The sequence below is a fragment of the Pristiophorus japonicus genome, chromosome 10 (assembly GCF_044704955.1).
Source record: "Pristiophorus japonicus isolate sPriJap1 chromosome 10, sPriJap1.hap1, whole genome shotgun sequence".
NCBI classification, from domain to species: Eukaryota; Metazoa; Chordata; class Chondrichthyes; family Pristiophoridae; genus Pristiophorus; species Pristiophorus japonicus.
This window is the reverse complement of record NC_091986.1, coordinates 89478230-89622408: the sequence shown is the minus strand read 5'-3', so window position 1 is coordinate 89622408 and position 144179 is coordinate 89478230.

The window sequence follows — 144179 nt, the reverse complement described above, 5'->3', positions numbered from 1 at the left end:
ACCTGTCCAAGTCACCCGGGAGCCTCTTAGCATCTACCTCATAGCTTACACTGCCACCCAGCTTAGTGTCATCTGAAAACTTGGAAATATTACATTCAATTCCTTCGTCTAAATCATTAATATATATTGTAAATAGCAGGGGTCCCAGCAGTGAACCTTGCAGTACCCCACTAGCCACTGCCTGCCATTCTGAAAAGGACCCGTTTATTCCCACTCTCGATTGTTCGAGGCTGGAGTAGAATTCCTCTTTGGTGTCATCTATTGTGTCGAGTGTTGGGGCGTACGTGCTGATGACTGTGGCGCACTGGTTCTAGGCTGGGGTGAGACGGAGAGGCATGAGACGTTCGCTTATCCCGCAGGGGAAGTCTCTGAGATGGCCCACCAGCTCATTCTTGATGACGAAGCCAACTCCATGGTTCTTCATCAGGTTTACCATTGCAGAACAAGGTGTAACCTCCAGCTTGTTCTTTGAGCTGGCCTTTCCCTGCCCGCTGGATATCACTTAGGGTGGCAATGTCGACGTCGAAGCGTCTGAGTTCCCAGGCAACGATGGTCATGCGACTTTCTGGTCTGTCGCTGTTGGGGTTTTCAATGAGAGTCCTGACGTTCCAGGTCCTGAACTTTATTTTGAAGGGTAGAAGGTGCCTGTGCATGAATTCTTTTAATGTGGGGTGGCCTTTGCACACCGGATACCACACGGGCTTAGTAGAACAAGGTCTTGGCCCAGTGGCAAGGGGGTCCGAGACGACTGGAGGCCAGGCTCTACTGTAGGGGCCTAGTTGTCTACGGTGAGATTTGAGCCATACGCTCGGCACTGAGCAGCACCTTCAGGAGAGGTGGTGAGAGATCCGAGGTGGGGAGTGTGAGGGTGGGAGCCACTGGGGTCCTGTTGGCTTTTGTTGGTCGCATCCCGCTCCAACTTGCTTCTTGGTGAGCCGCTGGAGAGGATAGAAATGCCGCCACCGTCATTACCCGCGCTCATAAACAGAAATGTGATAATGACCACTTTTTTGTGATGTTGGTTGAGGGATAAGTAATGGTCAGGACAGAGGGGAGAATTTCTCTGCTCTACTTTGAAATAGTGCTGTGGATTTTTTACATCCAATTGAGAGGGCAGATGGGGCATCAGTTTAACATCTCACCAAAAGATAGGGCAGCAACTCCCTCAGCACTACCCCTCCGACAATTCGGCAGTCCCTCACCACTGCCCCTCCAAAAGTGCAGCACTCCCTCAGTATGTCCCCTCCAACAGTGTGGCACTCCCTCAGGATTGCTCTTCCGACAGTGTGGCGCTCCCTCAGCACTGCCTCTCCGAGAGTGCAACACTCCCTCAAGACTGCCCCTCCGACAGTGCAACACTCCCTCAGGATTGCCCCTCCAAAAGTACAGCACTCCCTCAGTATGTCTGCTCGACAGAGCGGCATTCCCTCAGGATTGCCCCCCAACAGTGCGGTGCTCCCTCAGTACTGCCCCTTCGACAGTGCAACACTCCCTCAGGATTGCCCCTCCAAAAGTACAGCACTCCCTCAGTATGTCCCCTCGACAGAGCAGCATTCCCTCAGGACTGCCCCTCCGACAGTGCGGTGCTCCCTCAGTACTGCCCCTCCGACAGTGCAGTACTCCCACAACACTGCCCTCCAACAGTGCAGCACTCACTCAGCACTGCTCCTCCTGACAGTGCAGCACTCTCTCAGTACTGCCTCTCCGACATTACAGCACTCCCTCAGTACTGCTCCTCCGACATTGCAGTACTCCCTCAGCACTGCCCCTCCGACAGTGTGGCCGTCCCTCAGCATTGCCCTTCCGACAGTGCAGTGCTCCCTCAGTACTGCCCCTTTGACACTGCAGTGCTCCCTCACGACCGCCCCTCCAATAGTACAGCACTCCCTCAGCACTGCACCTCCAACAGTGTGGCACTCCCTCAGTTATGGCCCCTCTGACAGTGCGGCAATCCTTCAGAAATACCCCTCCGAAAGTATGAGGCTCCCTCAGAACTGCCCCTCTAACAGGGCAGATTCCCTCCGTACTGCCCCTCCGACTGTGCAGCGCTCCCTTAGTACTGCCCCTCCGACAGTACGGCCGTCCCTCTACACTGCCCTTCCGTCAGTGCAGTGCTCCCTCAGTACTGCCCATCTGACACTGCAGTGTTCCCTCAGCACTGCCCTTCTGACAATGCAGTGCTCCCTCAGTACTACCCCTCAGACAGTGCGGCACTCCCTCAGCACAGCTCCTCAAACAGTGCAACACTCCCTCAGCACTGCTCCTCCGACAGTGCGGCACTCTCTCATGACTGTCCCTCCAATAGTACAGCACTCCCGCAACACTGCACCTCCAACAGTGCAGCACTCCCTCAGTTATGGCCCCTCTGACAGTGCGGCAATCCATCAGAATTGCCCTTCAGAATGTGTGGCGCTCCCTCAGCATTGTCCCTCCAAAAGGGCAGCACTCCAACAGCACTGCCCCTCCAACAGTCCGGCACTCCCTCAGCACTGCACCACTGACAGCACAGACCTATCTCAGTCCTGCCCCTCCGACAGTGCAGCACTTCCTCAGCATTATCCCCATGACAGTGCAGCACTCCCTTAGTACGTCCCCTCTGACAGTGCGGCACTCCCTCAGGATTGTACCTCTGACAGTGCAGCGCTCCCTCAGCACTACCCCACTGACAGTGCAGCAGTCCCATCATACTGCCTCTCCAACAATGCAGCGCTCCCTCAGTTCTGTCCCTCCGACAGTGCAGCGCTCCCTCAGTTCTGCCTCTTCAACAGTGAAACACTCCCTCAGCACTGCCCTTCTGACAGTGCGGCACTCTTTAAGCACTGCCACTCCGAAAATGCGGCACTCCCTCAGTACTACCCCTCTGACAGTTTGGCACTCCCTCAGGATTGATCCTCCATCAGTACGGTACTCCCTCAGCACTGGCGTTCCGACAGTGCAGCACTCCCTCCGTACTGCCCCTCCGACTGTGCAACAATCTATCAGTTCTGCCCCTCTGACAGTGCAGCACTTCCTCAGCAGTGCCTCTGCGACAGTGCGGTACTCCCTCAGCACTGCTCCACCAACAATGCAGCATGCCCTCAGCACCGTCCCTCCGACTGTCTGGTAGTCCTTCAGCACTGCCCATCCGACAGTGCAGCACTCCCTCAGCACTGCCCCTCCGATGGTGCAGCATTCCCTCAGCACTGCCCCTCCGATGGTGCAGCATTCCCTCAGTACTGCCCCTCCGATGGTGCAGCATTCCCTCAGCACTACTCCTCGACAGTGCAGCAGCCCTCAATAGGGCCCCTCCGACAGTGTGGCATTTCCTCAGCATTGCCTCATCGTCAGTGCAGCACTCCATCAGTACTGCCGCTCCAACAGTGCAACATTTACTCAGCACTGCTCCTCGACTGTGCGGCACTCCCTCAGCTCAGCCCTTCCGACAGTGCGGCACTCTTTAAGTACTAACCCTCTGACAGTGCGGCACTCCGAAGGTGTGGCACTCCCTCAGCATGGCCCCAACAACAGTGCAGCACTGCCTCAGCACTGCCCCTCCGACAGTGCAGCACTCACTCAGCATTATCCCCATGACAGTGCAGTGCCCCCTCAGTACTGGCCCTCTGACAGTGCAGCGCTCCATCAGTACTGCCCCTCCGACAGTGCAGCACTCACTCAGCATTATCCCCATGACAGTGCAGTGCCCCCTCAGCACTGGCCCTCTGACAGTGCAGCGCTCCATCAGTACTGCCCCTCCGACAGTGCGGCACTCTCTCAGCACTGCCCCTCTGACAGTGCAGCACTGCCTCAGTACTGCCCCTCCAACAGTGCGGCACTCCCTTGGTACTGCTCCTCCAATATTGCGGAACTCCCTCAGCACTGGCCCTCCGACAGTGCAGCACTCCCTCAGCACTGCCCCTCCGACAATGCAGCACTCGATCAGCACAGCCCTTCCGATAGTACGGCACTCTTTAAGCACTGTCCCATCGCCAGTGCGGTTCTCCCTAAGTGGCCCTCCGACATTGCAACACTTACTCAGCACTGCCCCTCCGACTGTGCGATACTCCGTCAGTACAGCCTCTCTGACAGTGCGGCACTCTATAAGCACTGACCCTCCGACAGTGCGGTACTCCCTCAGCACTGCGCCACCAACAGTGTAGCACTCCCTCAGCACAGCCCCTCCGACAGTATGGCACTCTTTAAGCACTGCCCCTCCGAAAGTGCGGCACTCCCTCACTATTACCCCTCCGACTGTGCAGCACTCCCTCAGCACTGCTCCTCCAACAGTGCGGCACTCCCTCAGTACTGCAGTTCTGACTGTGCGGCACTCTTTAAGCACTGACCCTCCAACAGTGCGGCACTCTCTCAGCGTTGTCCCTCCGACAGTACGGCACTCCCTCAGCACTGCCCCACCAACAGTGCAGCACTCCCTCAGCAATACTCCTCCAACTGTGCAGCATCCCTCAGTACGGCCCCTCCAATAGTGCAGCACTCCCGTAGCACTGCACCTCCAACAGTGCGGCACTCCCTCAGTACTGCCGCTCCGATTATGCGGCATTCTTTAAGCACTGACCCTCCAACAGTGCGGCACTCTCTCAGCATTGCCCCTCCGACAGTAGAACTCTCCCTCAGCAATACTCCTCCAACAGTGCAGCATCCCTCAGTACGGCCCCTCCAATAGTGCAGCACTCCCGTAGCACTGCACCTCCAACAGTGCAGCACCCCCTCAGTTATGGCGCCTCTGACAGTGCGGCAATCCCTCAGAATTGCCCCTCCAAAAGTGTGCCGCTCCCTCAGCACTGTCCCTCCAACAGGGCAGGACACCCTCCCTACTGTGCCTCCAACTGTGCAGCACTGCTTCAGCACCGCCCCCTTCGACAGTGCAGCACTCCCTCAGTACCGCCCCTCCGACAGTGCGGCACTCTAAAAGCACTGCCCCTCCGACTGCGCAGTGCTCCCTTAACATTGCCGCTCTGACAGTCCGGCACTCCCTCAGTACTGCGCCACTGACAGCGTAGATCTACCTCAGCACTGCCGCTCCAACAGTGCAGCACTCCCTTAGTACGGCCCCTCTGACAGTACAGCATTCTCTCAGCACTGTCCCTCCGACTTGGACAGGTTAGGTGAGTGGACAAATGCATGGCAGATGCAGTATAATGTGGTTAAATGTGAGGTTATCCACTTTGGGGGCAAAAACATGAAGGCAGAGTATTATCTGAATGGTGGCAGATTAGGAAAAGGGCATGTGCAACGAGACCTGGGTGTCATGGTTCATCAGTCATTGAAAGTTGGCATGTAGGTACAGCAGGTGGTAAAGAAGGCAAATGGTATGTTGGCCTTCATAGCTAGTGGATTTGAGTATAGGAGCAGGGAGGTCTTACTGCATTTGTACAGGGCCTTGGTGAGGCCTCACCTGAAATATTGTGTTCAGTTTTGGTCTCCTAATCTGAGGAAGGACGTTCTTGCTATTGAGGGAGTGCAGCGAAGGTTCATTAGACTAATTCGCGGGATGGCAGGACTGACATATGAGGAGAGACTGGATCAACTGGGCCTTTATACACTGGAGTTTAGAAGGATGAGAGGGGATCTCATAGAAACATAGAAGATTCTGATGGGACTGGACAAGTTAGATGCAGGAAGAATGTTCCCGATGTTGGGGAAGTCCAGAACCAGGGGACACAGTCTTAGGGTAAGGGGTAGGCCATTTAGGACTGAGATGAGGAGAAACTTCTTCACTCAGAGAGTTGTTAACCTGTGGAATTCACTGCCGCAGAGAGTTGTTGATGCCAGTTCATTGGATATATTCAAGAGGGAGTTAGATTTGGCCTGTACGGCTCGGGAAATCAACGAGTATGGAGAGAAAGCAGGAAAGGGGTACTGAGGGAATGATCAGCCATGATCTTATTGAATGGTTGTGCAAGCTTGAAGGGCCGAATGGCCTACTCCTGCACCAATTTTCTATGTCTATGTTTCTATGTTTCTATGACAGTGCAGTGCTCCCTCAGTATTGGCCCTCCGACAATGCCGCACTCCCTTAGTATTGCCCCTCCGACAGTGGGGCACTCCCTCAACAATGCCCCCGCGACAGTGCGGCACTCTTTAAGCACTGCCCCACCGAAATTGTGGCTCTCCCTCAGTAATGCCCACCGTCCTAGAAGACCACTGTGCAAGGAACGACTTTAGCAGGCTCTCCATGTTCCGCTGGCAGATCGCCGCGGCCGACCGAATCCCGAACAGGCACCGGTTGTAGATAACCAGAACTTTGTGCGTGTTGATGCAGGTGAGGCCTTTCGAAGTCTCCTCCAGCTCCTGCGTCATGTAAGCCGAGGTCAGGTCCAGCTTAGTGAATGTCTTCCCTCCAGCCAGGGTCGCAAATAGGTCGACTGCATTGGGTTGCGAGTACTGGTCCTGCAGCGAAAAACGGTTATTCGTTACTTTATAGTCCCCTCAAATTCTAACCGTACCGTCCTCCTTGAGTACCGGGACAATCGGACTGGCCCAGTCATTGAATTCCACCGGCGCGATGATGCCTTCATGTTGCAGCCTGTCCAGCTCAATTTCCACTTTTTCACGCATCATGTACGGTATCGCCCATGCCTTGTGATGGATGGGTCACATACCGGGAACCAAATGGATCTGCACTTTCGCCCTGAGAAGCTTCCAATGCCTGGCTCAAATAACGATGGGAACTTGCTTAGAACCTGGGTACATGAGGCGGCGTCGACGGACGAAAGCGCTTGGACGTCATCCCATTTCCAGCGGATTTTTCCCAGCCAGCTTCTGCCAAACAACGTGGGGCCATCCCCTAGCACAATCCACAGCGGGAGTTTGTGTACTGCTCCATCATAGGAGACTTCGATTTCTGCACTGCCAATTACACGGATCAGTTCCTTGGTGTAAGTCCTTAGTTTGGTGTGAATGGGGCTGGGCTTGGGCCTGTGTGCCTTTTTTCCCCACAGCCTGTCGAAGGCCTTTTTACTCATTACGGACTGACTTGCCCCAGCTCCATAGATACTGGAATGCTTTTCAGTTCAATTTTCAACATTATTGGTGGACATTTCGTCGTGAACGTGTGTTCCCCGTACACTTTTGCCTCCTCAGTACGAGTTTCCAACTCAGTCTGATCCACTGTGGATCGATCTTCCTCTGCAACGTGGTGGTTTGCAGGATTTGCAGGGTTTGCAGCTCGTCTGCACATTCGCTGGAGGTGTCCCATTGTTCTGCAACCATTGCACGCATAGTGCTTAAAGTGGCTTTGATGGGGCCGATGATCACCTCCACAACGCCAACAAGGTGTTAACTGCCTCGCATTAACAGATGATAGCGGACTCTGGGTCAATTGAAGTCGGGCCACAGCAGCCGGCGTGTACGCTCTGCTATGTACATTTATGTTCAAAACCGACGTTACTTTATGCACAGTACTGGCCAAAACTTCTTTGTTCTGCGAAATCTGTTTGGTGTTGTCGCTGGTGGACATAAATGCCTGGGCTATCATTATGGCTTTACTCAGATTCGGAGTTTCTATAGTCAACAGTTTGCGAAGGATTGTCTCACGTCCAATGCCGAGTGCAAAAATGTCTTTGAGCATTTGTTCTAGGAATCCCTCAAACTCAACTTAGTTTGGTGATGTAGCTCGCCACTCCTGTCCCTTTGATCGTTGACACGTGTAGAACCGATATCTCACCATCACAATGCTTTCCTTAGGATTTAGGTGCTCCCGGACTAGCTTACACAATTCTTCGTAGGATTTCTCTGTTGGTTTTCCTGGGGCCAGGAGATTCTTCATAAAACCATAGGTTGTTGCCCAACAGACAGTTAGGAGGATCGCTCTTCGTTTGGTGGCATTCTCGCCCCCTTCCAGCTCGTTGGCCATGAAGTATTGGTTGAGTCTCTCCACGAAGGCCTCCCAATCGTACCCTTCTGAGAACTTCTCCAGGATGCCAACTGTTCTTTGCATTTTCGTGCGGTTGTTCATTACCTTGTCGCCAATTGTTACACTGACTAGTGAGCAAGTGTGACCTTAGCTCATTTATTAAGGTTCCAGAGTGTAGGTAGCTCGTGGGTGGCCTGCGTATATACTGTGTTCCCAAGGGATGCTGGGATCCCTTGGGACTCCAACAGGTGGGCCCTCTAGTGGTCAGGTGTAATGCAAGTTACGACTGATTAAATAGATAACATCTCTGGCAGTGCGGCACTCCCTCAGCACAGCCCCTTCGACAGTGCGGCACACTTTAAGCACTGACGCTCTGACAGTACGGCACTCCTTCAATATTGCCTCTCCAACAGTGCAGCACTCTCTCAGCACTGGCCCTCCGACAGTGCAATACCCCCTCAGTACTGGCCCTCTAACAGTGCAGCGCACTTCAGAACTGCCCTTCCATCAGTGTAGCACTGCCTCAGTACTGGCCCTCCAACAGTGCGGCACTCCCTTGGTACTGCCTCTCCAATATTGTGGCACTCCCTCAGCACTGTCCCTTTGACAGTGCGGCTCTCCCTAAGTAATGTCGGTCCAACAGTGCAGCGCTCCCTCAGTACTGCCCCTTCAACGGTGTGGCATTATCTCTGTACTGCCGCTCCGATAGTGCGGCATTCCTTCATTACTGTCCCTCCGACAGTGCAACACTTAATCAGCACTGCCCCTCCGACTGTGCGGCACGCCCTCAGCACAGCCCCTCCGAAAGTGCAGCACTCTTTAAGCACTGACCCTCCGACAGTGCGGTACTCCCTCAGCACTGCGCCACCAACAGTGCAGCACTCCCTCAGCACAGCCCCTCCGACAGTGCGGCATTGTTTAAATACTGCCCTCCAAAGTGCGGCTCTCCCTCAGTAAGCCCATCCGACAGTGCGACACTCTCTCAGCACTGTTCCACCAACAGTGCAGCACTCCCTCAGCACTGCCCCTCTGACAGTCTGGTAGTTCATTGGCACTGCCCATCCGACAATGCGGCAGTCCTCAGCACAGCCCTTCAGAGAGTGCGGCACTCTTTAAGCACAGTCCTAACGACAGTTTGGCTCTCCCTCAGTAATGCCCATCTGACAGTGCAGCGCTCCCTCAGTACTGCCCCTCCAATGGTGTGGCACTATCTCAGTACTGCTGCTCCTATAGTGCAGCATTCCCTCAGCACTGCCCCTCCGACAGTGCATCACTCCTTCAGCATTGCTCCTCAAAAGTGCGGCACTCACTGAGCACTAGCCCACCAACAGTCAACTCTCCCTCAGTAATGCCCATTGAACAGTGCAACACTCCCTCAGCACTGCTCCACCAACAGTGCAGCACTCCATCAGCACTGTCCCTCCGACAGTGCAGCCTACCCTCAACACTGCCCCTCTGACATCTTGTAGTCCATCAGCACTGCCCATCCGACAATGCAGCATCCCTCAGCACAGCTCTTCCGACAGTGTGGCACTCTTTAAACCTGGCACACAGAAAGTGCAGCTCTCGCTCAGTAATGCCCATTCAACATTGCAGCGCTCCCTCAATACTGCCCCTCCAACGGTGTGGCACTATCTCAGTACTGCTGCTCTGATAGTGCAGTACTCCCTCAGCACTGCCCCTCCGTCAATGCAGCACTCCCTCAGCACAGCCGTTCCGCCAGTGCGGCACTCTTTAAGCACTGCCCCTCCGAAAGTGCAGCTCTCCCTCATTAATGCCCATCCAACAGTGCAGCACTCCCTCAGCACTGTCCCTCCGATAGTGCAGCCTTCCCTCAGCACTGCCCCTCCCACAGTCTGGTAGTCCATTGGCACTGCCGATCCGACAATGCAGCATCCCTCAGCACAGCCCTTCCGACAGTGCGGCACTTTTTAAGCACTGCACCTCCAACAGTGTGGCACTCCCTCAGCAATAGTCCTCCGACAGTGCCAGCAGTCCCTCAGTACGGCCCCTCCAACATTGCAACACTTTTCAGCACTGCCCCTATGACAGTGCGACATTCCCTCAGCACAGTCTGTCCAACAGTGCCTCAGTCCTTCAGCACTGCTCCTCGACAGTGCGGCACTCATTGAGCACTAGCCCGCCAACAGTTTGGCACTACCTCAGTACTGCTGCTCCGATAGTGCAGTACTCCCTCAGCACTGCCCCTCCATCAATGCAGCTCTCCCTCAGCACAACCCTTCCAACAGTGCGGAACTCTTTAAGCACTGCCCCACCGAAAGTGCGGCTCTCCCTCAGTGATGCCCATCCAACAGTGCGACACTCCCTCAGCACTGCTCCACCAACAGTGCAGCACTCCCTCAGCACTGTCCCTCCGACAGTGCAGCCTACTCTCAGCACTGCCCCTCCAACAGTCTGGTTGTCCATCGGCACTGCCCATCCGACAATGCAGCATCTCTTTAAGCCTGGCCCACTGAAAGTATGGCTCTCGCTCAATAATGCCCATCCGACAGTGCAGCGCTCCCTCAATACTGCCCGTCCAATGGTGTGGCACTATCTCAGTACTGCCGCTCCGATAATGCGGCATTCCCTCAGCACTGCCACTCCGACTGTGCGGCACTCCCTCAGCACAGCCACACCGACAGTTTGGCACTCACTCAGTACCGGCCCTCCGACAGTGCAGTGCTCCCTCAGTGCTGGTCCTCCGACAGTGCATCACTCTCTCAGCACTGCCCCTCAGGCAGTGTAGCACTGCCTCAGTACTGCCCCTCCAACAGTGCGGCACTCCCTTAGTATGGCCCCTCCGACAGTGTAGCACGTCCTTAGTATGGCCCCTCCGACAGTGCAGCACTCCCTTAGTATGGCCCCTCCAACAGTGCAGCACTCCCTTAGTATGGCTCCTCCGACAGTGTAGCACTCCCTTAGTATGGCCCCTCCGACAGTGCAGCACTCCCTTAGTATGGCCCCTCCAACAGTGCAGCACTTCCTTAGTATGGCTCCTCCGACAGTGTAGCACTCCCTTAGTATGGCCCCTCTGACAGTGCAAGACTTACTCAGTACTGCCCCTCCGACTGTGTGGCACTCCCTCAGCACAGCCCCTCCGACAGTACGGCACTCTTTAAGCACTGCTCCTCCGACAGTGCAGTACTCCCTCAGCACTGCGCCACCAACAGTGTAGCACTCCCTCAACACAGCCCCTCCGACAGTGCGGCAATCATTAAGCACTGCCCCTCCGAAAGTGTGGCACTTCCTCATGACTGCCCCTCCGATGGTGCAGCACTCCCTCAACACTGCTCCTCCAACGGTGCAGCCCTCCCCCAGTACTGCCACTCTGACTCTGCGGCACTCTTTAAGCACTGACCCACTGACAGTGCGGCACTCCCTCAGCACTGCCCCTCCGACAGTGCATCACTCCTCAGCACTTCCCCTCCAACAGTCAGGCACTCCCTCAGCACTATCCCTTTGACAGTGCAATGCCCCCTCAGTACTGGCCCTCTGACAGTGCAGCGCTCCCTCAGTACTGCCCCTCCGATAGTGTGTCACTCTCTCAGCACTTCCCCTCCGACAGTGCAGCACTGCCTCAGTACTGCCCCTCCAACAGTGCGGCACTCTTTAAGCACTGCCCCACCGAAAGTACGGCTCTCCCTCAGTGATGCCCATCCAACAGTGCGACACTCCCTCAGCACTTTTCCACTAACAGTGCAGCCTTCCCTCAGCACTGTCCCTCCGAAAGTGCAGCCTTCCCTCAGCACTGCCCCTCCATCAGTCTGGTAGTCCATTGGCACTGCACATCTGACAATGCAGCATCCCTCAGCACAGCCCTTCTGACAGTGCGGCACGCTTTAAGCACTATCCTATTGACAGTTCGGCTCTCCCTCTGTAATGCCCATCCGACTGAGCAGCGCTCCCTCAGTACTGCCCCTCCAACGGTGTGGCACTGTCTCAGTACTGCCGCTCCGATAGTGCGGCATTCCCTCAGCACTGCCCCTCCAACAGTGCATCACTCCTTCAGCTCTGCTCCTCGACAGTGCGGCATTCACTGAACACTACCCCATCACTAGTGTGGCACTACCTCAGTACTGCTGCTCCGATAGTGCAGTACTCCCTCAGCACTGCCCCTCCGTCAATGCAGCACTCCCTCAGCACAGCCCTTCCAACAGTGTGGCACTCTTTAAGCACTGCCCCTCCGAAAGTGTGGCGCTCCCTCAGACCCGCCCATTCAACAGTGCAGCACTTCCTCAGTACTGTTTCTCCAACAGTGCGGCACTCCACAGCACTGCCCCTTCGACTGTGCAGCGCTCCCTCAGCATTGCTGCTCTGACAGTCCGGCATTCCCTCAGCACTTGTCACTGACAGCACGAATCTACCTCAGTACTGCCCCTCTGACAGTGCAGCATTCCCTTAGTATGGCCCCTCTGACAGTGCGGTATTCCCTCAGCACTGTCCCTCCGACAGTGCAGTGCTCCCTCAGTACTGGCCGTCCGACCATGCAGCACTCCCTTAGTATTGCCCCTCCGACAGTGGGGCACTCCCTCAACAATACCCCTGCTACAGTGCACCACTCTTTAAGCACTGTCCCACCGAAATTGTGGCTCTTTCACAGTAATGCCCACCGTCCTGGAAGACCACTGTGCAAGGAACGACTTTAGCAGGCTCTCCATGTTCCGCTGGAAGATCGCCGCGGCCGACCGAATCCCGAACGGGCACCGGTTGTAGATAACCAAACCTTTGTGCGTGTTGATGCAGGTGAGGCCTTTCGAAGTCTCCTCCAGCTCCTGCGTCATGTAAGCCGAGGTCAGGTCCAGCTTGGTGAACGTCTTCCCTCCAGCCAGGGTCGCAAATAGGTCGACTGCATTGGGTAGTGGGCACTGGTCCTGCAGCGAAAAAGGGTTAATCGTTACTTTATAGTTCCCACAAATTCTAACCGTACCATCTTCCTTGAGTACCGGGACAATCAGACTGGCCCAGTCGTTGAATTCCATCAGCGCGAAGTTGCAGCCTGTCCAGCTCAATTTCCACTTCTTCACGCATCATGTACGGTATTGCCCGAGCCTTGTGGTGGATGGGTCACATACCGGGAATCAAATGGATCTGCACTTTCGCCCCCGAGAAGCTTCCAATGCCTGGCTTGAATAACGAGGGGAACTTGCTTAGAACCTGGGCACATGAGGTGTCGTCGACGGACGAAAGCGCTCGGATGTCATCCCAGTTCCAGCGGATTTTCCCCAGCCAACTTCTGCCAAACAACGTGGGGCCATCCCCTGGCACAATCCACAGCGGGAGTTTGTGTACTGCTCCATCACAGGAAACTATGATTTCTACACTGCCAATTACATGGATTAGTGCCTTGGTGTAAGTCCTTCGTTTAGTGTGAATGGGGCTGAGCTTGGGCCTGTGTACCTTCTTTCCCCACAGCCTGTTGAAGGTCTTTTTACTCATTACGGACTGACTTGCCCTCGTGTCCAGCTCCATTGATACTAGAATGCCGTTCAGTTCAACTTTCAACATTATTGGTGCGCATTTCGTCGTGAATGTGTGTACCCCGTACACTTCTGCCTCCTCCATACGAGTTTCCAACTCAGTCTGATCCACTGTGGATCGATCTTCCTCTGCAACGTGGTGGCTTGCAGGGTTTGCCGGATTTGCAGCTCGCCTGCACATTTGTTGGAGTTGTCACATTGTTCTGCAATCATTGCACTGAAGGGTTGCAAAATTCGTGGGAGAATCCCTCCAGTGTTTGGACTCATTGGAAAGGAAATTTAACTTGGAAATATCTACCAGAAAGTGCACATGGAAGAAACTACGAACTTTAATCGAATTTGGGATTTTACAAAGCAGATTGAGTTTGAGTGGGCACGGCTAAGAATTAAAGGAACTATCCTTCAAAGTAGCCAGTTTGAATATTGAAGCTGTTGGGGTATTGAAACTAAAGCAAATTGTCTGGAGAATTGTGGATACTCGAAAACCCTTCTCCCCAGGAGACATTAACAAAGCAACAATTGACCCAGAGATAGCTAACCATCATCCTGATCTGGAAAACCATTCGAGCGCTTACATAATAACAATGGCACATCCAGCCCGCATCAAAAACCCAAGCACAGACAACATTGCAAATACCAAAGCTAATATTCCCATCAGGAAAACAGATTTAAAAGATCGACACATCCGAGACAGGTTAACATTGAATGAGCCCGTCAAAATATGACAAAGAAATATCAAGCCCGCCAAAATTAAACAAAGAACCCGGGCTGATTTGGCGTGAAGATTAGAACAGCTCCAAAGGTATAACTGGGCCCTGTTTTAACAAAGGGTATGCTTTTGCTTCAGAAAACACTGCTAGGGATGCTTAGCAGAAGGTATGCACACAGCAGCATAGCATCATAGAGCATCAAGAAGGGAGAGAGGTCACCGCAGCAGTTTTAGCTAGCTTCTTCAGCCTCAACATCCTGAAATTGAAAAGGAAAGATGAACATCACAATTGTGGCAGCAACCGACCACAGCCAATGTGGTACCACCAAAAGCACCGCGATCGACCAACTTCGAAACAAAACTCCACAAGAAAGAAACCGAAGAATCGAAAGTTTCCACTCTACAACCTAGGCCTGACTACCAACAGGTGAAAACATTATCTAAAGAGACTTTGAAACCTATTTCTAATGAAAGAAAGTAGGTACTTACCCCATAAGTCCAAAACCGGCCCTTCCGCATCAGCGGACACCACCCAACTGAAGATTGCGCAGTAAGAAGTCTTCTACGACGTTCGGGGTACAGCAAGCAGAACCTACAGAATCCAGCGAACCCCGAAATCGCGAACCACCGCCAGCTACCAGAAAGGGATCGGTGAGCATAGTCCCCGTTTGCCCTGGAGTTTAACCTAGTCAGTGTTAGGCATTAGGAGGTGGGAGGTGTATTATTCACTGTAACCCCTTTGAATGTCTGATGTACTGTTCTTGATTTGAGTGATTATAAGTTTGACATTGTATTTTCTTGCCTTTAATAAAATCAAAGTTCTTTTGCATCAAACCAGTTGTCTCTTGCACGTTATCACAATCCCCAAATAAATCCAGAGTCTAGAACCCAGGGAGTGGGAGCGATTCGAACCGCTCAGAAGGTCAGAGGTGAACCTGACCCCATACACCACCCCCTACAGCACGCATAGTGCTTAAAGCGACATTGATGGGGCCAATAATCACCTCCGTAGTGCCAACAGGGTGTTAACTGCCTCGCATTAACAGATGATGGCGGACACTACGTCAATTGAAGTCGGGCCACAGCTGCCAGAGCATACGTTCTGCCCTGTACATTTCTGCTCAAAACCGACGTTACTTTATGCACAGTACTGGCCAAAACTTCTTTGTTCTGTGAAATCTGTTTGGTGTTGTCGCTGGTGGACATAAATGCCTGGGCTATCGTTATGGCTTTACTCAGAGTCGGAGTTTCTATAGTCAACAGTTTGCGAAGGATTGTCTCATGGCCAATGCCCAGTACAAAAAAGTCTCTGAGCATTTGTTCTAGGAATCCCTCAAACTCACAATGTCCTGCGAGGAGCCTTAGTTCGGGATGTAGCTCGCCATTTCCTGGCCCTCCGATTATTGACACGTGTAGAACCGATATCTCGCCATCAAAACGCTTTCCTTAGGATTTAGGTAGTCCCGGACTAGCATACATAATTCTTTGTACGATTTCTCTGTTGGTTTTGCTGGGGCCAGGAGATTCTTCATGAGGCCATAGGTTGTTGTCCCACAGACAGTTAGGAGGATCGCCCTTCGTTTGGTGGCATTCTCATCCCCTTCCAGCTCGTTGGCCACAAAGTATTGGTCGAGTCTCTCCACGAAGGCCTCCCAATCATCCCCGTCTGAGAACTTCTCCAGGATTCCGACTGTTCTTTGCATTTTCGCACGGTTGTTCGTTACCTCGTCGCTAATTGTTACACTCATAATAAATGGTGAGACTGAGTACTGTGTGTAATGAGCAAGTGTGACTTTAGCTCCTTTATTAAGGTTCCAGAGTGCAGGTACCTCATGGGTGGCCTGCTTATATACTGTGCTCCCAAGGGATGCTGGGATCCCTTGGGACTCCAACAGGTGGGCCCTCTGATGGTCAGGTGTAATGCAAGTTACAAAGGATTAAATACATAACATCTCCGACAGTGCAGCGCTCCCTCAGCACTGCCCCTCCGACAGTCAAAGAATCCCTCAACATTGCCCCTCCGACTGTGCGGCACTCCCTCGGCACAACCCCTCAGACAGCGCAGCATTCTTTAAGCACTGACCCTCTGACAGTGTGGCACTCCTTCAACATTGCCCCTCCGACAGTGCAGTGCTCCCTCAGCACTGCCCCTCCGACAGTCCGGCACTCCCTCAGTACTGGCCCTCCAACAGTGCAGTGCCCCCTCAGTACTGGCCCTCCGACAGTGCAGCATGCCTCAGTGCTGCCCCTCTGTCAGTGTAGCACTGCCTCAGTACTACCCCTCCAACAGTACTGCACTCCCTTGGTACTGCTCCTCCGATATTGCGGCACTCCCTCAGTACTGGCCCTCCGACAGTGCAGCACTCCCTTAGTATGGCCCCTCTGACAATGGGGCACTCCCTCAGCAGTGCCCCTGCGACAGTGCAGCACTCCCTCAGCACTGCCCTTCCAACAATGCAGCACTCCATCAGCAAAGCCCTTCTGACAGTGCGGCAATCTTTAAGCACTGCCCCACCGACAGTGCGACTCTCCCTAAGTAATGTCCATTTGACAGTGCAGCGCTCCCTCAATACTGCCCCTCCAACGGTGTGACACTATCTCAGTACTGCCGCTCCGATAGTACGGCATTCCCTCAGCACTGTCCATCTGACAGTGCATCACTCCTTCAGCACTGCTCCTCGACAGTGCGGCACTCACTGAGCACTGCCCGTCTGACAATGCAGCACTCCCTCAGCACAGGCCTTCCGACAGTGCGGCACTCTTTAAGCACTGCCCCACTGAAAGTACGGCTCTCCCTCAGTGATGCCCATCCCTCAGCACTTTCCCTCCAACAATGCAGCCTTCCCTCAGCACTGCCCCTTCGACAGTCTGGTAGTCCACTGGCACTGCCCATCCGCCAATGCAGCATCCCTCAGCACAGCCCTTCCGACTGTGTGGCACTCTTTAATCACTGCCCCACTGACAGTGTGGATCTCCCTCAGAAGTGTCCCTCCAACGGTGTGGCACTATCTCAGTACTGCCGTAGCGATAGTGCGGCATTCCCTCAGCATTGCCCCTCCAACAGTATGGCACTCTTTAAGTACTGATCCTCTGACAGTGCAGGACTCCCTCAGCACTGCGCCACCAAAAGCGCAGCACTCCCTCAGCAAAGCTGCACTCTTTAATCATTGCCCTTCCAAAAGTGCGGCACTTCCTCACTACTGCCCCTCCGACAGTGCGGCTCTCCCTCAGTACGGCCCCACCGACAGTGCAACATTTACACAGCACTGCCCCTCCGACAGTGCAACAGTTACTCAGCACTGCCTCTCCGACAATGTTATAGATGTAAACTTGTATATACCCTGTATAGCCACCAGAGAGCTCATCCCCTGAAGATCCAAGGGATCCCATAATCCCTTGGGAGCACAGGTACTTAAGGAGGCCTCACAGGTTGGAGAGGCAACTGGAGACCTGCAATAAAAGACTAAGGTCCCACTTTACTTTGAGCTCACAGTAGCCATTCAGACTCATTCTTCATACATAACAACTGGCGACGAGATACAGATACTGAACCCAACGATGCAGAGAACAGTGGGCATCCTGGAGAAATTCTCGGAGGGAGATTATTGGGAAACCTTCGTGGAGCGACTCGACCAATACTTTGTGGCCAACGAGCTGGAAGGAGAAGCGAATGCTGCCAAACGAAGGGCGATTCTCCTCACCGTTTGCGGGTCACCAACTTATGGCCTCATGAAAAATCTGCTTGCTCCAGCAAAACCCAGAGAGAGATTGTACAATGATTTGTGCACACTGGTCCGGGAGCAACTGAACCCAAAGGAAAGTGTTCTGATGGCAAGGTGCCAGTTTTACACCTACAAAAGGTCTGAAGGCCAGGAAGTGCTGAGTTATGTCGCCAAGCTAAGACGCTTTACAGAACATTGCAAATTTGAAGGACATTTGGAGAACATGCTCAGAGACTTTTTCGTACTTGGCATTGGCCATGAAACAATACTTCGCACACTTTTGACTGCAGAGACACCAAACTTGAGTAAGGCCATAGCGATAGCCCAGGCGTTCATTGCCACCAGTGACCAAAGTAAGCAAGTCTTTCAGCACATGAGTGCTGCTACTCGTACTGTGAACAAAGTGATGTTGTTTTCAAATCGCAACATACAGGGCAGGTCACACATGCCTGCAGCTGCACATCCGCAGATGTCTCAGAGTCCACCGTCAAGGGTGATGAATGCAAGGCCATTAACACCTTGTTGGTGCTGTGGGGGTGCTCATCATTTCCATTCATGATGCTTCAAAGGGTATGTTTGCAAGGGCTGTGGAACAATGGGACACCTCCAACGTATGTGCAGGCGAGCTGCTAATCCTGTTAATCCTGCAAATCACCATGTTGCAGAGGAGGACAGATCCACAGCTGATCACGAAGAACCAGAGCCTCAGACCGAGGAGGCAGAGGTATATGGGGTGCACACATTTACCACTAAGTGTCCCCCCATAATGCTGAAGGTTGAACTAAATGGACTCCCGATGTCAATGGAGTTGGACACGGGCGCGAGCCAGTCCATTATGAGCAAAAAGACTTTCGAAAAATTGTGGTGCAGCAAGGCCTCAAGGCCAGTCTTGATTCCAATTCGCACAAAACTGAGAACTTACACAAAGGAACTGATTCCTGTAATTGGCAGTGCTATGGTAAAGGTCTCCTACGATGGAGCGGTGCACAAGCTACCACTCTGGGTGGTACCTGGCGAAGGTCCACGCTGATCGGCAGGAGCTGGCTGGGAAAGATACGCTGGAACTGGGACGACGTCCGAACGCTCTCGTCGGCTGATGACACTTTGTGTGCCCAGGTCTTAAACAAGTTCCCTTCACTGTTCGAACCAGGCATCGGGAAGTTCAAAGGAGTAAAAGTGCAAATTCACTTAACTCCGGTGGCACGACCCATTCGTCACAAGGCGAGAGCAACAATGTACATGATGAGAGAAAGGGTAGAGTAAGAGCTAGACCAGCTGCAATGAAAGGGCATCATGTCGCCGATCGAATTCAACGAGTGGGCCAGTCCGATCGTTCCTGTCCTCAAGGGAGATGACACCATCAGAATCTGTGGTGATTCCAAAGTAACTATCAATCGTTTCTCCCTGCAGGACCAATACCCACTACCAAAGGCCGAAGACCTTTTTGCTATGCTGGCGGGAGGACAGATGTTCACGAAGCTGGACTTGATATTGGCCTACATGACGCAGGAGCTGGAGGAATCATCGAAGGCCCTCACCTGCATCAACACGCACAAAGGTCTCTTCATTTATAACAGATGCCCGCTTGGAATTCGATCAGCGGCAGCAATATTCCAGAGAAACATGGAAAGCTTACTGAAGTCAGTCCCACGCACCATGGTCTTCCAGGACAACATCTTGGTTACAGGTCGGGACACAGTCGAGCATCTGCAGAACCTGGAGGGAGATTCTTAGTCGACTCAACCGCATGGGGCTCAGGTTAAAACGCTCGAAGTGTGTTTTCCTGGCGCCTGAAGTGGAGTTCCTGGGGAGAAGAATCGTGGCGAACAGAATCAGGCCCACCGATTCAAAGACGGAGGCAATCGACAATGCACCGAGTCCACAGAACGCGATGGAGCTGCGGTCGTTTCTAGGAGCCCTGAACTATTTTGGTAACTTCTTACCGGGTCTCAGCACACTGTTAGAACCACTGCACGCCTTACTGGTAAAGGAGACAAATGGGTATGGGGCAAAAGCCAAGAAAATGACTTTGTAAAAGCTAGAAAATTGTTATGCTCAAACAAATTGCTCGTGTTGTATGATCCATGTAAGCGTTTGGTACTAGCATGTGATACGTCGTCGTATGGCGTCGGGTGTGTATTGCAACAAGCTAATGATTTTGGGAAACTGCAACTGGTTGCTTATGCATCCATGAGTCTGTCTAAGGCTGAGAGAGCCTACAGCATGATTGAGAAAGAAGTGTGAGCGTGTGTCTATGGGGTAAAGTAAATGCATCAATATCTGTTTGGGCTAAAATTTGAATTGGAAACTGACCATAAGCCACTTATATCCCTATTTTCCGAGAGTAAGGGGATAAATACGAATATATCGGCCAGCATCCAGAGATGGGCGCTCACGTTGTCCGCATACAACTACGCCATCCGCCACAGGCCAGGCACAGAAAACTGTGCCGATGCTCTCAGCAGGCTGCCATTGCCCACCACGGGGGTGGAAATGGCACAGCCCGCAGATTTAGTCATGGTTATGGAAGCATTTAACAGTGAGCAATCACCTGTTACAGTCCGACAGATTAGAACCTGGACGAGCCAGGACCCCTTACTGTCCCTAGTTAAACCTGGGTGCTTCACGGGAGCTGGTCCAGTGTCTCAGTGGAAATGCACAAAGATGAAATGTCTATACAGGCAGACTTTCCCTTCTGTGGGGAAATCGAGTAGTGGTTCCCAAGAAGGGCAGAGACACCTTCATCAGTGACCTCCACAGCACCTACCCAGGCATCGTAATGATGAAAATGATAGCCAGATCCCACGTGTGGTGGCCCGGTATCGATGCGGACTTAGAGTCCTGCGTGCACAGATGTAAAACATGCTCGCAGTTAAGCAATGTACCCAGGGAGGCATGACTAAGCTTATGGTCTTGGCCCTCCAAACCATAGTCTAGCATCCATGTCGATTATGCAGGCCCGTTCTTCGGTAAAATGTTCCTTGTGGTTGTAGATGCATACTCCAAATGGATTGAATGTGAGATAATGTCAGCAAGCACATCCGCTGCCACCAGTGAAAGCCCGTGGACCATGTTTGCCATGCACAGGCTTCCTGATGTCCTGGTGAGCGACAATAGGCCATGCTTTACCAGTGCCGAGTTCAAAGAATTCATGACCCGCAACAGGATCAAACATGTCACATCTGCCCCGTTTAAACCAGCATCCAATGGTCAGGCAGAGAGAGCAGTGCAAACCATCAAGCTGGGCTTGAAGAGAGTAACTGAAGGCTTGCTACAGACTCGCCTATCCTGAGTCCTGCTTAGCTATCGCATGAGACCCCACTCACTCACTGGGATCCTACCGGCTGAACTTCTCATGAAAAGGGCACTTAAGACAAGGCTCTCGTTAGTTCACCCTGATCTATATGAACAGGTAGAGAGCAGGCAGCTTCAACAAAGTACATACCATGATAGCACAAATGTGCCACGCGAGATTGAAAGCAGTGATCCTGTATTTGTATTGAATTATGGACAAGGTTCCAAGTGGCTTTCCGGCACTGTTGTGGCCAAAGAGGGGAGCAGGGTGTTTCGGGTCAAACTTTCAAATGGACTCATTCACTGGAAACACTTAGACCAAATCAAACTCAGATTCACGGACTATCCTGAGCAACCCACTTTGGTCCCTACCTGTTTTGACCCCCCCCCCCCCCCCCAATATACACACCAGTGGCAACCGACACCGCGGTTGGACATGAAGCAGAGCCCATCATCCACAGCAGCCCAGCAGGGCTCACCCACCAGGCAGCCCAGCAAGGCCAGCTGCACAGCAGCCCAGCGAGTGCCAACTGACGATTCACCAGCATCGACATTTGCCCCAAGATGATCAAACAGGGCAAGAACGGCCCCAGAGCGACTCACCTTGTAAATAGTTACACTATTGACTTTGGGGGGATGGGGGGAATGTTGTTTTATATGTAAACTTGTATATACCCCTGTACAGCCACCAGAAGGCTCATCCACTGGAGTTCCAAGGGATCCCATAATCCCTTGGGAGCACAGGTACGTAAGGAGGCTTCACAGGTTGGAGAGGCACTCTTGAGACCTGCAATAAAAGACTAAGGTCACACTTTACTTTGAGCTCACAGTATCCAGTCAGACTCTTTCTTCATACATAACAGACAGTGCAACACTTACTCAGCACTGCCCCTCTGACTGTGCTGCACTCTTTAAGCACAGACTCTCCAAAAGTGCGGCACTCTCTCAGCACTGCCCCTCTGACAGTGCAGCGTTCCCTCAGCACTTCCCCTCTGAAAGTGCGGCGCCCCCTCAGTACTGGCTCTCCGACAGTGCAGTGCTCCCTCAGCACTGCCCCTCCAACAGTGCATCACTCCTTCAGCACTGTTCCTCGACAGTGCGGCACTCACTGAGCACTGCCCTGCCAACAGTGTGGTACTACCTCAGTACTGCTGCTCCGATAGTGCAGAACTCCCTCAGCACTGCCCATCCGACAATGCAGCGCTCCCCCAGCACAGCCCTTGCGACACTCCCTCAGTGCTGCTCCACTAACAGTGCAGCATTCCCTCAGCACTGCCCGTCTGACAGTGCAACACTAACTCAGCATTGCCCCTCCGACTGTGCGGCACTCCCTCAGCACTGGCCCTCCGTCAGTGCAGTGCCCCCTCAGTGCTGGCCCTCCGACAGTACAACACTCTCTCAGCAATACTCCTCCAACAGTGCCAGCAGTCCCTCAGTACTGCCACTCCGACATTGCAGCATCCCTCAGTACAGCCCCACCGACAGTGCAACACTTACTCAGCACTACCCCTCCAACAATACGGCACTCTCTCAGCATTGCCCCTCCGATAGACTCCCAGCTATGGCTCAGATGGTAGCACCTTTGCCTCTGAGCCATGAAGGTTGTGGGTTCAAGTCCCACTCCAGAGACTTGTGCACAGAAATCTAGGCTGACACGCCAGTGCTGCACTATCAAAAATGCTGTCTTTCAAATGAGACGTTAAACTATTTCTTATAAGAACAGGGGAGTTATCCTCGGTGTCCTGGCCAATATTTATCCCTCAATCAACATTACTAAAAAAAAAAGATAATCTGGCAATTACCACATTGCTGTTTGTGGGAGCTTGCTACCACATTTCCTACTTTACAACAGTGACTATTACTAAATTGGTTGTAAAGCGCTTTTAGGGGTACTGAAGTTGAATGTTCAGCCATGAACTCATTGAATGGCGGTGCAGGCTAGAAGGGCTGAATGGCCTACTCCTGCATCTATTTTCTATGTTTCTATGATAGTGCAGTGTTCCCTCAGCACTTCCCTTCCGAAAGTGCAGCGCTGCCTCAGTACTGGCTCTCCGGCAGTGCAGCGATCCCTCAGCACTGCCGCTCCGACAGTGCGGCACTCCCTCAGCACTGCCCCTCCGAAAGTGCAGCACTCCCTCAGCAGTGCCACTGCGACAGTGTAGCACTCACTCAGCACAGTCCCTCCGACAGTGTGGCACTCTTTAAGCACTGACCTTCTGACAGTACGGCACTCCCTCAGCACTGCTCCACCAACAGTGCAGTACTCACTCAGCGTTGTCCTTTCGACAGTGCAGAATTCACTCAGCATTCCCCATCCGACAGTCTGGTCGTCCATTGGCACTGCCCATCCGATGGTGCAGCACTCCCTTAGCACTGCCCCTCCAACACTGCAACACTTACTCAGCACTGCCCCTCCAACTGTGCGGCACTCCCTCAGCACAGCCCCTCCGACAGTACGGCACTCTTTAAGCACTGATCATCCGACAGTGCAGTACTCCCTCAGCACCCGGCCACCAACAGTGCATCACTCCCTCAGCACAGCCCTTCCGACAGTGCGGCACTCTTTAAGCACTGCCCCTCAATAAATGCGGCTCTCCCTCAGTAATGCCCATCTGACAGTGCAACACTCCCTCAGCACTGCTCCACCAACAGTGCAGCACTCCCTCAGCACTGTCCCTCCGACAGTGCAACACTCCCTCAGCACTGCTCCACCAACAGTGCAGCACTCCCTCAGCACTGTCCCTCCGACAGTGCAGCCTACCCTTAGCACTGCTCCACCAATAGTGCAGCACTCCCTCAGCACTGTCCCTCCGACAGTGCAACACTCCCTCAGCACTGCTCCACCAACAGTGCAGCACTCCCTCAGCACTGTCCCTCCGACAGTGCAGTCTACCCTTAGCACTGCCCTTCTGACAGCCTGGTAATCTATCGGCACTGCCCATCTGACAATGCAGCATCCCTCAGCACAGCCCTTCCGACAGTGCAGCACTCTTTAAGCACTGCCCCACTGAAAGTGCGGCACCTCCTCACTACTGCCCCTCCAACGGTGCAGCACTCCCTCAGCACTGCTCCTCCAACAGTGCGGCACTCTGTCAGCATTGCCCCTCCGACAGTGCGGCACTCCCTCAGCACTGCCCACCAACAGTCAACACTCCCTCAGCAATACTCCTCCTATTATGTCTGTAATGTACTTATGAATGACTCCACGAGGCAACGGGTTGTACTCAAACTATAATGACCTTCGTCCTTTATTCATAACTCCTGAGTGAGGCAGCCACAAGGTGGCTCCCCTTTGGTACAGCCCCTGCCACCAGGGCAGGAAACCCAAGTCTCCACCAGTTGCACCCTCTAGTGGTGCCAGCATGTATATACACAGTGCAAACCTTATTGAAAGTACATCAGGTAAACAAGTCTCTATCCCATGCAACCATACAGCAACCACACAGAGAGCACATCTATAGTCTGTATACACAACATCACTCTCCCCCAAGTCCTTTGGACCAATTACCTTTGCAATATGTGCTCTGGCATAGCTCTGCACAGACTTAAGTGCCAATAGCCCTTGGACCTTAGCTTGGTTTGGCTCTCTCCCTGTTAACCCCAAGTCCTTTTGCCATAACATTGGGTAGTGGTTACCAGTTTGGATGGTTCAATGATGCAGTGGAGGTTCCAGTAGGCTCTGGCTACATACATCCATTTCCCGCCCAGACCCCACCCCACCACAGCGAGATCATGCAGCTGGCCCATTACATGAACATACAGGATCAGACACAATGCAAGTAAAAAGAAATTAAGAAAAAAAAAATTTTTTTTACAGTTTATAGCATGACGCCTTGGTTCAGTGACTTACATTCATTACGTTTTATGGTCCTGCACCAGGATTGAGTATTTCTTTTATACATAAGCTGGAGTTGGCCCTTCATGTTACATGCTTTGCATACGTACTCAGCAAACCGACACTGGTGAGCCCTATGGTTTCCTCCGCAACACAAGCATGGTGCTACTCGATTAGCACCCCTCGGCAGACTCTGAGTTCTGGAACTCTGAGGTCTGTGCTCTCTGCCCTGGGCAGAGCCACGTTCTACAGTCTTGCCTGTGAAAGGCACCATTCTGTGTACAGTACTTGCCCGGTTTGAGTCCACAGAATGAATAATTTCCTTGGTGCTGCAGGTCAAGGTCATGAACGCCTGACCAATGCTGATGGTCTTCTGCAGGTTGTCTGTGGTGTCGGCAGATAATAGCTTGTGAAGGAGGCCCTCGTGACCCATTCCGATAACGAAGATGTCTTGCAATGCTTCGTTAAAGTGTGTGCCAAAATCACATGGTGCCACAAGTCTCCTGAGGTCGGCAACATATTTTGCAATCTCCTGGCCCTCAGGTCTGCGGTGAGTGTAGAATCTGTGGCTGGCTGTGAGGATGCTCTCTTTTGGTTTTAGTTGGTTACAAATTAGTTCAGTCAGCTCATCGTATGTCTTATCCTTGGCCTTCGTGGGTGCCAGCAAGTCCCTGACGAGACGGTAGACCTCGGGCCCAGCAGAATAGCCTTGCGCTTCTTCACCAATGTGTCTGCCTCCCCTGCCAGGTTGTTTACCACGAAATATAACTCGAGCCTTTCTGTGAAGGCATCCCAACCATCACCCTCTGTGAACTGTGAAGTCTTTTAGTGTGCCAAAGGTAGCCATAATCGCATGAAAGTCCGTATTCTCGTTGACAGTTATTATATCTGTAATGTACTTATGAATGACTCCACGAGGCAATGTGTAGTACTCAAACTGTAGTGACCTCGGTCCTTTATTCGTAACTCCAGAGTGAGGCAGCCGAATGGTGGCTCTCCTTTTATACAGCCCCTGCCACCAGGGCAGGAAACCCCGGTCTCTACCAGTTGCACCCTCTAGTGGTGCCAGCATGCATATACACAGTGCAAACCTTATTGACAGTACACCAATTAAACAAGTCTCCATCCCATGCAGCAATACAGCGACCACACAGAGAGCACATATATAGTCTGCATACACAACACCTCCGACAGTGCCAGCAGTCCGTCAGTACTGCAACTCCGACAGTGCAGCATCCTTCAGTACGGCCCCTCCGACAGTGCAACACTTACTCAGCACTGCCCCTCCGACTGTGTGGCACTCTCTCAGCATTGTCTCTCCAACAGTGCAGCATTCCCTCAACACTTCCCCTCCGAAAGTGCGGCACTCCCTCAGTACTGGCTCTTCAACAGTGCAGCGCTCCCTCAGCACTGCCCCTCCGACAGTGCAACACTCCTTCAGCACTGCTCCTCGACAGTGCGGCACTCACTGAGCACTGCCCCGCCAACAGTGTGGCACTACCTCAGTGTTGCCACTCTGATAGTGCGGAACTCCCTCAGCACTGCTCCTCCGACAGTGCAGTACTCCCTTAGCAGTACTCCTCTAACAGTGCCAGCAGCCCCTCCGACAGTATGGCATTTCCTCAGAATTGCCCCAGCATCAGTGAGGCAGTTCCTCAGTACTGCTCCTCCGACAGTACAACACTTACTCAGCACTGCCCCTCCGACAGTCTGGCATTCCCTCAGCAAAGTCCACCAACAGTGCTGCACTCTTTCAAAACTGCCCCTCTGACAGTCCGGCACTCCCTCAGCACTATCCCTCCGACAGTGCAGCGCTCCTTCAGTACTGGCCCTCCAACATTGCGGCACTCCCTCAGCACTGCCCATCGAACAGTGCAGCACTCCCTCAGTACTACCCCTCCGACAGTGCAACACTCCCTGAGCACTGCCCCTTCGACAGAGCGTAACTTCCTGAGAACTGCTCCTTTGACAGTAAGGTGCTCCCTTGGCACTGTCCCGCTGACAATGAGTACTCCCTCAGTGCTGCCCCTCCGACAGTGCGGCACTCCCTCAGTACTGCCCATCTGACAGTGCGCACTCCCTCAGGAAATCCCCCTCCGACAGTGCGGCACTCTGTCAGCACTGCACTGAAGTGTCATCTTAGACTATGTACTCAAGTCTCTGGAGTGGGCCGAAGAACCCAAAACGTTCTGGTTCGGAGGTGAGAGTGCTACCACTAAGCTATGGCTGACACAGTTACGGCAGCAGTTTCTAGCCGAAAGTAAAGCATTAGGCAAGGGTCATGGACCTAAAACATTAACTCTGTTTCTCTCTCCACGTATGCTGCGTATTTCCAGCATTTTCTGTTTTTAGATCAGGATTGAAGTTTGACGTCTAAGTGAGAAAAATTGGAAATGCTTTCAATGTTATATCCTCATATTTGTTTTTTTTGCAGTCTATCTAGTACTGAAACAACACCTCAATAGACAAAAGCAAAATACTGTGGATGCTGGAAATCCAAATGAAGCAGTTCTGATAAAAGGTCATCAGCCTTGAAAGATTAATGGTTAGACTTTACACTTTTGTGCTTATCGCCCAAAAATGGGCGTTATTTCCGACGTGGGCAGTAAAAATGGGTTTTCAGATCGCCGACTTCTCGCCCATTCTCAAAGACCCTAGTCTCCATTTTTTAAAATAGGCATTACCGCAAGCGATATGAAATGGGCGGCAGCATTAAATCTCGCTGACCTTCTGCCGTAAAGTGTCGCCATCCTTAGCAACGGCATGGCAACGCTCGCTTCCGTGATTCAGGAGGTCAAGGGTCATCATGACATGCACAGAAGAGGAGACAGAGAGAGAGGGAGCTGAGAGGGACTGAAGGTATGTGTGGGTGTGGTGTGGTGTGGCAGCTTTGGGAGGAAGGAGGGAGACTTTAGAGCTTCACAGCAACTAGGGAAACAAAAATTAGCTGCTACTAGCCACATATTTGCCTGAATTTGGCCTATAATGGAGGGAGAGGAGGAGGCATCACAGCATGCTGTGGAGACTGACGCTGGAGTGAGCAGTGAGGTGGGAGAGGAGCGCATTGCAGGACGCAACAGAGTGAGGAGGTTTTCGGACGAGGCAAATGCCTCCCTTCTACAGGAGGTCGAATTACACTGGGGTGATTTGACACAGCGAGGGCGTGGGAAGCCCACCCCAAAGGCCTACGAGAAAATATGGACCGAGATAGCAGAGGTGGTCTCGTTAGCGACCAACGAGGAGCGTGAGGACAACCAATGCTGCAAATGATGGAACGACCCTGATTTGCATGTACATATCTATTTATATAATTTGATTTGTAACAGTCATGAGTGACTATCAGCAGATGTGAGGTCTTCCACTTTTACCGGGAATGTTTTACTCCAAGCCTGCGGTCAAGCTGCACGACTTTAGGTAAAGAATGATAATTATCATAATAAGCATGATTACATCCGTCGGTTATGTGTTGTATCAGTCTCTGTGACAGTACCTAGCAATGATATCATGCAATGATCTCATGCCATGTCGTCCTTTCATCTTTTACAGAAGAAGCTATCAACGATGAGGTCTGTGCAGAGACTAACGGGTGGGGGGGCCACCAGACCCCAGTGCCATCTCTGGGATGGAGGAGTGGGTGCTCACATTCGTGGAGAAGCACATCCGGACAGCTACAGAAGCACCTGCAGACCCTGAAGTGATGTGATGTGAGTAAAGTTTACACCATTGTGTGATGTAAAGTCAATAGATGCCACACCCACTCATATCTGAACAATCATATATGATAGATGATTTCTAAAATTGTCCTAGAAATAATGCTGGCCTAATGAAAATCAATTCCAATGCACAATATGTTGATGGTCATGAAATGTGATGTCTGTGATGATTTTGATAGCGGTGGTGCTTTTGTCGTGCATATGGTGTGTGTAGCGCTCGACTCACCTTGTGACCCTAGCACCCTCTTCTCCTCTAATAACCTAATTTGTGTTTTGCAGCTCAGCCAGCAGCGCAGCCCCAGGCAAGACCACAGAGGCCAGAAGGTGGGGGAGCGGGGAGCGACTCTCCGGACGATCCTACATCTGGTGCTGAGGAGCTCCGATTCTCACCCATCAAACCACTGGGTCTGTTCTCGACGGATGAGAGCGCGGACTTCGAGGAACCTGCCTCGCTACGCTCCAGAAGTCATTCCACCCCAAGGCCATCTAGTGCTCCTCCGGTCATTCCTGCCTCCATTCTGGAGGTACTGGCCCCAAGCACCTTGCCACAGGGCACCCCATTTGTCCCCAGGATGGCACTGACCCCGCGGAGGCCTCGTGGATGGGGCAGGTCTGTTCCACGAGCGTCACATGAGAGCGGAGAGATGGTACAGTTGTCCAGGAGGACTGTAGATATTAGTGACCAGCTCATCGAAGCATTGGGGGTCATATCCCGACACCTGGCCACCATGACTGAGTACATTCCGCGGATGGCAGAGACCCTGGAGACGATAGCCAGGAACACTGCTGGCACAGGCCTCAAAGTGGTCCCAGAGCGCAGCACTCCTCCCCTAGGTTCCGCACCACAACTACGAACGACAGATGAGAGCAAGCACCAAGATCCTGCTTCTGGATCAGAAAATGCTGCCCTCTTGAAATCCCCCGCTCCCATACCCATGCAACCACCGCCTTTGCTTCATGCCCCCCAATGAGGCACCGCCTGAGGAGCTCCTCGGCCAGGTGCCGTGGAGCGAGGAGGGGAGTGGGTAGAGATGGGGAGAAGAAGGGGAGGGGGGAAGGAAAGTGAGGTGCATGTCCACAGATGATGGCTGTGTTATATCTCCATCTGGGTGTATGCAATGTATGTAATGTATGGGGGGAGGGGACCATGCTCCTGCTTTGCATTTGTATTCTGTGTTGCTGGACATGTTGAACATTTGATTGATGTCAATGTGGAAAAAGTGGGGTGTGACGGGGATTGGGTGTTTCTGCCTGTGATACTTATGATTTCAGACCAATGTTGGTATACATTTTTTTTATTGAACATAACCTTGTTGAGCATTGTTTCAGATAGCTGGACCGTTGCACACTGGTGATTCCTTAACATGAAAGGGTTAAATCAAACTTAACTTCAATCAACGTAAACTTTAACTGGCACCAAGTTGATGGGCACCATTGATGTCTGAGCTGCACACACACAGCAGTATGTCAGTTTTGTCACTCACATCAACGTTCTTTCAGGCAAATCGTTCAGATATCAGCTCTTCACAGCTTGCAGCTATGTAGCCACCACAGGCCCCTTCCTGCGGTCTGGAGGGGGACGTGGGCATGGCTGCATAGCCAGCCTGAATGTCTGGCCCTAGGTCAGCATCCAGGCCCTTGTCATCTTCTTCTTCTCTCTCCTGAGGTGGACCATCAGTCCCTTCTGGCAATTCTTGTCCCCTCCTGGTCGCCAGGTTGTGCTGCATGGAGCACACAACCACGAATTTAGTTACTTGCTCAGGGTTGTATTGTAGCTCCCCTCCTGAGTGGTCCAGACATCTGAAGCACTGCTTAAGCACAGTTATTGTTTTCTGGACCACATTGCGTGTGTCTCTGTGGCTCCAGTTGTATCACTTCTCAGCCTCGGTGTGGGTGTCACGCAAGGGGGTCATCAGCCAGATGGCTTGGCCATATCGGTTATCACCAAGCATCCAGCATTGTCCTTGTGGCTGACTCTTAAAGATGTCAGAGACAGTGCTCTCACGCAGGATGTGAGCCTCATTGAAGGTGCCCGAACATTTGGCATTCACTGCCAGTATGATCTGGTTATGGTTGACAACTAGTTGGACCTTCAGGGAGTGAAATCCTTTTCTGTTACGAAAACGCTCCGGGTCCTGAGAAGGTGGCCACATGGCAATGTGAGTACACTGTATAGCTCCCTACACCCTGGGGAACTTAGCAATGCAGTAGAATGCTCCAGCCCTGTCAGTCTGAGCCTCCATCGTCATGAGGAAGCTGATAAAGTCCATCCTTCTTGTGTACAGGGCCTCTGTGACCTGTCTAATGCAGCAATGGGTTACATGGTGAGACAGAGGGCAAATCTTGACCGCGGAGGCCCGAAAGGAACCGGACGCATAGAAAGACAGTGCCACAGTGACCTTGACCTCAACCGACACTGATGTCCTGATGGAAGGTTGCATATGTGGCCTGATGAACTCACATATTTCATTGATCACCACCTTGTGGAAACGCAGTCTCTGAAGGCAGGTGTGAAACATAGAAACATAGAAACATAGAAAATAGGTGCAGGAGCAGGCCATTCAGCCCTTCTAGCCTGCACCGCCATTCAATGAGTTCATGGCTGAACATGAAACTTCAGTACCCCCTTCCTGCTTTCTCGCCATAACCCTTGATCCCCCGAGTAGTAAGGACTTCATCTAACTCCCTTTTGAATATATTTAGTGAATTGGCCTCAACTACTTTCTGTGGTAGAGAATTCCACAGGTTCACCACTCTCTGGGTGAAGAAGTTTCTCCTCATCTCGGTCCTAAATGGCTTACCCCTTATCCTCAGACTGTGACCCCTGGTTCTGGACTTCCCCAACATTGGGAACATTCTTTCTGCATCTAACCTGTCTAAACCCGTCAGAATTTTAAACGTTTCTATGAGGTCCCCTCTCATTCTTCTGAACTCCAGTGAATACAAGCCCAATTGATCCAATCTTTCTTGATAGGTCAGTCCCGCCATCCCGGGAATCAGTCTGGTGAACCTTCGCTGCACTCCCTCAATAGCAAGAATGTCCTTCCTCAAGTTAGGAGACCAAAACTGTACACAATACTCCAGGTGTGGCCTCACCAAGGCCCTGTACAACTGTAGCAACACCTCCCTGCCCCTGTATTCAAATCCCCTCGCTATGAAGGCCAACATGCCATTTGCTTTCTTAACCGCCTGCTGTACCTGCATGCCAACCTTCAATGACTGATGTACCATGACACCCAGGTCTCGTTGCACCTTCCCTTTTCCTAATCTGTCACCATTCAGATAATAGTCTGTCTCTCTGTTTTTACCACCAAAGTGGATAACCTCACATTTATCCACATTATACTTCATCTGCCATGCATTTGCCCACTCACCTAACCTATCCAAGTCACTCTGCAGCCTAATAGCATCCTCCTCGCAGCTCACACTGCCACCCAACTTAGTATCATCCGCAAATTTGGAGATACTGCATTTAATCCCCTCGTCTAAATCATTAATGTACAATGTAAACAGCTGGGGCCCCAGCACAGAACCTTGCGGCACTCCACTAGTCACTGCCTGCCATTCTGAAAAGTACCCGTTTACTCCTACTCTTTGCTTCCTGTCTGACAACCAGTTCTCAATCCACGTCAGCACACTACCCCCAATCCCATGTGCTTTAACTTTGCACATTAATCTCTTGTGTGGGACCTTGTCGAAAGCCTTCTGAAAGTCCAAATATACCACATCAACTGGTTCTCCTTTGTCCACTTTACTGGAAACATCCTCAAAAAATTCCAGAAGATTTGTCAAGCATGATTTCCCTTTCACAAATCCATGCTGACTTGGACCTATCATGTCACCATTTTCCAGATGCACTGCTATGACATCCTTAATAATTGATTCCATCATTTTACCCACTACTGAGGTCAGGCTGACCGGTCTATAATTCCCTGTTTTCTCTCTCCCTCCTTTTTTAAAAAGTGGGGTTACATTGGCTACCCTCCACTCCATAGGAACTGATCCAGAGTCAATGGAATGTTGGAAAATGACTGTCAATGCATCCGCTATTTCCAAGGCCACCTCCTTAAGTACTCTAGGATGCAGGCCATCAGGCCCTGGGGATTTATCTGCCTTCAATCCCATCAATTTCCCCAACACAATTTCCCGACTAATAAAGATTTCCCTCAGTTCCTCTTCCTTACTAGACCCTCTGACCCCTTTTATATCCGGAAGGTTGTTTGTATCCTCCTTAGTGAATACCGAACCAAAGTACTTGTTCAATTGATCCGCCATTTCTTTGTTCCCCGTTATGACTTCCCCTGATTCTGACTGCAGGGGACCTACGTTTGTCTTCACCAACCTTTTTCTCTTTACATACCTATAGAAACTTTTGCAATCCGCCTTAATGTTCCCTGCAAGCTTCTTCTCGTACTCCATTTTCCCTGTCCTAATCAAACCCTTTGTCCTCCTCTGCTGAGTTCTAAATTTCTCCCAGTCCCCAGGTTCGCTGCTATTTCTGGCCAATTTGTATGCCACTTCCTTGGCTTTAATACTATCCCTGATTTCCCTAGATAGCCACGGTTGAGCCACCTTCCCCTTTTTATTTTTACGCCAGACAGGAATGTACAATTGTTGTACTTCATCCATGCGGTCTCTAAATGTCTGCCATTGCCCATCCACAGTCAACCCCCTAAGTATCATTCGCCAATCTATCCTAGCCAATTCTCGCCTCATACCTTCAAAGTTACCCTTCTTTAAGTTCTGGACCATGGTCTCTGAATTTACTGTTTCATTCTCCATCCTAATGCAGAATTCCACCATATTATGGTCACTCTTCCCCAAGGGGCCTCGCACAATGAGATTGCTAATTAATCCTCTCTCATTACACAACACCCAGTCTAAGATGGCCTCCCCCCTAGTTGGTTCCTCAACATATTGGTCTAGAAAACCATCCCTTATGCACTCCAGGAAATCCTCCTCCACCGTATTGCTTCCAGTTTGGCTAGCCCAATCTATGTGCATATTAAAGTCACCCATTATAACTGCTACACCTTTATTGCATGCACCCCTAATTTCCTGTTTGATGCCCTCCCCAACATCCCTATTACTGTTTGGAGGTCTGTACACAACTCCTACTAACGTTTTTTGCCCTTTGGTGTTCTGCAGCTCTACCCATATAGATTCCACATCATCCAAGCTAATGTCTTTCCTAACTATTGCATTAATCTCCTCTTTAACCAGCAATGCTACCCCACCTCCTTTTCCTTTTATTCTATCCTTCCTGAATGTTGAATACCCCTGAATGTTGAGTTCCCAGCCCTGATCATCCTGGAGCCACGTCTCCGTAATCCCAATCACATCATATTTGTTAACATCTATTTGCACAATTAATTCATCCACCTTATTGCGGATACTCCTTGCATTAAGACACAAAGCCTTCAGGCTTGTTTTATTAACACCCTTTGTCCTTTTAGAATTTTGCTGTACAGTGGCCCTTTTTGTTCTTTGCCTTGGGTTTCTCTGCCCTACACTTTTCCTCCTCTCCTTTCTGTCTTTTGCTTTTGGCTCCTTTTTGTTTCCCTCTGTCTCCCTGCATTGGTTCCCATCCCCCTGCCATATTAGTTTAAATCCTCCCCAACAGCACTAGCAAACACTCCCCCGAGGACATTGGTTCCAGTCCTGCCCAGGTGCAGACCGTCCGGTTTGTACTGGTCCCACCTCCCCCAGAACCGGTCCCAATGCCCCAGGATATGTCGAGGTAAGACCTCTTTTCCCTGTATGTGCAGGGTGTGTATGGTCTGGCCCTTCTCCTCATTCTTGCACATCTTAAATTGGGCACATAATGATGTGCATCACACATTGAGCCATCTGCACTCTGCAGCATCTGCGTATTAATCGATGCAGGCTCAGAAATGGCTGGCCCCATTGCAATGAAAGTACAATAACGATTGATCAGAAGCAATAATTTCCTCACTAAAATACACCTGGAGTAAACCCTCAATAGTCCAGAGTCTGAAAATATGTCTGTTGAGATGGTCACTTCACCTGAGAAGAACTCCAGAGTCAATGCAAACTCCCTCGAAGTTGAAGCAGCCTTTTGAATGAAGCAACCTGCGATTTTAAAAATGGCAGCCACACCGCTAGCTTTAGTTCAGAACAGTTCCACTTTTTCCGAGCGGTGTTTTGGGTGATATGTGCACGAGGTGGTGAAAGTGACGGTGGCCGATCTCCTGGGCGCTAGTTTCGCCAAATGTGCTCTTTGCAACAAATAAAAATGGGCGGGCGGTATTATTGAATCTCGGCGTTAATTTTGTGCGAAAAGTAACGCTAGGCGATATTATGGGCGTTGATTTTGCCCACTCTGATGATTCTGCCCAAAAAAAGTGGGCGGACGGTAATATTTTTTCCCAGCGTTAAGCACATGGGGAAAGTAACGCTCGGCGATAAATTTCCGAAAAATGCCCGTCAGTTTCCATTTTGTGCCAAAGTGGGTGATATATGAGCGTTACACGTCATTTCAGCGTTAAAATGGACGTTAGGTGGGCATTATGCATAGCAAAATAATGGAGGTCCTAGCCCTAACTCTATTTCTCGCTTCACAGGTACTGCCTGACCTACTGAGTATTTACAGCATTTTCTGTTTTTACCTCAATAGACTCATGGGTCAAAATTGGGTTGTGCAGTTTTTCAGGCAGTATCACCGGCTGAGAGGATATTTTAATACCAGGCATTAGGCGCGGGTTCGAAACACGAAATTCAGTTTTGCCGCCTGAAATGTGGATCGTAACGTTAAAACATGGCATTGCAGACTTACCTGGAGGCGTCAACATCCAGGCATTAAGCAGTATTTGGAGCTGCGCCACAGACATAGTGGCAGGAGGGTGCATTCCATTGAGGCATTGTTTGGGTGCCTCAACGTCTCGTCGTTATATTCGCTTCTTACGCACTCACTCAGACAGTGATGTTTGCAGACCTAGCAGCAGCAGCTTATCAGTGTTCCCACAGGTTCTTGGACACTGCCGTGGATGCACTCCTTGATGCTCTGGAGAAGCGGTGGGAGTTGCTCAGGATAGAGGCTGGGAGAAGACTACAACCACAAACTTACAGACAGCGAGAGTCTGCGAGTGACACGGTGGTCAGGACAGCCACTCAATGCAGAAAAATGTGGAACGACATGACACGGCTGGTGAGGGTGAGTATCTTAAATCTTAAATGTCAACATGCTATGCTCTGAGCTCAATGTGCAATCTCTGCTCAATGTAATGTTTTGGAATCCATGCTCTACATGGGTGAAGTAACATGCAAGGTTCTCATTTGAAGCCTCACTGTTAATCTTGCTGCTCGGATCTGCACCCCTCATGTTGTTAACTCCTCAGTCTTCATATGCATGTCGAAGAAGATAGCTCCCCGTTACTGTTAGGTCCTGGCCCCCTAATTCAAGCATTGCCAGAGAAAATCCACGCAGCAAATGGAAGTTACATTAAGCAGTGAAGACTCTCGTACAGTATGTAAGGCAGTTGGGACACATTGATAGAAGGGCTTTAACTCAGACGTTCTCTTTAATGTTATAGGCGAAGCTTGCCCACAGCTGCAGGGAGCAGATGAGGACTGGAGGAGGAGACTCTGAACTCCAGTTTCTGACTCCATTGGAGGAACACGTCTCGGCCCTGATGGGCGTTCAAGTTGGTGCCATGGCAGTGGGTGTGGCCGAACCTCCTTGGGACAGTGACGGTATTGAAGAGATCGCAAAGTCTCTGTTTAAAGAATGGACTCAGTCGAGAATATTTTGTGGACTTTATGTTTTTTTTCTGAGGGTATTTTCCCTGTGATGGGATCACCCTGTGCAGATACGTGAAAAAGCTGGTCCGTTAAAACTCTAGAGACCGCATGGCGGTTGGCTGTGACAAAATCCAGGATGTACAGGTTAGCCCGCCAGTCCTAGCAAAAGGAATGGGCCATTGACAAAGAGGCTCAGGAATCTGAGGCACTTGTTAACTTGAAGCCAATAACCAGATTAGAAAGCCACTCTAATATGCAAAAGCACTTCTCACATCTCAGAAGAGAAGCAGAACAATGAACCCACTAGCCTGGCCAGCCGTAGAGGAGCCAGTTTTTTCCCAACATAAAGACCGAGATATGTCCCAGACTCAGGGCCATTAGTCCAATCACGGAATATGCATGGGTCTGATGATGGCCCATCACTGCCTAAGCACCGGAGTGCTTAGAAACAAAAGGATTTTAAAGATTGGCGGGAAAGGTCGGGATAGCAAGACTGCTATAAAGATAGACTCTTTTCCACCATTCTCGCTCCCTCTCGCTCTCGCTCCACCAAGATCGACGTAACAAGAAGAAGTACCAGAGGAGGAAGCCACAGTTCCACAGAAGAAGCCGCTGAGACTGAGAACCGCAAACCCCTCACAGTCTCCAGGCAGTGACTTCCCACAGTTGAGCTGAGCGATCGGGACCAACTGTGTGTGGTGGTGAGCATGATCACGAGTGTCCCAAGCCGGTAACCAGAGGTGGACTGGCTGAGGTGTAAGGGCTCAGGGTTTTTCTCAGAAGTAAAGCATCTTTGGGGCTATTCTGGGGAGGAAGCTTTGTTTGGTTTAGCCAGACGAAGGGGCTGAGACTGGGTAATTCCTTGGTAGGGGTGGAGTTAGAATCCACCATAGCAACAAGGGAATTACTGCATGTTACCGGTCCTCAGTTCTGTACTGTATGTATGTTGTTTGTAACCTGGATCTTATTTTCCACAGAGACAGTGATTTAATTTAGTAGTGCATGTTTTAGCCAGTGTATGTTTGACCAAATAAATATAAATGCGATTTTTCACCGAAGCATTCCTGTCCGTGACTTATTCCATTTACACTCTGAATAATAATACCCGGGTATAGAATTTTCGTAAGGCGGGGGCGATTCGAACCGTCCGTCTAGCAATTAGGCTTACAGTATGTTGATTTCCTTTGCAGCATCAGCAGGGCATTTTGGCCTGACACCATAATCCTTCAGCTCTTCACTGCTCCTGACCCCCTCCCCTACAGGTGATCATTCTTCTATATCTTTGTGCTTTCAGATGATCAAGCAGATGGACTGGAGCCTTCACATGAGCCTTCCACTGGTGGAGATGCTACCGAGGAAGAGGAGGAGGAGGAGGAGGAGGAGGAGGACACCTCCTTTGATGTAACGCAGGAGCCAGCAACATCTGAGAGCATCTGAGAGCGGGGCCAGCAGCTTTGTTGATGAAGTAGTGGTCGGGGAGGTGGAAGTGAGTGATCCAACTGCCTGCAGCAACACCACAGGGGAGGGGAAGCCCGGGGGCCAGCGCCTCGGAGTGTGAGTGCGCGCCTTAGTGATGATGAGCTGGAACTAGAGGTTGTCACAACACAATCCCTGTAGTTACACAGCGATCTGCTGGGTGCACTAGCAAAGCTGCCAGAGTCTTGATGCACTAGCTGTGAGGATGGATGACTCCACCTCAACTATTGCTCATACCTCTCAGCAGCCCACCGAGCCCATCCTTGGTAGATACCAATGGATGCTGGATGCAAACAGTGACCATGGGTTCACAGACATGGAGGCTCGGGCTATGGCTGATGTTACAGTGTCCATTGAGCACCAGGCCGATGCTGTTGTAGGCCTGCAGACTGTAATGTCATCAGTGCATGGTGGCATCAATCAGCTCTGTACTGTGCTGCAGTTGCAGTCAGTCTTAATGCAGAGGCAACTTGATTTCATGGATGCACAGACCAATGCTATCCTGTCTGGGGCCCCATCAGTTCAAACTTGCTGAACCAGGGCAGCAATCTGTACCCACCCAGATTGCTGCAGATGATGAGGCTCAGACCTGGGGGAGTAGCAGCATGTTGGGCCAGTTGGAAAATGATGTCATCTCTCAGGACCACATCATTCTGCCTTTGCACCTGCTGCTCTCTGTAACCCATCTACAACAGAGTGCTGCCACCCATGCTGAGGTGATGCAGTACACAGCCGGGCCTTCCAGGGCCTGAGCTGGTCGGGGACTTCCTGCTAGGCCATCATGTGTGGCTGCGGCTCCAAGTCAGCAACCAACTACCAGCCTTGCTGCAGGTCCAGAGACCCCATTGAGAAGGAGCAGTAGGCGTGGGAGGGGGGAGAAAGGAAGGGGTGGTGAAGCACTCTACAGGGCCAAAATTAAAGACCTGAGGGAAAGTGGCCACAGATCCTCACCTTGTTAAGATCTGGGGCTAGAGTTTACACTTTCTTTTGCATGCAGAACGCCCACTTAACGTCCATGAGGTATAACGCCCAGATATCGCCCATTTAGCCACTATATGGAAATGGACGCCCATTTTTTGGAGACTTATCGCCGAGCGTTACTTTTCCCATGTATGTAACGCCGGGAAAAAATAATACCGCCCGCCCACTTTTTTGGGGCGGAATCATCAGAATGGGTGAAACCAACGCCCATAATATCGGCGAGTGTTACTTTCCGCATGTAATTAACTGAACGCCCATTTTATTTTGTTGTAAGGATCATATTTGCCAAAACTAACGCCCGGGAGATCGGCCAGCATCGCTTTCACCACCTTGCACACATCTCGCCCACAACATCGCTCGTCCAAAAAACCGCCGGGAAAAAGTGGAACTAACCGGAACTATTCAGTGATATGGACGCCATGTTCTACATCACATGTCGCACCATTTAAAAGGCTGCTCTGCTTCAACCTCGGGGGAGTTCAGATGTACTCTGGAGGTGTTTGGAGGTGATGTGAACATTTGAACAAACATCTTTATCACACTGTGGACGATTGGAATTAATAGGTGTCTTTGTCGGGACATTCATTCTTTGTGATCAATCGGTGGAAAACAAATAGTTATTGGAATGCGGCCTGTCCTTTCTCACTCTCTCTTGATGACCAATTATATGCTGCAGACTCAAGATGGCAGAAGGTATGCTCCACAGCATCATGTGCCCAATGTAAGACGTGCCAGACTGATGAGGAGGACCAGACGTTACTCTCCCCCATAAGTACAGGGAGAAGCAGTTTTACTTCAACTTGCCCAACAACACCTGCCTTCGGAGACTGCGCTTCCACAAAGAGGTTATCAGTGAGGTATGCCAGCTCATAAGGGGAGATCTGCAGCCTGCCAGCACTATCAGGACTGCACTGTCTGTCGAGGTCAAAGTCATTGTGGCACTGTGGTTCTACGCATCGGGTTCTTTTCAGGCCTCAGCTGGTGACATTTACGGTATATCTCAGCATGCCACACATTGCTGCATTCGACAGGTAACTGAAGCCCTGTACGCATGCAGGATGGACTTTATCAGCTTCCCTATGACCAGGGAGGCTCAGACTGAGAGGGCTCTAGGATTTTCCAGAATTGCTAACTTCCCCAAGGTGCAGGGAGCAATAGGCTGTACACATATCGCGATGCGGGCATCTTTTCAGGGTGCAGAGGTTTTCAGGAACCGCAAGGGATTCCACTCCCTGAATGTGCAACTCGTTGTCGACCACCAGAAAATTATACTGGCAGTGAATGACAAATTTCCGGGCAGGATCCATGATGCTCATATCCTTCGTGAGTGCACTGTATCTGACTTGTTTAACAATCAGCCACAAGGTCAATGCTGGATGCTTGGTGACAAAGGATATGGTCTCGCCACCTGGCTGATGATCCCCCTGCGTGACACCCACACTGAAGCCGAGAAGCGATACAATGAGAGTCACAGAACCACTCGCCATATCATGGAGAGAATCATTGGAGTACTTAAGCAGTGCTTTAGATGCCTCGGGGGCGAGCTACATATCACCCTGAGTAGGTAGCTCAATTCGTGGTCGTGTGCTCCATGCTGCAAAACTTGGCCATCAGGAGGGGACAAGAACTGCCTGATGAGTCTGACAGTCCACCTCAGCAGAGAGAGGAAGAGGAGGACGAGAAGATGGACGTTGACCTCAGGCCAGACAATCAGGCTGATGTTGAAGCCATGCCCCCGCCCCGCTGTAGACCACATGAAAGGGCATAGCTGCAAGACTCTTACGTCAAGAGCTCATAAATGATCGCTTTGCCTGAAAGAACGTTGGTGGTATTTATAAGGCTGAAACACTGCTGGGTGTGCAGGTCATACAGCAATGGTGGGCATCACCTAGGTGACAGTTAAAGTTTAAGTTGATTGAAGTTAAGTGTAATTATACCCTTTGATGTTAAGGAATCACCAGTGTGTAACGGTGCAGCTATCTGAGCCAATGCACAACAAGGTTTTGTTAAATAAATAACATTTAAACCGAACATTTGTCTGAAATCGTAAGTATTTGTATAAAACCAACCCTTCCCCCCTCCCTCGCTTCTCCTCCCCATCTCTACCTCTTCCCTTTCCCCTCCTGACTCCAAGCTGCCTGGCCGAGGATTTCCTCAGGCCCTGCTTCATTGCCAGAGGGCAGGGGGATGACGGCCGAACCACTGCTTGGAATGATACGGGAGAGGACAGTCCCAAGATGGGAACGTGCTCCGAGCCAGAAGCAAGATGTTGCTCCTGGCTCTCATGTGCTGTTGGCAATGGGAGTGTGGCACCTTGGGGTGCAGTACCGTGCTCCGGGACCACTGGGAGCCCTCTGCCACCAGTGTTCCTGGCTAACAGCTCCAGGGCCTCCTCCATCCCTTCCATGTTATATGTTATTTGTTGGACAAAAACTCGGTGCCAACTATGTTCTTGGTGCTTAGTAGGCTTTTTGCTGCTGGTGAATCTCCCTCATGCCTCCCACAATAGCCAAACAAGCACACACCACACCCACACATGCTTCAGTCCCTGTCTGCTCCCTCTCTCTCTGTCTCCTCTCCTGAATCGCGGGAAACGAGCATTGCCATGCCGTTACTAAGGATGGCCACACTTTACGACCGAAGGTCAGAGAGAGTTAATGCTAATGCCATTTCAGATCGCTCGTGGTAACGCCCAGTTTCAAAAATGGCGACTATGGGCTTTGAGAATGGGCGACAAGCCGGCGATCTGAAAACCCATTTTTACCGCCCACGCCGGAAATACCGCACAATTTTGGGCAATCTGCACAAAAGTGTAAAATCTAGCCCATGAACTCATATAACTAGTTGGACTTGGATGAATGAAGAAACAATTGTTTGGTACTTGCCAGCGATGGCTTCCTTGTTGGAAAATGAACTGATGTCAATAGTTGCACTTGGATGTCATTGAATATGTTTAAAAACATAAGAACATAAGAACATAAGAAATAGGAACAGGAGTAGACCATACAACCCCTCGATCCTGCTTTGCCATTCAATAAGATCATGGCTGATCTGATCATGGACTCAGCTCCACTTCCCTGTCCATTCCCCATAACCCCTTATCCCCTTTTCGATTAAAAAAACATCTATTTCTGCCTTAAATTTATTCAATGTCCCAGTTTCCACAGCTCTCTGAGGCAGCAAATTCCACAGATTCACAATCTCTGAGAGAAGAAATTTCTCCTCATCTCTGTTTAAAATTTTTGAAGGGATCTTGTGGGTATGATTATTTGTTGGGGATGAAGGTGTTGGCTTGTGCTTGTTTTGATCACACCATGGTTTATGTGTTCAATAAAGTTTTGATTATTCGCATTATTGTGCTGCGATTTATATACACGGAGGGTTGCAGGGTGGGGAGTGATGTGTTTAGTAGGTGCCGTGGTGTACAGGCTGGTAATTCGGCATGTTTTCAGTCATTCTGGAATCGATGCACGATGAGTCTCTGATGAGCAGCCCTTCCAACCGTAGCAGTGTCAGGCTACCTCCTCTTTTGATGAAGCTCCTTGTCTTCCTCCTCATCAGCGTCGTCCTCCTGAGGTGGGTCATCCATCCCTGGTGTAATGGCTGGCCCCTCATAATGGCCAGGTTGTGCAGCATGCAGCACACAATGGTGAACATGGAGACTCTATCAGGTGACTACTGAAATGCCCCTCCAGAGCGGGCATGGCAGCAGAAACCCTGCTTCAGGACCCCGATAGTTTGCTCTATAATGGTCCTGGTTGCGATATGGCTGATGTTATAGCAGTGCTCGGCAGGGGTGGTGGGATTGCGAAGGGGTGTCATCAGCCAGATGGCAACAACATATCCTTGGTCGCCGAGGAGCCAGCCACGGCCTCCATGTGGTGGCTGGAAGAATCATGGCACAGTGCTCTCCTGCTGGATGAAGACATCGTGGCACCTGCCAGGATAGCGGGCATTGACAGCGAGGATCATCTGCCTGTGATCGCAGACCAGCTGATCTTTGAGGGAGCGGTACCTCTTGCGATTCTGAAACAGCTCGCCATCTTGGGGGAGTGCCCTCAATGCCACATGTGTACAATCAATGGCTCCCTGAACCCTGGGAAAGCCTGCTATCCTGGCAATGCCACAGGAGCGCTCATCCTGGTCTTCCCTGGACATGCTAAACTTGATATAGTCCATTTGTTTGCTGTAGAGAGCATCAGTCACCTGGCGAATGCAGCAATGTACTGCAAACTGCGAGATGTTGCATATATCAGCAACAAGAGACTGGAAGGAGCCGGTAGCATAGACGTTGAGGGCAACTGTCACTTTCACTGCCAATGACAACGAGGTCCTGGTGCCGATGTCAGCTGCCAGGTATGTCTGCAGGAGGTGGAAGAGCTCCTTCACCATCTCCTTGCGTAATCTCAGCCTTCTTAGGTACTGCTCCTCGGACATCTCAAGGTACGAATAATGCACATGGTAAACCCTGCGACTGTACAACCTCCTGCCCCACCGTTTTGGCGAGCATCTACATTTGCCATAAGCCGTCTCTGCAGCCGGCGCTTTTGAAGTCTTTACCGCAGGATGATGTGGTGTGCGATCACTGCCCCCATAACTTTGCAGAGGTAACAACGATATGCTAGTTCCAAATGTATCCGAGCTTGAACCCAACAATGTCTCCGAGATGCTAGTACTAAAGCTTAGGAGTCAGTAGCTGAAGGATGCCAGCACCTTCGAACTGTGCGAGCAACCAACACAGCACGGACCGCAAAGTCTCTGAGCCCCGATTGCAACTCCCTTTAAATAACGCCTCAGATTTGTTTCCCCACCTTGTGCATGGCAACATTTTCAGGAGTCATCGCCGCCAGCTGGTAAGTGAGGCGGCAAAATTGAATTTGGCGAGACCGGTGCCAAGGAGGCGTTGTACGCGAGGTGACGTCATGAACTCCATGCGTTAGCCAGTGGGACATTACATTTTAACGCCCTTAAAAAACCACCACCCAATTTCGCGGCAAGCATCAACAGTGCCTAGTGCCAACAACATCCCACTGCTGCCCAGTTGACGCCTAACACCAAAGTTATCAGCTGGCGTTAGCAACCGAATTTCGACCACTCACTGACTCGAATGGAAACTTTCCACAACCTAAAATGTAACAGGCTGAAGCAAAAAAATCTACAATAAGTCGAGGAAGGAGCAGGAAACAATATCCTGATGATATCCTGGACTTCTTGTCACAGGTGGGCGGAGCACCAAAGCAAGTGGCAAACTGCCCTGAACTCGGCAGCATGAGGCCCGGATTATCTTAATTCCCGGAATACCCACTCGCTTGCCTTAGGAAATGGACTACCCAAGGTCTATTTCAAGCGGGAATGCACCTCAACTGCAAAGCTGCCATAGATTTTCAAATGCCTCCCTTCTGCTGAAGTTATGGTGGAAGATTGGGAGAATCTTTCCAGTCCAAGCCACACTAATTACATTCACGTAGTCGTCACTATGTGTAAGAAAGTCGATAGAGAATACTCTAGGGTATAAATTTGTTTCAGGCAGCAGCATAGGAACTTAGGAACAGGAGTAGACCATTCAGCCCCTTGAGCCTGTTGTGCCATTCAATTAGACCATGACAGATCTGTACCTCAACCCCGTTTACTTGCCTTTAATCCTTATCCTTTGATGCTCTTACCTAACACAAACCTCAGTCTTAAGACAGCACCCAGTGCCTTTTGGGGAGAGCGGTCTAGATTTCTATTGCACTTTGTGTGAAAAGTACTTCCTGATTTTGTCCCTGAATGGCCTAACTCTAACTTTAGAGTTCTTAGTCTGGATTCCCCCACCAAAGGAAATAGTTTATTTGGCCGTCAAATTCAGCACCTTAGCGCTGGCAGTTAAGGCCAATTTTGTGAAAAATTTGCAGCTGCCATGCTTCCGCACACTTCCGCGTGGACTGTACTTGTCGCCATCATGGTGAGGGCAATAGCATGGGCGGGCGGGCGAGTGTGTGCAGGCAGTATGCAGAGCAGGCAGATTGTGACATGGGTCTGTGTGTAATGCTGATTTGATGCAGGACCTGCCTTTTTGGACGTCATCGTTCCAAACTACACCCTCTCCTAAATACGCAGAGCTGAACGAGCGTTCAAGTGCATGGGGACCCTCCACCAGCGCTATTTTAAAGAGATACATCCAACTTGCAGGTAAGTTGATTATTGTACTGGTTCTTGCAAAGTTTATGTCAATCATCATCATCATAGGCAGCCCCTCAGAATCGAGGAAGACTTGCTTCCACTCCTTAAGTGAGTTGTTTGGTGGCTGAACAGCCCAATACGAGAGCCACAGACTCTGTCACATGTTAATACTGGCTTGCTGGAAGACATTAATAACATTGTTGAAGTGTGCAGGGAGTACTGCTGAACGTTGTGACGGTGTTGGCTGCAACCAGAAGGCCTCTGACTACACCACTTCCACCAAGTCATGGGGATTCTAGTTGCCATTCCCCGCACTGCAGCACGACAGGGAGATGGAGCAGAAGCAGCAAATAAGACAAACTGTTCGCAGAGGGACGAGGGGGAGGAGGGCTCTGAGGAGGAGGCCTCACCCACCTGGGGTCTTCAGGGAGCACTTCTCTTACCTGGACCTAAGCCAGGAGCAGCGTGCTCGGTGGCTCTGTTTCACCAAGGAGGTGGTAACAGAACTCTGCCACCTATTAGAATCAGACCTGCAATCTTAGAGCAAGGCGACAGAGGCTCTGCCAGGGGCCCTCAAGGTGATCATGGCCCTGAATTTTTCACCAGTGGATCCTTCCAGGCTGTAGCAAGTGTAATAGTAAACATCTCGCAGTTCATCGTCCATCGCTGCTTCTGGGAGGTCTCAAAGGAGAAGGGTCTTCTTTGTCGTCTCTCTAAACAGAGAGAAGCAGGAGGAGCATGTACATGCCTTTGGCAGTATATCGGACTTCCCCATGGTGCAGGGCACCATCGACTACACTCATGTGGCTTTGCGGACGCTGCATATAAATATTGAGATGTACTGTAACCGCAAAGGCTACCACTCACTTAATGTGAAGTCAGTGGACGAAACACCCAGCACATCATGATGGTGAATGCCCGATCTCTTGGCAGCAGTCATGATGCCTTCATCCTCACCAGTCCACAGTGCCAGCAATCGTCCAGCCACCACGTCGAACCTAAGGATGGCTGCTCAGAGTTATGGGGGATCCGCTCCACACCTGGTTAATGACTCCCCTCTGCAAACCCACCACTCATGGTTTGCACTCATATAATGACAGCCATGCTGCCACACGGAACACTGGGGTTCTGCAGCCTTGACCACTTGGGAGGTGCCTTCCAGTACTCACCAAAGTGGATGTCCCAATTAGTGGTGGTCTGCTGCATTCGACATAACTTGGCCATCTTGAAAGTGCAGCCCTTGCCACCACAGGTTCCGCGACCACCTCAGGAAGAGGAAGATGAGGAGGAAGAAGAGGAAAAGGAAGAGGCAGAGGAGGAAGGGAGACGACAGCCTGCTAATCCCCATTCTGGATGGGCTGTCCATGAGTGCAGCATCAGACTCCGGTTCCCTTGAATGAAATTCCCGGTCCTCATTGATCAACACTTCCCCATCTTATCATCCCTCTGTCCCCGAACATCACAATGCTCGTGGGCACAATGCTGAATTGAAAGCCACCAGAAATCAAACATCCCAAACATAATTTATAAATGATTAATTTTGATATTATATATAACAAAGTCAACTAATTGCCCTTGTGCATTCCCTTAGTGCCTGTCTTTTGTGTTCCTTTGTCTATTACGGAGCTCCTATGGAGTGAAAACAAACTGGCTGCAGCATGATGGTTGGAAAGCTGCTGACAATCGGTGGGGGACACAGCAGATGGCCTTAGAGGACCACCTCGAGCAGTTCTGGGCCAAGAATGCACGGCTGTAGACTGCACCACTTTGGCATGGGTGGCAGCAGCCTGTGCCGGCTGGCTGACAGGCAACAGCAAGGGCACTGGTGGAGTGGCAGCGGTGGGAGGATGAATGCTGTTATCCTGAAAGCGGTCAGAAAGTTCCTGCTCCATGGAGTCACTGCCACTCCCCTGGGGCAGCACGTCAGCAATCCAAATAATCTGTTGGAGGACAGATTACTGGACTGTCAGGGACCCTGTAAACCCCTTTCCATCACGTAAACCCAGCCACGATGGCAGCAGTCTGAGCTTGCATGGCAGCAAGCTGAGCCTGCATGAGAGCAGTCTGAGCTTTTACAGCAGTACTCATACGATGGTAGATTCTGCTTGTGCTGCAATGGAAGCTTTGACATCTCTCATCACACCCAGCATCATGGTTGGGTCCACAAGTGCTCTAATGGAGCCTAACATTTCTATCCTGGAAATCATGGGCTCCAAGTTCTGCGCAAAGTCCTGTACAATGTTGGAGTCAGGCTCCTCTATGCTCCTTGGTAGTGACAAGAGGCTCTCTGGCAGGCCTGTCATTGCATCCAGCATTTCTATGTGCATGCCCATCACCCTTCCTCTAAAGGCCACCTCATCGAAGTCCTCATCTGACTCCTCTGTAGCAGAACTCGTGTGCAACCTCGCCCTTCGAGGAGCTGGTACCTCCGCTACCCTTTCCTCCTGGTCTGGCTGCAGCCCACTCGTACCCAGTGACTCACCATATGCAGATCCTTTATCTATAGTATCCTCTAAAGTTCATGCAGTGCGATTTTCTGACCTCTTACCTAGGAATGTCAGATCGAGTGACGGTTTCTCTTCTTCTCCATCACTCTCTTCCTTTAGCTCTTCCTGCACAGGCTGGGCTGGTGGCAGTTCTTGGGTATCTCAAAGGGGAAAGGCACAAGGGTCAGGTTGTGGTGAGTGGAGGGGGAGAAAGCAAGATGTGCATGCTTACATCATCAGCAGCTTGTAAGTGAGAAGAGATTGTGGGATGAGGGGGAAGTGGGATGTGAGAAGAAGGATTAGGTATGAGCACATTGTCATCATCAATGCTTTCAGCTTTGCCAATCACCATGGCCTTAGTGACGGCCCCTTCAATTACCTTCAGAACAGCTCCCTCCAGCTCGGTCAAGTTCAGCAGCAGTGCAATCCCCTTGCCTTTTTTACTCCTGTTTGTGCCGGTTGTGAGTCACCTTGACCTGCAAGAGAAAGGGAAGTGTGTCAGTGAGTGTGGTACAATGTGTCTGGGTGATGTGCCTATTGTGGTTGAATAGCTGACAGTGTGTGCAAGGTGTGAGATGTGGGTGTGAGGCTTGCAGCAATGGTAAGTAGCACCATAGAATCATAGAATGGTTACAGCACAGAAGGAGGCCTTTCGACCTGTCAAACCCGTGCCAGCTCTCTGCAAGAGCACTTCAGCTAGTCCCAGTCCCTGCCATTTCCCTGTAGCCCGGCAATTTTTATTCCTGTCAGGTACTTATCCAAATCCCTTTTGAAAGCCACGGTTGAATCTGCCCCCACCACCCTTTCAGGCAGTGCATTCCAAATCCTAATCATTCGCCGCATAAAACATTTCTCCTCATGTCGCCTTTGGTTCTTCTGCCAATCACCTTAAATCTGTGTCCTCTGGTTCTTGACCCTTCCGCCAATGGGAACAGTTTCTCTCTATTCACCCTGTCTAGACACATCATGATTTTGAACACCTCTATCAAATCTCCTCTTAATCTTCTCTGCTCTAAGGAGAACAATCCCAGCTTTTCCATTCTATCCACGTAACTGAAGTCCCTCATCCCTGGAATCATTCTTGTAAATCTTTTCTGCACCCTCTCTAAGGCCTTCACATCCTTCCTAAAGTGCGGTGCTCAGAATTGGACAAAATACTCCAGTTCAGGTTGGACCAGTGTCTTATAAAGGTTCATTATAACTTCCTTGCTTTTGTACTCTATGGGGGAAAAATTCAGTTGCGAGGTGAGAAGTCTCACCTCTCACACTAAATTGGGGTTACTGCCCTCATAAGGAAGTGGAGCGCAAAACAGTTAGGTTGCTAATGGGGCGGACACATTGGGAGTGAGGTGCAGCGCTATGCACTGGACTGCATAGGAGGAGCTCTTCCCTTAATTAAAGGGAAGGGCCGAAGCTGCAACCTCTGTATTATAAAAATGGGCCTACCAGGACATCGGGGAGCGGGGCTACCATGCCTGGCACTCTGACCAATCGCAGCATGGACACCACGTTCGAAGCACCAACGGGGCGCATCAAAAAATCGTATCTTTTGTTTATTACAAGCACTGCACCTCCTCTTCAACTATTGCCCTGCGAGTGGTCTGCCACCCGGTTCACATCCCCTGAAGCTCTCGCTGTCTTCGCCTGCCACAGATTCAGGGGCAAAAGCCAATTTAGGGTTCGGGGCGTAAAGGGTTCTGTGCACAGTGATGACGATGTCATCCCTGGCGCAGTGGAGCGGGGTGCTACGGATTACCGTCATCGCTAAACTCCAGCCGGCTTTTACGGGAGTCGTTAGCAGCACCTGCCCAGGCAGAAAGTTGTGTGCTAATGGGAGGTGCAAATGACCTGAATTTTTTTAGCCTAGGTATAGGTCTATTTATGAAGCCCAGAATCCCGTTGTGAGGATTGCACACTTTTACAGAAAGCACAGGAAGAGGCCACAAATTAAAAATGATTTAATACAAGCTTTTGGGGATTGACTGGACATAGGAAGTAAAAGGTGCCAGCCTGGGGCAGGTGGTGACTCATCGCCAATCTCTGCGGTCAAGAGTCAGACATGTTTATGCATAGAAACAAAGGGATTGATACAATTCATAAAATCCCACGGAAGAGCCCCTGGATTGATTGGTCAGAGGGGGAAAAACAATTCTCTCTAGTGTCTACAAGTCTGCAAGAAACCAGGACAACAAAAGGACCCCACAAGGTGTACATTTTTGGACAACGGGGTACTTAAGATGAGGAGTTATCTTTTGCCCTGTAGACTCCATGTGCAAATTGGGGACATCCAGGTCCATCATTACAGTCAGTCAAACGGATCACCACAAACAACGTATCGATCCAGACACATTAACAGAAGCCTCAGCTCAGCGGGTGTTTTATTCATAAAATGGATATATACACAAGCAGGAAGCAGCTCAGAGCAAACGAAAAGGAACGGAACTAACACGGAAGAAATGGAAGAGAAGAGAATGACCAGAAGAGGGAACATCGAAGAGGAACAACTGTTCATGGAACCAATGACCATGAACTTACAATCTATGGTTACAGCAACTAACTGGACAGGTGATTGTATGTCTTCAGTCAATTTTTTCAGAAATCCTGTTCTGTAGTTTTTAGTTCGTTTTTGCATAATAAAACTGACAGCTGGGTTAAGCCTAAACTTTGCATCACGTGTAGTCCTTTTCTGTAATTCCCGAGGTCTACGAATCAAGGTAGAGTGTAAAACAAATTCCCTATAGAAAATGGCGACCGCGGCAACACCTTGGCATTTGAAATAGGATCATGGACACAAATCAAGGACAAAAAACCTGAGGGAGGCTTAGTTAAGTCTTAGGTCGGCTAAGGTAGTTGTAGAATGAAAGGAATCTCAAGGGCGGCTAGGGCAACCACAAAAGGAAGGAAACAGTCTTGGGTTGGTTGGAGTAATCCTGGGTTGACTAGGGTAGCCACCGAGAAAATCACAGGTAGTCTGCTAAGGGGTCTCAGGGAGACCAAAGTACTCTCAAGGGTGACTAGGGTAGCCGAAGAGCTCCGGCTGACTAGGGTAGCCACCGGGAGATGTAGTCTCCCGGGTAATCTGCAAAGAGGTCTAAGGAAGGCCGGGGTAATCTCACAGACGGCCAGGGCAGCCAAAGGAGAGAAACAGTCTCGGGCAGGCTGGAGTAATCTCGTTTGACTGGGGTAGTCACAGAGAAAAACCAGAAGTAGTCGCGGGGCGTCTGCGAAGGGGTCTTAGGGAGGCCAGGGTAATCTCAAGGGTGGCTAGGGCAGCCAGGGGAGAGAAACAGTCTCGGACAGCCTGGAGTAATCTCGGGTCAACTAAGGTAGCCACAGAGAAAAGCCTGAGTAACAGTAACCGCAGGTCACTGGGAGGTGGTCTCAGGGAGACCAAGGTAGTCAGGGAAAATTTCTCAGCCAGAGGCACTGGAAATGGACTTACCGCAGCAAAATGCTGTGGAGCCTGCAGCCAAGAGCAATCATAGGAAGTCCATGGGAGCTAAGGTAGCTGCATATAAATGCAACAAACTGGACATTTCAGAGCCATGGGCATGAGAAATGCTACACTCTGGGGCTCCGCAGCAAAAAGCGGCAGAGTGGACAGTCAATAGCAACCACAAAGGGTTAAAAGAGAAGGCGAGTTGGCTCATGTGCCTGCAGAAGCAGACACAACTGTTAAGAGAAAAGGTAGAACAGCTGGAGGAGGAGAATAAGAAATTAAAAGGTGAGATAAGCAGTTTCGAGAAAGAAAGGCTGGACCAAGGTATTAAGAAAGAAATGGCGCGTAATCACCCAGAATATTTGCAGTGCCAGGTGACCGAGTGCAAAAGGCAGCAGCAGACGTACATCGAACAAAGTGAAAGGCACTTAGAGAGAGTCAAAGAGGCAGAAGAACAGCTCAGAAAGATAAAGATAGCATATCAGGTGGCACAGAAACAGGGTTACGAGAGAGCAGATCATGGACCTTGTAAAGAAAACATCCGCCAGAGTTAGACGGGGCCAAAGGGATGATTTGTCGCATGGCACCAGGAGGAGGCGAGGAAGGTTGGGATCCAGAGGGGAAAGAGTCAGACGATGGGCCCGAGTATAGCGAGCATCGGCCGGCTCCCGAGGCACCGGGACCCCCCAAACCGACGTGTCCCTTGAGACAGCAGAAATTCAGCCCACACGGCACCATTACAGAGTGACTATGTGATCCCATACACGTCGCTTCAGCTGCAGGAGATGCTGATGGGTATGGTAACATTAAAGCAAGGAGGGGATGCCTCTGTTCATTTTGCCAATACAGAGCAGATAGGGGGTATCGATAACTGCAGTGAGGAGGAGAAAGTGAAGTTAACACTGCTCTCCCTGGAAGGAAGCTATATCAGAGCTTGTCGACAGCCACCATGTTAGGTGGAGGACCCCTTAAAGGAGGAAATCTTGGCAGTGCGAGGGTACAGCCAAGGTAGTCCACTCTGGCAAGTAGAACAGACCCGATACATTTGCAGACAGACTGTGGCCTATTTATTTAAGGGTCACTGGAGGAAATCTGATACGGGCAGACTTAATAGGAGAACCCAGAAACCATTGGCTGAGAACCATAATGGCTAACAGTTTGCCAGGGCTCAGAACAAAGGTCGAAGCATGGTTTGACCCAGACGATCTCCAAAATACTGAGGCAGGAGTGTTGAGAAGATTAACTCTAGCATTTAAGTCCAGACAAGGGGAGGAGTAGAAACTAAAAGGGAAGGTGCACGAAGTAAAAGGAGAGGTTAGGACAAAGAGAGAATGGAGACAAGAGGGAGGTATTGCGGGTCATAGAAACATAGAAACATAGAAAATAGGTGCAGGAGTAGGCCATTCGGCCCTTCTAGCCTGCACCGCCATTCAATGAGTTCATGGCTGAACATTCAACTTCAGTACCCCATTCCTGCTTTCTCGCCATACCCCTTGATCCCCCTAGCAGTAAGGACCTCATCTAACTCCTTTTTGAATATATTTAGTGAATTGGCCTCAACAACTTTCTGTGGTAGAGAATTCCACAGGTTCACCACTCTCTGGGTGAAGAAGTTCCTCCGCATCTCGGTCCTAAATGGCTTACCCCTTATCCTTAGACTGTGACCCCTGGTTCTGGACTTCCCCAACATTGGGAACATTCTTCCTGCATCTAACCTGTCTAACCCCGTCAGAATTTTATATGTTTCTATGAGGTCCCCTCTCATTCTTCTGAACTCCAGTGAATACAAGCCCAGTTGATCCAGTCTTTCTTGATAGGTCAGTCCCGCCATCCCGGGAATCAGTCTGGTGAACCTTCGCTGCACTCCCTCAATAGCAAGAATGTCCTTCCTCAAGTTAGGAGAACAAAACTGTACACAATACTCCAGGTGTGGCCTCACCAATGCCCTGTACAACTGTAGCAACACCTCCCTGCCCCTGTACTCAAATCCCCTTGCTATGAAGGCCAACATGCCATTTGCTTTCTTAACCGCCTGCTGCACCTGCATGCCAACCTTCAATGACTGATGTACCATGACACCCAGGTCTCTTTGCACCTCCCCTTTTCCTAATCTGTCACCATTCAGATAATAGTCTGTCTCTCTGTTTTTACCACCAAAGTGGATAACCTCACATTTATCCACATTATACTTCATCTGCCATGCATTTGCCCACTCACCTAACCTATCCAAGTCGCTCTGCAGCCTCACAGCATCCTCCTCGCAGTTCACACTGCCACCCAACTTAGTGTCATCCGCAAATTTGGAGATACTACATTTAATCCCCTCATCTAAATCATTAATGTACAGTGTAAACAGCTGGGGCCCCAGCACAGAACCTTGCGGTACCCCACTAGTCACTGCCTGCCATTCTGAAAAGTACCCATTTACTCCTACTCTTTGCTTCCTGTCTGACAACCAGTTCTCAATCCATGTCAGTACACTACCCCCAATCCCATGTGCTCTAACTTTGCACATCAATCTCTTGTGTGGGACCTTGTCGAACGCCTTCTGAAAGTCCAAATATACCACATCAACTGGTTCTCCCTTATCCACTCTACTGGAAACATCCTCAAAAAATTCCAGAAGATTTGTCAAGCATGATTTCCCTTTCACAAATCCATGCTGACTTGGACCTATCATGTCACCTCTTTCCAAATGCACTGCTATGACATCCTTAATAATTGATTCCATCATTTTACCCACTACCGATGTCAGGCTGACCGGTCTATAATTCCCTGTTTTCTCTCTCCCTCCTTTTTTAAAAAGTGGGGTTACATTGGCTACCCTCCACTCCATAGGAACTGATCCAGAGTCAATGGAATGTTGTCGATCCAGAGGGTGTTTTAACTGTGGGAAATTGGGATACTGGAGCAAGGATTGTAGACTCTCGAGATGAGGGAAGCCAGGGTACGAGAGTGTGATACAAATATGTGCGCGGACCACATATCTTCATCACTCTTCCTAGTAACCACTTTACCCAATAATGGTGATGGTTCTTCACTCTCACCTTCTGGTTTAATTTCACACTTCTCTCTTTTACTCTACCTCTATCATGATTCTCTTTCTGTCTTAATTATGTTTCTTCTACGGACTGCGCCAAATTTGGTTTTAACAATGAGAATTTGGTTCATTGCTGTTGAGAAACAACTCTGCTGGGGTTCTACCAGTCGTTGTATGAGGAGTATTACGATACGTAATTAGAAAATTAGACAATTTGTGATCCAATGGCAACTGTTGTTTCTTTGGATTTGGATCTAATATTTGTTTTATGAGGGCACATTTTACAATTTGTACAGTGCGCTCTGCTGCACCATTCGAAGCAGGGTGGTATGGTGGAACCTTGGTATGTTTCACACCATTTTTGCTCATGAACTGTGCAAATTCTTCGGAACAAAATTGTGGTCCATTATCCAAAACAATTTCTTCTGGGAGGCCAAATGAAGAAAATAAACCGCAAAATGGCTAATGTTTTACATGTTGTTATTTTCCACATTGGAAACACCTCAACTCACTTTGAATGGCTATTGAAGGACTATTTGAAGGACAACAATGAACAATTGTTGTCCTTCAAACGCAGCAAAATCAATATGTAGCCTTTGCCACACCCTGGGAGGCCATTTCCATGGCTGTAATGGTAATGGTGGTTGCTTGCTTACCGATTGACATGTCATACACTGACTCATGACTACTCTATATCTTTTTCAAGACCTGGCCACCGTAAATAACTGCGTGCAAAACTCTTGATCAAGCACATCCCCAGGTGCTGGTTATGGAGATCTCCTAATAATTTGGACCTGAAGTTATTTGGGATAACCACTCTTGCACCCCACATTTTACAATTTTTATCGACTGATAATTCATTCCTTCGAATAAAGAATGGATAAATATCTTCGACTGTTACATGGGTTGGCCATCCATTTGCAATATAATCATACACCTTTGACATCACTGGGTCACGTTTGGTTGCTCTACCAATCTCTTCAGCTGTGACTGGCAGTTCATCAATGTTTGAAAAATACAACACTTCTTCCCTATCGGGCGTAACTTGTGATGGGGAAGGCAATCTAGACATTGCATCAGCATTACTGTGATCAGCTGATTGTCTGTATTCAATATCATATGTATATGTGACAAAATCAAAGCCCATCTCTGCATTTGGGCTGCAGCTAATGTTGAAACTGGAGACTTTGGTTGGAGGATTGCTGTTAGGGGCTTATGGTCCGTAACGATGGTAAACTTATGACCATACAAGTATTTGTGAAACTTTTTGACCCCAAAAATTAATGCCAAAACTTTCCTTTCGATTTGCGCATAATTACTCTCACTGGCACTGAGAGTGCGTGAAGCAAAAGCAATTGGTCTCTCCTCCCCACTACGTGATACATGAGAAATCACTGCCCCAACTCCATACAGAGAGGCATCACATGCTAGCTTAATCTCCTTAGATATGTCATAGTGAATAACATGGTGCTCTCTACCAATTTGCTTTTACACTCCTTGAATGCTGTATCGCATTCTTTTGACCACTTCCAATGGACCTGTTTTTTCAATAGTTCATTCAGCCAATACTGTAGCCAAATTTGGTAGGAACTTCCCACAATAGTTCAAAAGACCCAAGAATAAACAATGTTCAATGACATTCCTGGGAGTGAGTACATTTCTGATTGCATCCAGCTTTCCCATGATTGGATGTAACCCATCTTTGTCTACTCTGTACCCTAAGTACTTTACTGAGTTTTGAAATAACTCACACTTACGAGCAGACACTCATACTCTGTGCTTCTCTAGCCGTTTGAGGACTTCATTCAATATGTTATTAGGAATTTGCCTATTTTGTGCTGAAATTAGTATGTCTTCCAAATAACATACTACCCCTTCAATACCTTGCAAAATCTGGTTCATCACCCCTTGGAATATGGCAGGGGCGAAAGACACTCCAAATGGTAGCCTATTAAATTGATACAGGCCTAGATGAGTATTTATAGTCAAACATGACTTGGACTCCTCATCTAGTTCAAGCTGTAAATAGGTATTCGTAAGATCCAATTTTGAAAAGATCTGACCGCCTGTCAGTGTCGTGAACAAATCTTCTATATTCATGGAAACATAAAAACATAGAAAATAGGTGCAGGAGTAGGCCATTCGTCCCTTCGAGCCTGCACCACTATTCAATAAGATCATGGCTGATCATTCACCTCAGTACCCCTTTCCTGTTTTCTCTCCATACCCTCTGATCCCTTTGGCCGTAGGGCCATATCTAGCTCCCTCTTGAACATATCCAACGAACTGGCATCAACAACTCTCTGCGGTAGAGAATTCCACAGGTTAACAACTCTCTGAGTGAAGAAGTTTCTCCTCATCTCAGTCCTAAATGGCCTACCCCTTATCCTTAGACTATGTTCCCTGGTTCAGGACTTCCCCAACATCGGGAACATTCTTCCTGCATCTAACCTGTCCAGTCCCGTCAGAATTTTATATGTTTCTATGAGATCCCCTCTCACCCTTCTAGACTCCAGTGAATAAAGGCCCAGTCAATCCACTCTCTCCTCATATGTCAGTCCTGCCATCCAGGGGATCAGTCTTGTGAACCTTCGCTGCACTCCCTCAATAGCAAGAATGTCCTTCCTCAGATTAGGAGACCAAAACTAAACACAATATTCGGCAATGTATTGGGGACATTACCCTCTAGAACCTGGTTTATGGTTACTTTATAATCACCACACAATCTTACCTTACCATCGGACTTAGGCACAACAACAATGGGTGTAGCCCAATTACATAGATCTATCTTAGAAATAATGTTCTTAGTCTCTAGTCTTTTGAGTTCTCGCTCAACTTTCTCCTTGAGTGCATATGGTATGGAATGTGGCTTGCAGTAAACCGATCTAGCGTCCTTCTGTACCCTGACACTTGCCTTGAAGCCTTGGATCAGACTGCTCGTTTCACAGAACACCTTCGGATTCTGCTTGATAACATCATCCGTTGATGCAAATCTCGCTTCCACATGAAAACTCTCACTCCAATCCAGCTTCAGTGATCTCAACCAATTTCTTCCTAGTAATGCAGGCTTGTCTCATTTCACTACTATTAGAGGCAAATTCTGAAATTGATCCTTGTGTTTCACCGGTAGGGTGATACGACCTACCACAGGAATTTTCTCTCCCGAGTAGCCTCACAGCTCCATCTTGGCTTTCTCCAATGGGAACTCACGCAATTTGTCGAGGTATAGCAACTCCAGTACTATACTCACGGATGCACCCGTGTCGAGTTCCATGGGTATCTTGAATCCCACAACCTCGATGTGGATTTTGATACTTTTCGAATCGCTGTCCATTAACCTCGTGCTCCTGATGACGTGTAACTCTAACATCTCCATGTCCTGTTGTTGTTCTTCCATGCTACGTAGTCTCTGTGGATTTCTACTCATAGCTTTGAACGCTGAACTCATAGCTTTGAAAGCTGATTTACCCTTCAGTCGGCATGCCTTCGCAAGATGCCCAGTCTTTCTGCAGAAGAAACACTCTGCCTTCACATATGGACAACTTTGAGCAATGTTTTGTCCCAGGCACCTATAGCATGACCGTAATTATTATTTAATTCTCGGGAATATTAATCGGCCATGCCCATCGACCTCGCTGTCTGACAAGCAATCTCAAAAGTCAAGTCATCAGTCGTCAATAACTTCCCTCTGATCGCATCATTTTTCACCCCACAAACAAAACGATCCCGTAATGCTCGGTTTTGAAAGTTTCCGAAATTACAGTGAATAGATAGCTTTTTTAATGCTACAATGTAATCACTGATAAATTCATCAGACTTTAGATTCTGTATCCCGAAATGATAGCTTTCAGCAATTTCTAACGGCTTGGGGTTGTAGTGCTGCTCCAGCTTCGTTAAAATCTCTTTAAGCATTGTGTACTTTGGCTCGTCAGGCACAAGCAGGGTTTCATACAATTCAGGTCCAGTTGCAGATAAGAAGGTAGCTCGTTTCCGTTCCAATATCACCTGATTCTGGACTGCATTGTCTGGAACTTCGATTATGTTATTTGCAGTGAAATACATTTCTAGCCGATCCACATATGCTTTAAAAGTTGGACTGGGAGATTGAGCAGCATCAGAGAGGCAAGCGTGGGGAGGCCTATAAAAGGCCCAGCGTCGTTCGGACAGGCAGTGGGAGATCGAGCAGCACTGGAGCGGCGAGCGTGGGGAGGCCTATAAAGGCCCAGCGTCGTTCGGAGAGACAGCGGGAGATCGAGCAGCATCGGAGAGGTGAGCGTGGGGAAGCCTATAAAAGGCCCAGCATCGTTCAGAGAGACCAGCTGGTGCAGCTGCAGCAGGGGCAGAAGGCAAAAAAGAAGTAGAAAGAAATCGAAAGATGACGTCACAGCCAAGGGGTAAGTAATTGGCTGGTGATTGGTAAGTAGTTTTTCTTTTTCTTTTCCTTATTAGTAAGTAACTTTTTAGCATTATTGTTGCCAATTAAATTAATCCAGGGGTTAAGTCATGGCAAGAGAGCTCGGACACATGTTATGCTCCTCCTGTAATATGTGGGAAGTCAGGGACGCTTCCAGTGTCCCTGAGGACTACATATGGGGGAAGTGCATCCGCCTGCAGCACCTGACAGACCGCATTGCAGCACTGGAGCTGCGGGTGGATGTACTCGAGAGCATCCTCGATGCTGAGGATGACGTGAATAGCACGTTTAGCAAATTGGTCTGACCACAGGTTAAAGGTACACAGCCAGATAGGGACTGGGTGTCCAACAGGAAAAGCAGTGCAAGGTTACGCAGGGGTACCTTACAGTCATCCCCCTGCAAAACAGATATACCACTTTGGGTACTGTTGAGGGGGATGACTCATCAGGGAAGAGCAGCAGCAGCCAAGTTCATGGCACCGTGGGTGGCTCTGCTGCACAGGAGGGCAGGAAAAAGAGTGGGAGAGCGATAGTGATAGGAGATTCGATTGTAAGGGCAATAGATAGGCATTTCTGCAGCCGCAACCGAGACTCCAGGATGGTATATTCCCTCTCTGGTGCAAGGGTCAAGGATGTCTCGGAGCGGGTGCAGGACATTCTGAGAAGGGAGGGTGAACAGCCAGTTGTCGTACATATAGGTACCAATGACATAGGTAAAAAAACGGGATGAGGTCCTATGAGACAAATTTAGGGAGCTAGGAGCTAAATTAAAAAGTAGGACCTCAAAAGTAGTAATCTCAGGATTGCTATCAGTGCCACGTGCTAGTCAGAGTAGAAATCACAGGATAGCTCAGATGAATAAGTGGCTTGAGGAGTGGTGCAGAAGGGAGGGATTCAAATTCCTGGGACATTGAAACCGGTTCTGGGGAAGGTGGGACCATTACAAACCGGACGGTCTGCACCTGGGCAGGCCCTTAACCAATGTCCTAGGTGAATTTATAATGGAGAGCAAAGAAATGGCAGACCAATTGAACAAATACATGAAGGAAGACACAAATAACCTTCCAGAGGTACTAGGGGACCGAGGGTCTAGTGAGAAGGAGGAACTGAAGGATATCCTTATTAGGTGGGAAATTGTGTTCAGGAAATTGATGGGATTCAAGGCTGATAACTTCCCGGGACATGATAGTCTGCATCCCAGAGTACTTAAGGAAGTGACCCTAGAAATAGTGGATGCATTAGTGATCATTTTCAAACAGTCTATCGACTCTGGATCAGTTCCTATGGATTGAAGGGCAGCTAATGTGACACCACTTTTTAAAAAAGGAGGGAGAGAAAAAACAGGAATTATAGACCGGTTAGCCTGATATCAGTAGTGGGGAAAATGTTGGAATCAATCATTAAGGATGAAATAGCAACGCATTTGGAAAGCAGTGACAGGATCAGTCCAAGTCAGCATGGATTTGTGAAAAGAAAATCATGCTTGAGAAATCTTCTGGAGTTTTTTGAGGATGTAACTAGTAGAGTGGACAAGGGAGAATCAGTGGATGTGGTGTATTTGGACTTTCAAAAGGTTTTTGACAAGGTCCCACACAAGAGATTGGTGTGCAAAATCAAAGCACATGGTATTGGGAGTAATGTACTGTCGTGGATAGAGAACTGGTTGGCAGATAGGAGGCAGAGAGTCGGGATAAATGGGTCCTTTTCAGAATGGCAGGCAGTGACTAATGGAGTGCCGCAGGGCTCAGTGCTGGGACCCCAGCTCTTTACAATATACATTAATGATTTAGATGAAGGAATTGATTGTAATATCTTCAAGTTTGCAGATGACACTAAACTGGGTGGAGGTGTGAGCTGTGAGGAGGACGCTAAGAGGCTGCAGGGTGACTTGGACAGGTTAGGTGAGTGGGCAAATGCATGACAGATGCTGTATAATGTGGATAAATGTGAGGTTATCCACTTTGAGGGCAAAAACATGAAGGCAGAATATTATCTGAATGATGGCAGATTCGGAAAAGGGAAGGTGCAACGAGACCTGGGTGTCATGGTTCATCAGTCATTGAAGGTTGGCATGCAAATACAGCAGGTGGTTAAGAAGGCAAATGGCATGTTGGCCTTCATAGCTAGGGGATTTGAGTATAGGAGCAGGGAGGTCTTACTGCAGTTGTACAGGGCCTTGGTGAGACCTCACCTGGAATATTGTGTTCAGTTTTGGTCTCCTAATCTGAGGAAGGATGTTCTTGCTTTTGAGGGAGTGCAGCGAAGGTTCACCAGATTGATTCCAGGGATGGCTGGACTGACATATGAGGAGAGACTGGATCAACTGAGCTTTTATACACTGGAGTTTAGAAGGATGAGAGAAGATCTCTTAGAAACATATAAGATTCTGACGGGACTGGACAGGTTAGATGCGGAAAGAATGTTCCCGTGTTGGGGAAGTCCAGAACCAGGGGACACAGTCTTAGGATAAGGGGTAGGCCATTTAGGACTGAGATGAGGAGAAACTTCTTCACTCAGAGAGTTGTTAACCTGTGGAATTCCCTGCCGCAGAGAGTTGTGTTGATGCCAGTTCATTGGATACATTCAAGAGGGAGTTAGACATGGCCCTTACGGCTAAAGGGATCACGGGATATGGAGAGAAAGCGGGAAAGGGGTACTGAGGGAATGATCAGCCATGATCTTATTGAATGGTGGTGCAGGCTCGAAGGGCTGAATGGCCTACTCCTGCACCTATTTTTCTATGTTTCTATGTTTCTAAAATGTTCCTGGTCGTGTCTATGTTCACCTAAATTTCCTATTACACCTGCGGGTGCTGCCAATTTAAACGCTGCAGTATCTAGTGTGCTCGTTTTTTACCTCAGATTTTGTAGCTTTTTCCAAAGATAGAGAAGCTTCCAAAGTCTCTCTGCCGGCTGGCTGAATCCTTCACCAACAAAATTTCAGCTTTAAATCATCCGAAAAATCCCAGCCTCGTCACCAAATGTGATATATTCACAGAGCACAGCACACACAGCTTTCTAACATGGCAGGCAGCTCTCAGAAGTCTCCGGAACCTACTGCTGCTGTTTAATTATTAACTCTGTAGTTGTAGTACACAATATGTCCACATCCACAGTGTCAAGCTACAAACATTACAAGCTTACAGATATTACAGAGGGAGCTGAGGCAAAAAAAGGCCAAAGGAAGGTAGCCGACAACCCAGTACAGGTTTTAATGGCCGCATTACAGCAGTTTATTAGCACGGGTGGAGAAAAGCTAGTCGCTGCAGTGGGAGAAAAGAGACCAATGCGTCGGTGCCCCCACTTTGACGTTGCAACCAGCCAGAGTACCTGTGCAGGCCATGTGTGGATGTAAAGATCGAAGCAGTTAGGGGAAGGTACCTAGTAGATACGGGAGCCTCTAGCATGTTTGTCCACCCATCAATCCGACTACTTCCCCATGGTCGAGCGGAGTCCCATTTACACTGGCAGGGTTTACGTGTAATGTGTAGGCTGGGCAGTGTTGAAATCCTTAACCAGAGAGTTAAGACCTAACGCAACAAAGTGGGAATGTATTTTAATGAAGTGAGAACAGCCCGGTTCAGGAGTTCTCGGGGCTGACTACATGTTAGCACACCACGCCTTAGTGGATATGAAGAACAATTATCTATGGGGAGCAGTTGATGCAGATGCGATGGGTGAGATTGTAGTGATTCCCAGGGACAGTACAGATAAAGGCAGCACCTGCATGATGAAGCCGAAAGGGAGCTATGACTTAGAAAGATTAGTCGATAATGTTCCTGCCAGGTATCAAGAGCATGTATGGGAGAATATAGATGCATTTGCAATGCACAAGCATGATTGCGGGAGAATAACTGGGGTAGAGGTGAAGATAGATGGAGATCTGATGACAAGGCCCCAGAAACAGTATAATTTTCCCTGGGAAGCAGAAAAGGATTGAGAAACTGCTATACATTCCCTGGTGGATCAAGGTGTGTTGAGGACCATAGCCACACACGTAAACTCACCTCTATGGCCAAAGAAGCCCGATAACTCATGGAGGGCCACGGTAGATTACTGAGTCCTGAATAAAAATATTCCAGTCTGTGCATCCACGGTAGCAGTGGTAGCAGACTTGATAGGGAGTATACCTGCGGCCGCAGCAACCTTTACCATGCTGGACATTTCAAACGGGTTTTGGTCCATTCCCCTGAGATGGGAGAACCAGTATAAATTTGCTTTTACCTTTAAGGGTCAGCATTACACGTGGACATGTCTTCCATAAGGGTTTCACAATAGTCCCTCAATCTTTCACCAGAGTATGGCTGAGGCACTAAAAGGTTTTAGTCAGCCAGATCGGTTGATCCAATATGTGCACGACATAAGAACATAAGTGGTACACTCATAATAAAGGATGAAACTAAGTATTGTGTACAATGAGCAAATGTGACCTTAGCTCCTTTAATAAGACTCCAGAGTGCAGGGATCTCGTGGGTGGCCTGCTTATATACAGCTCTCCAAAGGGACGCTGGGATCCCTTGGGACTCCAACAAGTGGGCCCTCTGGTGGTCAGGTATCATGCAGGTTCCAAGGGGTTAAATACATTACATCACTGTCCCGTGAAGTCAACAGTACACTTATTTACAAGGTGAGACGATCTGGAGCTTTACGCTCCCTTGTCGATCGTCTCGGTACAAATGCGGGTATGGGTGGGTTGGTTAGTTCTTCACTGGGCTGTTGGGCAGCCGGCCTTGCCGGGCTGCTGGGGATGGTGAGTTCGGTTTCGTGGTCAACCATGATGTCAGTTGCCACTTGTGTGTGTGTTGGAAAGTCAAAGTTGGTGGTGTCCTCTTCGGGTTGTTCGTAGCTGTTGGTGAACCGCAATTTGATTTGGTTGAAATGTTTTCTGTGCGTTTGTCCATTAGCCAATTTGACCTGAAACACCCTACTCCTCTCTTTGGCTGTGAACGTGCTAGCGAGCCATTTGGGACCATGTCCATAATTGAGCACAAACACGTACTCATTGATCCCAATATCGCGTGACAGATTTGTGTGGTCATGGTACACACTTTGTTGATGCCGCTTGCTCTCCACGTGATCATGCAGATCAGGGTGGACAAGAGAGAGCCTTGTTTTGAGCACCCTTTACATGAACATCTCAGCTGGGGGATCCCCGGTGAGTGAGTGAGGTCTGATGCAGTAGCTGAGCAGCACTGGTGACAGCCGGGTCTGCAGGGAGCCTTCCGACACACGTTTCAAGCTTAGTTGATGGTCTGAACTGCCCGTTCTGCCTGGCCGTTGTATGCGGGCTTGAACGGAGCAGATGTGATGGTTTTGATCCCATTGCAGGTCATGAATTCCTTGAATTCAGCACTGGTGAAGCACGGTCCACTGTCGCTGACTAAGGCATCAGGTAAGCCGTGCGTGGCAAACATGGTTCGTAGGCTTTCAATAGTCGCCGTGGACATGCTTACTGACATTATTATTGCACATTCAATCCATTTTGAGTAAGCATCCACGATAACCAAAAACATTTTGCCGAGAAATGGGCCCGCATAGTCTACGTGGATCCTCGACCACGGTTTGGAGGGCCACGACCACAAACTTAGCGGTGCCTCTCTGGGTGCATTGCTCAGCTGAGAGCAAGTGTTGCACTGGCGCACGCATGACTCTAAACCTGAGTCGATGCCGGGCCACCACACATGGGATCTGGCTATGGCTTTCATCATTACAATGTCTGGGTGGGTGCTGTGCAGTTCACAAATGAACGTATCTCTGCCTTTCTTGTGCAAGATCACGCGATTGTTCCACAAAAGACAGTCCGCCTGCAGGGACAACTCATCATTGTGCCTGTGGAACGGCTTAATCTCTTTAATCTCTTCATGCATCTCCGCTGGGATGCTGGACCAGCTCCCATGGAGGACACAGTTTTTTTACCAGGGACAGTAAAGGATTCTGGTTGGTCCAGGTCCTGATCTGGCAGGCCATAACGGGTGACTTTTCGTTTTCGAATGCATCCATCACCATGAGCAAGTCTGCAGGCTGTGCCATTTCCACCTCAATGGTGGACAATAGTAGCCGACTGAGAGCATTAGCGCAGTTCTCTGTGCCCAGTCTGTGGCAGGTTACAGAGTTGTATGCCGGCAGCGTGAGCGCCCATCTTTGGATGCAGGCAGAGGCATTTTGCTCTCAGAGAACAGCGATATGAGCGGCTTGTGGTCAGTTTCAAGCTCAAACTTGAGGCCAAATAAGTACTGGTGCATTTTTTTCACCCTGTAGATGCACGCCAGAGCCTCTTTCTCAATCGTGCTTTAGGCTCTTTCGGCCTTGGACAAACTTCTGGATGCATAAGCGACCAGTTGCAAAATCCCCGATTCATTAGCCTGTTGTAACATACACCCGACCCGTATGACGTCGCATCGCAAGCTAGCACTAATCGTTTACAAGGGTTATACAGGACAAGCAGTTTATTTGAACACAACAGATTTCTGGCTTTCTTAAAGGCAGCCTTTTGTGAATTCCCCCATACCCAGTCATCTCCCTTGCGCAGTGGCGCATGTAGGAGTTCTAGCAGGGTGATTAACCCAGGTAGGAAATTACGAAATAGTTAAGGAGTCCCAGGAACGACCGCAGCTCCGTCACATTCTGTGGTCGCTGCACGATCTTGATGGCCTCCATCTTGGCATTGGGGGGAATCCGCTGCGATTCTTCTTCCCAAGAACTCGACGTCCTGTGCCAAGAAAACACACTTCGAGTATTTCAAACTGAGTCCCACACAATCCAACCGACTAAGAACCTCGTCCAGATTCTTCAAGTGCTCCATGGTGTCCTGACCTGTAACCAATATATCATCCTGGAAAATCACTGTGCAAGGAACAGACTTTAGCAGGCTCTCCATGTTCCACTGGAAGATTGCTGCGGCCGACCAAATCCCGAACTGGCACCGGTTGTAGAAAAACAGACCTTTGTGCGTGTTGATGCAGGTGAGGTCTTTCGAAGACTCCTCCAGCTCCTGTGTCATGTAGGCCGAGATCAGGTCCAGCTTAGTGAATGTCTTCCCTCCAGCCAGGGTCGCAAATAGGTCATCTGCCTTGGGTAGCAGGTACTAGTCCTGCAGCGAAAAATGGCTAATCGTTACTTTCTCATCCCCGCAAATTCTAACCGTGCCGTCCTCCTTGAGTACCGGGACAATCGGACTGGCCCAGTCGTTGAATTCCACCGGCGCGATGATGCCTTCACATTGCAGCCTGTCCAGCTCAATTTCCACTTTTTCACGCATCATGTACGGTACTGCCCGAGCCTTGTGGTGGATGGGTTGCGTACCGGGAACCAAATGGATCTGCACTTTCGCCCCCTGGAAGCTTCCAATGCCTGGCTCGAATAACGATGGGAACTTGCTCACAACCTGGGCACATGAGGCGGCGTCGATGGACGAAAGCGCTCGGATGTCATCCCAGTTCCAGCGGATTTTTCCCAGCCAGCTTCTGCCAAACAACGTGGGGCCATCCCCTAGCACAATCCACAGCGGGAGTTCGTGTACTGCTCCGTCATAGGAGACTTTGACTTCAGCACTGCTAATTACAGGGATTAGTTCCTTGGCGTAGGTCCTTAGTTTGGTGTGAATGGGCTGAGATTGGGCCTGTGTGCCTTTTTGCCCCACACCCTGTCGAAGGCCTTTTTACTCATTATGGACTGACTTGCCCCCATGTCCAGTTCCATAGATACTGGAATACTATTCAGTTCAACTTTCAACATTATTGGTGGACATTTCGTAGTGAATGTATGTACCCCATACACTTATGCCTCCTCTGTACGAGTCTTCAATTCAGCCAGATCTACAGTGGATCGATCTTCCTCTGCAACGTGGTTGTTTGCAGTGTTTGCAGGGTTTGCAGCTCGCCTGCACATTCGTTGGAGGTGTCCATTGTTCTGCAATCATTGCATGCATAGTGTTTAAAGCGGCATTGATGGGGCTGATGATCACCTCCACAGCGCCAACAAGGTGTTAACTGCCTCACATTAACGATTGATGGCGGACTCTGGATCAATTGAGGTCGGGTCACAGCAACCGGCATGTACGTTCTGCCATGTACGTTTCTGCTCGAGACCGATGTTACTTTAGTACTGGCCGACAGTACTGGCCGAAACTTCTTTACTCTGTGAAATCTGTTGGTGTTGTCACTGGTGGACCTAAATGCCTGTGCTATCGTTGTGGTTTTACTTAGATTCAGAGTTTCTACAGTCAACAATTTGCGAAGGATTGTCTCATGTCCGATGTCCAGTACAAAAAAGTCTCTGAGCATTTGTTCTAGGAATCCCTCAAACTCACAATGTCCTGCGAGGCGTCTTAGTTCGGCGACATAGCTCGCCACTTCCTGGCCCGCCGAGTGTTGACACGTGTAGAACCGATATCTCGCCATCAAAACGCTTTCCTTAGGATTTTGGTGCTCCCGGACCAACGTACACAATTCTTTGTACGATTTCTCTGTCGGTTTTGCTGGGGCCAGGAGATTCTTCATGAGGCCATAGGTTGTTGTCCCACAGACAGTTGGGAGGATCACCCTTCGTTTGGTGGCATTCTCATCCCCTTCCAGCTCGTTGGCCACAAATTATTGGTCGAGTCTCTCCACGAAGGCCTCCCAATCATCCCCTTCTGAGAACTTCTCCAGGATACTGACTGTTTTTTGCATTTTCGCGAGGTTGTTTGTTGTCTCGTTGCCACTCATAATAAAGGATGAAACTGAGTACTGTGTACAATGAGCAAGTGTGACCTTAACTCCTTTAATAAGACTCCAGAGGGAAGGTACCTCATGGGTGACCTGCTTATGTACTGTGCTCCCAAGGGATGATGGGATCCCTTGGGACTCCAACAGATGGGCTCTCTGGTGGTCAGGTGGCATGCAGGTTGCACAGGGTTAAATACATTACAATAAGAACATTAGAAATAGGAGCAGGAGTAGGCCATATGGCCCCTCGAGCCTGCTCCACCATTTAATATGATCATGGCTGATCCGATCATGGACTCAGGTCCACTTCCCTGCCCACTTTCCACAACCCCTTATTCCCTTATCGATTAAGAAACTGTCTATCTTTCTCTGTCTTAAATTTATTCAATGTCCCAGCTTCCACAGCTCTCTTGAGGCAGTGAATTCCACAGATTTACAACCCTCTGAGAGAAGAAATTCCTCCTCATCTCAGTTTTAAATGGGCGGCCCCTTATTCTAAGATTATGCCCCCTAGCTCTAGTCTCCCCCATCAGTGGAAACATCCTCTCTGCATCCACCTTGTCAAGCCCCCTCATAATCTTCTACGTTTCGATAAGTTCACTTCTCAATCTTTTGAATTCCAATGAGTAGAAGCCCAACCTATTCAACCTTTCCTCATAACTCAACCCCTCATCTCCGGAATTAACCTAGTGAACCTTCTCTGAACTGCCTCCAAAGCAAATATGTCCTTTCGTAAATATGAAAACCAAAACTACACGCAGTATTCCAGGTGTTGCCTCACCAATACCCTGTATAACTGTAGCAAGACTTCCCTGCTTTTATACTCCATCCCTTTTGCAATAAAAGCCAAGATTCCATTAACCTTCCTGATCACTTGCTGTACTTGCATACTAACCTTTTGTGTTTCATGCACAAGTACCCCCAGGTCCTGCTGTACTGCAGCACTTTGCAATCTTTCTCCATTTAACTCATAACTTGCTCTTTGATTTTTTCTGCCAAAGAGCATGATCTCACACTTTCCAACATTATACTCCATCTGCCAAATTTTTGCCCACTCACTTAGCCTGTCTATGTCCTTTTGCAGATTTTGTGTGTCCTCCTCACACATTGCTTTTCCTTTCATCTTTGTATCGTCAGAAAACTTGGCTACATTACACTCAGTCCCTTCTTGCAAGTCGTTAATATAGATTATAAATAGTTGGGGTCCCAGCACTGATCCCTGCGGCACCCCACTAGTTTTTGATTGCCAAACTGAGAATGAACCATTTATCCCAACTCTTTGTTGTTATTGTCCGAAAGTGCGGAGGACCACGGGCCATTATTGAGTGAATTACTGCAGTTGTTGAAAGAAGCAGGTTTCAAGGTAAATCCAAAGAAAGCTCAAGTAGGCCAAGAGTTGGTGCAGTTTCTAGGTTTGACCATTAGAGCAGGAGAGAGAGCCATAGATAGAGCTAAGAGAAAGGCAGTCCAGGAGCTACCCGTTCATAAGGACATGTCTGGAGTAAGATCTTTGCTGTGAATAGTGGGTTACTGCAGTGAATTTATTGAAGGATATTGAGCCATGGCAGCTCCTTTGTTCAGGCTTCTTAGGAAAGGACTAGAGTGGGAATGGAGTGAGAGTTGTCAGGAAACTTTCATCCGGTTAAGAGAGATATTACAGACAGCACCAGTGTTGGGAGCAGTAAATGGGGACCAGGACTTTAGTCTGGAGGTAACAGCGACTGGGGACAGTTTGAGTGCAGTGTTATTCCAGGAGCAACACGGCAAGCTGAGACTGGTGGCCTACACCTCCCGGGTTCTCACAGAAGTAGAAAAGAGCTTTTTGAATTGCGAGCGACATCTGTTAGCAACTTTTTGGGCAGTAAAGCATTTTCGGTCGCTCACAGGGTTAGCTACAGTAACTCTATTGACCTGTCACACCCCGACACAAATGTCACTAGACGATGGGATGAAAGACGGGATAGTGAGCAGTAACAGGATTGCCCGCTGGACATTGTTGCTTACTCAGTTAGACCTGAAGGTTGAGAGGTTAGGAGAACCAAAGCTAGCCCCGAACCTCGTTTATCCAGGAGCAGCTCACATGTGTTTAGTGAAAGGAGTGTGGGATGTAGATGTGGGATTCCGAGCAGGGGAACATCCAACAGGCAGGGACATCTATGGTGGTGGGTCTAGTTCAGTGATGAATGGAGAGAGAAAAACAGGCTGTGGGATTTACGATCCTGAGGCAGGGATAGAAAAGTCCATAAAGCTCCCCAACATTTTAAATGCCCAACAGTCCGAACTGGAAGCTGTAGCGTATGTGGTCACACACCCTAATGAATTCCCAACCCGTTATACAATATGTTCAGACTCCATGTTCACGTGCAACTCCTGTACAGAGTATTTAGCAATATGGGCTAGGCGAGGGTTTAAGTCCTCAGACGGAAAGCCGTTGGTAACGGCTCCTTTGTTAAAAGTCATTTTGGACATCACGGGTGGGGACCAGAAGGATTACTACATTCAAAAGGTCAAAGCACACTCTAAGACAGAGCCCAAGTGGGAAGTGAATGAGAAAGCTGACACACTGGCCAAAACAGGGGCAGAAGAAGGGACACCTTGGGACCCATGACACTGTGGACAGATCATTGCTGTAACAGGCAGAGAGGGGCCCAAAGAAGTACCATTGTCGCCTGATTTAAATCAGGCTCATCTACAGGATGCAGATCTTAGAGCAGCAATTAGGGACAAGATAGAGGGGAAGTCTGTAGCGGAACATAGCAGTAAAGCAGGGAATGCTATTTAAAGGAGACAGTTGGATCGTGCCAGGGCAGTGCAGGGAAGAATTCTTGCAGCTAGCTCATGGGGGTCCAGAAGGTGGACATCCAGGGCCAGAAACGACGTGGAATAAAGAAGAAGCCGTGGGATGGTGGCCCTGGCTTAGAAGCGATGTAAGGGATTATTGTCAGAATTGTCTGGTATGTGCCGCAAACAATCCAGACACCTCCATCGGAGAAAGGCTTCGTTAGGACACACGAGGAGGGTAGAGGGATCATAGCAGTCTGTACAGATAGATTCCATTGGGCCACTGCCCACCTCAGGCAGAGGCAATAAATATTGCCTGGTGTTACTAATCTTTTCATGAAATGGGTCGAAGCTTTTCCTTGTAGGGCGGCCACCGCAGTAGTAACAGCAAAGATTCTGGTGTGAGAGGTATTTTCTTGATGGGGATTGCCCCTGATAGTGGAATCAGATCAAGGGGGTCATTTCACTGGAGTGGTAATGCAGGTCACCCTAAAGCTGTTCGGAATACAGGAGAAATGAATGTGGCGTACAACCCCCAATCGTCAGGTCTAGTAGAGAGGACAAACCGGACCTTAAAAGAGAAGCTTGGGAAAGAGATAGGAAATACCCCGAATAAATGGGATGAGATTCTACCCCTAATACTGATGCATCACCGAGCCAGTCTCTCTAAGAGTACAGGACATTCCCCACATGCGCTGAAGACAGAGAGACTTATGAGGACCCCAACCCATATCCTAGCACCAGTCATGACCGAAAAGCAAGTTAAAGAGGTCACACGGGACAGGTTTGTCAGAGATCTGTATGGTACTCTGAAGGGGCTCATTGGGAAGCAGCTAACAATATGGACAGACAGCACCAGCAGAATAAACTGCTGCTGGAACCCCGGGTTACACAGGAATGGAGGGTAAGGGATCAGGTAATGGTCAGGAATTTTGCCAGAATAGGGGCATTTGAACCGATGTACAAAGGACCATATAGCATCATAGGACCAGACGCGATCCAGCTGCCAAAGCTAATAAAATGGTTTCATATAAACTAATGTAAGCTGCACAACCCCGGAGAGAAAAGTAAAAAGCAGGCGAAGGCCCAAGGAACAATAATGAGTTTGATCAATGTAAGCCTTCCACCAATGCTGTGGGATGATGATGATGAAGATGTGAGGGACGGAGCAGTAAGACGGAGTGGTCAGGTGCCGTGACCAAGGGTGCCCTGGACGCCTCCTCTATCTCCACCCCCGGGCCTCCGAAAGCCCAAGCATGGGGTAGGAGGAGAGGGAAACAATGATCTTAAAAAGGGAAAATGTATACATGAGTATAACATAGTAACATAGAAAATAGCTGCAGGAGCAGGCCGTTCTGCTCTTCAAGCCTGCAACACCATTCAATATGATCATGGCTGATCATGCAACTTCAGTACTCCATTCCTGCTTTCTCTCTATAACCCTTGATCCCTTTAGCCATAAGGGCCACATCTAACTCCCTTTTGAATATATCTAACGAACTGGCATCAGCAACTTTCGGTGATAGAGAATTTCACAGGTTCACAATTCTCTGAGTGAAGAAGTTTCTCCTCATCTCGGTCCTAAATGGCTTACCCCTTATCCTTAGACTGTGACCCATGGTTCTGGACTTCCCCAACATCGGGAACATTCTTCCTGCATCTAACCTGTCCAATTCCATCAGAATTTTATATGTTTCTATGAGGTCTCCTCTCATTCTTCTAAATTCCAGTGAATATAAGCTGAGTCGATCCAGTCTTTCCTCATATGTCAGTCCTGCCATCCCGGGAATCAGTCTGGTGAACCTTCGCTGTGCTCCCTCAATAACAAGAATGTCCTTCCTCAGATTAGGAGATCAAAACTGTACACAATATTCAAGGTGTGGCCTCACCAAGGCCCTGTACAACTGCAGTAAGATCTCCCTGCTCCTATACTCAAATCCCCTAGCTATGAATGCCAACATGCCATTTGCCTTCTTCACCGTCTGCTGTACCTGCATGTCAACTTTCAATGACTGACGTACCATGACATCGAGGTCTCGTTGCACCTCCCCTTTTCCTAATCTGTCACCATTCAGATAATATTCTGCTTTCCTGTTTTTGCCATCGAAGTGGATAGCCTCACATTTATCCACATTATACTGTATCTGCCATGCATTTGCCCACTCACCTAACGTGTCCAAGTCACCCTGCAGCCTCTTAGCATTCTCCTCACAGCTCACACTGCCACCCAGCTTAGTGTCATCTGCAAACTTGGAGATATTAGATTCAATTCCTTCGTCCAAATCATTAATGTATATTGTAAATAGCTGGGGTCCCAGCACTGAGCCTTGCAGTACCCCACTAGTCACTGCCTGCCATTCTGAAAAGGATCCATTTATTCCTACTCTTTGTTTCCTGTCTGCCAACCAGTTCTCTATCCACATCAATACATTACCCCCAATACCATGTGCTTTAATTTTGCACACTAATCTCTTGTGTGGGATCTTGTCAAAAGCCTGAAGAAGGACCTGTGAGGGAGAGCCCCCACAGAGCAAAAGTATTTCTTTCATTTTGTCTTTATAGGAGCGAATCGAGCCAGGGATTCGAGATGAGGTGGACATTGTGGATAGGCCTTTGGATGGCCCTGATTATTAAAGTATTGGTAGATTGGGGAAACACTGAGACATATGGGTGTATGGGAGGAACCAGACCCACCGTAACTCAAGGGGGAGCGATACGGAGCAACAAGGGCACAAACATCTATGCACACACTGGGAGTTGGCCAGGATGGCTAGGGTCAAATTCGACCAAGTACTCCAGACAAACCGAGGGTAAACTTGGGGAGGTATCAGTGTCCTGCCCAAGGGTAAACATCACGACCAGAAAGGTACGGGTGAGAGAGGGTAGACGAGTTTGTCTAGAATGTAAAGGGAGGATGGTGGTGGTTACAGAAAACAGACAGGGGAAAAATTAATGCATCTACAGAATGAGAAAAATTGGGTAATAGTTCAAACAGACGGACCACAGAAACAAAAGAAGGGGCAAAATTGTTTTGGGAGAAGTGGTGGAAGGAGAAACAAGGGTTTTATATCTGTGTGGTTGGATCTAGCCACAAGTGCAGGGGAGGTGTGGCGATTGTTTTTAAACAGCAGTAGCAGGATTCCGGGTCGGGTATGAATTGGATGCAGGGTTTTGATTCCTGTGTAACCTTGAACCCTCCAAAAACAGTAAATGCATCGAGCTGATCGCGAGCAGATTAAAACCTCTCCCTAAAATGCTGGAGATTCCAAACCAAGAAATTCCATGTCCAGTCCTAGCACCCGGGGCTAAGAATGGGCTGGCATTAATCCCAACAGGGAAAATGTTGTGTTATACTGTGTATTAGGAAGTAGCGTCAGTTAATCTGAATTTAACAAAGTTACAATTACCCCGGTGGTGCCCGCCAGAAATGGAAACGTTATACGAACGATTGTTAAAAGAAATGTTTAAACAATTCTATCAGAAGAATTATGGGGATGAAAGTCAGGGGGAGGTGTACAAACCGAGACGAAAAAGGGGACTAATGAGTGATGTAGCTACAGTGATTAAAACAGGGACATCACTGATAAATAGTGTAGACAATGCGCAGTTGCAAGTCTAAGTGAATACCTTAAGGGACCAGTTAAAGAAAATATTGGAGGAGGGTAGTGACATAGAGGGTCACCAACTACAGGAGGACTAGGTAATGACAATCCATTTGAAGGAGATGGTAGCTGAGGTGGAGACACACGCTCAGACCATTGAAGGAATGCAAAATTCACAAGAAACCCCCCCTGTGTTTGGGCTCATTCGAAAGGAAATTTAATTTGGGACTATCTACCGAAAAGTTTGGAATTCTAAAGTGCTTATGGAAGAAACTACGAACTTTAATAGAATTTTGGATTTTAAAAGAGAAACTCAAGGCTGTGAGTGGACCTACGGAGCTAGCAAGAGACAGTCTAATTAAGTAAAGCTACCTGGGTGTGAGAACTGAGTTAACCTGTCTGGAAGAATGAGTATTTGAAAATCCTTCTCCACAAGAGACATTAACATCACAAAATCACCCAGAGGTAGCTCCCCATCAACATGGGTCTGGACAACCAGTTCAGCATATACATCACACAGAGGCCCAATCCAGCCTGTATGCGAAAGACTAAGCACAAAATAACATTGCAATTGCCAAACTAATATTTCCATCAGAAAACAGTTTTCAAACATCAACCCACCCAAGATATATCAACTTTTAACGAGCCCGACAAAATATTACAAAGAAGAACCAAGCCCGTCAAAATTATACAAAGGATTTTGAAGAGATTTGGCGCTAAGATTAGAACACTGAAATCGTATAACTGACCACTGTTTTCAACAGAGGTTAGAGAGGTGGTTGCTAGGTAGCTACAAGGCTGCTACTACCTTATCAAGACAAGGAGAGAAGCCAGCCCAACAGTTGTAAACTAACTTCTCCAGCCTCAAAGTCCTGAAGTCCTGAAGGAAGGAAGAACATCACCATTGCAGCGCGACTGACCACAAGGGAAAACACAACCGCGATCTACCATTAACTATGAAAAGGATTGGTAAGCATAAGTCGCTGCCTGCCCTGGTGTCTAACCTAGCTAGAATTAGGTATTGGGAGGTGGGAAATATAATTTTACTGCAACCCCCTTTGAATGTGTAGTGCAGGGTTCTTTATTAGAGTGATTTATGATTTTAAGTTTGACCTTATACCTTTCCTTGTATTGTTCTTTATTAGAGTGATTTTAAGTTTGACCTTGTACCTTTCCTTGTATTGTCTTTATTATAGTGATTGTAAGTTTGGTCTTGTATTTTCTTACTAGAGTAATAAGCCTGTATTACCTTGACTGTAATAAAAACAAAGTTCTTTGCATCAAACCAGTGTCTTCTGCACTTTTGTCGCACCCCCCAAATAAATCCAGAATACAGAACCCAAGGGAGGGGGAGCGATTCGAAACCGCTCAAGTTGATTAGAAGGGAACCTGACCCCCTCATAGAGGCCACAACCTCCCTTACACCATCAATGCTTTAATAAAGGAGGGTAGAAATGCATCAGATCAAGCTGCTCAGAATGACGTGTGTGTCATGTACGGAGCTTAGTTATTAAATGAAGGACACAGTAATTTAGAGGATTTAAAACAAGACCACGTACCATCGTGGGTCAGTAACAAGCACCTAAAAGCCATGATCATATTGAATGGTGGTGCAGGCTCGAAGCGCCGAATGCACTACTCCTGCATCTATTTTCTATGTTTCTATGTGTCTACAACATCCTCCTGAATTCGTGCCAGCTAAGGTCAGCCTCAGAAACATACGCAGTCCCGGTCAACTATGGTCAGAGTAAACAATCTATAATGGGGATAGTGCTTGGAATACCGGCGATGGATCAGTCGCAACGACTCGTACCGGTATACCGGGAAAAACATTGGGGTAATTCGGAACGGGGTACATGTGAAGCATCATAGAACCCCTCAGTATGTGGTGAAATTGGGAGACTCAATAACCAGTGCTAGTCTGGAGGAATGTCAGAGAGGAGGTATACATGTGCTATTGTGTCCCTATCATCTGAATCCTTTTGACCAGCTGCTATGTGGATTCAAGTACGGGGACGGGAAGCCGATAGGCTGTATCATGGAAGTGACGGCTCATGACCATGTCTCGCCCCAGATTGCATACAAGGGAAATGGGACATACTGTGTCACCACCAGCGAAAGTCGGTACAGAGTACACCAGGACACTTGGTGTCCAGTGACAGATTCTACCTTGTGTTTCAAACCCCAGATAAAGACACTAATAGCACAAGAAAGGATAATTCCTATCTCAGACCACAAACACATATCATCATCATGTCAATGGTACTTTACCGAACCTCCAGGAATACATATCGCGTTTTGGATACAATATTCCGCCGTTACCTGAACATTTGACGAAGCTATTAAAGGACATCGAGCTATCCCACAAACATTATTACACATTACACCAAACGAATGAAAAAGTAAGGGAGGAAATCGAGGAAATTATTGCCCCTCCACGATGGGACTTGGGACTCAATATTGAGATCCCCGCTGGGTTCGAATCGTATCACACGCACTAGTAATTGTACAGTTGGTAATAGTGTTGTATCTATTTGTCTTATCCTGTAAGTTAAAACAAAAGACAAAGGAAGGGAATCTTGAAGGGTTATTAAAATGAACCAAGGCCAAAGTGTTTGTAAATATAAAACTGAAGTTAGATGGATCAAGGCCAAATATTGTGTTGTTTTAAAAAGCGTTGGTTTGTCGGGAAAGATACTGTTTTGTTGTAAAATGGGATGTAATCTGGAGTTTTGACTGAAGGCTGCAATACACCTGGATTGATTGGCCGGAGGGGGAAAAACAATTCTCTCTAGAATCTACAAATCTGCAAGAAACCAGGACAACAAAAGGACCCCACAAGGTGTACATTTTTGGACAACGGGGTACTTAAGATGAGGAGTTATCTTTTGTCCTGTAGACTCCGTGTGCAAACAGGGTCCACAGCCAGCTAGGGAATGGAAGACCAGCAGGAAGAGCAGTGCAACGAAGGTAGTGCAGGGGTCCCCTGCGGTCATCCCCCTGCAAACAGATACACCGCTTTGGATACTGTTGAGGAGGATGACTCATCAGGGGAGGGCAGCAGCAGCCAAGTTCATGGCACCATGGCTGGCTCTGCTGCATAGAAGGGTGGGTAAAAGAGTGGGAGAGTTATAGTGATAGGGGACGCTATTGAAAGGGGAATAGATAGGAGTTTCTGCGCCCGCAACCGAGACTCCAGGATGGTATGTTGCCTCCCTGGTGCAAGGGTCAAGGATGTCTCGGAGCGGCTGCAGAGCATTCTGGAGAGGGAGGGTGAACAGCCAATTGTCGTGGTACATGTAGGTACCAACGATATAGGTAAGAAGCGGGAAGAGGTGCTACAAGCTGAATTTAGGGAGCTAGGAGTTAAATTAAAAAGTAGGACCTCAAAGGTAGTAATCTCTGGATTGCTACCAGTGCCACGTGTTAATCAGAGTAGAGGGAGCAGGATAGTTAGAATAAATACGTGGCTTGAGCAGTGGTGCAAGAGGGAGGGATTCAAATTCCTGGGACATTGGAACCAGTTCTGGGGGAAGTGGGACCTGTACAAAAGGTACGGTCTGCACTTGGGCAGGACTGGAACTGATGTCCTCAGGGTAACATTTGCTAATGCAGTTCAGGAGTGTTTAAACTAATATGGCAGGGGGATGGGAACCTATGCAGCGAGATAGGGCAAAGTAATATGGAGTCAGAAACAGATGGTAGAAAGGTAAAAAGCAATAGTGGAAGGCCGAGTAAACAAAGGCAAGAAACAAAAAGGTCCACAAAACATCGTAATTCTAAAAGGACAAAGGGTGTTAAAAAAACAAGCCTGAAGGCTTTGTGTCTTAATGCAAGGAGTATCTGTAATAAGGTGGATGAATTAACCGTGCAAATAGATGTTAACGGATATGATGTGATTGGGATTACGGAGACGTGGCTCCAGGATGATCAGGGCTGGGAACTCAACATCCATGGATATTCAACATTCAGAAAGGATAGAATAAAAGGAAAAGGAGGTAGGGTAGCATTGCTGGTTAAAGAGGAGATTAATGCAATAGTTAGGAAGGACATTAGCTTAGATGATGTGGAATCTATATAGGTAGAGCTGCAGAACACCAAAGGGCAAAAAACGTTAGTGGGAGTAATGTACAGACCTCCAAACAGTAGTAGTGATGTTGGGGAGGGCATCAAACAGGAAATTAGGGGTGCATGCAATAAAGGTGCAGCAGTTATCATGTGTGACTTTAATAGGCATATAGATTGGGCTAACCAAACTGGAAGCAATACGGTGGAGGAGGATTTCCTGGAGTGCAGAAGGGATGGTTTTCTAGACCAATATGTCGAGGAACCAACTAGGGGGGAGGCCATCTTAGACTGGGTGTTGTGTAATGAGAGAGGATTAATTAGCAATCTTGTTGTGCGAGGCTCCTTGGGGAAGAGTAACCATAATATGGTGGAATTCTACATTAGGATGGAGACTGAAATAGTTAATTCAGAGACCATGGTCCAGAACTCAAAGAAAGGTAACTTTGAAGGTATGAGGCGTGAATTGGCTAGGATAGATTGGCAACTGATACGAAAGGGGTTGACTGTGGATGGGCAATGGCAGACATTTAGAGACCACATGGATGAAATACAACAATTGTACATTCCTGTCTGGCGTAAAAATAAAAAAGGGAAGGTGGTTCAACCGTGGCTATCAAGGGAAATCAGGGATAGTATTAAAGCCAAGGAAGTGGCATACAAATTGGCCAGAAATAGCAGCGAACCTGGGGACTGGGAGAAATTTAGAACTCAGCAGAGGAGGACAAAGGGTTTGATTAGGGCAGGGAAAATAGAGTACGAGAGGAATCTTGCAGGAAACATTAAGACGAACTGCAAAAGCTTCTATAAATATGTAAAGAGAAAAAGGTTAGTAAAGACAAATGTAGGTCCCCTGCAGTCAGAATCAGGGGAAGTCATAACGGGGAACAAAGAAATGGCAGACCAATTGAACAAGTACTTTGGTTCGGTATTCACGAAGGAGGACACAAACAACCTTACGGATATAAAAGGGGTCAGAGGGTCGAGTAAGAAGGAGGAACTGAGGGAAATCCTTATTAGTCGGGAAATTGCGTTGGGGAAATTGATGGGATTGAAGGCCGATAAATCCCCAGGGCCTGATGGACTGCATCCCAGAGTACTTCAGGAGGTGGCCTTGGAAATAGCGGATGCATTGACAGTCATTTTCCAACATTCCATAGACTCTGGATCAGTTCCTATCGAGTGGAGGGTAGCCAACGTAAACCACACTTTTTAAAAAAGGAGGGAGAGAGAAAACAGGGAATTATAGACCGGTCAGCCTGACATCAGTAGTGGGTAAAATGGCGGAATCAATTATTAAGGATGTCATAGCAGCGCATTTGGAAAGAGGTGACATGATAGGTCCAAGTCAGCATGGATTTGTGAAAGAGTAATCATGCTTGACAAATCTTCTGGAATTTTTTGAGGATGTTTCCAGTAGAGTGGACAAGGGAGAACCAGTTGATGTGGAATATTTGGACTTTCAGAAGGCTTTCGACAAGGTCCCACACAAAAGATTAATGTGCAAAGTTAAAGCACATGGGATTGGGGGTAGTGTGCTGACATGGATTGAGAACTGGTTGTCAGACAGGATGCAAAGATTAGGAGTAAATGGGTACTTTTCAGAATGGCAGGCAGTGACTAGTGGGGTACCGCAAGATTCTGTGCTGGGGCCCCAGCTGTTTACATTGTACATTAATGATTTGGACGAGGGGATTAAATGTAGTATCTCCAAATTTGTGGATGACACTAAGTTGGGCGGCAGTGTGAGCTGCGAGGAGGACGCTATGAGGCTGCAGAGTGACTTGGAGAGGTTAGGTGAGTGGGCAAATGCATGGCAGATGAAGTATAATGTGGATAAATGTGAGGTTATCCACTTTGGTGGTAAAAACAGAGAGACGGACTATTATCTGAATGGTGACAGATTAGGAAAAGGGGAGGTGCAACGAGACCTGGGTGTCATGGTACATCAGTCATTGAAGGTTGGCATGCAGGTACAGCAGGCGGTTAAGAAAGCAAATGGCATGTTGGCCTTCATAGCGAGGGGATTTGAGTACAGGGGCAGGGAGGTGTTACTACAGTTGTACAGGGCCTTGTGAGGCCACACCTGGAGTATTGTGTACAGTTTTGGTCTCCTAACTTGAGGAAGGACATTCTTGCTATTGAGGGAGTGCAGTGAAGGTTCACCAGATTGATTCCCGGGATGGCGGGACTGACATATCAAGAAAGACTGGATCAACTGGGCTTGTATTCACTGGAGTTCAGAAGAATGAGAGGGGATCTCATAGAAATGTTTAAAATTCTGACGGGTTTAGACAGGTTAGATGCAGGAAGAATGTTCCTAATGTTGGGGAAGTCCAGAACCAGGAGTCACAGTCTCAGGATAAGGGCTAAGCCATTTAGGACCGAGATGAGGAGAAACTTCTTCACCCAGAGAGTGGTGAACCTGTGGAATTCTCTACCACAGAAAGGCCAATTCACTAAATATATTCAAAAAGGAGTTAGATGTAGTCCTTACTACTAGGGGGATCAAGGGGTATGGCGAGAAAGCAGGAATGGGGTACTGAAGTTGCATGTTCAGCCATGAACACATTGAATGGCAGTGCAGGCTCGAAGGGCCGAATGGCCTACTCCTGCACCTATTTTCTATGTTTCTATGTTTCTATCCAGGTCCATTATTACAGTCAGTCAAACGGATCACCACAAACAACGTATCGATCCAGACACATTTACAGAAACCTCAGCTCAGTGGGTGTTTTATTCATAAAATGGATATATATACACGAGCAGGAAGCAGCTCAGAGCAAACAAAAAGAAATGGAACGAACACGGATGAAACGGAAGAGAAGAGAACGACCAGAAGAGGGAACTTGAAAGAGGAACAACTGGTCACGGAACCAACGACCACGAACCTACAATCTACGGTTACAGCAACTAACTCGACGAGTGATTCTATGTCTTAGGTCAATTCTCTCAGGAGTCTTGTTCTGTAGTTTTTAGTTAGTTTTTGCGTAATAAAACTGACAGCTGGGTTAAGCCTAAACTTTGCGTCATGTACAGTCCTTTCCTGTAATCCCCGAGGTCTACGAATCAAGGTAGAGTGTAAAACAAACACCCTACACCATATGCTTTTTTAACCGCTTTCTCAACCTTCAACGACTTGTGCACATATGCCCCAGAACTCTCTGTTCATGCACCCACTTTAAAATTGGACCCTTCAGTTTCTGACCTGCTTAACTGTATCCGTGGTCATCTATGGCCATCTCTTGCTCTTCTACCCCAAATCTACTGTCTTCCACTCCTTATGTTATCCTGCCTCTGATAGTGAAGGCATTTTAGCCCAAACTATAAGTTCAACCTGCTATTTTAAAGCTACAAGCTCCAAGTCCAATGCCTGCAGGGCCCACTGCCCATCCCCCGGCATGACTTTTGTTCTTTGCTTCAGAGCTTGCATCAGCTGAAGAAACTTGATTTCTTTCACTCGTGAACAGGACTTCATTGCTTGACTGACTACACTGTTTGATTCATCTGCTGTGGCTTTGCTCTGCTTCAATCACTTCAAGTCTTCGCTTTGAATTCTTCTGTCAAATTGGTTTCCGATCTCCTGGACTTTGATGGACATCGCTAGACTACGTTTCTGCTTTGAACTACACTGGATTACACCGTTACATTTCTGCTGCTTCTCCATCTCTGCTGCAAAAATGTATTTTTACTTTTACCTGTGGAAGTGTCTCTGCTGAACCAGCTCTACTGGTTTTTCAGCTCTGCTGGCCCCCTGCGAACAGCTGCCAATTCACTCGTTCTACTGGTTTTCAACTTTACTGGTCGCTGGCTGCAGTTTTAACAGCAATCTACCGCGATCCACAAACTCGTGTCTACGTTGCCTTCATCATCTCTCTGCACTGCAACCGATTCTCCTTCCTACAGCACATCCTCAATCTCTCTACACTTCAAATAGCTACTGAACTTCATTCGCCTGCTTCAGACAGCGATTCGTCGATGCTCCGTGCCGTCCCCATCCTGTTTATGTCGACTTTGTCCTTCCATGGACTTTGACCCTGGTCTCCCTACTATTGTATCCCATTAACTACTACATTTAAACACACGTATGTAACCTCAGCTTTTCCCCTGTCCATTCGCGTGTGCACTTTGGCTGTCACTCCATGACCCGAGCCATTCAATATTCTTTCCACTTTTCCCCCTTTGTCCTTTTTCTCTTTATCCCTCCCTGACTGTTCTGCTCCTGTCATCATGCCTCCTTTCAACTCTCCTCTTTCGGATACTCTACCCTCCCAAATCCCTATCCTTCATTACTCTTCAACCTTCCTACTCTCCTGTTGCCGTTCCAGGCCGTTCCACCTAGATAAGCCCACAAGCTTCCCTCTGTGCCTCTCATGGCATCCTACAAGGGGCCCATTGAGGCACTCATCGCTGCCTCCTTACGAGCAGCAACCCCAACTGTCCCATCCTGCTATCTCGCCGACCTACCCGCCCAGCATGCCCACTGGGGGCTAATCTTGCCAACCTCCTCCCCGTCCAACTCACCACCTCCATCGCTGACCTTGCAGATGCAGGCAGTGGGGCAGCCATTACCAACCCACTCTGCATCCTGCTCCAGAACGTATGTTCACTTGTGAACAAGGCCCTTCCCAACCTTGAGCTTATCATGGATTATGACATCGACATCATGGTCCTGACGGAAACCTGGCTGAGGGACGATGACACCTTATCCTTAAATGAAGCCGCCCTGCCTGACTAAACCTTCCACCACTTGCCCTGCTCAGACTGCAGTGGTGGCAGTGCGCCTCCCATCAGCAAATCACACCTTGGTCTGTCCCCTACTCCTCCAGCACTTTCTCCTCCTTTGAGAATCTTACCCTATTCCACCCCTCTCACCACTCATTTAAAATTCTCACTCTCTACCATCCACCCAAGTACCATAAACATTTTATGACCGATATTTCATCACTACTTTCCTCCTTCTACCTCTGCATCAAACAACTTCTCATTCTCACAAAAGCAAAATGCTGCGGATGCTGGAATCTGAAATAAAAACAGAGCATGCTGGAAATCTCAGTGGGTCAGGCAGCATCTGTGGAGAGAAACAGAGTTAACGTTTCAAGTTCCAACGCAAGCTCTAGGAACAGCACCTCATCTTTCGTTTAGGTACTTTACAGCCTTCTGACTCAACATCATCTCTTTCCTCGCTTTCTTTTTTAACAAAAACTCCACCCCCACCCCCCCACCCCTTTCTTTATTTTTATTTTGTCTCTCCCTGTTTTCCATGGCAGCTGGTAATCATTCTGCCATTCACACCCTATTTAGACTCATCTTTTGTTTCCTAACCTGTGCTATTACCATCTCAATTCGGCCCATCATCCCATTTGTCTCTCAAATTTCTTCTGCCTTCCACCCTAACACAGACCTTCCCTTTTATTCTTTCCTCCCCCTGCCACCCTGCCCCCGCCCTCCTCCTTTCAGGGCCACTTGCACTTCCTTAAGAATCTGTTACATTTTGAACTATTGCCAGTTCTGACCTGAAACGTTAACTCTGTTTCTCTCTCCACAGCTGTTGCCTAACCCGTTGAGATTTCCAGCATTTTCTGCTTTTATTTATGATTTCCTATGCTCGCTGACTTCAAACTCCATCTCAATTTATGATGCTCTCGCTCCTCTGAGTTCACGAGTCACCTGTCCTCCCTTAATCTCTCCTTCCATGTGAACTACCCAACCCATATTCACGGTCAGCCCCTTAACTTTGCCATCTCATGTGGCCTCGCTACTCCCATCGTGTCAATCGCAGATAAGGCCATCTCTGACTACTTCCTCGTATCACTCTCCACCCACATCCCCCAACTTCCTTCTGTGTCCACCCCTGGAAAAAATTCTCTCCTGACTCTCTTTCAACTGCACTTATCATCTCCCAACTGTCCAACCTTTGGCCCTCCATTCATATCACCAACGATGTCTCCGCAAGATCCTACAAATCCCCTGGGAGGACAGGCGCACCAACATCAGCGTCCTCGTCTAGGCCAACATCCCCAGCATTGAAGCACTGACCACACTAGATCAGCTCCGCTGGGCAGGCCACATAGTTCACATGCCAGACACGAGACTCCCAAAGCAAGCGCTTTACTCGGAGCTCCTTCACGGCAAACGAGCCAAAGGTGGGCAGCGGAAATGTTACAAGGACACCCTCAAAGCCTCCCTGATAAAGTGCAACATCCTCACTGACACCTGGGGGTCCCTGGCCCAAGACTGCCCTAAGTGGAGGAAGTGCATCCGAGAGGGCGCTGAGCATCTCGAGTCTCAACGCCGAGAGCATGCAGAAATCAAGCGCAGACAGCGGAAAGAGTGTGCGGCAAACCAATCCCACCCACCCCTTCCCTCAATGACTACTGTCCCACCTGTGACAGAGCCTGTGGCTCTCGTATTGGACTGTTCAGCCATCAAAGAACTCACTTCAGCAGTGGAAGCAAGTCTTCCTCGATTCAAGGGACTGCCTATAATGATGATGATGATGATGATTCACCATGACATCTCTGCAGCTATTGATCTGCTCAATTACACCCTCACCACCACATTTGATGCCATAGTATCTGTTATAACAATTACTCTCTCTCACCCTAGCCGTTCCCCCTGGTACAGCCCTGATCTTCGCTCCCTTAAGTCCAAGGGATGTAGACTTGAATGAATATGGCAGACAACTGGTTTAGCCATTCACCGCCAGATCTGGCTGGACCACATAAAGCAGCATCGGTTCTGCTCTCATCTGCCAAAATTGCTTGTTTTTTTCAGAATCATTCTAGAATGTAAAGCTCAACCAAGCTTTTAATCTCCACTGTCACCCATCTTTTTTAACCTCCCTCCCAAAGCTCCAGCCTCACCTCCAACAGTGTGAGGAGCTCATGGACTTATTTGTCTCTAAGATTGAAAACATGCAGTCTGCCTCTTCCTTTCCTTACCCTAATCCACCGGGACAAACTTCCTCTAAGAACATAAGAACATATTAACATAAGAAATAGGAGCAGGAGTAGGCCATTCAGCCCCTCGAGCCTGCTCTGCCATTTAATAAGATGACGACCGATCTGATCTTGGGCTCAGACTCTACTTCTCTGCCCGCTCCCCATAACCTTTCATTCCCTTATCATTTAAAAGCCTGTCTATCTCCACCATAAATATATTCAATGACCCAGCCTCCACAGCTCTCTGGGGCAGAGAACTCCATAGATTTACAACCCTCTGGATGGCCCCTTATTCTGAGACTATGGGGCTAGAACCTCCATTTTCTTTGCATGCTTAATGCCCACTTAACGGCCATTTTACTGCTGAAATGCCGTATACCGCTCAGATATCGCCCATTTAGCCACAAAATGGAAACTGACGGGCATTTCTTGGAAACTTATCACCGAACGTTACTTTCCCCGTGTGCTTAATGCCGGGAAAAAATAATACCGCCCGCCCACTTTTTTGGGGCGGAATCATCAGAATGGGTGATATCAACGCCCATAATATCGCCCAGTGTTAATTTCCACACTGATTTAACGCCAAGATTCAATAATACCGCCCACCCACTTTTTTTTGTCGTAAAGAGCATAATTACCTAAACTAGCGACCATATGATCGCCCAGCGTCACTTTCAACATGTCACAAACATATCGCCCACAATATCGCTCGCCCAAAAAAAACGCACAGAAAAAGGGGAACTAACCGGGACTAATCACAGCGTTATGGACGCCATGTTCTACATCACATATCGCATCCTTTAAAAGGCTGTTGTGCTTCAACCTCGTGGGAGTTCGGATGTACTCTGGAGGTTGTGAATATGTGAATACCTCTTCAAACATCTTGAACATACTGTTAACGATTAGAATTGAAGAGGTGTCTTTGTCGGGACATTCATTGTTTGTGTGCAATCGGTGGAAAACAGAGAGCTACTGCACTGGGGCCTGTCCTTTCTCACTCTCTCTTGGTAACCAATTACATGCAGCAGTCTCGAGATCACCAAAGGTATGCTCCACAGCATTATGTGCCCAATATAAGATGTGCCAGACTGATGAGGAGGACCAGACATTACACCCCCCGCAAGTACAGGGAGAAGCAGTCTTACCTCGACTTGCCCGACACCACCTGCCTTCGGAGACTGCGTTTCCACAAAGAGGTTATCACTGAGGTATGCCAGTTGATAAGGGGAGATCTGCAGCCTGCCAGCACCATCAAAACTGCACTGTCCGTCGAAGTCAAAGTCACCACGGCACTGTCGTTCTACGCCTCGGCTTCTTTTCAGACCACAGTTGGCGACATTTGTGGACTTTCTCAGCACGCCACACATTACTGCATTAGAAAGGTCACTGAAGCTCTGTACGCACACAATAGCGATTGATCAGCTTCCCTATGACCAGGGAGGCACAGAGTGGGAGGGCTCTAGGATTCTCCAGAATTGCTAACTTCCCCAAGTTGTAGGAGCAATGGACTCTACGCACATTGTGATGCAGCCACATTTTCAGGATGCTGAGGTTTTCAGAAACCACAAGGGATTCCACTCCCTGAATGTCCAACTAGTTGTCGACCACCAGCAAATTATACTGGCAGTGAATGTTCAATCTCCGGGCAGCAACCATGATGCTCACATCCTGCGTGAGAGCACTGTATCTGACTTGTTTAACAATCATCCACAAGGTCAATGATGGATGCCTGGTGACAAATAATATGGCCTCGCCACTTGGCTGATGACCCCCCTGCGTGACACCCACACTGAAGCCGAGAGGCGATACAACGAGAGCCACAGAGCAACTCGTAATATCGTGGAGAAAACCATTGGAGTGCTGAAGCAGCGCTTTAGATGCCTGGACTATTCAGGAGGCGAGCTCCAATACCACCCTGAGCAGGTTGGTCAATTCGTGGTGGTGTGCTCCATGCTGCACAACTTGGCTATCAGGAGGGTACAAGAATTGCCTGATAAGTCTGACAGTCCACCTCACCAGAGAGAGGAAAAGGAGGACGACGAGGCAGAGACTGAAATCGGGCCAGACAATCAGGCTGACACTGAAACCATGCCCTCGCCCCGCTGTAGACCACATGAAAGGGCCCATGGTGGCATGATAGCTGCAAGAGCCTTACGTCAGGACCTCATCAAAGATCGCTTTGCGTGAAATAACGTTGGTGCTATTTACAAGGCTGACACACTACTGGGTGTGCAGGTGATACATCAATGGTGGGCATCACCTTGGTGACAGTTAAAGTTTAAATTGATTGAAGTTAAGTGTCATTATACCCTTTGATGTTAAGGAATCACCAGCGTGTAACGGTGCAGCTATCTGAGCCAATGCGCAATAAGGTTTTGTTAAATAAAAAATATTTAAACCGAACATTTGTCTGAAATCATCAGTATTTCTATAAAAATCAACCCTCCCCCTCGCTTCTCCTCCCTACCTCTACGCCTTCCCCTTCCCCTCCTGACTCCAAGCCGCCTGGCCGAGGAGCTCCTCAGGCAATACTTCATTGTGGTTGGGGGTGGGGGGGATGATGGCCAAACCGCTGCTTGGACAGATACGGGAGAGGACAGTCCCGAGGTGGGAACGTGCTCCGAGCCAGAAGCAAGATGTTGCTGATGGTTCTCATGTGTGGTTGGCAATGGGAGTGTGGCTCCTTGGGGTGCAGTGCCGCGCTCTGAGACCACTGGGAGCCGTCTGCCACCAGTGTTCCTGGCTACCAGCTCCAGGGCCTCCACCATCTCTTCCATGTTATATCTTATTTATTGGACAAAAACTCGGTGCCAATTAGGTTCTTGATGCTTAGTAGGCTTTTTGCTGCTGGTGAATCTCCCTTGTGCCTCCCACAACAGCCAAACAAGCACACACCACACCCACACATGCATTCAGTCCCTCTCGGCACCCTCTCTCTCTGTCTCCTCTTCTGTGCATGTCATGATGACCTTTGACATCCTGAATCGTGGGAATCGAGCGTTGCCATGCTGTTGCTAAGTACAGCAACACTTTACGGCAGAAGGTCAGCGAGATTTACCGCCCATTTCCTATCGCTCGCGGTAATGCCCATTTTCAAAAATGGAGAGTATGTGCTTTGAGAATGGGCGAGAAGCCGACGATCTGAAAACCCTTTTTTACTGCCCACGCCGGAAATAACTCCCATTTTTGGGCGCTAAGCACAAAAGTGGAAAATCTAGTCCAATGTCCCCTAGTTTTAGTTTCCTCTATGAGTGGAAATATCCTCTCTGCATCCACCTTGTCTAGCCCCTCATTATCTTATATGTTTCGATAAGATCACCTCTCATTCTTCTGAACTCCAATGAGCATAGGCCCAACCTACTCAATCTTTCTTCATACGTCAGTCTCCTCATTTCCGGAATCAATCAAGTGAACCTTCTCTGAACAGCCTCCAATGCAAGTATATCCTTCCTTAAATACAGAGACCAAAACTGTACGCAGTATTCCAGGTGTGGCCTCACCAATACCCTGTACAGTTGTAGCAGGACTTCTCTGCTTTTATGCTCTATCCCCTTTGCAATAAAGACCGAGATACCATTGGCCTTCCTGCTCACTTGCTGTATCTGCTTACTAACCTTTTGTGTTTCATGCACAAGTACCCCCAGGTCCAGTTGTATTGTGGCACTTTGCAATCTCTCTTCATTTAAATAAGAACTTGCTCTTTGATTTTTTTCTGCCAAAGTGCACGACCTCACATTTTTCAACATTATACACCATCTGCCAAATTTCTGCCCATCCATTTATGGGGAGCTGAGTCCACAATCAGATCAGCCATGATTTTATTAAATGGCGGAGCAGGCTCGAGGGACCATATGGCCTACTCCTCCTCCTATTTCTTATGTTCTTATGTTTAACATTCCATTTGCCTTCCTGATTACTTGCTGTACCTGCATACTTACTTTTTGTCTTTCATGCACAAGGGCTCCAGGCCCCTCTGTGCTGCAGCACTTTGCAATTTTTCTTCAATTAAATTAAAATTTGCATTTCTATTTTTTCTGCCAAAGTGGTTAACCTCGTATTTTCCCACATTATATTCCATCTGCCAAATCTTTGCCCACTCACTTAGCCTGTCTATATCCCTTTGCAGATTTTTTGTGTCCTTCTCACAATTTGCTTTTCCATCCATCTTTGTAACATCAGCAAACTTGGCTACATTACACTCGGTCCCTTCATCCAAGTTATGAATATAAATCGTAAATAGTTGATAATATGTCCTTACTATACAGTATAAATGCACATGAGGCCTATACTTGAGAGAAGATCACTCTGTGACCAGTTACCTTTATGACCAAGACCTCAAGAGACAGACAGTGGCTGGAGCTTCTCCTTTTATACCGGAAAATCCAGGTTAGGAGTGTCTCCCACAAGTTCGCCCCCTGTGGTCAGTGTTCTCACAGTGTACAACTTAGGTCAGCTTATACATGGGTTACAATGACAGTTGAATACATGACATCACCTCCCCCCCAAAGTCTTATTGGGATCACAGGTTAAGTCTCTCTGGTGTTTTACACTCCCTTGTCGAGCGCCTGAGTTGGGGCTCCGGTTGTTGGGCGCTGGCCTGAGTGTCTGCTGTTTGCGGTGCCTCAGACCTGTCCGGACTGCCCACAGTGACTGGGCTCTCCTCCATTTGGTTCCGGTGTTCGGTCACCCGTGGTAGAGTGAACTCTACATCATGTTCTTCCTCTACATCTTCTATGGGGTTGCTGAACCTCCTTTTTGTTTGCTCCACGTGTTTGTGGCAGATTTGTCCATTGGTAAGTTTAACTACCAAAACCCTATTCCCTTCTTTGACAATCACAGTGCTTGCAAGCCATTTAGGCCCTACAGCGTAATTAAGGGCAAAAACAGGATCATTGACATCAATACATCGCGCCCTTGCAGTCCTGTCATGGTAGTCACATTGTGACTGACGCCTGCTCTCAACAATTACTTTCATAGTAGGGTGTATAAGGGATAACCCAGTTTTGAGCGTCCTTTTCATTAGCAGCTCTGCGGGTGAAACCCCTGTGAGCGAGTGTGGTCGGGATCTATTGGCCAACAGGAGACGTGATAAGCGGTTTTGTAGGGAAGCTCCTTGGATTCTGAGCGTCCCCTGTTTGATTATCTGCACTGCTCGTTCCACCTGGCCGTTTGAGGCCGGCTTGAACGGTGGCCATTCTGACATGGTTGATTCCATTGCCTGCCATGAAGTCCTGGAATTCTTGTGAAGCACAGGCCATTGTCGCTGACCAAGACGTCCAGTAGACCATGGGCGCCGAACATTGCCCGAAGACTTTCTACCGTGGCAGAGGATGTGCTTAAATTTAAAATGGCACACTCAATCCATTTGGAGTAGGCGTCTACTACAACCAAAACCATTTTTCCCATGAAAGGATCTGCGTAGTCCACATGGATGTGTGACCATGGCTTGGCAGGCCAGGACCAGGGGCTAGGGGGGGCTTCCCTGGGTGCGTTGCCCAGCTGAGCACATGTCTTGTACCTGCAAACACAAAGTTCCAGGTCTGCATCTATCCCTGGCCACCAAATGTGAGACCTGGCAATTGCCTTCATCATGACAATGCCCGGGTGCTCATTGTGAAGTTCTCTGATAAACACCTCTCTGCCCTTCTGGGGCATGACTACTCGGTTTCCCCACAGTAGGCAATCGGCCTGAATCGAGAGTTCATCCTTGTGCCTATGAAACGGTTTAAACTCCTCAGGGCATGCCCCGTACGTGGCTGCCCAGTCCTCATTCAGGACACATTTCTAAACTAAAGACAGTAGCGGGTCTTTATTTGTCCAGACTTTAATCTGATGGGCTGTCACAGGTGAGCCTTCGCTTTTGAAAGCTTCAACAGCCATGACCATCTCAGCATCATGCTCAGCTGCCCCCTCAGTGGTGGCTAGTGGGAGCCTGCTGAGTGCATCGGCTCAGTTTTCAGTGCCCGCTCTGTGCCGAATTGTGTAGTCATAGGCGGCTAACGTAAGTGCCCACCTCTGTATGCGGGCCGATGCATTCACATTTATGGCCTTGTTGTCAGCCAAAAGGGATGTTAGAGGTTTGTGATCTGTCTCCAGCTCAAATTTCCTGCCAAACAGGTACAGGTGCATTTTTTTTACTGCATATACACATGCTAGCACTTCCTTTTCTACCATCCTGTAGCCCCTTTCTGCCCGGGACAGACTTCTGGAGGCATAAGCTACCGGCTGTAACTGACCATTGGCATTCACATGCTGCAACACACGCCCGACCCCATAGGACAACGCATCACACGTTAAAACAAGTTTCTTACATGGGTCATATAACATTAAAAGTTTGTTAGAGCATAACAAATTGCATGCTCTATCAAAAGCCCTTTCCTGGCTGTCCCCGCAGGCCCAATCGCGACTTTTGCATAGGAGCACATGTAGCGGCTCTAACAGCGTGCTCAAACATAGAAACATAGAAAATAGGTGCAGGAGTAAGCCATCCAGCCCTTCAAGCCTGCACCACCATTCAATAAGATCATGGCTGATCATTCCTTCAGTACCCTGTTTCTGTTTTCTCTCCATACCCATTGGTCCCTTTAGCCGCAAGGGCCATATCTAACTCCCTCTTGAATATATCCAATGAATTGGCATCAACAACTCTCTGCGGCAGCGAATTCCACAGGTTAACAACTCTCTGAGTGAAGACATTCCTCCTCATCTCAGTCCTAAATGGCTTACCCCTTATCCTTTGACTGTGTCCCCTGGTTCTGGACTTCCCCAACATCGGGAACATTCTTCCTGCATCTAACTTGTCCAGTCCCATCAGAATCTTCTATGTTTCGAAGAGATCCCCTCTCATCCCTCTAAACTCCAGTGAATACAGGCCCAGTCGATCCAGTCTCTCCTCATATGACAGTCCTGCCATCCTGGGAATCAGTCTGGTGAACCTTCGCTGCACTCCCTCAATAGCAAGAACATCCTTCCTCAGATTAGGAGACCAAAACTGAACACAATATTCCAGGTAGGGCCTCACCAAGGTCCTGTACAACTGCAGCAAGACTTCCCTGCCCCTATACTCAAATCCCCTTGCTATGAAGGCCAACATACCATTTGCTTTCTTCACCGCCTGCTGTACCTGCATGCCAACCTTCAATGACTGATGTACCATGACACCCAGGTCTCGCTGCACCTCCCCTTTTCCTCATCTGCCGCCGTTCAGATAATATTCTGCCTTCGTGTTTTTGCCACCAAAGTGGATAACCTCACATTTATCCACATTATACTGCATCTGCCATGTATTTGTCCACTTGCCGAAGCTGTCGAAATCACCCTCTCTCTCCCTCCTTTTTTAAAAAGTGGTGTTACATTAGCAACCCTCCAGTCCATAGGAACTGATCCAGAGTCGATAGACTGTTGGAAAATTATCACCAATGCATCCACTATTTCTAGGGCCACTTCCTTAAGTATTCTGGGATGTAGACTATCAGGCCTTCAATCCCGTCAATTTCCCTAACACAATTTCCTGCCTAATATGGATATCCTTCAGTTCCTCCTTCTCACTAGACCTTCGGTCCCCTAATACATCCAGAAAGTTATTTGTGTCTTCCTTTGTGAAGACAGAACCAAAGTACTTGTTCAATTGGTCTGCCATTTCTTTGTTCCCCATTATAAATTCACCCGAATCCGACTGCAAGGGACCTACGTTTGTCTTCACTAATCTTTTTCTCTCCATATATCTAGAGAAGCTTTTGCAGTCATTTTGTATGTCTCCGGCAAGCTTCCTCTCGTATTCTAGTTTGCCCCTCTTGTTTAAACCCTTTGTCCTGCTCTGCTGTATTCTAAATTCTCAATTTGTGAAGAAAGTTGACAAAATAGTTCAGGAGCCCCAGGAACGAACGCAGCTCCATCGTGTTACGGGGTCTGGGTTCTCTCTGGATCGCTTCCGTTTTAGACGCAGTAGGTCTGATCCCGTCTGCTGCTACCATCCTCCCTAGGAATTCTACCTCTGGAGCTCAGAAGACGCACTTCGCCTTTTTCAGTCCAGTCTGCGTAGCACCTCCTCCAGGTGTTCTTCAGTATCGCGACCCGTGATGAGGATGTTGTCTTGAAAAACCATTGTCTTTGGAATCGACTTGAGGAGGCTTTCCATATTTCGCTGAAAGATCGTGGCGGCCAAACGAATCCTGAACGGACATCTGTTATACTCAAACAACCCCTTGTGTGTCGTGATGGTGGTCAGCTTCTTCGATTCACTCGCCAGCTCCTGGGTCATGTAAGCTGAGGTCAGGTCCAATTATGAGAAAAGTTTGCCACCGGGTAGCGTCGCAAAGAGGTCCTCCACTCTCGTTAGCAGGTACTGGTCTTGGAGTGAATCCCGATGGATGGTGGGCTTGTAATCACCACATGTCCTGACCGACCCATCCGCCTTGAGCATCGGTACAATCGGGCTCGCCCAGTCACTGAATTCGACTGGCGAGATGATGCCTTCCCTCAGCAGGCGGTCCAATTCGCATTCTATCTTTTCCCGCATCATGTACGGCACCGCTCTGGCCTTGTGGTGTACTGGCCTGGCATCCGGGTTTATGTGAATTACTATCTTGGCCCCCATGAAAGTGCCGATGCTGGGTTGAAATAACGAGTCAAATTTGTCCAGGATGTGTGAGCATGATACTCGCTCCACAGAAGAAATTGCATTGACATCACCCCATTTCCAGTTCATGACAGCAAGCCAACTCCTCCCCAGTAGTGTGGGACCGTCCCCCGGGACAATCCAGAGTGGCAACCTGTTCGCCGAATCTTTGTGGGTTACGACTACTGTGGCGCTGCCTAGCACCGGAATGATCTCCTTTGTATATGTCCATAGCAGTTCGTCAATCGTCAATAATTTTGGCCTCCTGGCCTTGGACACCCACAACCTTTCAAACTGTTTGATACTCATCAGGGACTGGCTGGTCCCCATGTCCAGCTCCATTAATATTGGGATGCCATTGAGGAGCACTTTCACCATTATCGATGGCGTCCTGGTATATGAACTGTATATGTGCTCCACATGAACTCGCTGAACTTCAGCTTCCAGTAATTTCCCCCAGTATTAATTTGGCCTCGTAAGGCTTACATCGGGCCCGTTCTCCTTGTACATCAACCTGGCTGCTGGCTTCCTGCACATACGCACCAAGTGACCGCTGATGTTGCAGTTTCTGCAGGTATATTGCTGATACCTGCAAGCTCTGGCTGGGTGTTTGCTTCCACACCTCCAGCATGAGCTAGAGGACCCATTGTTGGAAACAAAAGTTCCATTACCAGTCGATCGTCTCTGACTGTCTCTGTAACTGTCCTTAAGCGCACCATTAACAGGCGTTGATGGCCCCATTACTGGCCGCATTGTCCCTTGCAATGGCGTGAATCGCCGTTCAGCTAGCCATTGTCTCTGATGAATTCCCCCTTTGAGTTCGACTGCATGCTGAGACATGTCCGATTGCCCTTGTCTGCCTAGAGAACTGTGTGCCGCGTTAACAATGTTGACTCCCTGGTCGTTTGCCGCATTTGAGCCAAAATTTTTGCCATAAATCATTCTGGTCTCTTTCTCCCCTGAGATAATTGTCTGGGCTATCAGAGCCGCCATTTCCAAGGTCAAGTCTTTGGTCTCAATCAGTTTCCTGAAAACCCCAGTGTGCCCGATGCCCTCAATAAAAAGGTCTCGTAGCATCTCCGCTCTGCATGCATCTGGGAACTTACATAGGCGCGCCAGGCGCCAGAGATCTGCCACGAAGTCTGGAACGCTTTGTCCTTCTCGCCGCCGGTTCGTGTAAAACCGGTGTCTCGCCATGTGCATGCTGCTCGCTGGTTTAAGGTGTTCCCCGATCAACTTACTGAGCTCTTCGAACATCTTGTCTGCCGGCTTCTCTGGTGCTAGAAAGTCCTTTATCAGGGAGTACGTTCTGGATCCACAAACCGTCAGGAGATGAGCCCTGCATTTGTCGGCCGAATCCTGTCCCAACCATTCCTTAGTGACAAAACTTTGCTGTAGTCTCTCAATAAAGTCATCCCAATCATCACCAACACAGTACCTCTCTTCTGTGCTGCTAGTGGCCATGCTCGCGTGATTTAAATCCAAGTTTCTCGTTGCCAATAATATGTCTTTAATATACAGTATAAATGCACACGAGGCCCATACTTGAGAGACGATCACTCTGTGACCAGTAACCTTTATTACAAAGACCTCAAGAGACAGACAGTGGGTGGAGCTTCCCCTTTTGTACCGGAAAGTCCATGTTAGGAGTGTCTCCCACAAGTTCGCCCCCTGTGGTCAGTGTTCTCAAGGTGTACAACTTAGGTCAGCTTATACATGGGTTACAATGAAAGTTGAATACATGACAGTTGAGGTCCCAGCAATGATCCCTGCGGCACCCCACTAGTTACTGTTTGCCAAGCGGAAAATGACCCATTTATCCCCACTCTCTGTTTTCTGTTAATTAGCCAATCCTCTATCCATGCTAATATAATACCCCGAACCCCATTAACTTTTATCTTGTGCAGTAACCTTTTCTGTGGCATCTTATCGAATGCCTTCTGGAAATCCAAATGCACCACATCCACTGGTTCCCCCTTATCCACCCTACTCATTACATCCTCAAAGAACTCCAGCAAATTTGTCAAACATGATTTCCCTTTCATAAAACCATGCTGACTGCTTAATTGAATTATGCTTTTCCAATTGTCCCGCTTCTGCTTCCTTAATAATGGGCTCCAGCATTTTCCCGACAGATGTTAAGCTAACTGGTCTATAGTTTCCTGCTTTCTGTCTGCCTCCTTTTTTAAATAGGGGCATTACATTTGCGGTTTTCCAATCCACTGGGAGCTCTCCAGAATCCAGGGAATTTTGGTAGATCACAATCAATGCATCCACTATCTCCGCAGCCACTTCTTTTAAGATCCTAGGATGCAAGCAATCAGGTCCAGGGAACTTGTCCGCCTTTAGTCCCATTATTTTACTGACTACTACTTTTTTAGTGATAGTGATTGTACAAAGTTCCTCCCTCCCTATAGCCCCTTGATTATCCACTATTGGGATGTTTTTAGTGTCTTCTACCTTGAAGACCAATACAAAATATTAGTTCAACATCTCTGCCATTTCCCTGTTCTCCATTATTAATTCCCCTGTCTCATCCTCCACGGGACCAACATTTACTTTAGCCACTCTTTTCCTTTTTATGTATCTGTAGAAACTCTTACTATCTGTTTTTATATTTCGTGCTAATTTACTTTCATAATCTATCTTCCCTCTCTATCATTTTTTTCGTCGTTCTTTGGTGGCTTTTAAAAGGTTCCTAATCCTCTGGCCTCCCACTGGTCTTGGCCACATTGTATGGCCTTGTTTTCATCCCCTATTTCCTTCGTTAGCCACGGATGGTTAACCCTTCTCTTACAGTCTTTCCTTCTTATTGGGATACATTTTTGTTACGAGTTATGAAATATCTCCTTAAATGTCTGCCACTGCTCATCAACCATCCCATACTTTAATCTATTTTCCCGGTCCACTTTAGCCATCTCTGCCTTCATACCTTTGTAGTCTCCTTTATTTAAGCTTACTGGTTGAAGATCCAACTTTCTCATCCTCCAACTGAATTTGAAATTCAACCATGTTATAGTCACTCATTCCTAGAGGATCCTTTACTACGAGATCATTTATTAATCATGTCTCATTACACAGTACCAGATCTAAGATAGCCTGCTCCCTGTTTGGTTCTGCAATGTACTGTTCAAGGAAACTATCCCGAATACACTCTATGATCTCTTCCTCAAGATTACCCTGGACAATTTATCCAATCAATATGAAGGTTAAAATTGTCCATGATTAATGACGTTCCTTTTTCTTGATTTATACTCCATCCAACAGTGTAGCTACTGTTAGAGGGCCTTTAGACTACACTCACCAGCAACTTTTCTCCCTTATTATTCCTTATCTCCACACAAACTGATTCAACATCTTGATCATTTCTCACTAAAGCACTGATCTCATCCTTTATTAACAGTGCTACCCCTCCCTCTCCTTTTCCTTTCTTTCTGTCCCTCCGAATGATCAAATGCCCCTGAATAATACCCTAGTCCAGGTCACCTTGCAACCACGTCTCTTTAATGGCTATCAGATCATACCCATTTATATCTATTTATGCCGTCAAATCATCTACCCTGTTGAGCCCCCTCAGTAGCTTATATGTTTCAATAAGATCACCTCTCGTTCTTCTAAACTCCAAGGGGTATAGGCCCAACCTGCTCAACCTTTCTTCATAAGTCAACCCTTCATCTCAGGAATCAACCTCGTGAACCTTCTCTGAACTGCCTCCAATGCAAGTATATCCCTCCTTAAATAAGGAGACCAAAACTGTACGCAGTGCCCTCGATGTGGCCTCACCAATACCCTGTACAGTTGTAGCAGGACTTCCCTGCTTTTATACTCCATCCCTCTTGCAATAAAGGCCAACATTCCATTTGCCTTCCTGATTACTTGCTGTACCTGCATACTAACTTTTTGCGTTTCCTGCACAACAATCCCCAGCTCCTTCTGCACTGCAGAATTTTGTAATCTTTCTCCATTTAAATAATAATTTGCTTTTTTATTTTTCCTGCCAATGTGTATAACCTCACACTTTCTCACATTATACTCCACCTGCCAGATTTTGCCCACTCACTTAGCGTGTCTATATCCCTTTGCAGAATTTTTGTGTCCTCCTCACAAGTTACTTTCCCGCCCATCTTTGTATCTTCAGCGAATTTGACTACATTACACTCGGTCCCTTCATCCAAGTCATTAATATAGATTGTAAATAGTTGAGGACCCAACCACGATCCCTGTGGCACCCCACTAGTCACTGTTTGCCAACCAGAAAATGACCCATTTATCCCGACTCTCTGTTTTCTGTTAGTTAGCCAATCCTCTATCCATGCTAATATATTACCCCCAACCCCGTGAGCACTTATCTTGTGCAGTAACCTTTTATGTGGCACTCTATCAAATGCCTTCTGGAAGTCCAAATACACCACGTCCACTGGTTCCCCCTTATCCAACCTGATCATTACATCCTCAAAGAACACCAGCAAATTTGTCAAACATGATTACCCTTTCTTAATACCATGCTGACTCTGTTTGACTACATTATGCTTTTCCAAATGTCCTGCTAGTGCTTACTTAATAATGGACTTCCCGCATTTTCCCAATGACAGATGTTAAGCTAACTGGTCGATAGTTTCCCGCGTTCTTTCTCCCTCCTTTTTTAAATAGGGGCATTACATTTGTGGGTTTCTAATCCGCTGGGACCTCTCCAGAATCCAGGGAATTTTGGTAGATTACAACCAATAAATCCACTATCTCTGCAGTCACTTCTTTTAAGATGCAAGGATGCAGGCCATCAAATCCAGGGGACTTGTCCACCTTTAATCCCCTGCCCTAGCCTTGACCTCACATCTTTCCCCAGTTTCTCTCCGATTTTTCCTCATGACCTTTCCGAGCTCATCCTGTCCATGAAACACACGTCCTGCTCCCTTGACCCTGTTCCCACCAAACTACTCACCACCCAACCTCCTTTTCGGGTTCCCATGTTAGCTGACATTGTTAACGGTTCGTTCTTCTCAGGTACTGTAACCCCTCCTTCAAATCTGCCATTATCACCCCTCTCCTCAAAAAAACCTCTATCCCTCCGTCCTTGTTACCGCCCCATCTTCAGCCTCCCTTTCCTTCCAAAGTCTTTGAACATGTTGTCACCTCCCAAATCTGTGCCCATCTTTCCCGCAATTCCATGTTTGAATCCCTCCAATCCGGTTTCCGCGTTTGCCACAGCTCTCATTAAAGTCATAAATGACATCTTTTGTGACTGTGACAAAGGCAAACTATCCCTCCTTGTCCTTTTTAACTTTTCTGGAGCCTTTGCCACGGTTGACCACTCTATCCTCCTACAGCACCTATCCACCGATGTGCAGCTGGGTGGGTCTGCTTATCTATGGTCTTATTCTTATCTATCTAATTGTAGCCAGAGAATCGCCTGCAACGACTTCTCTTCCCACCATTGCATCATTACCTCTGGTGTGTCCCAAGGATCAATCTTTAGCCCGCTCCTATTTCTCATCTACATGTTGCCCCTTGGCAACATCATCTGGAAATACAGCGTCAGTTTCCACATGTACGCTGATGGAACCCAGCTCTAACTCACTACCACTTCTCTCAACAGTCTCTAAATTGTCAGACTGTTTGTCCGACATCCAGTTCTGATGAGCAGCAACTTTCTCCAATTGAATATTGGGAAGACCGAAGCCATTGTTTTCGGTCCCCACCACCAATTTTGTTTCCTAGCCACTGACTCCATCCCTCTACCCAACTTTTGTCTGAAGCTGAACCAGACTGTTCGCAACCTTGGTGTCATATTTGACCCTGAAATGACCTTTCGAGCACATATCCGCAGCATAACTAAGACCACCTATTTCCACCTCTGTAACATCGCCCATCTCCGCCCTTGCCTCAGCTCATCTGCTGCTGAAGCCCTCATCTATGCCTTTATTACCTCTAGACTTGACTATTCCAACGTGCTTCTGGCTGGCCTCCTGCATTCTACCCTATGTAAACTAGAGGTGATCCAAAATTCGGCTGCCCATATCCTAACTCACACCAAGTTCCACTCACCCATCACCCCTGTGCTCGCTGACCTACATTGGTTTCCGGTTAAGCAATGCCCCAATTTCAAAATTCTCATCCTTATTTTCAAATCCCTCTATGGTCTCACCCCGCCCTATCTTTGTGATCTCCTCCAGCCCCTCAAGCCCCGAGAAATCTGCACTCCTCTAATTCTGCCCTCTTGCGCATCCCTGATTATAATCACTCGAACATTGGTGGCTGTGCCTTCTGTTGCCTAGGTCCTAAACTCTGGAACTCCCTGCCTAAACCTCTCCACCTCTTTACCTCTCTTTCCTCCTTCAAGATGCTCCTTAAAACAAACCTCTTTGATCAAGCTTTTGGTAAAGTGCGCTAATTTCTACTTATGCAGCTCGGTGTCAAATTTTTATCTCATAATACTCCTGTGAAGAGCCTTGGGATGTTTCACTACGTTAAAGGCGCTATATAAATACACATTGTTGTTGTTGTTATATTGCCTCTTCGTTCTTCCTACCAAAATATATCACATTGCACTTTCATCTGCCATGTGTCCGCTCATGCTACTAGCCTGTCTATGTCCTTTTAAGACATTTAAGGAGATATTGCACAACTCTCAGCAAAGATATATTCCAGTGAGAAAGATAGATTCCAAGAGAAGGATGAATCATCCATGGCTAACTCATCATCATCATCATCATAGGCAGTCCCTCGGAATCGAGGAAGACTTGCTTAGGTGGCTGTACAAGTGGTGAGTTCTTAGGTGGCTGAACAGTCCAATAGGAGAACAACAGTCTCGGTCACAGGTGGGACATATATTCGTTGAGGGAAGGGGTCGGTGGGACTGGTTTGCTGCACGCTCTTTCCGCTCCCTGTGCTTGATTTCTGCATGTTCTTGGCAACGAGACTCGATGTGCTCAGCGCTCTCCCGGATGCACTTTCTCCACTTAGGGCAGTCTTTGGCCAGGGACTCGCAGGTGTCAGTGGGGTTGTTGCACTTTATCAGGGTGGCTTTGAGGCTGTCCTTGTAATGCCCATCTTTGGCTCGTTTACCATGAAGGAGTTCCGAGTAGAACTAAGGCAGTTAAGTATGGTATCAATTTGAAAACAAAGGCATACAATGTTGCGAAGATTAGTGGTAGGCCAGAGGATTGGGAAAATTTTAGAAACCAGCAAAGGACGACTAAAAAAATAATAAAGAGAGAGAAGATAGATTATGAGAGAAACTAGCAAGAAATATAAAAACAGACAGTGAGGGCTAGACTTTGCATTAGTGTCCAGATCACTCAAAAGTGGTCGATATTTCCAGCGTTAGCATTTATATTGGTTTTTGTGATCGCCGGAATATCGCCCATTTTCAAACCCGTTAGTTTCCACTTTTTAATTTGGGCGTTAGACGTAGCGATGTGAAATGGGTGTTAGCTTTTTTTTCAGTCGTGCAAGGCCAGTGTCCATAGTAACGGTCTTTTCCCGCGTTTCAGGAGGTTAGGGGTCATCTGCACATGTGCAGAAGAAAGTGAAAGTGAAAGAGGAAAGAGAGAGAGAGAGAAAGTGATAGTGGAGAAAGCTGGTGAGGGATTGTTGTGATGTTGGCTCTGGATTAGCTGGTTATTTGGTTATTTGAGTGTTGTATTGAGATATCTTACATATCTTACACCAATTGGCAACTAATTGTCAACAACTGAATTATTATATCTATCTAATCTAATCAAATCAAATCAAATCAAATCAAATCAAAATATGGATGCAATTGCAATTGAATCTTTCCCTAAAAGAAGGATGAGCGAGGAGGAGGAAGAAGGATTTGCGGAAGGGGTGGAAATGGGAGGACGTAGACATGCAAAGCGTTTTAGCGAGGAGGCCAATGCTGCCTTAGTGGCAGAGGTGGAGAATCGGTGGGCACAATTGACCCGGGGTGGGTGTTGGAAACTCACCCCCCCGGGTCTATCAAAGAATCTGGATGGAAATTGCAGAGGTCATTTCTGCCAAAGCCCATGAGGTGAAGGAGCCCAACCAGTGCCGGAAATGCTGCATTGGTCCTGTCGGGTCAGGCAGAGTATGTATTAAATTTATTTATATTTATTTATATAACTGTAATTGTAATTATAATGATGTAATAATGAATTTAAATGCAGATCTGATATATTGTAGTTAGACCAGTAATCATTTAATCCATATCTCGATCTTAAACAAATTATTCGCAGACAGTAGATATAACCATGCATGCGATATGTATAATGTTTACGGTGGACTAGCATGTGTACTGTGTTGTGCAATAACATGATATCTGTCAGTAATCTGCTAAATGTTTTATCTGTAAAAGTACCTAGCAATGATCTTATGCCATGCCATGTTCTTGTCACCTTTGCAGAAGAAACATTTGAAGAATAGGGCCGAGCAGCGGCGCACGGGTAGTGGCCAAGCGGAGCTTTGTGCCTGGACAGATCTTGAGGAGTGGGCACTGGCACTGGTGGGTGTCCGCAACCGGTCGGCCACGCATGCAGCATCTGAACCCATTCTCATGCCATGTGAGTAAAGTATAAACCATTGGGAGATATAAAGTAAATAATGCCATTCATTTCCGTATAATATATGATTGATGATTGATGATATGATGTATATGATTGATGTAATATTATGTAATGTTATGTAATTAATGATGGGATCATGAAATATCATTTTAATGCAACGCAGATTCTGTACTATCACGATGTTAGTTATAAGTGATATCTGTCAGTACATTTATAGCAGTAGTGTTGCTCTCGTGCATATGCCTGTGTAGCGTTTGCATTCCCATGTGACCCTAGCACCCTCTTCTCCTTTAATTACCTAATTTATATTTTCTAGCTCAGCCGATAGTGCAGGCCTTGCAGGCCTTGCAGGAACCGTAGGCGCCCCAGGATCCTGCAATTATAATTATGTCTGCAGGTGAGGAGGCACGTGTCTCACCCGTCCTGCTGCAGGTCCTCCTCTCCACTGAGGACAGTGAAGAGGTGGAGGAGGAGCCTGTAGCACCATCCACCAGTGTTCCTGCGGCCACGTCCTCTTCGACCGGGGAGGTAACGGGGCCAAGCGCTTTGACGCAAGGCACCCCGAGTGGTTCCATGCCAGCGCCGACCCTGCAGAGATTGGTTCAGCGCAGTCGGACTGCTCCAAGATCTTAGTGTGGACATGGTGAACTTGTCCAGGACGAGCGTCGACATTGGTCAGGAGCTTCTCCAGGCAATAGGCGGATTATCTGGCCAGGTTGCCACTCAATCCGCGATCGTCAATGAAAAGATGACACGGATAGTGGTGGCCCTGGAGAGAATAGCTGGAAACTGACAGCCCTCTGGCATCCAGCGGGCGATCAGTGGTCCCGGAATCTGGCACTGCACCCGAAGGTGCTGCACCCCCATTGCTAGAGACACATATGAGTCAGGAGAAGCTCTTGCTTCTGGCTCGGAGGACATTTCCTTGGAAACGTCCTCTCCATCAACTGCCCAGTCAATGGATCTGCCATCTCGCTGCTGTGCCACCCCACCCCCCACTGAAGCAATGCTCGAGGTGCACTGCTGCAAAGTGACTTGGAGTTTGTTGGGGGAGGGGAAGAGGTGTGGTACAGACCCGGGTGGGGGGTGTGGGGAAGGAAAGGAGGGACATGGCCACAAATAGGGATGGAGGGACGGAGGGAGTGTTATTTTAATTGTTAATTAAAAAAAATATGTTGACTGTTGGGTGGTTTTTGGAATTGTTTACATTGTTTGTTGCTGTTGTTGTTCATTTACCAATACATTTAAAAACATTTCACTGTTGGATTGGGTTGGGGGAGGGGGGGTGCTTGCGTGTTTATTAAAATCGTTGTTGTAGTTGTTGTTGTTTTTGTTTATAAAATTCATTGTTATGTATAAATGTTTCAAATTTGGGGTGGGGGAGGGGGGTACTGTTGTGTTGTGTTTGCTAATAAAAATAATTTCTTTAGTAACATTAACAATTTTTTATTTAGCTTAACATTGTTGTGCATTGTCTTCAGATAGCAGTAACGTTAAGGATATACAAAGACTGGCGAGGCCAGGCCATGAAAGGCAAACATTAAACGTAACGTAAATCAACTGTAACTGTAACTGTCACCAATGTAACACAAACCATTCATTTATGAGCTGTAGACACAACAATCTTGCAGCTTTGTAACCACCACGGGCCTTTTCTTGCGGCCTAGAGGAGGGTGAGGGCAAGGTTTCAACGCCAGTCATCGTCCACCTTCTCTTCTTCCTCTTCCGCCTCCCCTCACTCCTGAGGTGGACCGGCAGTCCCATCTGGTAATTCTTGTCCCCTCCTGATAGCCAAGTTATGCAGCATGCAGCACACCACAATGAATTGAGCGACTAGCTCAGGGTGGTGTTGTAATTCACCTCCTGAGTGGTTCAGGCATCTGAAACGCTGCTTAAGCACTCCAATTGTCTTTTCGACGATATTGTGTGTGGCTATGTGCTTTCATTGTATTGCTTCTTGGCTCTGTCTGGGGCTTATGCAGCGGGATCATCAGCCAGCAGGTAAGGTCATATCCTTTATCACCCAGCATCCAACCGTGACCTTGTGGCTGACTCTTAAACAGGTCAGAGACAGTGCTCTCACACAAGATGTGCGCATCATGGATGCTGCCTGGAAATTTTGCATTTACTGCCATGATTATTTGCTTGTGGTCGACAACGAGTTGCACATTCTGGGAGTGGAATCCCTTTCGGTTCCAAAACACCTCTGCATCCTGTAAAGGTGCTCTCAGGGCAATGTGCATGCAGTCTATTGCTCCCTGCACCTTGGGGAAGTTTGCTATTCTCGAAAAACTCAGAGCCCTCTCAGTCTGTGCCTCCCTGGTCAGAGGGAAGCTTATAAAGTCCATCCTTCGAGCGTAAAGGGCTGCAGTGACCTGTCGAATGCAGCAATGTGTGGCGTGCTGAGAGATAGCACAAATGTCACCAGCTGAGGCCGCAGTGTCGCAGTGAACTTGACCTCAATGGACAATGCGGTCCTGATGGTGCTGTCAGGCTGCAGATCTCCCTTAATGAGCTGACATATCTCACTGATGACCTCCTTTCGGAAGCGCAGTCTCCTAAGGCACGTGTTCTCGGACAAGTTCAGGTATGACCGCTTATCCCTGTAAGTGCGTTGGGTGTACATTCTCCTCCTCCTCACCAGTCTGCCACCTCTTTGATTGGACACATAATGCTCCAATATACCTTCTTCCCTCTCTAGTATGCAGCATGTGAGTCATCATCAATACTGGCTGAGGCCCCATTACAATTACTATTTTATGTATTCTTCAGAAATAATAAATTGTCCTCCTAAAACTCATATAAAAATTCAAATCGATCACAATATGATAAGATGGTTGTTCAGATTTTAAAATCACCTTAAAAGAACTCACAGATTAAATCAAAATTCCCTAGAACTTGAAGCAGCCTTTTATATGAAAAGTCCTCCGATTTACAAAATGGTTTCCATACCGCTGGGTTAAGGTTAGGTGAGTGCAGCTTTTCATCAGTGATTTTTTGGGCAAGTGATCTTTTCGGCATTATATGGGCGAGATGCCGAAAGTAACGCTTGTTGATATTCTGTCTGGTTTCTGGGTGTTAGTTTCCTTTATGGATGGACGGTTTAACTAATTCTTGGTGTTAACTTGATGCCGAAACTAATACTGGCAATAAATGAGCGATAAATGGAAGTTAGTTTCCATTTTTAGGAAAAATGGGCGATGAATGGGCATTATACTTCATCTCAGCGGTCAAATGGGCCGTAAGTGGGCCGTAACGAGGCAAAACTATTGGAAAGTCTAGCCCTAAGAACTTCTACAGTTTTATAAAAAGGAAGAGTAGCTAAAGTAAACGTTGGTCCCTTCGAGCATGAGACTAGGGATTTAATAATGAAAACAGGGAAATGGGAGAGACTTTGAAAAAATATTTTGTATCGGTCTTCACGGTGGAAGAAACTAAAAGCATCCTAATAATAGATAGTCAAGGGACTATAGGGAGGGGGGGGCGGTCTTAAAACAATCACTGTCACTAGCTTAGAAATGTTTACTTTAGCTACTCTCTTCCTTTTTATATACCTGAAATTGGAAAGCAGAAAAGTAGAAAGTAAATTTCAAAGACAGTGGAAACAAGGGCTAGAAAATAGACAACAAGGGAGTTTGGCAGTGCTAAATGGTATATACTTCAATGCAAGAAGTTTAGAGAATAAGGCAGATGAGTTGAGAGCACAGATAGACACTTGGGAGTATGATATTATAGCTATTACAGAGACATGGCTGAAAGAAAGGCAGGTATGGCAGCTCAACATTCCCGGTTACAGGGTTTTCAGACAAGATAGAGAGGGGGGTAAAAAAGGAGTTGGGTGATGGTGGCAGCTGGGGGGAGGGTGGGGTGGGGTTGGTGGTGGTGGTCACAGTATTGATTAAAGAAACAATCACAGCTGTGAGGAGGGATGATATATTGGAAGGATCATCAAATGAGGTCATATGGGTCAAATTGAAAAACAGAAAAGGAGCAATCACACTGCTGTAAGTGTACTATAGCCCCCCAAACAGTCAAAGGGAGATAGAAGAGCAAATATGTAGACAGATTTCTGAGAAGTGCAAAAACTACAGGGCAACAATAGTAGGGGATTTCAACTATCCTCATATAAACTGCGATGAAATGAGTGTGAAAGGTATAGACGTGCAGAATTCCTAAAATGCATACAGAAGAGCTTTTTTAGCCAGTATGTAGCAAGAGCAACAAGGGAGGGGGCGGTTCAGGACTTAGTTTTAGGGAATGAAGTTGGGCAGGTGGAAAGGGTGGTAGTGGGAGAGCATTTTGGTGCTAGTGATCACAATTCAGTTAGATTTCAGTTAGTTATGGAAAACAACAAAGATAAACCAAGAAAAAAACGTCTCAATTGGGGAAAAGCCAATTTTGCTAAGCTGAGAGGTGATTTAGCCATAGTGGACTGGAAATAGCTACTTGATTGTCAGAGCAGTGGGAGGCATTCAAGGAGGAGATATATAAGAACATAAGAACATAAGAAATAGGAGCAGGAGTAGGCCATACGGCCCCTCGAGCCTGCTCCACCATTTAATACGATCATGGCTGATCTGATCATGGACTTAGGTCCACTTCCCTGCCTGCTCCCCATAACCGCTTATCCCCTTATCGTTTAAGAAACTGTCTATTTCTGTCTTAAATTTATTCAATGTCCCGGCTTCCACAGCTCTCTGAGGCAGCGATTTCCACAGATTTACAACCCTCTGAGAGAAGAAATTTCTCCTCATCTCAGTTTTAAATGGGCGGCCCCTTATTCTAAGATTATGCCCTCTCGTTCTAATCTCCCCTATCAGTGGAAACATCCTCTCTGCACCCACCTTGTCAAGCCCCCTCATAATCTTATACATTTCGATAAGATCACCTCTCATTCTTCTGAATTCCAATGAGTAGAGGCCCAACCTAATTAACCTTTCCTCATGTCAATCCCCTCATCTCCAGAATCAACCTGATGAACCTTCTCTGAACTGCCTCCAAAGCAAGTATATCCTTTCATAAATATGGAAACCAAAACTGCACGCAGTATTCCAGGTGTGACCTCACCAATACCCTGTACAGCTGTAGCAAGACTTCCCTGCTTTTATACTCCATCCCCTTTGCAATAAAGGCCAAGATTCCATTGGCCTTCCTGATCACTTGTTGTACCTGCATACTATCCTTTTGTGTTTCATGCACAAGTACCCCCAGGGTATAGAGCAATTATCTTCCCTTAAAGATAAAGGGTGGGCCTAACAAATCCAGAGTCCACTGGATGTCAAGGGACATATAGGGGAGGATAAAGAAAAAAAGGGAGGCTTATGACTGATACCGAAGTCTCAATATGGCAGAAAATCTCGAGGAGTATTGAAAGTTTGGGGGTGCAATTAAAAAGGACTTTAGGAATGCAAAGAGAGAGCATGAAAAAATGTTGGCAAGTAAAATCAAGGAAAACCCAAAGATGTTTTATAAATAACTTAAGAGCAAGATGATAACTAGAGAAAGAGTGGGGCCTATTAGAGACCAAAAAAGTAATCTGTATGTGGTGGCGGAAGATGTGGGTATGGTTCTGAATGAATACTTTGTTTTCACAAAATAAAGGGGCAATGTGGACATTGCAATCAGGGAGGAGGAGTGTGAAATATAAGATGAAATAAACATAGTGAGAGAGGAAATATTACGGAGCTTAGCCGCTTTAAAGTGGATTTTATCCAGGCCCGGATAAAATGTATCCCAGGCTGTTAAGAAAAGGAAAGGAGGAAATAGCAGAGGCTCTGACCATCATTTTCCATTCCTCTCTGGCTACAGGTATGGTGCCAGAGGACTGCTAATGTTGTATCGTTGTTTAAAAAGGGATAGACTGAGTAATTACAGGCCAGTTAGCCTAACCTCGGTGGTGGGAAACGTATTGGAAAAAATTCTGAGGGACAGGATAAACCTTAATTTAGAAAGACAAGGATTAATCAAGGACAGTCAGCATGGATTTGTTAAGGGAAGGTCGTGTCTCACTAACTTGATTGAACTTTTTGAAGAGGTAACATGAAGGTAGTGTTCGATGAGGGTAGTGCATTTCATGTGGTGTATATAGATTTTAGCACGGCTTTAGATAAAGTCCCACATGGCAGATTGGTTACAAAAGTAAAAACCCATTGGATCCAGGGCAAAGCGGCAAGTTGGATCCAAAATTGGCTCAGAGGTAGAAAGCAAAGGATAATGGTTGATGTGTGTTTTGTGACTGGAAGGATGTTTCCAGTGGGTTTCTGCTTTTTGTGGAATATATCAATGATTTGGACTTGAATGTAAGGGGTATGATTAAGAAGTTTTCAGATGATACTAAAATCGGCTATGTGGTTGATAATGAAGAAGAAAGCTGCAGACTGCAGGAGGATATCAATGAACTGGTCAGGTAGGCAGAACCGTGGTAAATGAAATTCAATCCGCAGAAATGTGAGGTAATGCATTTGGGGAGGGCCAACAAGGCAAGGGAATACACATTAAATGGTAGGACACTGAGATGTGTAGAGGAACAAAGGGACCTTGGAGTGCAGGTCCACAGATCCCTGAAGGTAGCAGGCAAGGTAGATAAGGTGGTGACAAAGGCATATGTAATACTTGCCTTTATTAGTTGAGGCACAGAATACAAGAGCAGGAAGGTTATGCTTCAACTCTATAAAACACTAGTAAAGCTACAGCTAGAGTACTGTGTGCAGTTCTGGTCACTGCATTACAGGAAAGATGTGATTGCACTGGAGAGGGTACAGAGGAGATTTACGAGGATGTTGACTGGTCTGGAAAATTTTAGCTATGTGGAAAGATTGAATCGGCTGGGTTTGTTTTCCTTGCAGCAGAGAAGGCTGAGGGGTGACCTTATTGAGATGTATAAAATTATGAAGGGCCTAGATAGAGTGAATAGGAAGCACCTATTTCCCTTGGCAGAGGGATCAACAACCAGGGGACATCAATTTAAAGTAAGAGTTTTGGAGGAGATATAAGGGGAAATTTCTTCACCCAGAGGGTGGTGGGTCTGGAACTCATTGCCTGAAAGGGTGATAGAGGCAGTATCCCTCACCACGTTTAAAGGATGCTTGGATGTGCATTTAAAGTGCTGTAACCTGCACAGTTTCAGATCAAGATCTGGAAAGTGGGGTTCGGCTGGACAGCTATTTGTTGGCTGGCACAGACATGGTGGGCTGAAATGACCTTCTTCCGTGCTGTAAACTTCTATGATTCGATGATTCTACTAGAGAAAAGGTACTAGGCAAACTAATGGTACTAAAGGTGAACAAGTCTCCTGGACCTGATGGCCTGCATCCTAGGGTCTTAAAAGAAGTGGCTACAGAGATAGCGGATGCATTGGTTGTAATCTACCAAAATTCCCTGGATTCTGGAGAGGTCCCAGCGGAATGGAAAACCGCAAATGTAACGCCCCTATTTAAAAAAGGAGGGAGACAGAAAGCAAGAAACTATAGACCAGTAAGCCTAACATCTGTCGTTGGGAAAATGCTGGTGTCCATTATTAAGGAAGCAGTAGCAGGTCATTTGGAAAAGTATAATGTAGTCAAGCAGAGTCAGCATGGTTTTATGAAAAGGAAATCATGTTTGACAAATTTGCTGGAGTTCTTTGAGGATGTAACAAGTAGGGTGGATAAAGGGGAACCAGTAGATATTGTGTACTTGGATTTCCAGAAGACATTCGATACGGTACCATATAAAAGGATACCACACAGCATAAGAGCTCACGGGGTAAGGGGTAATATAATAGCATGGATAAAGAATTGGCTAACTATCAGAAACAGAGAGTCTGGATAAATGGATCATTTTCAGGTTGGCAAACTGTGACTAACATGTTGCCACAGGGATCCGTGCTGGGGCCTCAACTATTTACAATCTATATTAATGACTTGGATGAAAGGACCGAATGTAATGTAGCCAAATTTGCTGATGATACAAAGATAGGTGCTGTGGTACAGAGTGATCCGAGGGTCCTTGTACATGAAACACAAAAAGTTAACATACAAGCACAGCAAGTAATTAGGAAGACAAATGGAATGTTGGCCTTTATTGCAAGGGGATGGAGTATAAAAGTAGGGAACTCCTGCTACAAATGTACAGGGCATTGGTGAGATCACACCTGGAATACTGCATACAGTTTTGGTCTCCTTATTTAAGGAGGGATATACTTGTATTGCAGGCAGTTCAGAGAAGGTTCACTCAGTTGATTCCTGAGATGAAGGGGTTGTCTTCCGAAGAAAGGTTGAGCAGGTTGGGCCTATACTCATCAGAGCTTAGAAGAATGCGAGGTGATCTTATTGAAACAAGATTCTGAGGGGGCTAGACAGGGTAGATGCAAACAGGATGTTTCCCCTCGTGGAGGAATCTAGAACTAGGAGGCATAGTTTCAGAATAAGGGGTCGCACATTTAAAACAGAGATGAGGAGGAATTTCTTCGCTCAGATGGTCATTAATCTTTGGAATTCTCTACCCCAGCGAGCTATTGAGTCTGGGTCATTGAATATATTTATCAGATAGACAGATTTTTGAACGCTAGGGGAATCAAGGATTGTTGGGAGTGGGCTGAAAAGTGGATTTGAGGCCAAGATCAGATCAGCCATAATCTTATTGAATGGCGGAGCAGACTCAAGGGGCCAAATGTTCTACTCCTGCTCCTATTTATTATGTTCTTATGTTCTTCAGTCCTCTTGAAGTCTATCACTATCCTCCTCACTGTTCACTATACTTCCAAATTTTGTGTCATCTGCAAATTTTGAAATTGTGCCCTGTACACCCTAGTCCAAGTCATTGTTATATATCAAGAAAAGCAATGATCTTAGTACCGACCCCTGGGGAACAGCACTATATACCTTCCTCAGGTCCGCAAAACAAACATTCACCACTACTCTCTGGGGGCACAAGACACTTTTCGTCTCGGGGTGGGTGCTCCCGGGAGTTTGCGGAGGCATTGGGCACAGTTTGCGATGATGTAATCGCTGTGCGCGGCAACCTTCTCGCTATAACACCTGTTACATGTGACTACCCTAACACTATGTCTAACTGTAATCCCTATGGCTGCATCATGCATCCGGAAAGGCTGCTGTGGTTGTTGTCTGGGACCTACAGCTGCCCTAGGATGCCCTGAAACACTTCTCGACCTGGAAGGGCCGGGTGCAGATTGGCCAGCACCCTCCTGGGAGGGTGCGTCCTCACATATTTGGAGGTGCCTGACACCTCCCCTGCAATGTCCCTTCATGCATTATGTACTGGCAGTCTGCCAGGTCTCCCACGTCAGGAAACAGTATTCTTCTTCTGTCCTCCACACCGTCCATCAGTGTCTCCAGATCCATATCAGTAAACCTGTTGGCTCTCCTTGCACCTCTTACACCAGCCATCCTTCCGATCTCCTCCCCCTTCAGGGTCTTGCTGCAAAGGCCAGGGAGCAGCTGGTGCATTTAAAACCCTTACCTGCATGCTGGATTTCTCAGTGGTGATCACGCTAAAATTAAGACAGCCAGAGTACTGAAAAATCCACTTTGGAAGAGTTCATTAGCGCTAGAACCCATTTGTTCACTTTTGGGGCTGAATATGGGATTGCCTCTGCCACTTAAAAATTTCAGTGCTACTGGCCACAAAAAGATACTGAATTTCAGGCCCAGTGTGTCTGGAAAGCCTCCCGGCACCCTACATGAAGAGGACCTATCATCTCCCATGGATCCCCTGCACCAAGACCTCCAGTGCTGCATCGGAGAATCAAGTTGCCCTTTCTCTTCCCTGTTAAGACATTACTAACTTCCAACTCCATTCAGAATGAGGTACTTTGCTCACAAAGCACCTCCCCTTTAAGAAGTGCAGACAGCCTTTCACTCTGCAGGAAACCTTTAAATACAGAGCAGACTTCCCATGATATTGGTCCCTCTGCTGTGCGATGTCATCGGCATGTGCAGCGACACATTTTTGTGCCAGAGAGAAAATTCGGTAGTGCCCCTTGAGGCCGCCGTGGGTGATGTCCACGTCAGCCTCGCTGGTCGTGAACCAGCTCACACACCATTCGCGGAGTGAAAATTAAAGGGGAGGTGTGTCACGCCATTCTTTTTCCATTGACTTTTCTTGTGGAATTCGTGGGGCCTGTGCCGCCATGTTGCAGCCTGGCACTTCGCTTTTGTGCCAGGCTGCTGCCACGGCACCCCTCTCCCCGGTGGAGATGTGGTGGCTCCTGTCCCCATTGCAGAGTGCCCTCCCCTTTAATGGAAGGAGGGGGCTCTGTGCTTCGCCTAACGCTACACGGTGCTCCATGTAGCGCTGGTGAATTCCCACGGTTAGCGTCCCAGTCCCGCCCCGAGAGGAAGTGGAATGCCCAATATTGCGCTCCACTTCCTCTCAGGGGCGGTAACCCCAATTTTGCAGCCGGGTTGGGACTTCTGCACCGGGCACAGGAAGTCCCGCCTCACCTCGGTTACCGCCCCCAAACGGGGTGCTACCGTTTATCGGCCCCACTATGTAAATTCAAGTTCTTACTTTTTTTCTTTATATGCAAGCCTTTTAACATCTATTATATGTTAAAATCTTACATATGCAGCCACATCCTGCCTGCTCAACTTTTCATGTTGTCACATTTTTTGTGTAAATTTTATCAAATTTTAGTTTTTATGTTCATATTTATAATGACTGGCGAATCTTTTTTATTTATTCATTCTTGGATGTGGGCACGACTGGCATGGCCTGCATTTATTGTCCATCCCTAATTGCCCTGAGGAGGAGATGGTGGTGGGCCTTCTTTTTGAATTGCTGCAGTCCGTGTGATAGCGGTTCAATATTACTGCGTGACATCTGGATCACAGCTTTGGACAATTAAGGGTTAACAACATTGGAGTGGAACTGGAGTCACATGTAGGCCAGACCAGGTAAGGACAGAAGGTTCCCTTCCCTAAAAGACATTAGTGCACCAGATTTTTAACGACAATCCAACAGCTTTTAGTCACTTTTACTGATAGGCTTTTTATTTCAAAATGTTTTTAATTGAATTCAAATCCACAAATTGCATGTTCTCTGCATTATTAGTCCAGTAATATAAACATTACGCATATACACTATAAAAACAAAATTTCAGAACTAAGGTAGGGTAGACCCAAATTAGGCCTGAAGATCCAATACAAAGAATGCATGCATATCTGGACTCAAGCTAGGAAAAATATAATGTCAAAGATAGTTTGGATTAACACAGAAGTGCTGTGCTGTGCTTTATTAATAAACCCATTCTTTCTTTCACTGGTAATCCAACTCATACCAACTTTTCTCATTCTAGGGTTTTCCAACAAGGCTGACCTGGACCCATCAAAATATCACAAATGATTCCCTGCATATAGGATTACCAATCTTCCCAGATTACCCAGGAGTCTCTCAGAATGAGGCTTGGATCTCCTGAGCAGTGCTGCTAGCAGGCTGGGAGAGCGTTGCATTTCAAATTTCCCACTTCAGCAGCAGGCCACTACTGCCTCTCCCTGCTCCATGACATAACTGGATGCTGCCACAGAGAGGACTCCAGCTCAGTGACGTTAATGCCCCTTCCCCCCGACCCCATCAGCACAGCAGAAAGCCAGGACTGGCTAGTGTACTGAGAATAGTCAGGAGATGGAGAGGGTTTGGTGTAATATAGAGCTCCCTCTACTGGACTACTGCTCCACCTAAGTGGATTACTGTAGTAATGCAACTACTGCTGTAAATACAATAAAAGTCACATGATGTATTGGAGCCATCTTGTACAGTGTTTGTTAGTGATGTCGTAAGAATATATCACATTGGCGACAAATGATCCCTAGCAGAAATTTGTGTCGGTGGATAATTCCAGCCAAACAACAGAGAGACTTTGAGAGGTTCTTTACTTTGCAGCAAGCTAAAAATCCGAGGTACATTTCAAGCACACTGTTGGCATTGCCAGTGTCCAGATGGCCATGCCTATGGGAATAATAGGGCGCTTAGGTGAGTTCTATTATGACTGAGAGACTTTCGGAATGTATGTGGAGCGGCTAGAAATGTTTTTCATCGCGAATATTATTGTCAAAGTCCCCGATGATGAAAACCGTAACCGGCTGGCATTAGAAAGAAAACGCGCTATTTTCCTGACTGAAGCAGGCCCCAAGGTGTATGAAACCTTGAACAATTTGCTTGTTCCCGTCAAGCTGAAGATCATGCCACTGACGGAGATTCTAACCAAGTTAGAACAGCACTATAGTCCTGAGCCCATGGAAATTGATGAAAGTTATCGTTTTGGAACACAAAATCAGTTGAAGGATGAGAGTATCAATGAGTACATATCCATTTACTGTCCTTTCGGAAACTTTCAGGACCTAGCATTGTGTGACCACTTTGTTTGTGGGATGAAATATGAAGCAATCAGAAGAAGGTTGTTGACAATCTCGAACTTGACTTTTGATTTAGCTTGTCAGACAGCTATGTCGATGGATATGGTCGCCCAATACTCCTGAGAATTTCGTGCCATTTCCGGTCATCAGCCAACTGAGGTGAATCACCTGCAGGTTAGAAGTAAAAGACAGTTGGGCCCCAAGGCCTCAGCAACTGACTAAGGTAACAATGCACTGAAGTCATGCTATCGGTGCCTGGGACAACACATTGCTCAAAGCTGTCCATATGCGAAGGCAGAGTGTTTCTCCTGCAAGAAAACTAGGCATCTTCTGAGGGCATGCTGACTGAAGAATAAACTGATATTCAATGCTAGAAGTAGAAATCACCAGACACTACATAACATTGAAGAGAAGCATCAGGATGAGGAGGTTCTGGAGATACATGTCATCAGGAGTGCGAGGGTACATAACAACAATTCACGATGTATCTTCATCCAAGTAGACATTCCAGGAAGTGTGTTAAAAAGACAAGCCTGAAGGCCCTGTGCCTCAATGCGAGGAGTATTCGTAATAAGGTGGATGAATTAGCTACGCAGGCAGCTATTAACGAATATGATATAATTGGGATTACGGAGACATGGCTCCAGGGTGACCAAAGCTGAGAACGTAACATCCAGGGGTATTCAACATTCAGGAAGGACAGACAGAAAGGAAAAGGAGGTGAGGTAGCGTTGCTGGTTAAAGAGGAAATTAACGCAATTGTAAGGAAGGACATTAGCTTGGATGATGTGGAATCTGTATGGGTTGAGCTATGGAATACCAAAGGGCAGAAAACGCTAGTGGGAGTTGTGTACAGACCACCAAACAGTAGTAGGGAGGTTGGGGACAGCACCCAACAAGAAATTAGGGATGCGTACAATAAAGGTACAGCAGTTATCATGGGGGACTTTAATCTACATATAGTTTGGGCTAACCAAACTGGTAGCAATACGGTGGAGGAGGATTTCTTGGAGTGTATTAGGAATGGTTTTCTCGACCAATATGTCGAGGAACCAACTAGAGGGTTGGCCATCCTAGACTGGGTGATGTGTAATGAGAAAGAACTAATTAGCAATCTTGTTGTGCGAGGCCCCTTGGGGAAGCGTGACCATAATATGGTAGAATTCTTTATTAAGATGAAGAGTGACACAGCTAAATCAGAGACTAGGGTCCTGAACTTAAGGAAAGGTAACTACGATGGTATGAGACGTGAATTGGCTAGGATAGACTGGCAAATAATACTTAAAGGGTTGATGGAGGATAGGCAATAGCAAACATTTAAAGATCACATGGATGAACTTCAACAATTGTACAACCCTGTCTGGAGTAAAAATAAAATGGGGAAGGTGCCTCAACCGTGGCTAACAAGGGAAATTAGGGATAGTGTTAAATCTAAGGAAGAGGCATATAAATTGGCCAGAAAAAGCTGCAAACCTGAGGACTGGGAGAAATTTAGAATTCAGGAGAGGAGGACTAAGGGTTTAATTAGGAGGTGGAAAATAGAGTATGAGAGGAAGCTTGCCGGGAACATAAAAACTGACTGCAAAAGCTTCTATTGATATGCAAAGAGAAAAAGATTAGTGAAGACAAACATAGGTCCCTTGCAGTCAGAATCAGGTGAATTTATAATGGGGAACAAAGAAATGGCAGACCAGTTGAACAAATACTTTGGTTCTGTCTTCACGAAAGAAGACATAAATAAGCTTCCGGAAATACTAGGGGACTGTGGGTCGAGTGAGAAAGAGGAACTGAAGGCAATCCTTATTAGTCAGCAAATTGTGTGGGGAAATTGATGGGATTGAAGGCCGATAAATCCCTGGGGCATGATAGTCTGCATCTCCGAGTACTTAAGGAAGTGGCCCTAGAAATAGTAGATGCATTGGTGATCAATTTCCAACAGTCTATCGACTCTGGATCAGTTTCTATGGACTGGAGGGTAGCTAATGTAACAACACTTTTTAAAAAAGGAGGGAGAGAGAAAACGAGAAATTATAGACCGGCTAGCCTGACATCAGTAGTGGGGAAATTGTTGGAATCAATTATTAAAAATGAAATAGCAGTGACAGGATCGGTCCAAGTCAGCATGGATTTATCCAAGTTTGCAGATGGGTGGAGGTGTGAGCTGTGAGGAGGATGCTAAGAGGCTGCAGGGTGACTTGGACAGGTTAGGTGAGTGGACAAATGCATGGCAGATGTAGTATAATGTGGATAAATGTGAGGTTATCCACTTTGGTGGCAAAAACATGAAGGCAGAATATTATTTGAATGGCAGCAGATTAGGAAAAGGGGAGGTGCAATGAGACCTGGGTGTTATGGTGCACCAGTCATTGAAAGTTGGTATGCAGGTACAGCAGGCGGTGAAGAAGTCAAATCATAGGCACTCCCTCGGAATCGAGGAGGACTTGCATCCATTCCCAAAGTGAGTTCTTTGATGGCTGAACAGTCCGATATGAGAGCCACAGATCCTGTTATAAGTGGGACAGACATTCGTCGAGGGAAGGGGCTGGTGGGGCTGCTTTGGCGTGCGCTCCTTCCACTGCCTGCGCTTGGCAAATGGCATGTAGGCCTTCATAGCTAGGGGATTTGTGTATAGGAGCAGGGAGGTCTTACTGTAATTGTACAGGACCTTGGTGAGGCCTTACCTGGAATATTCAGTTTTGGTCTCTTAATCTGAGGAAGGACATTCTTGCTATTGAGGAAGTGCAGTGAAGGTTCACCAGGCTGATTCCCGGGATGGCAGAACTGACATATGAGGAGAGACTGGATCGACTGGGCCTGTATTCACTGGAATTTAGAAGCATGAGAGGGGATTTCATAGAAACGTACAACATTCTGATGGGGCTGGACAGGTTAGATGCAGGGAGAATGTTTCCAAATTGGGGAAGTCCAGAACCAGGGGTCACAGTCTAAGGATAAGGGGTAAACCATTTAGGACCGAGATGAGGAGAAACATCTTCACTCAGAGAGTTGTTAATCTGTGGAATTCGCTACCGCAGAGAGTTGTTGATGCCAGTTCATTGGATATATTCAAGAGGGAGTTAGATATGGCCCTTACGGTTAAAGGGATCGAGGGGTATGGAGAGAAAACAGGAAAGGGGTACTGAGGTGAATGACCAGCCATGATCTTATTGAATGGTGGTGCAGGTCGAAGGGCTGAATGGCCTACTCCTGCACCTATTTTCTATGTTCTATGTTTCTATGAACCAGGATATCCATGGAAATCGACACTGGTGCAGCGGTGAGCATAGTGCTGGAATCGCTATAGTTCAACACATTGAGTGATTTTCCAATGGAGAAATCGAAGATATAGCTGCGAGACTACTCAGGGAAGCAAATCCCTGTGGCAGGACGTATCATTATACCAGTGAAATACAAGGATCAGTTTCAGAGCTTGCCTGTTTGAGTGGTGTCAGGAGACAAATCTGCTTTAATAGGTAGAAATTGATTGGGATCACTGAAGCTGGATTCAAACGCAATTTTTCGTATAGTAACGATATTTGCATCGAAAGAGGATGTCATCAAGCAGTATCCGATGGGGTTCTTCAAAATGTAATCTACATATTGATTAGGCTAACCTAACTGGTAGCAATGCGATGGAGGAGGATTTCCTGGAGTGTATTAGGGATGGTTTTCTCGACCAATATGTCGAGGAACCAACCAGAGAGCTAGCCATCCGAGACTGGGTGATGTATAATGAGAAGGGACTAATTAGCAATGTTGTTGTGCGAGGCCCCTTGGGGAAGAGTGACCATAATATGGTAGAATTCTTTATTAAGATGTAGAGTGACAAAGTTAATTCAGAAACTAGGGTCCTGAACTTAAGAAAAGTAATATGGAGTCAGAAACAGATGGTAGAAAGGTAAAAAGCAATAGTGGAAGGCCGAGTAAATAAAGGCAAGAAACAAAAAAGGCCAACACTACATCATAATTCTAAAAGGACAAAGGGTGTTAAAAAAACAAGCCTGAAGACTTTATGTCTTAATGCAAGGAGTATCCATAATAAGGTGGATGAATTAACTGTGCAAATAGATGTTAACAGATATGATGTGATTGGGATTAGAGAGAAGTGGCTCCAGGATGATCAGGGCTGGGAACTCAACATCCAAGGGTATTCAACATTCAGGAAGGATAGAATAAAAGGAAAAGGAGGTGGGGTAACATTGCTGGTTAAAGAGGAGATTAATGTAATAGTTAGGAAGGACATTAGCTTGGATGATGTGGAATCTATATGGGTAGAGCTGCAGAACACCAAAGGGCAAAAAACATTAGTGGGAGTTGTGTACAGACCTCCAAACAGTAGTAGTGATGTTGGGGAGGGCATCAAACAGGAAATTAGGGGTGCATGCAATAAAGGTGCAGCAGTTATCATGAGTGACTTTTATATGGATATAGATTGGGCTAACAAAACTGGAATCAATACGGTGGAGGAGGATTTCCTGGAGTGCATAATGGATGGTTTTCTCGACCAATATGTCGAGGCACCAACTAGGGTTGAGGCCATCTTAGACTGGGTGTTGTGTAATGAGAGAGGATTAATTAGCAATCTCGTTGTGCGAAGCCCCTTGGGGAAGAGTGACCATACTATAGTGGAAATCTACATTAGGATGGAGAATGAAATAGTTAATTCAGAGACCATGGTCCAGAAATTAAAGAAGGGTAACTTTGAAGGTATGAGGCGTGAATTGGCTTGGATAGATTGGCGAATGATATTTAAGGGGTTGACAGTGGATGGGCAATGGCAGACATTAAGAGACTGCATAGATGAACTATAACAATTGTATATCCCTGTCTGGCATAAAAAAGGGAAGGTGGCTCAACCGTGGCTATCAAGGGAAATCAGGGATAGTATTAAAGCCAAGGAAGTGGCATTCAAATTGGCCAGAAATAGCAGCGAACCCGGGGACTGGGAGAAATTTAGAACTCAGCAGAGGAGGACAAAGGGTTTGATTAGGGCAGGGAAAATAGAGTACGAGAGGAAGCTTGCAGGGAACATTAAGACGGACTGCAAAAGCTTCTATTGATATGTAAAGAGAAAAAAGTTAGTAAAGACAAACGTAGGTCTCCTGCAGTCAGAATCAGGGGAAGTCATAACGGGGAACAAAGAAATGGCTGACCAATTGAACAAGTACTTTGGTTCGGTATTCACTAAGGAGGACACAAACAACCTTCCGGATATAAAAGGGGTCAGAGGATCTCGTAAGAAGGAGGAACTGAGGGAAATCCTTATTAGTCGGGAAATTGTGTTGGGGAAATTGATGGGATTGAAGGCCGATAAATCCCCACGGCCTGATGGTCTGCATCCCAGAGTACTTAAGGAGGTGGCCTTGGAAATAGCGGATGCATTGACAGTCATTTTCCAACATTCATTAGACTCTGGATCAGTTCCTATGGAGAGGAGGGTAGCCAATGTAACCCCACTTTTTAAAAAAGGAGGGAGAGAGAAAACAGGGAATTATAGATTGGTCAGCCTGATATCGGTAGTGGGTAAAATGATGGAAGCAATTATTAAGGATGTCATAGCAGCGCATTTGGAAAGAGGTGACATGATAGGTCCAAGTCAGCATGGATTTGTGAAAGGGAAATCATGCTTGACAAATCTTCTGGAATTTTTTGAGGATGTTTCCAGTAGAGTGGACAAGGCAGAACCAATTGATGTGGTGTATTTGGACTTTCAGAAGGCTTTCGACAAGGTCCCACACAAGAGATTAATGTGCAAAGTTAAAGCACATGGGATTGGGGGTATTGTGCTGACGTGGATTGAGAACTGGTTGGCAGACAGCAAGCAAAGAGTAGGAGTAAATGGGTACTTTTCAGAATGGCAGGCAGTGACTAGTGGGGTACCGCAAGGTTCTGTGCTGGGGCCCCAGCTGTTTGCATTGTACATTAATGAATTAGACGAGGGGATTAAATGTAGTATCTTCAAATTTGCGGATGACACTAAGTTGGGTGGCAGTGTGAGCTGTGAGGAGGATGCTATGAAGCTGCAGAGTGACTTGGATAGGTTAGGTGAGTGGGCAAATGCATGGCAGATGAAGTATAATGTGGATAAATGTGAGGTTATCCACTTTCGTGGTAAAAACAGAGAGACAGACTATTATCTGAATGGTGACAGATTAGGAAAAGGGGAGGTGCAACGAGACCTGGGTGTCATGGTACATCAATCATTGAAGGTTGGCATGCAGGTACAGCAGGGGGTTAAGAAAGCAAATGGCATGTTGGCCTTCATAGCGAGGGGATTTGAGTACAGGGGCAGGGAGGTGTTACTACAGTTGTACAGGGCCTTGGTGAGGCCACACCTGGAGTATTGTGTACCATTTTGGTCTCCTAACTTGAAGAAGGACATTCTTGCTATTGAGGGAGTGCAGCGAAGGTTCACCAAAATGATTCCCGGGATGGCAGGACTGACATATCAAGAAAGACTGGATCAACTGGGCTTGTATACACTGGAGTTCAGAAGAATGAGAGGGGATCTCATAGAAACGTTTAAAATTCTGACGGGTTTAGACAAGTTAGATGCAGGAAGAATGTTCCCAATGTTGTGGAAGTCCAGAACCAGGGGTCACAGTCTAAGGATAAGAGGTAAGCCATTTAGGACCGAGATGAGGAGAAACTTCTTCACCCAGAGAGTGGTGAACCTGTGGAATTCTCTACCACAGAAAGTTGTTGAGGCCAATTTACTCAATATATTCAAAAAGGAATTAGATGTAGTCCTTACTACTAGGGGGATCAAGGGGTATGGCGAGAAAGCAGGAATGGGGTACTGAGGTTGCATGTTCAGCCATGAACTCATTGAATGGCGGTGCAGGCTCGAAGGGCCAAATGGCCTACTACTGCACCTATTTCTATGTTTCTGTGTAACTTTGATGGTATGAGACGCGAATTGGCTAGATTAGACTGGCAAATGATAATTAAAGGGTTGACGGTAGATAGGCAATGGCAAACCTTTAAAGATCGTATGGGCGGACTTCAACAATTGTACATCCCTGTCTGGAGTAAAAATAAAACGGGGAAGGTGGCTCAACCATGGCTAACAAGGCAAATTAAGCACTGTGTTAAATCCAAGGAAGAGGCATACAAATTAGCCAGAAAAAGTAGCAAGCCGAAGGACTGGGAGAAATTTAGAATACAGCAGAGGAGGACAAAGGGTTTAATTAAGAAGGGGAAAATAGAGTACGAGAGGAAGCTTGCTAGAAACATAAAAAATGACTGCAAAAGCTTCTATAGATATGTGAAGAGAAAAAGATTAGTGAAGACAAACGTCGGTCCCTTGCAGTCGGATTTGGGTGAATTTATAATGGGGAACAAAGAAATGGCAGACCAATTGAACAAGTACTTTGGTTCTGTCTTCACAAGGGAAGACACAAATAACGTTCCGATGTACTAGGGGACCGAAGGAGGAACTGAAGGATATCCTTATTAGGCGGGGAATTGTGTTAGGGAAATTGACGGGTTTGAAGTCCGATAAATCCCCAGGGCCTGATAGTCTACATCCCAGAGTACATAAGGAAGTGGCCCTAGAAATAGTGGATGCATTGGTGATAATTTACCAACAGTCTATCGACTCTGGATCAGTTCCTATGGACTGGAGGGTTGCTAATGTAACACCACTTTTTAAAAAAGGAGGGAGAGAGAAAACGGATAATTATCGACTGGTTAGCCTGACATCAGTAGTGGGGAAAATGTTGGAATCAATCATTAAGGATGAAATAGCAACGCATTTGGAAAGCAGTGATAGGATTGGTCCAAGTCAGCATGGATTTATGAAAGGGAAATCATGCTTGACAAATCATCTGGAATTTTTTGAGGATGTAACTGGTAGAGTGGACAGGGGAGAACCAGTGGATGTGGTGTATTTGGACTCTCAAAAGGCTTTTGACAAGGTCCCACATAAGAGACTGGCGTGCAAAATCAAAGCACATGGTATTGGGGGTAATGTACTGACGTGGATAGAGAACTGGTTGGCAGACAGGAAGCAGAGAGTCGGGATTAACGGGTTCTTTTCAGAATGGCAGGCAGTGACTAGTGGGGTGCCGCAGGGCTCATTGCTGGGACCCCAGCTCTTTACAATATATATTAATCATTTTGATGATGGAATTGAGTGTAATATCGGCAAGTTTGCAGATGACACTAAACTGGGTGGCGGTGTGAGCTGTGAGGAGGACGCTAAGAGGCTGCAGGGTGATTTGAACAGGTTAGGCGAGTGGGCAAATACATGGCAGATGCAGTATAATGTGGTTAAATGTGAGATTATCCACTTTGGGGGCAAAAACACGAAGGCAGAATATTATCTGAATGGCAGCAGATTAAGAAAAGGGGAGTTGCAGCAAGACCTGGGTGTCATGGTTCATCAGTCATTGAAGGTTGGCATGCAGGTACAGCAGGCGGTGAAGAAGACAAATAGTATGTTGGCCTTTATAGCAAGGGGATTTGAGTATAGGAGCAGGGAAGTATTGCTGCAGTTGTACAGGTCCTTGGTGAGGTCCCACCTGGAATATTGTGTTCAGTTTTGGTCTCCTAATCTGAGGAAGGACGTTCTTGCTATTGAGGGAGTGCAGCGAAGGTTCACCAGACTGATTCCTGGGACGGCAGGACTGACATATGAGGAGAGACTGGATCGACTGAGCCTGCATTCACTGGAGTTTAGAAGGATGAGAGGGGATCTCATAGAAACATATAAAATTCTGACGGGACTGGACAGGTTAGATGCAGGAAGAATGTTCCCGATGTTGGAGAAGTCCAGAACCAGGAGTCACAGTCTAATGATAAGGGGTAAGCCATTTAGGACCGAGATGAGGAGAAACCTCTTCACTCAGAGAGTTGTTAACCTGTGGAATTCTCTACCGCAGAGAGTTGTTGATGCCAGATCGTTGGATATATTCAAGAGGGAGTTAGATATGGCCCTTTCGGCTAAAGGTATCAAGGGGTATGGAGAGAAAGCAGGAATGGGGTCCTGAAGGAATGATCAGCTATGATCTTATTGAATGGCGGTGCAGGCTCGATGGCCCAGATGGCCTACTCCTGCACCTATTTTCTATGTTTCTATGTTTCTTTGTAAAACAAACAATCTGACCCAAGACATCAAGGTGAATGTCAGAGTACAGAAGGAAGCTCGACCAGTTTACTGCAAGCCACGTCCTGTACCATACGCACGCAAGGAGAAAGTTTAGCAAGAACTCAAAAGACTAGAAACTGAACATTATCTCTAAGTAGAAGAAGTGTTCTATTTTTCATATATTGAGGAACTGCCAGTCACAGTGACGAGATTGGTCGAGCAACTAAATGTGACCTAGTTATGTCAAAGGTGTATGAATACATAGTAAATGGCTGGCCATATCAGGTAACAGAGAAATATATTCAGCCATACTTTGTTCGTTGAAATGAATTATCAGTGGATAAAGATTGTATCATGTGGGGTTCAAGAATAGTTATTCCAAATAAGTTCAGGTCCAAATTGTTTGGAGATCTTCATGACCAGTACCTGGGAATGTGCTTGACCAAGAGTTTTGCACACAGTTTCTTATGGTGGCCAGGTTTAGATAAAGATATAGTGTACATCATTCGTCAGTGTACAATATGTCAGTCGTTAACCAAGAAACCATCATCAGTACCATTACAGCCATGGAAATGACCTCCCGGGGCATGGCAAAGGTTACATGTTGATTTTGCTGAGCTAGAAGGACAACAATGACTCATTGTGATTGATAGTCATTCGAAGTGGGTAAAGGTGTTTCCAATGCAGAAAATAACAACAAATAAAACACTAGACAATTTGCGAAGATTGTTTTCTTTATATGGCCTCCCAGAAGAAATTGTGTCTGACAATGGGCCACAATTTTGTTGAGAAGAATTTGCACAGTTCATGAGCAGAAATGGAGTGAAACATACCGAAGTTCCACTGTACCACCCTGCTTCAAATGGTGCAGCATCAAACAGATGTTGGATCCAAATCCAAAGAAACGATAGTTTTCATTGGACCACAAATTGGCTAATTTTCTAATAACTTTTCATAATACTCCTCATACAACTACTGGTAGAACACCAGCAGAGTTGTTTCTCAAACAACAGCCACAAACGAGGTTCTTATTGTTAAAGCCAAACTAGGCACAGTCAGTAGAAGAGAAACAATCAAGACAGAAAGAGAATCATGATAGAGGTAGAGTAAGAAAGAGAAGTCTGAAAATAAATCAGAAGGTTAGAGTGAAGAACAATCACCATAAATGGTTAATGTGGTTACCAGGAAGAATAGTGAAAATATGTGGCTCTCGTACATATTTGGTCAAGTTGTTTGTCATGGAAAGTTTAGGTTTGTTCACATTGATCATATTTTACCTAAATATGTGGAAGGAGTTGGAAGTTGGGATGATTCAACTTATTCTGGTGAGTTAGATAGTCTTGTTACAAGTAGAGTACCAGTAACAAATCCCAACATCAGATGTACTAGAAACAAGTCCAAGAGAAAGTCAGAATTTAAGTCTGAGTCCAAGTCAGGTAGATAAACAGTTTGAAGTTGGAGAGAGTCCAAATATAAATCAAGGGTTACCCTTGGAGAAAAACTCTCCTCAGGCTCGGCCTAGAATGTGTCTAGATTCTACAACAAGTTTGGAAAGTTCTGCTCAAGATCGAAGGTATCGTCTTCGAAACAGAAAACAAGTGGTTAAGTTTGATTTGTAAATATGGCAAAATTAGTCCATAATTTGTTGTGTATAACCATGCAAATTATGTATAATTTTAATTTTGTTATTATTAATTTTTAATTGAGGGAGAAGTGTAATATAGAGCTCCCCCTGGTAGACTACTGCTCCACCTAGTTGACTACTGTGATAATGCAACTACTGCTGTAAATACAATAAAAGTCACATGATGTATTGGAGTCATCTTGTAGAGTGTGTTTGTTAGTGATGTCATATGAATATATTACACTTGGGAAGGGTCAGGAGTCAAGGGGGTCAAGAATAGTAGGGAGTGAGCCTGGGGATCTGGCGATGGAGGTCAGGAAAGAGAGGGAGACTGAGGAATGGAGGATTGGGAGAGAGGGAGACAAGGAAATAAGGTTTGGGAGCTTGAGGGAGAGAGTGGGGGTTGGAGGTCGGAGAGTTAGAGGGAGACTGATGAAGGGGGGTGGGGGTCAGGGATAGGCGGTTGGGGAGAGAGGGAGACTAGGGATTGGGAAGTTGGGAGATGGGGGCTCATGTGGGGGGCTGGGGTGTGGGAAGAGAAAGAGGATGGGAAATAGGATGGGCATGGAGCCCAATATTTCCTGCAGAGCAGAGAACTTCAGCAGCAACTTGGTGAGTGGGAGCAGCGCCAAGAGAGGAGCATCCAGTAAAGGGGGTGAGTGAAACCTGGGGACCTTACTGTGGGTAAGTAATGAAAAATTGTTTCTACTGGTGGGTAAGTGGCGAACAAAGGGACAGTTGCCAAGGATTCGCAATGAACAACCAAGATGGAAGGGAGAATGAAGGATGTTGAACTGAGGGCTATTAATTCATGGAATGCCACACCCCAAGTAACTATTGAGGTAGAGACTAGAGCAGCATTTAAAAGGGAATTGTATAAATAGTTGAAAAGGAGGACTATAAAAGGATCTGGGTATAATGAGCCCAGATGAACATCTACCACACAGTCTCAAGACTAAATCAAGTTGTCTAATGCTTTCTTGTCGCAAATATCAACGTGCACGGACGATTGAAAAGTGCATCATACAGTAGCACTGACAATCACACAACCTGCATTTTTTGTTTGTTCCTAAGCGAAACAAAAATTTTAAAATATGCTACATTTGTTTTTACAAATTAGTGGAGATATTCACCCATTACCTTATTGCTACATTTAATAATGATTTAATTCCTTCTTTTGATGTATTGAGATATAAAAAAAATTGTAAATTTGATATATAAAAAGGAGCATGGTTAATGAACTCTGATTTATCTTTTTAGTATCCGTTAAACCTTCTGCCTTGAACAGAGACTTAGTTAAATGGCTCAATTCAAAACATTGATGTCTCTATCCCTGTGCATTGTGTATATGATGCTACCACTACTAGGATTGACAGGGGTAGTATAGTATTATATGTCTCTGACAAGCTTATTCATGCCCCTACTCCTTTGCTCCCATTGATGTGAATTTTATTGGTGTTTGTCTCCCTTCCCGTTAATCTTCCTCTGTTTTGCTTGGATGCCTGTTATGATAACCTATATGCAGTAATTATTTTTATGAGGCCTGCAGTTCTTCTGATAAATTTGAATTAAGAGCATAAAGTTATTATTCTTAATCATCTTACATTGATTTACCCAGACTGAACTCATAACAGCTCAGAATTATACTTGCTAATAACGATTTATTCCAGGGATGTGAGTGATAATTTCACTGCTCAGCGATCTGTTGAGAAGTCGCTGCTGTGAAATTAAAAACTATAATTCACGATAGTAAGCTATCACTTAGCGTTGCCATTTCAGAATTCAGTTGAAAATAAAAATAAATTGCTCTTGACAATAATTTTGCACCATTGGCAGTGAATTACTAATGTTCCTTCACTCATGACAATGTCTGTAATCATTCACTCATTCTTCCGATGGATCTTAGTTAGTTAGTCCCTTGCCCTATGGGAAAAAAATTTACTCGTGCAAAGCCAACAGTGTAAAAGAAATAACTTGCATTTATATAATGAATTTCACAGTCTCAGGATGTCCCGAAGCACTTCACAGCCAATGAAGTACTATTGGTTTGTGGGCACTGTTGCAATGTAGGAAACATGGTAGCCAATTTGAGCACAGCCAGCTCCCACAAACAGTAATCAGATAAATGACCAGATCATCAGTTATTTTTCAGTGTGGGTTGATGGATAAATGTTGGCCAGGATATGGGGTGGACTCGCTTGCTCTTCTTCCAATAGTGGCGTGGGATCTTTTACAGCCAACCGAGAGGGCAGCTGGGGCTTTGGTTTAATGTGTAATTTCTTATATTTAACTGTTCTTCGATCTGTTGTTCATTATCACAATGTCCTCTGCTTTAACTTGCTCCAAACCATAGAAATGATGCGCTTGGCTTGCTGTCCCTGCCACCTTGACTTAATTTGTTCTGGCTGGCAATTAAAACCTATTAAAGGCTATGCAAAGCCAATGATAACTGGGTCACACAGGACGTGAACTGAAACCTTTTTTTGTGTGAAATTGGATCAATGGAGTACAGGAGCTATTCAAAATGTGTCTCCTCCTTTTCTACTGTTCTGCAGTTATCATATCCCATTGCCTGGCACATGCCATTGCTTAAAATTAAACGTAAATGTGTTCATTTTTTTGCTGTAAACAAAACCTTAGCTTGATTTAATGGCTTTTTTCAAGTTAAAACAACCAAAGTCATTTAGAGAAATTAGGGGCTAGACGTTTGTTAGCAACCGAAAATGGGCACGCGCGATGCGCAATGAACCCACGCTCATTCAGAGCAATGCAGGCAGCATGCGAACAGCACGTATTGCTGAGAGGCTGAATGCTCAGCAGGGGGCCCAAGTTCGTGTGAGGCTAGCACCACTTAAAACTAGTCTACACTACTTAAAGACAATCTGCACCTTTTAAAGGTGCATTCTGTCTGCAGCAGATAATTGAACTGGCTGGGGAAAGCAGTGGAAAACAATTAATTATGGTACATCAGGGGAGAGAACATGCACCAAGGTTCTCGGATGCACTACTGGAGATCCTGGTACAGGAGATAGCTAGGAAGAGACAAGTACTCTTTCCATAGGAGGGCAGAAAGCCCTCCGGGCAAGTATAACTTGCAGTGGGAGCAGATAGCTGCTGTGTTGAATCCCAGTAGTTTAGCCGCGAGGACGTGGACATAGTGCAGGAAGAAGTTAAATAACTTCACGAGTGGTCAAGGTCCACGAATTTATCTTCAAATGTCATATCCCACCATCTGCACCACTAGCCTCACATACTGTTCAATGCACCACACCCCATCACTCACCTACCAACAATCTCTACCAAGCACGACTCATACTTCACATTCACAGCTTCACCTCACCCTTACAAATTCACCACTGCTGCAAGCTTCACACCCACATCTAATAGCTTACACCCACTGTCAGCTATTCAACCATGTCAGCCATATCACCCATACACATTGCACCACACTCACTGACACACCTCCCTTTCTCTTACAGGGAAAGGTGGCTTAAAACTGGTGCCAGCATGACCTAACCGGCAGGGGAGAGGCACGCCTGCATAACCTGACTCCCATGGAGGAGATGGTGCTGGCCATTCTTGGCAGGGGCATTGGTGAGGCCGTGGCCAGCGTTGGGTCTGAAAGAATACAAGATGCTGGCATCCTCATACGTAATTCTGCTTCCCACGTCCCACTGCCCCATCATCAGTACTGCAGGGCTCCCCGAGAGCGGTACAGGCAGCAGAATCGTTGTTTAATGGTCGGCTCCGTCAGCTTCCATTTGGTGGCATGGCTCTCTTTGTACGCATGTTGCCCACATGTGGTTGGGTTGCGGAGCGGAGTCAAAGGCTAGGTGTTCAGCAGATAGCCCTTGTCATCCAGTAGCTAACCTCTGGTGGCTCAAAGACTGAAGGAACAGTGGACTGGCGCAGAATAAAAGCATCATGACTGCAGCCTGAATACTGGGCATTCACCATCATGATATGCTAAGCATGGTTGCACATCAACTGCACATTCAGCGTGTGGTTGTGGTACATCTCAGCAATTAGATCTGGCACCCACAAAGTCACGTGTGTGCAGTCAATGGCATCCTGCACCATGGGGAAGCTGATATCTTGGCAAAGCCATGAGCACGCTCTGCTCAGTGAGAAGACAATGAACTTCCTTCTCCTGACATAAAGAGTGTCTGTCATCTCTCTTATGCAGCAGTGGATGGTGCACTGGGATATGTTATAGATTCACTTGCTCCAGCCTGGAAGTATCCCGACATGAGGAGGTTCAGAGCCACGGTCACCTTCACAGCCACTGGCAGCGCTGTCCTTGCCCTGGAGTGAGGCTGCAGGTCTGGTTGAAAGAGGTGACAGAGTTCTGTGATCAACTCCTTTGTAAAGCGCAGACGCCTCCCACACTGCTCCTGGCTCAGGTTGAAGTAAGAGAATTGCTCTCAGAAGAACCTAGGTGGGTAAGGTCTCCTGCTGAGCCCTTCTCCTCCTCCTCCTCCTCCTTCTGCGAGCAGTTTGTCCTTTTCTTTGCTGCCTCTGCTCCATCTCTCTGTCATGCTGCAGGCCAAGGGGGATGACAACTACAGCACTCATGTCTGGGGGAAAGTGGTCTGATCAGAACCCTTGAAGTCAGAAGCAAGGGCTTCTCCACTTGCAGCACCACTCCCTGACAGCTCACCAACTTTAAACAACTCGAGAATTCTCCAAACACTTCCACAAACTTACACAGAGCCAGTAGAAATTAATCAGCAACGGTTGCTGATCCCTTTAAATATTGCGAGTGGGGGCGGGGGGTCGTTTCTGCTGCTAAACACATTCAGCTCTGCGGCGTTAGCTCCAGCGTTGAAGGGATGAAAATATCAACGCTAGCAACAAATTAGCGTTGCACGCTGATTGACGTCACGATCTGCCTACTCTACATGCTTCTGGCGCATGTTCCCAGCACCGACGTTAATGCTCTCACCAAGATGACGCAAGCACGGCATGCACCAGAAGTGTGATGCCATATTCAGCACAGAACGGCACCTGTAACACCAAAACATCGGCCGCTATGGAGCTGAATGTTTCCCCCTAGAAATGCTATTGCAAATGTGGAAATCTCGTCTCAGTGATGTACAGTCCTCAGGAAGGAACCAATTTGAATCAATTCCAGTCATGCTTTTCCTCCATTACAACCGTGATTACACTTCAAAAATACTTAATTGGCTGAAAAGCACTTTGGGACATCCTGAGATCATGAAAGACGCTATATAAATGCAAATGTGAGTTCTTTTCATGATCTAAATTATACCCACAATAAGCACTTTAAAAAAATGGATTTCAATTGTCCTATCTTAGAACAAATATTTTTGTCCCTGTGGGAGAGCTTGATCTTCCAGACAAAATCCTAGTCAGTCGATACTGGCACCAGATTCATCTTAAGTATCAATGTCCCTCTCAGTGCTGAATGGAGGTCCAATTGCCTCAAAGCAATTGAAAAGCTCAGTACTGGACAAGGGTCAAGGAAATAATATTCATTTTGCTGGTCTCCCCACAAATAAATATAAGATTAAATTGACCAAACCAAGGCTCATCTCACCTGACCAGATTTCTGTCTGGTGTTAACCTCCTGAGATGCGAAAATAATGAACCACTGCGTGTGGAAACAAAAATGACGGACATGAAAAGACTAGCTGGTCCATCAAGCCTGCCCCACACACACGATGCCTGGAGCATCACGACTAGACACTGATCCTCTCCCCCACCCCACCCCCACCTTCCCACAGTCATGTAATCTCCTGGGAAATACAAAAAAGCAGAGAAAAGCCCAGGGCCAATACGGGAAAACCAAACTCTGGAAAATTCCTCTCCGACCCCCTCAGTCAATCAAAACAAGGTCAGGAGATTGTTCGACCATCTGTCTGTTATCTGTTAATCCACATACCTTCTATATGATGCAATCTGTACCCCAGTGAAGAACCGGTCCAGCTCCTTCTTGATGGCAGACAGAGAATCAGCGCAGACCAAACCAACCAACAACACATTCCAGAGGCTCACTAATCTCTGAGAAAAGAAGAACCGCCTAACATTAGTCTATTACATAGTTTAAGTGCATGTCCTCTGGCCTTTTCCAATATGCCAAACTGAAATAATCTATCAATAGGCACGCTATCCAGCCCATCATTATTTTATAAACATCTATTATGTCGCCTCTTAGTCTACGCTGTTCAAGTGGAAATAGACCCAGCTCTTTAGTCCTGTTGGAGTAATTAATGCTCTTTAAGCTAGGAATCATTTCCGTAGTTCTTCTCTGAACCTTTTTCAAGGCCACTACATCACCCATCATGTGATATCCGTTAGTTCCTAGATCCTCTGCTCCTGGGTAGATTCAACTCACACACTATTAGCTGTATTTGGACTTGCTGGCTCAAGTCTCACTTCCCTCAATCTTGGAAAAATATCTCACATATATATCCAAGTGACATACTTAATGTCTGCCTGTATCTTTCTCTCTTCATCTCCTGTCCGTTTGGAGGATGAACTAACTTTGCACGGAGGTGCACTTTCTGCCCTTTTCACACAGATAGCTTTATGCATACACTAGACAGAGAACTCCTGCACAATAGTAATTACTGCTACCACTAATACCACTGCCATTAATATAACTGCTACTAATACTGCTGATAATACCACTACTACTACTATGACTATTACTAATAATAATACCACGACTAATACTATTACTGGCATTACTATTAATAACAACATCATAAGCTCACTACTACTATTAATACTACCACTACTACTTTTTAACAAAGAAACTTCCCAGATTCAAATATAGGTTGAACCTCCCTTATCCAGAACCCTCGGTACCTGGCCTGTTCTGGATATGGGATTTTTCCGGACAAGGGGTGGTCATATTAAATTGGATGCTGCAGGTACTGAGCAAAGGGATATCGGGGCTGGCTGGCTTAGGGCTGGAAGTGCGGCAGAGAGATCATGGGGTGGGGAGGGGGCGGTGGATCGCGGGGTCAGGCCAGTGATTGCGGATGTCGGCAGCGAGGAAGGACTTCAATTTGTTCATGTCGGAATTCTGCGCATGCGCCACCCGGTGGTCGGAAATGGTTCTGGACGAGGGGTGGTTCCGGATAAGGGAATTCTGGATAAGGGAGTTCAACCTGTACCTATTTATAGAGTTCTTATATATGCATACCTTTTCAGGTGGAGAACAGAGATGCCTGCCACTTGCCCGCTAGTTCTTTCCAGCTACTTTAAAAGAAAAAGTAACATAAATAATCGATGTGAGGTAGAAATCAGGATCCCTGCTGTTCTCTGTTTAATCCTTAAACATGTTAACCCACATTAAAGTAGCTCAGAGAAGGATATGGTGTCAATATGTTAACATTTCATACAAGAACAGTAATAGAAACTCAGAGTATTGAAAAGGGAAAATGGGCATCTCTGTGTCACTGCTACCCATTTGCACAGCAGGAGTACCCCGTTAAATAGCCATTTAAACCACATTTCCCTTGATCCAGTATGGGAGCCATTCATATGAATGGCATCAGCTCTAGTGTTGGATGAGTAAGTGTCTAATTTTCCATTACTCCAAAATATTGACTGATGATGACAAATAAATAGCAGAACATAGATAGGCATCTCACTGCATAAAACATTAGCAATTGATTTGTAAATTTATTATATGGTTGGGTTACTGATTATTAAAAAATCAGTATTATTGAGCACCCATCAACACTTCCAGTTTACAACAAAAATGTTGTGAAATGTCAGCCAATTTGGCATCTACCAGTGATTATTTTTCAGCAAAACTTTTATTCAAGCTGGACAGTTAACAGAGATTCTGGCAGTATTCACGATTCCTTCATTCTGCGGCAGTCTTCTGTGCCAGCTGTATTTGAATCACCACGGCAAATCAAAGGCTGCCTACTGGGCGATAGGGGTTATCCACTCATGACATGACTCATGACTCCGGTCTGCAGCCCATGCACTCGTGCACAGCAGGCATTCAATGATAGCCATGCTGCCACAAGCAATATTATAGAGCACACCATCGGCGTTCTCAAGCAAAGCTTTCACTGCCTGGACTGCTCCGGGGGAGCCCTGCAGTACTCAGGTGAGCAGGTATTAAGATTTGCATGCTGCATGCTGCACAACATGGCCATTATGAGGGAATAGCCCTTGCCACCACCTATCAGGCGAGAAGCTGAGCAACAGGAGCACAAGAAAGAGAACAAGGAAGAGGAGGAGGAAATGAAGGATGAAATGGTCACTTTCTGCCCAGGTTCTTTGTGATGAAATAATGAATGAGTGATACCAGTAAACTCACCCACACCTCCCCATTCACCAACAGTCCCACACATCTTACCTTTCCTCTATCACTGACCATCACATTGTCCTCTTTCCGACAATACAAAATAAAAAAACAGCAGAAAATGCACATTCTAATCCAAATTTATCAATGTAGTCATGACACAATGCATACAAAAATAAACTAATCACCCTTGTGCATTCTCTTAATACCAGTCTTCCATATGCCTTGCCTCTCCTAGTGCTCCTACAAGGTGCTTCCCCAGTGGCTACAGCATGGGTGGTCGAAGGCTGCTGACTTTTAATGGCGGAGACTGCAGAAGGCCTTGCAGGTCGACCTCGAGCAGCTTTGGGCCTAAAAGGCCCAGCTTCAGACTGCACCATCTCGGCATGGACTGCAGCAGTCTGGGCTGGCTGGCTGACAGGCAACAGTAAGGGCACTGCAGAGTGGCAGGGGTGGGAGCAAGAATGCTATCATCCTGAGAGAAAAAGTGGCTCGTGTTCCATGGATCCACTGCCACTCTACCAGGGTGGCGTCTCAGCAAACCTATTCATCTGTTGGAAAACAGATTGCTGGACTGCTGTGAGGCCCCAAAAGCCTTTTTGTACAGTGGTATCCAGAGCCATGATGGCAGCAGTCTGAACTTCTGTGGCAGCAGTCTAAGCTTCTACTGCAGCATTCAGACCTTTGATGGAAGCTGTTTGTGCTGCAATGGAAGCTGTGACATTGACCATCAGATTGTGCATCATGGTGGGTTCCACAGGTGTGCTGATGGAGAGGACCACCCATTCCATATTGGAACGGATGGCCTCCAAGATCTGTACAAGGCCCTGTGCCAAGTTGGTTTTGGACTGCTCCATGCCCTTTGACATTGAGCACAGAATTGCTGGCAGGCTTTCCAATGCACCAAGCATTTGATTATATATAGTCATTAAACTTCTTCTGTAGCCTGGCCCATCGAAGTTGTCTGCAGCAGAACTAGAATGCGACCTTGCTCTCCGGCAAGCTGGCACCTGTGCTATCCTTTCTCCCCATCCTGGCTCCTGTGCACTTGTGCCTCCATGACTCCATGAGGGAATTTATTGCATTTGAACTGTAATGATCTTAGTACATTTAATATAACTCCAAAGTGAGGATCGTGCATGGTGGCTTGCCTTTTATACTAGGCCTGGCACACCTGTACAGGTAACCGACAAGTCTCCCACTGCAGTGCACTCTGGTGTCACACCTTAGTGACCATACAGCTGGTGTACAAATTTCCCATAGTAGTGCCCTCTGGTGGCACATCATATGTAACAGTACAAACAGTAAACATGTCTGGAGACATGACAACACTCTCCCCCAAGTCCTTAGTACAAATCGCCTTCATGCATTGACTGTGCTCTGGGCTTAGCTCTATCTGGTTGGCCCGAGGAGGGTCGTTTCCATCTTGGGTGAGTAGGTTGTGTTTCCTAGGGACATTAGCCTGGATGATGTGGAATCAGTATGGGTGGAGCTGCGGAATTCCAAAGGGCAGAAAACGTTAGTGGGAGTTGTGTACAGACCACGAAACAGTAGTAGTGAGGTTGGGGACAGCATCAAACAAGAAATAAGGGATGTGTGCAATAAAGGTACAGCAGTTATCATGGGCGACTTTAATCTACATATTGATTGGGCTAACCAAACTGGTAGCAATGCGGTGGAGGAGGATTTCCTGGAGTGTATTAGGGATGGTTTTCGAGACCAATAAGTTGAGGAACCAACTAGAAAGCTGGCCATCTAGACTGGGTGATGTGTAATGAGAAGGGACTAATTAGCAATCTTGTTGTGCGAGGCCCCTTGGGGAAGAGTGACCATAATGTGGTAGAATTCTTTATTAAGATGGAAAGTGACACAGTTAATTCAGAAACTAGGGTCCTGAACTTAAGGAAAGGTAACTTTGACGGTATGAGGCGTGAATTGGCTAGAATAGACTGGCAAAGGATGCTTAAATGGTAGACAGTGGATAGGCAATGGCAAACAGTCAGATGGATGAACTTCAGCAATTGTACATCCCTGTCTGGAGTAAAAATAAAACGGGGAAGATGTTCAACCATGGCTAACAAGGGAAATTAAGGATAGTGTTAAATCCAAGGAAGAGCCATATAAATTGGCTAGAAAAAGTAACAAACCTGAGGACTGGGAGAAATTTAGAATTCAACAGAGAAGGAATAAGGTTTTAATTAAGAGGGGGAAAATAGAGTACGAGAGGAAGCTTGCAGGGAACATAAAAACTGACTGCAAAAGCTTCTATAAATATGTAAAGAGAAAAAGATTAGTGAAGACAAATGTAGGTCCCTTGCAGTCGGATTCAGGTGAAACAAAGAAATGGCAGACCAATTGAACAAATACTTTGGTTCTGTCTTCACGAAGGAAGACACAAATAACCTTCCGAATGTGCTAGGGGACCGAAGGTCTAGTGAGAAGGAGGAACTGAAGGATATCCTTATTAGGCGGGAAATTGTGTTCGGGAAATTGATGGGATTGAAGGCCGATAAATCCCCAGGGCCTGATACTCTGCATCCCAGAGTACTTAAGGAAGTGGCCCGAGAAATAATGGATGCATTGGTGATCATTTTCCAACAGTCTATCAACTCTGGATCAGATCCTATGGACTGGAGGGTAGCTAATGTAACACCACTTTTTTAAAAAGTGGGGAAGAGAGAAAACGGGTAATTATAGATTGGTTAGCCTGACATCACTAGTGGGGAAAATGTTGGAATCAATCATTAAGGATGAAATAGCAGCGTATTTGGAAAGCAGTGACAGGATCGGTCCAAGTCGACATGGATTTATGAAAGGGAAATCATTCTTGACGAATCTTCTGGAATTTTTTGAGGATGTAACTAGCAGAGTGGACAAGGGAGAACCAGTGGATGTGGTGTATTTGGATTTTCAAAAAGCTTTTGACAAGGTCCCGCACAAGAGATTGGTGTGCAAAATCAATGCGCATGGTATTGGGGGTAATGTACTGACGTGGATAGAGAACTGGTTGGCAGACAGGAAGCAGAGAGTCGGGATAAACGGGTCTTTTTCAGAATGGCAGGCAGTGACTAGTGGAGTGCCGCAGGGCTCAGTGCTGGGACCCCAGCTCTTTACAATATACATTAACGATTTAGATGAAGGAATTGAGTGTAATATCTCCAAGTTTGTGGATGACACTAAACTGGGTGGCGGTGTGAGCTGTGAGGAGGATGCTAAGAGGCTGCAGGCTGACTTGGACAGGTTAGGTGAGTGGGCAAATGCCTGGCAGATGCAACATAATGTGGATAAATGTGAGTTTATCCATTTTGGGGGCAAAAACACAAAGGCAGAATATTATCTGAATGGTGGCAGATTAGGAAAAGGGGAGGTGCAACGAGACCTGGGTGTCATCGTTCATCAGTCACTGAAAGTGGACATGCAGGTACAGCAGGTGGTGAAGAAGGCAAATGGTACGTTGGCCTTCATAGCTAGGGGATTTGAGTATAGGAGCAGGGGGAACTTACTGCAGCTGTACAGGGCCTTAGTGAGGCCTCACCTGGAATATTATGTTCAGTTTTGGTCTCCTAATCTGAAGAAGGACGTTCTTGCTATTGAGGGAGTGCAGTGAAGGTTCACCAAACTGATTCCAGGGATGGCTGGACTGTCATATGAGGAGAGACTGGATCAACTGGGCCTGTATTCACTGGAGTTTAGACGGATGAGAGGGGATCTCATAGAAACATATAAGATTCTGACGGGACTGGACAGATTAAATGCGGGAAGAATGTTCCCGATGTTGGGGAAGTCCAGAACCAGGGGACATAATCTAAGGATAAGGGGTAAGCCATTTAGGACTGAGATGAAGAGAAACTTCTTCACTCAGAGAGATGTAACCTGTGGAATTCCTTTCCCCAGAGAGTTGTTGATGCCAGTTCATTGGATATATTCAAGAGGGAGTTAGATATGGCCCTTACGGCTAAGGGGATCAAGGTGTATGGAGAGAAAGCAGGAAAGGGTTACTGATCAGTCATGATCTTATTGAATGGCGGTGCAGGCTCAAAGGGACGAATGGCCTACTCTTGTTCCTATTTTCTATGTTTCTATGTTTCTATGTTTTGTTGTCAGTAGAGGTGCTGGTGGTTTCTGTTTGTGAGTCTATAACCACTCTATTCTCCACCCCCCCACATATAGATTATGCCGGTGGCTCATTACATTCATATACATTCAAGTCCAGAAAAAAAAGTTTGCATTTGCATCAATACATTTGTGGTACCATTATGAGGCAAGTACACTTGACTGGTGAGGTACATTCTTGGAGTCAGTACTAATGTCAGCACCGGTGCGTGAGGACAAACTAGTGCCAGAACTGCTGGATGGTGTCCAGGTAGTCTGGTGGCGGCAATGGTGCACATTGGTACCAACGACATAGGTAAAAAAAGGGATGAGGTCCTACGAAACGAATTTAAGGAGCTAGGAGCTAAATTAAAAAGTAGGACCTCAAAAGTAGTAATCTCGGGATTGCTACCAGTGCCACGTGCTAGTCAGAGTAGGAATCGCAGGATAGCGCAGATGAATACGTGGCTTGAGCAGTGGTGCAGCAGGGAGGGATTCAAATTCCTGGGACATTGGAACCGGTTCTGGGGGAGGTGGGACCAGTACAAACCGGACGGTCTGCACCTGGGCAGGACCGGAACCAATGTCCTAGGGGGAGTGTTTTCTAGTGCTGTTGGGGAGGAGTTAAACTAATATGGCAGGGGGATGGGAACCAATGCAGGGAGACAGAGGGAGACAAAAAGGAGGCAAAAGCAAAAGACAGAAAGGAAATGAGGAAAAGTGGAGGGCAGAGAAACCCAAGGCAAAGAACAAAAAGGGCCACTGTACAGCAAAATTCTAAAAGGACAAAGGGTGTTAAAAAAACAAGCTTGAAGGCTTTGTGTCTTAATGCAAGGAGTATCCGCAATAAGGTGGATGAATTAACTGTGCAAATAGATGTTAACAAATATGATGTGATTGGGATTGCGGAGACGTGGCTCCAGGATGATCAGGGCTGGGAACTCAACATCCAGGGGTATTCAACATTCAGGAAGGATAGAATAAAAGGAAAAGGAGGTGGGGTAGCATTGCTGGTTAAAGAGGAGATTAATGCAATAGTTAGGAAAGACATTTGCTTGGATGATGTGGAATCTATATGGGTAGAGCTGCAGAACACCAAAGGGCAAAAAACGTTAGTGGGAGTTGTGTACAGACCTCCAAACAGTAGTAGTGATGTTGGGGAGGGCATCAAACAGGAAATTAGGGGTGCATGCAATAAAGGTGCAGCAGTTATAATGGGTGACTTTAATATGCCCATAGATTGGGCTAACCAAACTGGAAGCAATACGGTGGAGGAGGATTTCCTGGAGTGCATAATGGATGGTTTTCTAGACCAATATGTCGAGGAACCAACTAGGGGGGAGGCCATCTTAGACTGGGTGTTGTGTAATGAGAGAGGATTAATTAGCAATCTCGTTGTGCGAGGCCCCTTGGGGAAGAGTGACCATAATATGGTGGAATTCTGCATTAGGATGGAGAATGAAACAGTAAATTCAGAGACCATGGTCCAGAACTTAAAGAAGGGTAACTTTGAAGGTATGAGTCGTGAATTGGCTAGGATAGATTGGCGAATGATACTTAAGGGGTTGACGGTGGATGGGCAATGGCAGACATTTAGAGACCGCATGGATGAAATACAACAATTGTACATTCCTGTCTGGCGTAAAAATAAAAAAGGGAAGGTGGCTCAACCGTGGCTATCTAGAGAAATCAGGGATAGTATTAAAGCCAAGGAAGTGGCATACAAATTGGCCAGAAATAGCAGCGAACCCGGGGACTGGGAGAAATTTAGAACTCAGCAGAGAAGGACAAAGGGTTTGATTAGGGCAGGGAAAATGGAGTACGAGAAGAAGCTTGCAGGGAACATTAAGGCGGATTGCAAAAGTTTCTATAGGTATGTAAAGAGAAAAAGGTTAGTAAAGACAAACGTAGGTCCCCTGCAGTCAGAATCAGGGGAAGTCATAATGGGGAACAAAGAAATGGCAGACCAATTGAACAAGTACTTTGGTTCGGTATTCACGAAGGAGGACACAAACAACCTTCCGGATATAAAAGGGGTCAGAGGGACTAGTAAGGAGGAGGAACTGAGGGAAATCTTTATTAGTCGGGAAATTGTGTTGGGGAAATTGATGGGATTGAAGGTAGATAAATCCCCAGGGCCTGATGGACTGCATCCCAGAGTACTTAAGGAGGTGACCTTGGATATAGCGGATGCATTGACAGTCATTTTCCAACATTCCACTGACTCTGGATCAGTTCCTATCGAGTGGAGGGTAGCCAATGTAACCCCACTTTTTAAAAAAGGAGGGAGAGAGAAAACAGGGAATTATAGACCGGTCAGCCTGACCTCAGTAGTGGGTAAAATGATGGAATCAATTATTAAGGATGGCATAGCAGCGCATTTGGAAAATGGTGACATGATAGGTCCAAGTCAGTATGGATTTGTGAAAGGGAAATCATGCTTGACAAATCTTCTGGAATTTTTTGAGGATGTTTAAGTAAAGTGGACAAGGGAGAACCAGTTGATGTGGTATATTTGGACTTTCAGAAGGCTTTCGACAAGGTCCCACACAAGAGGTTAATGTGCAAAGTTAAAGCACATGGGATTGGGGGTAGTGTGCTGACGTGGATTGAGAACTGGTTGTCAGACAGGAAGCAAGGAGTAGGAGTAAATGGGTACTTTTCAGAATGGCAGGCAGTGACTAGTGGGGTACCGCAAGGTTCTGTGCTGGGGCCCCAGCTGTTTACATTGTACATTAATGATTTAGACGAGGGGATTAAATGTAGTATCTCCAAATTTGCGGATGACACTAAGTTGGGTGGCAGTGTGAGCTGCGAGGAGGATGCTATGAGGCTGCAGAGTGACTTGGATAGGTTAGGTGAGTGGGCAAATGCATGGTAGATGAAGTATAATGTGGATAAATGTGAGGTTATCCACTTTGGTGGTAAAAACAGAGAGACGGACTATTATCTGAATGGTGACAGATTAGGAAAAGGAGAGGTGCAACGAGACCTTGGTGTCATGGTACATCAGTCATTGAAGGTTGGCATGCAGGTACAGCAGGCGGTTAAGAAAGCAAATGGCATGTTGGCCTTCATAGCGAGGGGATTTGAGTACAGGGGCAGGGAGGTGTTGCTACAGTTGTACAGGGCCTTGGTGAGGCCACACCTGGAGTATTGTGTACAGTTTTGGTCTCCTAACTTGAGGAAGGACATTCTTGCAATTGAGGGAGTGCAGCGAAGATTTACCAGACTGATTCCCGGGATGGTGGGACTGACATATCAAGAAAGACTGGATCAACTGGGCTTGTATTCACTGGAGTTCAGAAGAATGAGAGGGGACCTCATAGAAACGTTTAAAATTCTGACGGGTTTAGACAGGTTAGATGCAGGAAGAATGTTCCCAATGTTGGGGAAGTCCAGAACCAGGGGTCACAGTCTAAGGATAAGGGGTAAGCCATTTAGGACCGAGATGAGGAGAAACTTCTTCACCCAGAGAGTGGTGAACCTGTGGAATTCTCTACCACAGAAAGTAGTTGAGGCCAATTCACTAAATATATAGTAAAAAGGGAGTTGGATGAAGTCCTTACTACTCGGGGGATCAAGGGATATGGCGAGAAAGCAGGAAGAGGGTACTGAAGTTTCATGTTCAGCCATGAACTCATTGAATGGCGGTGCAGGCTAGAAGGGCTAAATGGCCTACTCCTGCACCTATTTTCTATGTTTCTATGTTTCTATGATTGGTTCAAGTTGCCTGCTATCGGGGCCTTTGCTGGTGCTCCTAGCGTCGGGCAGGTTCACAGATGCCTGTGACCTCCCTGTATTTTCTTAGCGCCCCGAGTCGCTGCTGCTCCCTGAGGAGCAGTCATCTGGCAGTGTGCAGGTAACTGCTGACTCACTTGCCTGGGCATTATTTGATTTGGGATCCTGACTGGTCCTGGTCCATTTTGGAGAACCGTTGCGGGTGACCCTTCGTTCTCAGATGTGGCCTTGGTGGCGATAAGGTCTGGGGGCTGCGCCTTAGCGCGGTTTGTTCGTTCAGGCTCGTGGCGGTTGGTGCCATCGGGTGCCTGAGAGGTGGAGCCGATCAGGGGCAGGGAATTGATACCGGTGTCGTTGCCCTCCTGAGAACGCTTGCTCTGCAGCTTGTCCATATTAGCTGCTTGTGGCCACACTCCGTGGTGCATCACTCTGGTCCCAGGGAGGCAGGCTACAGCATTGGGTAGCTCGCTGGACCTATGTGCTCCCGATGGGTGTTTGCCCGCTACATTAACTGAATGCAGTTGAAATCCAACATCGCACAACGTTTCATTACTCATTGTAGATAAACTGTAGCTCTGATCGTAATTGCATGACTTTTCTTTGCTTATTACATGTATAAAACTCTGATCATCAATTACAAGCTTTACATCTAACTCACAGTTGCTATTACATTGATTGAGAATGTGGACCTGTCCCTTTAAGTGTGGTGGGCTGCTGACCTCCTTTAAGAGAGCCTTGCTATCTTCACCCCAATCCTCTTCTTCGCTTGGTACCACATGTTACTCCATCTGCGCTGCATCTCATAGTCTGGCCGCCGCCATCTTTTTCTTCAACGCTTCACCTCGTGGTTTGGGCGCCATATTTCTCCCATCCACGATGTCGACTGCTGTGATCCTCTTCTCACCGGGTTCCACCACCGAAGCTGGGAAGTCGCCTTTCGATCCGATTTTCTTCCTCCGGAGTCCTGCCACTGGAGCATGGAAGGTGCGTTCGGGTCGTCTCAGCTGGAACATCTCCACGCAGTCGTGCTGAGCTCGTCTGCTCTCTGGTGCCGGATCCAACCTCAGGTGGGGACTTGCTTTGCCTCTGAGCACGGAGGACGTCGATCGCTGGAGGGATGAAATCTTTCCAGCTCCAATGGATCTTCTCCATCCACCTGCTTCCGAGTAGCGTTGGTCCATCACCTGCAACAATCCACAGGGATAACTTGTGCACTGCGCCATCATGGAGCACCTTAACATTCACACTACCAACGACTGGGATAAGTTCATTGGTGTAGGTGCGCAGCTTTGCTGAACCGGGACCAACTTGGGTGGTTCAGCTTGATTGTCCCATTGCCTCTCAAAGGCTTCTTGATTCATTACTGACTGGCTCGACCCCGTGTCCACTTCCATGAAGACTGGAACACCATTTATCTTGACTTCCATCCTCAACGGGGCACATTCTGTGGTGCAGGTAAACATACCATACACCTCATCGTGGGGCTGAACTGCCTCTCTGACATCGCTTTATAATCCACGCTGGATTCATGGCCATCTGCAGACTCTTCACCCAAGTTCCTGACCTACTCACCCCTCCCCCACCCAAGTTCCTGACCTACTCACCCCTTCCCCACCCAAGTTCCTGACCTATTTACCATCCCCACCAAAGTTCCTGACCTATTCACCCCTCCCCCACCCAAGTTCCTGACCTACTCACCCCTCGCCTACCCAAGTTCCTGACCTACTCACCTCTTGCCCACCCAAGTTCCTGACCTACTCACCCCTCGCCCACCCAAGTTCCTGACCTACTCACCCCTCCCCCACCCAAGTTCCTGACCTACTCACCCCTTCCCCACCCAAGTTCCTGACCTATTTACCATCCCCACCAAAGTTCCTGACCTATTCACCCCTCGCCCACCCAAGTTCCTGACCTACTCACCCCGCCCCCACCCAAGTTCCTGACCTACTCACCACCCCCACCCAAGTTCCTGACCTACTCACCCCTCGCCCACCCAAGTTCCTGACCTACTCACCGCCCCCACCCAAGTTCCTGACCTACTCACCCCTTCCCCACCCAAGTTCCTGAGCTACTCACCCCTTCCCCACCCAAGTTCCTGACCTACTCACCCCTCGCTAAGTTCCTGACCTCCCCCTGCCCAAGTAGCAGACTTTCTCCCCCCAAGTTTCTGACCTCACCCCGCCCAAATGCCTGACCTTCACCCCCACCCGGCCCAATGTTCCAGACATCTCCCCTGCCCAAGTTTCTGATCTTCCCCCTAGGTTCCTTACATTTTCCCTCTGACCAAGTTCCTCTCCCCTGATTCATGACATTCTCACCCCTCCCTCATTTGCTGAACTTCTCTCCCCACCAGTTTCTGTCCTTCTCTCCTCCACCCCCCCTCCCCCCATTTCGGACGTTCTCTCCCTCCCCAGTTTTTGACCTTCTCCCTCCCCCCCGCCCTCCACCCAGTTCCTGATCTTCTCTCCTCCCCCATTCCTGACCTTCTCTCCCTCCCCAGTCTTTGACCTTCTTTCTCTGCCCCTAGTTCCTGACCTTCCCCCCCCCCCAGTTCCTGGCCTTCTCCCGCCCCCCACCGTTGTTAGCTCTCTCTTCCTTACAATTCTCTCTCTACCCCTCTTCTCTCTGCCTCTCTGATTCCCTTTCTCTCTCTCCCTCCCTCCGATCCTCTCTTCTCCCCCCAGTCAGCACGGATCCAGTGATGGGCCTTCTTCCACAGAGCTTAAGGAAAGTGTGGCTTGCATTGTACTGCAGGCCACAACTGTTGGCAACTGCACATGTGTGGCTTTGGTAAATAGCACACATGCGCAGGAGAGGATCAGTTGTGTATGCGTGGCTCCAGTATACCGCATGCATGCGCAGAAGGCCACAAAAATGTTCGTACAGATAATCACTTTGTTAAACCGAGGCCATGTCTGCCCTCTCAGGTAGATGTACAACATCACATATCACTATTTCAAAAGAAGAGCAGTCGAGTTCTCTCAAGGCATTCTGGGCAATATTTTTCTCTCAATCAATATCACTGCAACAGATTATCTGGTCATTATCACATTGCTGTTTATCATCATCATCATCATCATCATAGGCAGTCCCTCGGAATCGAGAAAGACTTGCTTCCACTCACGAAGTGAGTTCTTTGGTGGCTGGACAGTCCGATACGAGAGCCACAGACTCTGTCACAAGTGGGACAGATAGTCATTGAGGGAAGGGGTGGGTGGGACTGGTTTGCCGCATGCTCTTTCCGCTGCCTGCGCTTGATTTATTGTTGTTTATGAGACCTTGCTGTTGCAAATTATGTGCTACATTTTCTGCATTACAACAGTGACTACACTTCAAAAGTAATTAATTGGCTGTAATGCACTTTTGGACGT